The sequence below is a fragment of the Phaenicophaeus curvirostris genome, chromosome 1 (assembly GCF_032191515.1).
Source record: "Phaenicophaeus curvirostris isolate KB17595 chromosome 1, BPBGC_Pcur_1.0, whole genome shotgun sequence".
Taxonomy (NCBI): Eukaryota; Metazoa; Chordata; class Aves; order Cuculiformes; family Cuculidae; genus Phaenicophaeus; species Phaenicophaeus curvirostris.
This window is the reverse complement of record NC_091392.1, coordinates 26,016,621-26,160,799: the sequence shown is the minus strand read 5'-3', so window position 1 is coordinate 26,160,799 and position 144,179 is coordinate 26,016,621. Positions and strand designations below refer to the sequence as shown.

General features: G+C 40.3%; 1 protein-coding gene across 2 annotated transcripts; it reads left to right on the top strand.

The window, feature by feature from the left end:
* The first annotated feature begins 44,570 nt into the window (after window positions 1–44,570).
* Window positions 44,571–136,942, top strand: MET (MET proto-oncogene, receptor tyrosine kinase). 2 transcript variants are annotated; one of them, XM_069850912.1, is made up of 22 exons: window positions 44,571–44,683; window positions 65,171–66,385; window positions 80,352–80,543; window positions 91,998–92,132; window positions 93,532–93,705; window positions 99,347–99,507; window positions 100,710–100,812; window positions 101,006–101,142; window positions 103,948–104,112; window positions 104,986–105,085; window positions 113,662–113,880; window positions 120,103–120,249; window positions 122,248–122,404; window positions 123,209–123,349; window positions 125,729–125,959; window positions 128,345–128,425; window positions 129,044–129,225; window positions 130,542–130,651; window positions 133,239–133,404; window positions 134,302–134,438; window positions 134,594–134,807; window positions 135,683–136,942. In XM_069850912.1, exons 2-21 carry the CDS (start codon window positions 65,186–65,188, stop codon window positions 134,802–134,804), a joined length of 4,149 nt encoding a protein of 1,382 aa, XP_069707013.1. In that variant the 5' UTR covers window positions 44,571–44,683; window positions 65,171–65,185; the 3' UTR covers window positions 134,805–134,807; window positions 135,683–136,942. The 2 variants fall into 2 exon arrangements, with proteins under 2 accessions (XP_069707013.1, XP_069707006.1); XM_069850905.1 differs by having other exon boundaries at window positions 44,572–44,683; window positions 134,594–136,942.
* The last annotated feature ends 7,237 nt before the right edge of the window (window positions 136,943–144,179 follow it).

Here is a 144,179-nt window from a genome sequence, read left to right as displayed (position 1 = left end):
TTGACCAGGGAGACACCCAAAAATAGCCTTGCTTTCTGAGTGATTCTATCGATTCACAGCAACAACATGGAGGTATGAAAACCAAAGAAGGATTTACATCTCCATGAATTTGCTAATAAGAAATGGAAACCTCTGTTTAAAGCCAGTCAGCCAAGTTCCCTATATATGTCAGCCCTTTGAAGACAATGAATTAAACAGAGGGTAACTTGGACTGTTCAATAAATTCCAAATGTCAGACAAAGAAATTAAATGAAGAACAAAATAATAATAATGCAAGATATTTAGAATGCCATGCAATTTAATCTCTTTGAGTAGGCAGCTTGGTGTATAATTTCATTTGCACCGGGTTTTGTTTCTGATGCAATACATTTTCAGCATCAAAAGTGAAGAAGCATTAAACTTCTGTGAAAGACAGAGCTCTCCCAATTACAGAAGAATGATGTTTCTTGGAAAGGAAGGACACTTCCGAGAATCCCAGATCATTGGAGTTTGTCTCCACTAAAGCTATTGGAATTTTCCGAGTTACTTCACTGGAAATTGAAGAGGGCCAAGGAAATTCCCATCCTTACAGTGAGGGAGAACATCATTAAGTGGTATTAGTAAACAGAGCAAGGCAAACAGGACTTATTTTACAGGTTGCTTTTTAGTCTCTACTGGTTTGCTCCAGTGACCCTTTTCTAACGCTTGGGGATGACGCTGATCTAAACCAGGTGAAAATTAGTCCTTCATCGACTAGAATGAGCTCAGCAAGCCTAACACCCCCCGAGCTCACCCTGCTCTGTCTCTTTCTGCAAGGCAACACGTTTCTCCCACGAATGCAACAGCAGGAGCAGCCCCGGGCAGCAGCTCCGAGGCAAGGCAAATACTTCCCCTGAAAAGAACCCTTTGTTTCTTTCCTATAAATCCATGACAAGACACGATTCGCGCTATTTTATTTCTGTGCTTTCTGAGGAGGGGAATTTCCACTGGGAAGCCGCCCCAGGGAAGGAGGCGAGGGCAGCGCCCGGGGATGGGAGCATCGCAAAGGCGCGGCTGCCACCTGCTGGGAAAACCCTCTTTTGAAGCTCAGAATGCAAATTATCTGATCCTGCTTAAACTCACCGTTTATTTATCAACACACCCCAGCGTACACCTAGCGACAGGGCTCTGCTATAGTCCCTCTGACTCACAGAGAGGGGGTTAAGATGCAGTTAAAATTATGCATCGACCTATGTGATGACTGGGAAGAATTGCTTCAGCGAGTACAGGCGTTATTCTATACAAGAAATCTGTTTTAAATGTGAGAAATGAAAATAAACAAACTGTATCACACCAGCTCCAGAAACCAAGTTTGTAGAAGCACATTAGTGAAGTTACTTCCACTTAGATTTCACCAGGTGAAACAAACGTCTGTCAACCACTTGACCTGTGGAAATACACCCTCTACTTTCACTCTAATATAAGTATTTGAAAAAATCATCTATTAATGTGAGTGTGGAAGGTAAAGTAGTTGAATAAAACATTTCCTTGATGACCTCAAAAATGGACCCAGCAGAATTCTGCTTTGTCTGAAATCAGCATCAGGCTTTTCACACCAGGAAAGTGCAGTCAGAAAGAAAACAGGGAAAGCACAAAATTAGAAAATTAGGCCTCCCACCTGCCAACCACTGTCAGCAGAGGGATCAAGCCAGAGCAAGCTTGAAAACAGACTTCTTTTTTCCTGCCTGTCTTCCCAGGAAATTCTGTCTGGTGTTGAGCTGTGCCAGAGTCTCCAGAAACACCAGGTAGTGCTTCAGGTGAGCCAGATTTTAGTCCTGTGCTATGCTTGCCAGTGCACCATAAAGCAGCCGCCTTTACGATTCCTGTGGAGTAGAAAGAATACTGTCCACAAGGGAGATGATAGCTTCACCTCTAACCACTGGGTTTTTTTCAAGAATAAGGGATCTTCTAAGAGAATAAGAGCGTTCTGAGAAGCCCAGTCTTCTCTGTCAGAAGCAGCAGTGCTCATGATAAATGAGCTTGGGCAGCATCATGATTGCTCAAGTTTTAGAGGAGTGACAGGCAAGATAACACCAAGTTGTTGCTGGTTAACATCTGGTTCTTTTGTCCTGTTTCCAATATCATGAAGCAGCCCTAGGCCTCAGCTCGCCGGCTGGGTTGAATCAAGCAGGCAGATTCTCTGTTTTCAGATCAACACTAGGCATCAGAAGCAGATTGGTGGCTCTGGCACAATATCTATTAATAAATAAAAGCACCAGGCTTTGCATTTGAATAGGCCCTTCTCGTTGGCAGATCTCAAAGTAATTTCTAAAGAACGGCAAATGTTATTATCTCCATTATGGAGCTAGGTTATATGACAAGCTCACAGTCGGGGACTAGGCAAGATCTTGGCTTTACAAAAAGCAACAGCTGCTCTCCTTGGTTAAATGCCACACACCAGCAGACCCAAAAGTTGTCGGGTCCTGGCCAAACACACAAAGCCCCTTAACCAGATGGGCAAAAGCAGGCACTGTAAAGCTGGTCCCATTACCCAGTCATTCTTGAGGTAACAAACTTCACAGAAGACTTGTCCAGAATTGTACACAAGCAGCATTAGTGTTTAATATAACTCCCATACTAAGTTTTAAAATGCTTTTTGCTTTTCCTTAGGCAGGGATCTAAACTGATGTACTGCAGGGAATAAATACTCTTTTATTTGAAAATGTACTCTTGGGGAAAGTTTTGAACCTGTTTCCACTTTGTGGGTTTGCTACAGGCTTTTGGATACTTCTGCAGCTCTTGAAAACTTGGTATCATTGCAGAAAGACTACCCTCCAAGGAACCTGCTTCATATGCATGCTTCATATGTAAACACTGTATATAAATACTATAGATTATGTTTTAGGTATTGGGTAACATTATATGTTAAATGAAGGACTTCTCACAGTAATTTCTCATTCTTAGTCAAGAGGTCAAGCTGGTGTCTCTCCTAGATCTCTTTACAAAATATAAGTAAAATGTATTTCTAGTTAATAGTTCATTAAATTACTTTGGCATACACACATTAACTTGGCCTTTTAGCTATTGAGCCAGAGCAATGCAAACTACAGTTTGCAAACCACAGTGCAAGGTAATATGCACCTTTACATGAGCCGTGCTGTGCATTCATTAGCAATGAGAAGCAAGTTGCTTCCCAGCACAGGAGCAGTTCACAAGTTCCACGTGCACAAGACAAACACGTACACACGATGAAAACAGGCTTCTGCTGTTGGCTGCTGGCATTCATTACCATGTGACAGCTGCTCTGAACCAGATGGGAAACAGCAATTCCAGTTCTGCTCTAAGCCACATCCCAACACCATCATCACCATAGATTCCCAGGCTGGCATCTCAAAGGCAGCAGATCAAGTGGGCAAAGAATCCAAATCACACACACCCCAGCTAGCAATGCCATCCCTTCAGGAAAGAACTGAGGCATATTTGGTGTGGAGAGGAGAGAAGCAGAGAGCAGTGGGCTTTCAGATGCTGCACTTGGAAAGTTATGACCACATTCATTCTGTACACAGGGAATATCTGGGTCCAGTGTTGACAATCTGGCAGCAACTGAAAGCTGTTGAGTTAGCTCAGACTTGATAAGTGAAGAAAAAAAAAGTAACAAGTCATCACCAAAAGCAGTAGTTCCTAACCCATGAGTCAAGCCTTCTTAGTAAGGCAAGACAGCATGAAAGATAAGATATAGAGGAGAGAATGCAGAGGTACTGCTGAGACCGAAGAACTGAAGAGAGAGAAATATTAAGTTTGTTATGTTCTTCATCCTCTTTTTCACTACTAGATTCAAATCTTGGAGAAAAAGAATATGCTGCTTGGCGGTAAGGAAATATAGTGCTATAGATCTCCAAAGGCAGGGACACCAAGGAGTCAGGGATCATGGTATTGTGGAGGAAAAGAGAGTATAATGAAAAGCTACAGCTATTAGGCATGCCTAAGGCTGACGGAGCATTACTGCCATAAAAAAAAAAAAAAAAAAAAAAAGACTATTAATCTGAAGCATGGAGCTGGATTCAGCTTAACCCAAAGTCCTGTGAAATTCTCACACAAAAAAAAAATCTCATCTTTTAAAATTAATTACAGGCAGTTATTCCCATTAAATTGTATCGTTTTTATTTTCTGCACAAAGACAAACTCTAAGGTGATCATGTACAAAAATTTCCCACCTAAACAGAGAGGATTGGAACATAGAAAGAGTCCACTTCTATAAATTTTTATATATATCAGCAACTTGATGCTTATAAAACCCTCTTTTATTCTATAAATAACGTTCTTCCCCAGGTCCACCAATTTTCTGATTGTCTCAAGCTTATCAAAGACAAAAAAGGGAAAGCTCATCTCTTTCCCTTTTGTTTGAATTTGAGAATGCTATTAGACTTCCAAGACATTTTTGGTATTCAGGTTCCACTGGATAATAAATATCTTGTAGTTTTCCTTAGTCCAAATCTGTGTCTTGTTTATGTCTTACTAGCTACAAAAGGCACAAGGTTTTGCCTTGGATTTCTATCTTTCACAAATACTCTGGGGAAAATAATAAAAAAAATGGGTATTAATCATTTGTTTCCTGGACCCCACTGTTTTTACTCCTGGACCCCACTGTTTTTATTCAGCGTTTTCATAGTCCTTTGGGAACAGCTGCTTTAAATTCCATGTCAGCCTTACCAGTGCTGTAGCACTGATGTTCTGTTTGTTTGCCCAGCAGTTCCAGTGCAAGAAAAACATTAGCTGCTGGTCTTGACCCTGTGCTAAAAACTTCTTCATCATTTGCAAGATAATCATCACTCACCTGTAGAATCAGATGCAAGACCATAAATTCAAGGAGATTATATTTCATTGGCTTTGGGGTTAGTCTTGTGTCCACAGTTGCTCGGTTGAAGCTTCCCTCCAGGATGTGTGCTATTAAATGCCTGTGCTGTTTATAGTTCACAGATTCCAGTCCACTCCCTTTAACACCTTTCATCCAGAGTGGGCCATGTCTAGACTTGAAAAACTTCTTGCAAGGAAAACTGTGGTCATCAAACATATGAAGAGAAAAGTTGCTAGGTTCATTTCAGATACTTCTGCTTTTCTGGAGTCCTGGGACTCACCTTATCAGATACAGAGATGAGTAAATCTCTCCTCCTACATTAGCAAAGCAAAAGCCAGCAAGCTCCAGCAGCCTACTACAACCCTCTCTCCTTAGACAGTTGTCCTTCTAACTGCTTTAGGTATCTACTGTAGGATGGGATGTTTGCAGAGGGAATCTCAAGACCTGTATTTTTTCACTGACCAAAGAAAGAGCCACAACAACTAGCTCGAACTAGCCTGTCTGTACAATGGCCAACAACAGGTAAAATGGATCCAGCCCATTAAATCCAGAGATGTTCTTCAGTGCTACACATGATATTGCTTCCAATCTAAGCAAATAATGTCAAGCAAAACACTTTTTTTTTTTTTCAGAACAGAGGATTATCATCTTTAATTCATTTCTGAAAAAGAAAATAAATGTTCTCCACTGGGAAGCGGTGCTGCCTTTCCTACATAATATATGATTCAAATGGCAGGCTGCTGAAAAGTATTAATGTGAGGATGGAGACATACTGCTTGCAGAAGAACAAACTACATTGCTTGTCATCTAACACTGACAGGAACATGCTGCACATGTATGAAGAGACGAACACATTAACCTGCTTGCATACACACAAGCATGCACACTTTGATTGTACAGGGATAAATGATATTACCCTCAATATGCAAACAAATACACACACTTAAATGTGGCCCAGACATGAATGAACAATTAATAGAAATGGTCTGAATGCCACAAATGGAACACATACAGAAATTAATAATCTATAATACTTTCACACACTGATAACTTAAAAATACTTTCCTCAGACACACAGTGGAATTTTCTGTGCCCCAGTGACTGATGTAGCAACAATTTGGGTCCCAGCAGGTGGAATTAGAAAGGAGAAATCAACAAAAGGCATAGGAAAATGCGCTTGTGAAGGTATCACTTTGAGGTGTATCAGGGAAAATGAGACATGACAGCCATGCACTGACCGAAAACCTTGGGAGGCTTCTTCTGCCTCAAAAGTCATAAGAGCAAAAAGGGCACTGGAATGGCAGTCTTGGCAGGGTGGAGACACCGAGCAAGCTTCCCTGGGCCACAGCTGGGTCACGGGGCTTGAGATAGGTATGAAAATTGTTACTTACTCTGCTGGAACTGTCACATACAGGGACTAGAGACATCAAATATCAGGCAGAAAAACAAAACTGAGAAATCCTTAGCCGTGGTAATGCATCCACAGCCTCTGGGGCAGATGCAGCTGTTGGGTCCCTCCACACCACTCCCTGCTGCTGGGGGGAGCTCGGCTTTCACGGCCCAGGGAGAGGAGGGATGGGGGTGATAAAATCAGGCGTGATAAAATCAGAAATCAAAGCTGTGCACAACAATCTCTGCTGCCAATTGACTTTCCCCCAGAAAATACGCACACATGGGGAGGAACAGGCAGCAGAGCTGCTATGCTCTCCAGAAGTATGTTCGTCCTGGGGAGTTATTGCTGCAGGGAATGCAGTGGGGTGCCGGAGGGGGTGTCCCCAAAGCTGCAGGAAAACACCAAGGTATGAGTATTCATGCAAAATTATTGTAGTTGAAAGTTCAACATGGAAAAATTGCTGCAAGCCAGCATTAATTCAACTGTTTGCGGGAGGTGAAACAAAGGAACAGATTGCCCAGAGATATGATAGATGCCCCTTCCCTGGAAACACTCAAGGGAAGATCCGACAGGGCTCTGAGCAACCTGATCGGGTTGAAGATGACCGGGCTTATTGCAGTGGTGTTGGACTAGATGACCTTTAAGGACAACTTCCAATTCAAACCATTCTATAATTCTACATGGAAAAACACCCGGATTCCACCAAATAACCATGGACAGGATTTCTAGGCCCAGAAAAGGAATATTTAAGGGGATATATCAAGGAGAATGTGACAGATGTTTGTGGACTGAAAAACAATGGAGAAGTAATATTTTCCACATCAATAATAAAGACCTTTTATTCTGTGCTTTTACCTGAGCAGATCAATAAAGGTTACAAATGTTCCAGATAAAGCAATATATTCTAGCCTAAGTTGACTGTTCAAAATGCCAAGAGTGTAGGCAGAGAGCCAGGTTTAATAGAAATAAAATAGAAGCTATACTTGGACTAAATAATTCTTTTTGATTTCTAGACAACATTATGAAGTGTTAGTGGCTAGAGTAAAGAGCACATTGAGGGCATGATTCATGGCTGTTTTACTCCAGTTGTACACTGGCTGAACATCCCTGGACTCAATAAACACCACAGTGAATCAGACATGAAACCAGTCAAGAGAAAGGAAACACAAAATACAGTGATCTTTACAACTATTCTGACTATTGTTCTAGTACGTAGATTCTGAAATTGCGATGAAGGATCCTTATATCAGGTACATTGATACCAGTCTTGAGATTTGATTGCAACTATTGTTTTCCTTGCGGTTCTTCCTCAAGCTCCCTAGTCCTTGAGCCATATGATTAAATAAAAGCTGGTGGGTTTGTGTTGTTGTTTTTTATAAGAGACTCTCTGGCACTCATAGGGCTGCTGGCAAAACCTGAATAATAAAGTTCTGAACTACAAGAGATAAATAAAAAGAAAGCATGGTTTTATTGTCTCTGGATCTGAATGCTTCTGATTTTTAAGCTACCGTAATCCTGGAAGGCCTTAATACATCATTTTGTAGAGCCTGAAGCACTTACAGACCTGGAAAGCATGTGGTCAAGTTTTAATATTTTGGAGTTAGATATTGCCTGATAGATTCTGAAACAGTTAAAGTTAAGGGAGCATAACCTAAATAAGGGCAGTAGAGGTCAAAATGGAAAATAACAAGACAAACCAGCAGCATGGATCTATCTTGATGATTTAAAACCTCACTTTGCCGGATTTATTGCTGAGGCCATTAACTGCTATGTCCAACTACAGAAACTAATGAGACCATTAAGGGGAAAAACAAGGAAAGACAGAGACAATTTGCTTTTTTTTTGTAACTTACTGCTTGTAACTACCTTGTTAAATTGTTAACATTGCCATTTAGTACACATTTACTGGATTTAGGTAATCTTGACTGGACTTGAGAGATATTAGTACAATGTAATGGAGAGATCTCCTAGTTAACACAGCAGATAGCTCAGTCTGCTGGGAAGAAATAAGAACCTGATTCTCTTGATAACAATTGTGCTAAAAGGCCATGATTCCCATGTTGAAAGAAATCACAGCAAATGCCTGGCTAATTAAATTCAGATCAGTGAGCTATCAACAGACAGTTTTGAAAGTTTCTTGGGTTTAAGTGTAAAATTGACAAATAGTTGTCATCAGCACTGATTCATTATGCAGTCCACAGCTTGCAACCATCCCTTTTGTTCATATCACTCTTGTCTTCCGAAGGTATAAGATGTTCTGTAATATACTGAAATATTTCATTGCAACTTGTAAATTCCAGGATGGGTTCATGCTTAGAAGCCTTTTAGTGATGTTGTCTGTAAGAGATCTGCTTGGGACGCATCAGCCTGGGGCTCTGAAAATGGATGGAGATTCTGCAGGTGCTTTAAGAGCCTGGCAATCCTAAAAAGGCTTGCAAAATGGGTGCCACAGAGGGTGAACTGTGACCTAATGTTGATTCTGATCCTGAAGTTTTTCTTTCAGTCGTTGCATTCAGTTACACAACCAGAGATCTGTTCAGTGCAAACAGATCTGTTCAGTGGACGAGGTGCTAAGGGGCATGGTTTAGCGTTCGATAGGAATGGTTGGACTCAATGATCCAGTGGGTCTCTTCCAACCTGGTTATTGTATGATTCTGTGGTTCTATAATTCTATATACTGAGCACACACATTTCTGTCTGTGAGTGAATCAGGGCATCAGTACTCTCACATGAGGATAGATACCAGCTTTAATGTTTTCAAAGGAATTTTAAAGCCAGTCTTCAGTCCAAAGCTACATCTGTACAGTTCACATCAGATTCGTTTAGGACTTACTGGCAGCAAAAAGTGACAGTAAGTAGTTCTGCACTGGGTTTTCTTTTTTGTTAATTAGTTAGCAGTGAGGTTTGGAAATGTTTCGCTGGAGCTTCCAAATATTCGGTATGTAATGCTTCTTCAACTAAGGAAAAACAGGGGCTTGTATTATAGAGAAATAATCATCACAGAAAAACTTCTCACAATAATGTAGATGTTGAAATGTGAAATGAGCAGGCATGGACCTGCGGTAAACTTTTTCTAACACACCTAGGTGTGCATGCTTTTTCAGAAGACTGCAATTTAAATGGCTGCTCACCAGCATAGCCAGCAGTGTGTGATAGTGCTGGGTGGTGCTGAAAGCTGCACAGCTTAATCCATCACTGCCCTTCTGATTGTCAAGGTAGTACAATGTGTCTAATAAGAACAAAATATTGCCTGTACAATTTAACCCCATATGGAACAGGTTTGTTCCTTCACCAAGATGATTCTGATATTCCTAGTAGGACCAGCTGCAGAAACATTTTTTATGAGCTTACAGGTTGCCAACAGGATAGCTATTATAATGGAATAGAAGTAATATCGCTTGGTGGCTTTCCATGTTTGAGAAGAACAAAGATCTCTGCTCCTTTTAAGTATACCAGTGAGAAACATCAGGCATCTTCTAGCAGTGAACACATCTATCAATCAGACACGTTCACACTACGGCTCCAGTTTTTTTAAGTGAGTCCCAAATTCTCGTCTGAATGGTATAAAGGCATTGTTTGTATCCTATACAATATATAGGGACAATTGCAATGAAATGGCCAGGCTCTGACAGACACTTGGGAGACATTCTCCCCAGATATTCTCTACAGTGAGTTTTACATTTAGTCCTTGAGCTGCAGAGAAAATAAGAGGTGACAGGAGTGGCTGCCACTTTCGGTTGACAGTGCTTTGCCAGGTCAGCAGCTTCCAGCTCACGGGGGAGCTCACAGGCTCTGCAGGTGCCGTGGGCAAGGTCGAGGGCTTTTGCTGTCTCGTTCCATCTCTTCAGTAGAGCAGGGTTCAGCTGCTCTGGTAGAGATTCTGCTGCATCTGGATCACTGTTCACATACTTCCAAGGGTGCTTCCACCTCCAGGTGTCAGTGGGAGTTGTAGACCTCTAGCCAAAATGAGTACATTTCATTACAGTTGTGCCATGACTGTGTTACAAGGATCAATAATGCGGTCATAGTTTCTGGGACATGCACACCATATTTTTAACTTCTGTTACGCAGAATCCAGTGTTGCTTTGCTGTTGATATAGTTGGCAGACCTTCAAAAAGTGTTGTGCAAAATGGAAAGCTTGCAAGAAAAGATTTTTTCATGTTCATGAGGCTTACAAAGAAACACTGTGCTTCTGTGCTTCGTTAACAGTCAACGGTCCAGAAAGTAGTTGGTACAGCTGGGAAAAGCCTTATGTACTTCATAAACAAGAACAGGATACGTTTTGAAAGCAAGGGCCATATTAGGAGTTATTTATCAGCTACAATCCCCCTACCTGACATGAGAGGAGTAAGCAGCTTGATCTTTAAGATTCTACGTTTGTAAGTTTGTAGATGTACCTGATGATCCATTACCACCTTTTCTCCATTTTACCAGAAATTCACAGCCTTCAGTCTCTCCAGAAGAAACATATTTCTAGACCCACATTTTAAAATTTTATAGCATTCAGTAGGCCAATAGCAAAACAAGTGACCTCCTTATGATCTCGATACTTTTCATAAACTAGCAACTTCAATGTTACGTATTACCTACCGAATTCTTGAAAGCTATTTCAGGTTAGGAGGAACATACCTAGAATCCCTAGGTTGGAAAAGATTCATACATTGAGTTAGAAAAACAACAGTTTTTCAGCAGTGCTCCTCATACAGACTCCTGGCAAATGCAGTCTTCACCTCATTCTGGACAGGGTAAGCTTTCATCAGATCTCTTCTAGTGGGTGTCAAGCACCTATGTTTAAACCTGATTTTTTCATCATTCAAGTATATATACCTGGCTGCATGGTAACCCTGGAAATCAGCAGGATTCAGTATTCCAGTTGCTATTGTATTGGTTCCATCAGAAGCAGAGTTTCAGGTAAATTAAAATATTCTGCAGCAACTTTTTAATTTCATTGGAATTGTAAATTGAAAAGCTAGCTGCAAATTAATTTCTGCAGTGTTGAAACAATTCACTGTTACCATTTCAGCTTTTCTGCTTCATATAACACGCATTCTCAAATATTCCACTACGAGCAGTTAATTAAAAATATAGGAATTCCAGCAGAGCAGGACTTCCCTTTTCCAGCCTGCTTTAGAGCTGTCTCTGAAAATGTGTAGGATAGAGAGGATATTTTTGCACAGATTCCTCTCTTCTTCAGGGAACCTTGCATAAAAAAGGTAACATCTATATAGACAGTCCCAGAACTGGAAACAGAGAAAAAAAAGGACCTGGTTTAATATGTTTTATATGTTTATGAAACTCTGGTTACCATAATTCCACCAACTTTGGATAGAGCAGGTTTAAACTTTATCTGAGCATATGCAGTCTGTACCTCATGCCCAGCTTTGAAGAACTGAGCATCCTCCATGTGGTGCTAAGCACTCGCCTCGGGGTTCCTTTTCAAGAGAAGTTGAGGGCAACTTGCAAAAAAAGATTGGACTTATCTGTGTGAGACCTCACATATGAAAATGCAGATATTTCTCTGGAAAAGTAATGCAATAAATCTTTTAAATCTCTATTATTTAGAAGAGGACAAATTCTAGCTCCTGTCTGTGTCTGTGCATTGGTAATTAAACTGGCTTCTCATGGCCGTGTGAGGGAGTTATTGTGCATCTCTGCACATCTGCCTTGCTGCACTCTGTTCTCATGCCTTCACTAGAGGCACACTACTGCCTGGTGTCCCATGCATTGCTGGTCCCAGAAGAGCCACCCAGAGATACTGTGAAATGTAAGAATAAGGCCTGGTGCTAAACACACAGTCAATACCTGGCTCATACAGGTGTATCTGGCCTATTTCTGGAGCCACTGGGAATAGACGATAACCTTCTTAACTGAGGCTGAAGAGAGAAGAAAATCATGGTTTTATTGGTAGGAAAGGTTTATATCATGGAGGGTGGGAAGGGATGGCTTATAAATGAACGGCTGCTCTCTCAGAAATCATTAAACTATTGTGGAAAGCTGGTGGCAGCACTGTGTACTGAGACGGATAAAAATCAGAGTCAGAGCTGTGATGTATTACAAAGAAATTAATTACAAAATGTCTGACTATCAGTGTCATAATTTTGATTGGCTTGACAATGGAAAAATTAATACTATTGCTGGAGAATTATTTTTTTTATTAGAAATCATGCTTTAACTAAAATTTATGATAGATTTCTCATTGTAAGAGTGCCATGAATTTTATACTCCACCAAAATATTTGTGTTTGAAAGTGATTATGATGATGACGATGATGATGCCTGGTTTTTGCCTTTTATCAGTAGATCTCTGTAGCTTGACCCACTGTGAATAGGATGATCTTACAAAAACATTTGAAAGTGTTTATGAAATGTTTATGAGTTCTGTCCACGACCTTTGGGGAACCTTTCTTTGGGGGAAGAAATGCGCTCTTATAACAATTTAACAGTTGGATAAACTAAGGCAGGTAGTTTCTGCAAATTATTAGAGCTCAACACAGAAATATATCACTTCTTGCGTCCCAAATGATCTTGTCCTCAATGAACAGCTTCCACATTTGTCCTGTATATTTTTATTTTATTTAATTACAGTTTAAAAAACTGTTCTAAAAGGCTGCTGCCATAGCCGCAGGCAAGGTAGTAGCTGGAAAAAATACACGAGAATACCTTGGTCAAATATGAATCCATTCAAACAGACAAAATAAAGTCAGGCATCATGATGCTGCGAGAAGTCCATCTTCAGAGCCACTGGAGGTGGGACACAGGTTTTAAAGCAGAAAATTGAATTAGCTGGTAATAAAAAGAAACATCAGTTCCACATCCACGTCTTTATTTCATCCCTTATTCCTCCTTTTGTTGCTTATATATATATAACCCCACATACTAATGGGAAAGAATAGACTGTCACCCAGGTTTAAATGGTAGTGGATTAGTGATAATCTGCTGCCCAATCTAGTGCTTCTGGAATCTGATTATAAATCAGAGCCACAGGCACTTATCCCATTTTGCTGTTGTACAACAATACAGGTAGAAAGGCCTTTCAGCTTATTATTTTTTTAATAAATAGGAAGAGTGTGTGAATGCCTAGGTATTTATCTAACAGGAAGAAATTCTCCCCTAGGAGCAGCTCATCAGGGCACTGTCAGTCATGGCAGGGATGCTGAGGATACACTGCTTCTCCTCCTGTTTTTTCTGAGAGCAGCCCTTTGCCTAGCAGCTTAGTTTGTAAAACCATCCTGACAGAAATGTAAAGTCTCTTCTGATCTGCAAATGAAGTTGTATATTCAGAGCCACTGTTTAAGCTGAGCAAACAAGCCACGTTGCTATTGGACAGTTTGTATATGTGTTGAAGAGCCATTTGACTAACAGGAGTGATGACATTTCTGAAAGATTGTCACAACATCAGTTATTTAATACCATGCTGAAGTCAGAGACACTTGCCTGCGTGGGGACATGTTTCTATCACTGATCCAGCATGCTAAATACTGAGTAGTGGCTGTATTACTGGCAGCTGAAAGTAAAAATTAATTTATGCTCTGGGCATATAAGGAGGATTCTGATAAAAAAATCTTGCTGATATTTTGTTGAATATTCAGTTGTAGCTGCTAAGCCTAGAACATAACCAGTAAGCAATTAAAACAATAAATACTGATCAATTATAGTCTCAGTTATGTTTTCTGGTTATTTTTAAATCTACTTTAGAAGAAAAGATACCTGCCATGATTTTTAAACACAATTCAATTAAACATAATTTGATTAATTTTACTCTGCAAGAAGCTTTAGGTAATTGTTTGGAGAAGATGAAATAAACGTGCAAAGTACCTAGAGATTTGCAGCCACTGCAGTCCTCTTCTGTGGGAAGCAAAAATCAACATTCATCTCTAGGCTGGATAGAACAAACTAATAAATGAAAACCATCCCAAAGGTTCATTTGTTCTCCAAACTGTGTCTGCACAGCAGATACAATTTTTATTCAGAAGGCTCTGTGGTCCATGTAGTAGGTGGATAATTGCTTCTTTTCTAATCACAATACACATTTACTGCTCTTTACTCCACCTGGTTCTGTAGAACTGTTAGAGGCACCTTCAAGGACGCTTATCTGCATCTGCCCCTGGTGATGCAGGAGCTGCAGCGTTGCCAGACAGGTTATACAAGCAGAATCCGAGAGTCAGGGGGAAACAAATTTGGCTTGCCCATGTGGATGAAACATGTTTAGGTCTTTAAAAAAAACAGCATCTTTGAACTTGAAATTTGATCACATCCCAAAGACTTAGCAAACGTGGGAGCTAATGCTGTAGTTCCAGTGCTCTCATTTCAGAGTAGGAGTGCCAGTTTGGTTATCTCCCCTCAGCCAATTGTAGCTCTTTGAATCAAAGGTAGATCTTACATGATATAGCCACATATAACAAAGGAAGCCAGACTGACTGTATGATAGGTAAACTAACAGGCTTACCTATCAGGTTAGCAATCAAAATTAATATTGTAGAAAGGCGGCCTCCAGATATATCCTGGGGCATGGCAGGATTATTTTTTTTCTGGGCACAATATAATTACATAATACCACTATAAGAAAGACAACTGTTGTATTAGAATTGTCCGGGCAGCTGTATATTTGCTACAGTAGTTTTATTAAGGCAATCAGAAAATAATCCACCAAGTCATCCTGAAAGCCCATAGACCAATTTTTCTGTGCCTTTCATCCCATTGATATCAAAGGAGTCAGTCAGTGAATCATGTCTGTTCCATCAGTCTCACAGGAGCAGGAGAAGGGAGAGGCAAAAGACAAAATGTAGCTTGGAAGACACAATAGGGTATTTTTCAGAATAAAATCAACTAACGTGCCTAAATCCTATCAGTTTCTGTAAAGTGACTGTTGCTCAGTGCTTGTTACTTATGGAGTAGCACTGAAGCCCTTAATTGGCTTGAAGCTCTGAAAATTTAATGCTTATCTTCCACTAACCAACTAACATCATTTTTGCTGCTCTGTGGTTAAAATGGGACTGGGGCATGGGGGGAGAGGAATAACACAGAAAGAAATGAACACAGAGAAACAAGGAAATGAGAATATCTCACTAAACAGTTCAGTTGATATGAAAAACACAAATTGAAGAGAGATCATAAATGCATAAAGCATTCTAGACAAAGCCATAAGGCCCAGCAAACCATTTTATTATAGGTCAAAAATCTTTGAATCTCACAAAGAGAGCAAAGTTGGCACTAAGCATACCATAAACCAATGGACTTTAAATCCATAGTTTGGATAGAAGGAAAATTATCCCAAATTTGGTTTTTTAGTATTGCAAAACCTGGCTGAGGTAGTCCATTTCAATAAAAAGATGAGAAAAATCAACAGAGGTTAACTCAGGCAATTCAGAGACCTGTGACAAAGTGCACAAAAGCATGAGAAAGCCCCACTTGTGCAAACAGCAACATGAGGGACCTGAAGAGCCAACTGAAAGGGGAGAGGAAGGTATCTGAGAACATAACATCAGGACATGCTGCTGCTATAAGGCAGATGCAATCAACACATCAGGTTCTGAGTTTAAAAAGACAACATAATTATTTTAAAAGATAACCCAAGACCATATAGCAAGAATGAGAGCAGAGACAGGAAAACAGATGTTGTTCAGAAAGCAGTCATGCCAAGGATTAACAAAATGGTACCCAAGCAAGATAAAAAAACCTTCCATGCGAAACTTTCTGGTCCACGTACTTGGAAAATCAATCCGAAATTGTTTGAAAGCAGTTGGCAATTGTGTCTGATGTAAAATGCCGGGTACATTCAGGTGGCAAAGCACTTATCCTAAAGGTTCTATACTAGAAGAGTTTGATCACCCACGTTCCAGTGGTCAGTTCACATTTTCCATTCTCCAGTATGTTCACTGCATTGTGTAAGTACTTCTCAAGTGCAGCCATTTATAATTTCGTCAAGCATAAGTCTTACAAACCTTCCTCTGGTGCAGTAGAAAATGAGTCTCTGGCAGAATTAGCATTATTCCTCAAAAATAAAATCAGTTAATGACATGCAGACTCTTTTTATCACACTGATTTCTGACAAGTTTTCATCTAATTTAACTTCTTGGTAAGAACTAGCCATTTACTGGACAACATGACATGTTTTTCAAAAAGCAGATTACCAGAAATCTAAAGTAGCTTTTTTTTCCCCTCTTTAAAAAAAAAAGCAGAACATTTCAGGATTGTCCCTGTGGTGGTTCATGAAAGCTGTAGCTGTCTCCAGTCCCTTCTGTTGCCCAGGTTTTCTAGCTGGACTACATATCATATAACAAGTCCTGCAGCCAGGAACTTGTACAGCAGGTCAAGGGAGGAGCAGTTTGTTTAAGAAGCCCACACAGCTGAAGGCTTTGGAGTATGCAGACTACTGCTCCCACGAGATGCTTGAGGTATCAAAACAAAATAATTTTCAACTGAAAACATGAGCTTCGTTTTTCATCATAAGGCATAATTTTCATTAAGAAAAATAATTTCTGAGCACCTCCAAAAACAACAGTCCAGTGGCATACAGAGTTCAATGGCTTATTAAAGCTGAAGTGGGGAATTTGCATGTTATGAAATTGGGGCATGGCCAGGATATTCTCGGAAAAAAGAACCAGGGGACCTTTGCTAATTATTAACAGCCATGGATGCCAGTGATAACCCCTCATCCAAAACCTGTTACCTCCAAAATCCTGCACCCCCCTAAGATCCTGTGAAGGATGTAATCAGGAAGGATTCAGGGGAAATTTACAACAAACATGCTTATTTTCACCAAAGCTGAGTAAAACTCCTTTCCTTTGCCAACAAGCAAATGATTCAACATTTGTACCTCTTTCTCTGTCTGTATTAAGATAGAGCAATCTTTCCTACATTTGATTGCCAGTATTATTAGAAATACTGAATCAACAGACAAGATGCATATTAACAAGAAAAGCATCTGACGTTTTCAGCACAAACTAAGGCAACTTCCCCAAGTGCACGTTTGAAAACCCAACTGAGTGCAGCACAGCAAGTCGAAGTACTTTAAGATTACTAAAAAGCTCTTGTTCCCTGAACATCAGGCAGCTGGGGTTGTTTACCACTGTGGGATTTATTGGCAGCTGTGAATTTGTAAAGGCTCCCAGAAAGTGGGCACTAGTTTAGGGTCATATTGCAGCATCTTAATGAAATTTTCCAGCAAAATATTTGCTGCCCAATGGCTCTAACAGTCAGGGCCTTTCTTTTCTCTCAATGATTTTTCAGCACTCTTAGATGTGAGAGGCAGGATAAAAGGAAATTACACAGCCCTAAAGAACATCACCAGAAGGTGGATAACTGTCTCAAGACCGGTCTCCAGCCCTGAGGGTCGGCACCTTACCTGAGTGCTGCCTTCTGCAGAGGGGTGCAAAGGAAGGGTGGCCGAGATGGACAGGTGGCCACAAAGCAGCCATGGAGTCTGTCTGTAATTGCTACAACAGTCCTGAGGTTTCAGCAGCGCTGGGCTGAAAAAAAGCTGACAGAGGTATGTTAAGAAAAGGTTAGATAACAATGATGGTGGTTTGCCAAGAGTAGAAGCCCAATCCGAAGAGGAAAGCCTATAATAGCTGGTTAAAAATCTGCAGGGAAAATCCCCCATTAAAGGATTATGCTTGCAGAGCTGTCTAAAAGAGGGAAATATTTAAACCTCCCTGTGTTGCCATTCACTTCAAACTTCCTATTTGTTCTTCTAGGCCCATTCAGACTTTCAAGACAGATTTTTTTTACTGAAGTTCTATGCTTACAAAAGAAGAAACAAGCAAAAATCAAATGAGAAAACATGTAAGAAAAGAAGTGAATGATCAGTGGCTCATTTCCAAGCTGTCTGGTGTTTGCTGACTCACATTTTTTTAAGCAGAATTTATGAAGAGATTAATATATTTATAGCTCTTAGCTGTCTTTCTGTATTCATTCTGCTTGGATGTTAAGAGATCTGTTAGAGTCAGACTCCTTTCCTAAAAATTTTATGTCTTGACTGATTTACATTTCCAGTGTACCTTCAGGTAAGAGAAAGTGCCAAAATACAGCCTCTCTTCCCTTAAACCTACCTTTGAAGGTATATCTGCACACCATTCCCTAAAATCCACTAGTAAATTTTCAGTCCTTCAATTTAATTATTTGCTGATAGATGAGAAAAACCTCAAACCACACACTGTTTTTTAATTCATGTAGTAGCGTTAGGCCCCTGCTTACATTGTGAAATTAAGACAGGCTTGCAGACAAGCATAAGGATATTGAGCCTTATTTCTTGCTCTCCATCTATGGATGGATGATTTCAATATATATCCCTGCCTATTAGTTTCACTCAAAGCATCCATGCTTAGGGCAACAATGAATGAACTCTGGCCGTGGACTGGTCCAGGGAGCCTGATCTCCCCTATATCCATCAGTGCCCAGGAGGGCACAGGGGCCGATGTGGTGCAGGCTGAATATCTGAGCCCACAGCAAAATACACCCCTGCTCATACCCAACACAGAGGCTGGGCTTGAGCAAAGGCTTGTAACAAAAATGGCAGATTAGGCACATCAATGGTACTTTCACACGGCTGCAGCAATATATAGTGTGTCATTGGTCCAGGCCCAGAATTATTTCCTAAGGAAAGAGCAGGACTCTATAAAATTCACTTTATTTGCAAAAGTATAGGAAGAAGATCAGTCCAGCATAGTAGAGAAAAGTAGTGCTTGGATGCAAACTGTGTTGCTTTTATCTGCATATGACAATAAAAAATAAAACAGGTGAAATTGCTGACTCCCTAGTATTTTGGTTTTAAAATATAATATTGATATTGACTTTAGATCTTGCCTGATTTACTTTAATTTGAGACAGACTTCTACAGAAACCTGTTGCCTAGGTAACAGATGCTATGCACCATAATAAGGCAAATTGCTGTTGAAATAAATAGTAATTATGGTCCTGGTTTCAAAAGTATTATCTTTCTCTTGATTTTAATCTATCTTTGAGTAGGGTTGTAAGAACCAGCTCTGTTCATTCCTATTGGCTTGTTGCACAGCACCTGGGGGAAGGGAGAGCACACACCTCTGTATCCTCCCTCTGCCCCCCTCAGCAGTGCTGTGAACGTATAGCTATTTTCAAGCAGTATTAAATTCGTCAATGATGCATCAATACAAAGTGTAAAATTCCTCTCAGAAAAGAGTAGGGGGTTGATATTATTCCTGTTCAGCATCTCTTAGAAGAATTGCTTACAGATGAGTGCTGTCAGTAGGCCTTGGCTTACCCCAAGTCTCACAGTCTGTTCCACACACCCTGCAGAGTCCTGTCCTGATCTAGGGCCTTGCATACTCATTCACTTCCACGGCATGCAGGGTTTTTTCAGCACGTATAATTCTCCATCTCATAGTTTGGTGATTTACAGACAAGTACAAGCTCGAAGGAGTGAACAACTATGTCATACCTAACATTCATGTGTTTGTACTCATAAAGTATCTGCACTGGACAAACAAATGTGGAAGGGAATTTTCACACAAGAGACTCTGCAATCTCACCACACGCCGGAAGCATCAGCGAACATATCTGTGGGAAAGGGGTATATAATATTCCTGCTTGGACCTACCACTTACATTGTGGAAGAGGGGCACTCAGGTCATCACTCCACATGATGGCTCCTCTACGATTGGTGGATGAAGACTGAAGCTCCCTTTGTTTCCCTCTGCAGAAGACAAACGTATTCAGCTATAGAAGGTATCTGCCTGGAAAGAGTGACAGCAAACGCATCCCTAGATATACTTGCTAGCTTCTACTGACACCAGATTTACTGGGTCATAATGAGCTAAAAAAACCCAAACTAACCTGCTATCTTTCCAGGCTGGTAGACTTCTAGAGTAGTGATACTGTCTTTAAAACATTCTTCATCTTAATAATGTTCTTGTGATTTCCCTGGTGTTTCTACCTCTGCTATATGTTTGCTTTCCAGAGCTTTCAGGCATTCTGTCTAATAAACTACCATATACACCAATTTAATAACATTGATGTGACAGCAGCCAGGGAAGTGAGAGGATATGAATAAAACAACTGTTCAAAATGCCACTTTGCTCAGGAAGGTTCTTTCCATTAGGATAAGCTAAGTCCTTGGGTGAAAGTAGACTCGGCTTGAGGTAGAAGGGATAAGGCCAGTCCTCCTCTTGGCTTCTCCTCCAGTCTTGGAAGGAACTGCAGCCCATGGGATCACCCCTGCATAATCACATCCTCACATCTGGTTTTTCCAGTATACCTCAGATTTGGTCAAGGCTTCTTTCAAATAGGACTAGGAATACATTATGGATTATGGATTATGGATTATGGATTATGGATTATGGATTTTGATAGGAATGGTTGGACTCGATGATCCGGTGGGTCTCTTCCAACCTGGTTATTCTATGATTCTATGATTCTATGATTCTATGATTCTATGATTCTATAACCTTATGTGCCTGTTCCTGGTAAGTTTTGCACACCTCTCTGGAAATTCAATAGGATTTTTGAAAGTAAACTGAGCTGAAGAACCAGACATTGTGATGTAAGCTCTGGGGCACTGCCCAGGCAATGGCTGCTTAGTCAGGCTTTAAAAGCTCCATGCTGACAATGAAAGGATCAGCCACAGAAAGTGAATTTTCACCTACTTTGGCTACTTTTTGAGACTTCCAAAAATGTGCAGAGCATGGATTCATTGCCCCCATTTTGAGAGAATGACATTTCCTAGGGCTTTCAGCCCAACTTATTTAATGAGCCCTGAAACCACTTTAAAAGTGCGTTTGTGTGCATGCATGCATGTATGTACTGGAGGGCAGGGAGGCAGAGGGAATGAGACATTTTATCAGAAAACATGATCTGTTCTTTACGGAGTTTGACACACACAATCTTATCTAATTATTCAGAACATTTAACATCACCTAACTCCAGATATAAATCTCTTTCTTCCTCCCCTGCCCCCTCTTTGCTGAAACTCAATACACGGAGACTAATATGGCACAAAACCGTCTCATTGAGCTTTAAGATGCAAGACGACAACTCGTGACCTTTGCCACTGATCGCCAGCCAAGTTACATACGTATCAGAGTCTCAGCGGGCCACCATTTGTCACTGCGCTGACAGTGAATTACAGCTCAGCCTATTGTTCTGCAGAAGTAACCTCAGCCTAGGCTGGTGGTGGTGGGGGAGGTTAGCAGGACATTGCACTCTGTTTCCCAGGAGACCCTGTTGTGCTATGTGCCCTTCCTAATCACTGGGGTTTGGGAGAGGCCACAGCCAGTGGGGCGATGACAGAGCTATTCCTTGGAACAGCTTTGGGAACCACAAGTGCCAGCATTGCTGTCCCACAAAAAGGGTGAATAAACATCATGCTTTAGGAAAAATCGTTATAACATGGTTGAGAAAAGTCTTCCTTACCAGTGGGTTTCTGCAGTAAGCTGCTGTTTGTGAATCTTGTAATCTCCAAACTGGGGGTTGCTCAGTCTCTCCTCTGCACATTTCATTTAGGCAAAGGAAAGAAACTCTTAATCAGACTGTTTACCTGGGTGTGGGTACTCTTCCACCGTGCTGGCCAAATGTGCCTTCTAGACTTAGAAACACCGCTAAAGGCCAAGCAGGCTGTCAGACTGCTGTTCTTTATCTTCTATTGCCCACAACAGAACAGGTACAATTGCAAAGACATTTTGCTTTGTGTGAAACAGGCATGTACACAGTCCAAGCAACCAAGTGCTTAATCTGAACTTCTTCTGTGTGGGAAAGCTATTTCCCTCCAATTACTATCTTCTCAACAGGGACTGAGTTTCCTAACTAACTCTTGAAGTCCCAAATCAATATCGTTCAAACCTCCTTTTAACACTAGAGATGCACACAAAAAATCCTAATGACTTCCTACATTTCTGCAGACGAGTATACCAGAACTACCTACGTTTTGGCAACACTGAACTGTTTGAACTATCATCTTTCATTTAAATCCTAGTAGCACTGCTCCATACCTAGTAACACAATATTGTGGTCCTTGCTCATCCTTTGAGAACTGACTTGATAACTAGGAATGCATTTAATCCCGTGGAACCCATGCTGTGATTAAGATGCAGGTATCCCAATTAATGTTCTGATTGGGTATCTATTTGCACCTATTTGAGTTAACAGATGTGTTTTCTTGTCAACTGAAGTAAAACTGCAGCCAGACCAATAGTCCAGTGCCACTGGTATCCTCCCCAGCATTGATAGCCACTGACCTCCCCACTCTATCAACTGGACTGCTGGGTCATCTAAATAAAAGTGCTCTTGGTTATTCCTGGCTAAGAAAGCTTCTGATCACATGCATGAAATATTCAGAGGAGGCAGAGAGTGCCTCTCCTACAGCCTATGTGAGAGCGCTAATTGCTGCTCTTGCAATGCTTAATATTTATGCGATGTCCTTAAAACGCTCAATATTTATGCAGTGCTGAACAGAAGCAAGAGCACAAGAAAGAAACGCTAGAAACACCTTGGAAATGGGAGACCTGAAATCTCATCTCACCAGGCGGTGGAATGATCTGAGTGCTGATCCCGCTCACCTCAGGTGAGTCCCCAGACTGCTAAGCTACCAAACAAGGAGAGAAGGAAAGCTCTCCAGACTGCTTATGAGAAATGAGATGGAGGGAACCCGGCTCCTAAATTAGCCAAAGTTTGCAGACTACCAGCCAACAGGGTAATGCCCTGGTCATGGTACCTTCGTATCTTTTAACATCCTAGGCTGCCAAGTTTCTCTCACATGTGATTCTGTATTTAAAAATGTACAAGCGCATACACTTTGGTAAAAGAATAAAAGCCTTAATTCTAAGTGCAAATATTTGTACTTCTGCTTCTAAACACTATGATATTTGACACTGCTCAAATTAAAACTCAAAATGTTAATCTGATGCTCTAGTAGCAGCAGCATGAATACAAACTTTCTTCTTTGTTTTCCCACTGACTTTAGCCATTTTCAGTAGAAAAAAAGTCATTCCTACAATGCCTCCATGATTTCTGGCTCGTCAAAGGAGTATTGCTGTGATAAATCCAGTAGGAACTCTCTCATCTCATGTAAAAAGACTGACTATTTCTCTCTCTTGTGTTTAGCCATATATCATTGCGGAGTAAGGAAGAAGGGAGCTTGGTAGGTTGCTTTCTGGTTTGATCATTGGTCTTTTACTGGAAAACCATCCCGCACTTATTAAATATACTGAATTTTTTTCTTCATGTTAATATTTCCAAACTCTAAAATTAGCTCACTACATTAGCCTCCCTAAGAGAGGATTCAAATAATTTAACAATAGAGTAGCAATCAGAAGAATACCATAAAGGCTGTACTATATCAGAAAGATTGGTCCACCTAGCCCAGTACTCTATGTGACAGCAAGCTAACCCCAGAGTCCTGTGAAAGAGTATGGAAAACAGGGTCAGCCACCAGTAGTACCTCCTCAGCCTCCAACAATTTTCAGATGCTGAGCTTCGGTTTACATGTAATAGACCTGGGTGTGTTTTTCTTCCTTGGGATTTTCAGGAGAGGAAATAATGCATGAGACTAGAAAATACACTGATGAAATGAGATAGATATCAGATTTATTTTTTTACTCTGCTAAAGTCAATAGATTTACATTTTAATAAAGCTGGTAGTAGAGAGAAAAATAAAGGTACATTCTAAAATAGACTGTGGATAGGCAGAAGAAATTGCCTTGACTGGAATGAACATGAATACATCATGCTACCTTTTTACCCATCTTCAAGCCAACTCTCAGCTGCGTGTGTAAACCACACGTGATCTATAGTATTCCTACATACTGTTGAACGTCTGTACTCTTCCATTTTATTTCATTTCAGCACATTTGGCGTGTTTTTGTCAGATAAATAGTAAGATCAATAGCAATACAATTTCCTTTTACATTCATGTTTGAAATCAAGTTAATACATCTTGGATATAATGGACACCCTACAAAAAAAATAATACTCTAGTTCATGTTCATTGGAGGTAGAGATTATAGTAGAAAAGTCAAAATCATCTCAAAGAAGGTAGTCAATTCTCTTTTACCTCCCCTGTGCATGGACACGCACTGGTGGTGTGCAAGGCCCCTAACCAGGTGTGCTGGCCACTTCTTAAGAATGGTTGCAACGGCCACACCATCTTACCCTCCGTACTCCCAAAAAGTAGGGAAGCAGTGAGTGTGCATGGCTTGTAACTCAGCCTTGATGCATTGCAGAAATTCAGAGTGGCAGACAAGAAGCCTGGCAGCCAGGGATGGGACAATCTGGAGAGTGACTGTCCAGCACTGGATAGGTCTCTGCCAGCTCCTGGGCCAGGAGTCTCTCTGGAGGATTATTGACAATCTGTCTCCTTCTATTGGTACAACAGATTAATGTCTTATCCTTCTTCTTGAGAATTATCCAAAGCAGAGCTATGCTAACAAGAATGGAGGATCGTGTTATGATGGATATTACAAGAAATGTGTATTTTTACTGTCACCATACAAAATAAACCTGCGCCGTCCTCCTAAAAATTCTTGAATATGCATGCATTCAAGATAAAAAGAATATCTTGAGAAAGGAGAAGATTTGAAATCTGAATGTCATGGGGATGCTATAATCACAGGATATGTATCCACTGTGCCTTCTGTGAATGTTTCCAGTCCTGACAGATGTTTCCAAGCTAGTTTTAGCTTAGTTACGCCAAGTAGTGACAGCAACAGAGCTAAGGAGGCATGGACTATAACAGATCAAAATACTTAAAGGTCATGGCAGTTCATAATGAAGCTCATTACCAGAAGGGCCGTTCCTTATTGCCGAGAAGACAACTAATCCTTAAGTTGTGTTGTGTAAAACATGCAGAAGAGGTACAGTTCTGGCTATAACCATCCATCAACTTCTGCCTTCTGAAATCTTTTCAAGAGTCTTAGCCCAGTTTTGAGTAAATGAGTTCAGACCACAGAAATTCTGTCACACCTTGTACCTTCTCACATCTCCTTTGAGCAGTCCCAGGTGGGCTATCCTTTTGCTCCAAGAAATACCTTCTGTCAGAGCATTGCAGTTCATTGTTGCTACAGTGTTAGGGTGAATGTAATCATGTTCTTCAGAAAGAAAGAAAACTTCAGACTTATAGTGACATTGCTTGGGGGAGTAAAATTTTTTAACAGCCGCTCCCTGTTTCAAGACTATAAATAACTCAAACCTCTAAACTTCTTATGCTATGACTGCCTGAAATAATATGTGTTCACCTCCTCCACTTCTCAAAGTAACAAGAGCAATGTTTCTGTGAAAAGCAAGACAGGATAGCCAGTAGCAGATGAAGCCTTATCCATTAAGTTAATTGCATCCTTGCAGTTGAAATGTTATAAGAACTCTAGCTATAAAGAAAGTCAAAAAGTAATAATAGCAGAGTTATATTATACACCTATAAAACATATAGAAGTTCTCTAGTCTTTACATTCAAAGCCAAATTACTTCAGCAAACATCTACTGAACACTATTCTTTTCCTTGGGAAAAAAAGACGCGTGTATAAATATATTTTTATATATATATTTATACTAAGCAAAATAGTAATTTCAAATAAAGAGACACTAGTATGTGAATGTGCTGATGATGTTTCCTCTAGTTCCAAGCTGAGTCTTACAACATTGTCTGTGAACCTCTTTATGGAATACTCATGTCCAGGTCTCTTGGTGCTGTTTTAGAGGAACTTCAAAAAAAAAATGTTCTTTTTAAACTAGGATGTCTTTCCTGTGATAAAGAAATATTGAATTCAGTAGTAAGTATAATGATGGCCCTTCATGCAGGTACCTTGAAAGAGATGATCTGTGGATAGTTCTGTACCTTGGCATTGTAGTTTATAGACCAGTTACAACTCACACTGCATAATTTTATTCTGCATGCATTTTTTCTGTGTTTTCTGTAGCAGAAGTTAGAATGTACCATGGCAGGTGTCAGTTATAAATGCATAATTATTACCTGGAACTTCTTTCTAAGACAGAACATCAAAATTGTAAGACCAGATTTGAAATGACAGTAATCACTCCTGTTCTTAAACTGTAAAGTCTATTTCAAGTAACATAAAAAATCAGCTAATTGTTAGGCTAATTAAAAAATGAGTAGTGGTAAGCTGAAGGTATCCACTGTTTTAAAATCTGCATCATCCTTGCTGAAAACAATACTCATCATATGAAAATATGGAAATTTACTTGGGAGACAGTGTATTTTCCTCCAGAAAACACTTATTTCTATACAAAAAGGTAAGCCACAAAAAAGTTGCTATGTATTTATTCTAAACTCACTTCTGGAAAGATTCTATTTATTCAAATTTATAAGCTTTTCCTTCTAAAATGAGTTATTGCCAAATGTATTAAAAAAAACCTATGAAACTGAATTCCATAAATCAAGATGATGCAATCTCTTTCTAACACCCTTCCAAAGTTATTTCCAGCTCTCAGATTACTCCTGTTTAAAGCCCAGTTCTCTATCAGGAAAAAATTTGTTATCAAACTCTGAAACAAACTAGCTTTATGGTTGTCTAATCACATAAGCCCTCACCACCTTTGTCAAAAAAAATTGTGCCTCTTTGAATAGTTAATTACAGTTGTAAAATTCAAACTGTTCTTGCAGTTGTTACAGTTGGGTTTGGCTTTCACTTTCGCCTGCAATGTTTTATTTTTCTTAGTTTCTCTTGGTAGGTTTGCCCTGTAAGGTTCTTTCTGGAATTCATGGTCTCATCTTGCTACCAAACAGACTTTTATCATATTCGGCCACTCTCTGAAGAGGTTTAGTATTTTGTTCAGTTTATGTGAATCATTGCCTTAACTGGTATATTTCTATCTTGCAGTGCTGGGAGTCAGCATTGAAACAAAAGCCACTGCCCTAAGGAGAAGTTAGTCCCACAGATGCTTCATTTATCATCAAGTCTCACCTTACAGAAGAACCGCACAGCCTCTACATGCCCTGGACCAAACCTGCTTGTTGAGAGGTAAGGTATGTCCCTGGAGGAAAGTAGTGAAAGAGAAAAGTTGGAGTCTTCTGAGGAGGATGCTAGTGGCACCTTGCTTCATCCTGCCTCTGAACTCAGGCCCACCAGAGCATATATCTAGACATCCACCCATGGAGCTGCCAGGAAGTAAATATCATAGAATCATAGAATAACCAGGTTGGAAGAGACCCACCGGATCACTGAGTCCAACCCTTCCTATCAAACACTAAACCGTGCCCCTTAGCACCTCGTCCACCCGTGCCTTAAACACCTCCAGGGAAGGTGAATCAACCACCTCCCTGGGCAGCCTGTTCCAGTGCCCAATGACCCTTTCTGTGAAAAATTTTTTCCTAATGTCCAGCCTAAACCTCCCCTGTCGGAGCTTGAGGCCATTCCCTCTTGTCCTGTCCCCTGTCACTTGGGAGAAGAGGCCAGCTCCCTCCTCTCTACAACCTCCTTTCAGGATAGATACTTTGCACTTTGAGTGAGGAGTGCAGTTAGGAGCTAACTCTGGCTTCCTTGAGGAGAATAATAGGACTGGCTAGGTTATGTGTCAGATTTCCCCTTAGGTTTCTTACCTGCTGTAGTCTTGTTCCCTTTACAAGTAATTTTGTTTTCCATTTGATTATCAGTCCATGATGGCTCTCAGGATGCGGTTCACCTAGCGTCAATGCTAACTTTCGAGGAAGTCAGCTCTACCGTTGTTGTCTGGGCTGCTGAGGGCGTGCTGAAACTGAAGACTGATCTTGGCAGAACAGTTTCTCCCTAGATCCATCTCTCTTTATTAACTACAGGTAAGATTTGACTAGTTTACATTACATACCAGGCTTTTGCAATTTCAATATTAGGTGAGTTGAATATCATTTTCATTAATTACAGGAGCTTGAGCTTTATGTTTTGAATTCTGTGGTGATGAGCTCTGTGAAAATCAGCTCATCAATGAAATCTGGAGGCCTATGTCAGCTTAGCAGCTCTAGTGAGTATCAACAGGAAGCAGATCCAAGCAGTTAGTTTCTTGATTCCCCTGCTCTGTACAGAGGTGTTGACTGGCACCTTCTGTTGTTACTCCAGGTTTTAATCCAAGTATGCTCTGGGCAATCTTCTCGCTATAATTATTTCAACAAATACCAAGCACAGGAAGAGTAATAATAGCAGTTTTTTCAGAAGGTTAGTAAAAATCTTCAGCAAAACAGCTTCTGAAGACATAAAAGTATAAACCAAAGCTATTACTCAAATTTTAATCCTAAAGTTTACATACACAAAAAAATTTTCCCTCTTTTGGAAATACCTTAAGAGCAAGTAAATTACCATACGGCAGATTACAGTTAGACACGTCTTTTTTTAACCTGGTATTTTGCAGTGAGAATGCTGACTTACTCAGTCGAAAGCTGATAGTCTGCCAGTACTTTCCCATAATTTCCCTTAAGGGATAAACAGATTCTCCCCAAAATGACTGAGAAAGCACAAGGTCTATGAACTATGCAGCCAGATACATGCAATAAATTGCAAAAACAAGGAAGAAACAACTGTGCACATGTGGGTGTGCAGTTCACACCCAGCTAGCGTTAATTTGGCTTCTGAGACCTAAATGATGAACTCTAAGGATAACTTTGAATTAGAACATACTCCAAAAGAAACCTGTACATTCTCAAAATCTGAAACATTTTATTATTAATAAGAAAAGTTTATTGGTTTAGAAAAGATTTGTTTTCACAGACTTCTGGGACTCACATTAAAATATGGTAAAACTAGAAAAAAATTCTGATTGCAAGGATGACATTCAAAAAAAGAGACTAAATTGATCAGGATTTGCCAGCTTGGAAAGGTGACAATGAGGGGAATGTAATAGATACAAAGAAATAAAAGTATCACAGAGAAAAACCAAATGTAAGGAAATAATATTCAGTATTTCTAAAAATACGGGAGAAGAGATCAAACAGAATAACAAGGCAGGGGGGTTAAAACATACAGTAGGAAGTGCTGGATTTTCTGATTAAATGGTGGAACTCATTGGCAGAGGATGCTGAAAGCCAGAAGTACACACAAGTACCAAACATGATAGGAAAAAAGGATGGAAGAAATGTTCTTCAAGAGCAATGAAAAAAAAAAAGCCTGAGGAATCAGCAGCTGGCTCAGGAAATCCTCCAGCCACAGACTGTTGAAAGTGGGCAGAAAACTGGGGGAAACATCCTCGTATGTTTGCCTTGTTCCTGTGTTACTTCCGCAGACATGTGCTGTGGGTGATGGAAGTTTGATGGGGCTTCCAATATAGCAATATTTTTATACTTATGTAGTCGGCATCTCTCCCTGCATCTCTCCTTCATTGCTATGGCTACAAATACTTCCTGAGGTTTCCCAGAGTAAAAATACCTTCAAAGTGCATTTTGTCAAATCTGGTGAATTTCCACTGGAACAGGCTGCCCAGGGAGGTGGTTGAGTCACCTTCCCTGGAGGTGTTTAAGGCACGGGTGGGCGAGGTGCTAAGAGGCATGGTTTAGTGTTTGATAGGAATGGTTGGACTCGATGATCCGGTGGGTCTCTTCCAACCTGGTTATTCTATGATTCTATGATTCTAGTATTTCCTACATTCTTCTCAAGTTGTCTATCAGGCCTTTGCCTGCACAAACTCACTATCTTTATCATATTGAGGACTCTGATCTATATTTCTTGACACATGCTTTGGGACATAATGAGGCTTCCCCTTGACATGTGTTCTTTCTTAAACCTTATCAAAACAAAATAAGAATTTTTGTGAGAAAAATAGGAAAAATATATTTTGTGATATTCTCACCAACATTAAACAATCAGACTACAGTAATGAGTAAGCATGTCATGAACACCAAGTAAGGCAAAAGCAATGATTAAACTAAACAAACAGAAAATTCCTTCCAGCAATTTGAGGACCATATTTGATGCAAGACATTTTTAAATTAGCCAGCAGAATTGTGAGTATGAGTAAGATTCAAGAGCTAAAACCAAAACAATAAGACAGTGTTTAGATTTACAGAAGAAGGAAGCATGAGCAACTTAAAAAGCAACTGAGAAGTGGTAAACAGAGAAAATAATAAATGCAGCTGTAGAGGGAATTACAGAAATTGAAATGTTTGATGATGTGAAATCTAAGTAGTTTAATTCTAAGTGTTAATTATTTCAAGTGCTTTTTGCAGCATGCTGAGTCTAGTGAAACACTATGAATCACTGTCTAGCCTTAAGTATGAACCATAATGGAGTTTATGCCAGTGATGGTGTCTGTTTTCTCATTTTTGTACTAAAGCAGTCTTCAGGCATTTTTTATTTAATAGGTTTAACACCATTCTCCTGGCCTTTTTTGTTCCCCCTCTATGTACAACACAACATCTCTTCTTTCACAAATGTCTTCATAGCTGGATTTTAAATATGTAGAAGTGTTAGTTCTGATTCCCCTAAAGGGATGAGCTATCTTGATACAAATATTGATATCACTGATTTATTACAGCTGCCAATAGTTTGGTCTCAGGATGGATTCATGCTGCACATCAAGCTGCAACAATGTTTTACAAGAATTTCTGCTTCTCATATTGTCTCCCACATGTATGGGATTTGAGCATCCTTGTGGAGATCCTGGTAAACTCAGAGAGCAAGGACAGTACTGAAGTTGCCATAATACCTTTTTTCTCAAGCCTTGATTCATTAGGTAGTTACCAATGATACGCTGGAGAAATAATTCAGATCCTTCACAAAAAAAAAGATTCCTTTGGTTTTTTTCCCTTTTTCTTGATTTATTCATCCAATAGAATAGAGGACTTCTCAGTTCATATTATTTATACATCAGAATGCCAGAGGTGAAGTATTCCTCAGATGCACATTGCCCAGACTTTCTCAGAGATAAATTATGAAATTCTGTTTACCTTCCATTGTCTAATGACACATGGAGAAGTCTTTTATTTCTTACACTAGCAGCCTTCAGCAATTTTTAGAATAATTTAATCCCAGGCAAAATTAGCAAGTGCTAATGCATCTCAATATACCATTAGCTTTTGCGGATGGTATGGAGGAACTGAGTGAGTGGCAAGTTTGGACTATTACTGCTTTTAAAGCACAACTTATGTGAGAATATGCTTCCCAACTTTCAACCAGAAAGTAAGTGTTACGAACTTCACTTACTCAGTGCCTCATAAATCATAGTAATATGTTAACCTATATTATTAGAAGCCTGCACATTTACGATAATCTGGAAGCAAAATTCTGTGGGTAAGAAATGAGCTATTATTTGGTCACAAATTGCAACACACGTTTATGCCACTATGTAAATAATGATGGTAAAATATGATCTACGTATTATCCCAGAATCCACGAGGTGGCAGTGTCATAGTTTTCTTGATATCCCACCCCAAAACATTAATTTCATTTTAAAATATCTAAATGTCATTGTGATATTTATCACCTTAGAAAAATTTGGGAAAGTATTTGAGATACCTCATTAATTTTCAAAACCTGACAATGAAAAATTATTTTCTTAAGAGAAGGCAAAAGTTGTTGTGTTAAAATGAGCAGCCAGCTTCCTGCCAGGCATCTGTCATGTTCCTGGGTGTTCAGTGCTGGGGTGCCTACAGAGGCTTGTGAAAGATGCTGAATTCAGATATAATCATATCCTGCAGAGAAACCACAACATAACACCCCAAAATCACCCAATCCTCAAAACGTACTTTAATTTACAGTAGTAAAATAAAAAAAAAAAATAATGGTAGCTTCTCCCTGTTTCCATTTTATTTCAAAAGTCTAATCACTCCTTGACTTTGTTATTTTGCAAAAATATTCAGCATTAGGCCTATGTTAGCTTATATCAGATCTCTTTAATAAAAGGCCCTTGTTTAGAAAGTAGAATACAAAATATGACCTTATGTTCATGAAAAAAAACCTGCATTGTATTTTTTTGAAACAGTAAGAATGCAGAACCACTAAGAATATTTGAAGGGAGAGATATCCTTGTCCTAGTCTAGTCTTCCCAAGGAAACACAACATCCCTGTTGCAAATGAAGTAAAAGGTCACGCAGAGCCTAACAAGTGGTTTCATTTGGATTCCCTGGCTGCCGTTGCCTTCGCACCCATTGTAAGACTGCTTACAGACTGTTCTGCTCTATCCCAAGGGCTGGGGTTGTGGCCATCATCCTGGCTGCTGGCTTTGTGCCGAGGTGGAGCCGGGTGGCCCATGCAGAGTTGCCATCACATTGAGAAGATTAATGCAAATGGATAGATCGCATCTGTCAGGATCTGTCAGATTCCCAGAAGGATGGTTAATTAATGTAATTTTATTTAACCACAGTATATCAATTCCAAACTTTCGTACATCCAACATCAACTTTTCTCCCTCATTCTAGCAAGCTCTTCAATAAGTGCCAGGGATGTGAGGCCACGGACGTGCAAATGGAGTTGTTCTCTGCAGAGCCAGTACTGGGATTTCCTAGCCATGTCTCAGGGCAAGAGCTGCACTGTCAGCTAGCTCAACCTGTCAGATCCTTCCAAAATTACCAGGAGCTCCTTGGCAGCTCCTTGGCAGCTATGGCCCTCTCATGAAAACTCACATCTGTGATTGTACCTCTTCCTTCTCTCCTGACTACTCATCAGTGTGATCTTCTCCTCTTACCTTTTCCAGCTCTCCACAAGGCTCTACCTCTAAATACCCTTCTCTGGTCTCTGTCTGGGCATAAACTCATCCACATGTTTATCTCAGCTGCAATGTGAGCTCTCTTGCCATTCCAGACATTTCAGGTAGAGCTCAGCTCAGTGACAAAGACACCCACCTGGAGATGCCTACTCGCAGTTGTCTGCATGTGAGCTGGGTGCTTGGGCCACACTGCATGGAGGAGCAGTTCTGGGCCCCTCACCACAAGAAGGATGTTAAGGCTCTGGAGCGAGTCCAGAGAAGAGCAACAAAGCTGGTGAAGAGGCTGGAGAACAGGCTTTATGAGGAGCGGCTGAGAGAGCTGGGGTTGTTTAGCCTGGAGAAGAGGAGGCTGAGGGGAGACCTCATTGCTCTCTACAGCTACCTGAAAGGAGGTTGTAGAGAGGAGGGTGCTGGCCTCTTCTTCCAAGTGACAGGGGACAGGACAAGAGGGAATGGCCTCAAGCTCCACCAGGGGAGGTTTGGGCTAGACATTAGGAAAAAATTCTTTACAGAAAGGGTCATTGGGCACTGGAACAGGCTGCCCAGGGAGGTGGTTGAGTCACCTTCCCTGGAGGTGTTTAAGGCACGGGTGGATGAGGTGCTGAGGGGCATGGTTTAGTGTTTGATAGGAATGGTCGGACTCGATGATCCGGTGGGTCTCTTCCAACCTGGTTATTCTGTGATTCTGTGATCAGCTATTTCAGGAAACATACAGACATCTAAAAGGAGTCTCGATCTGCAAAAACACGCTTCATCCCGCCGTCTGAGTCAGCCTTTCACCTTCCCTGTGAGTATCTCCCACCTCCACTAGCACAGGTCAAACCGAGTTAAAATATAGCTTTGAGCCTTCTTCAAAGCTTCATTTCCCGTGTCCTGCTGCAAGCCTGAGGCATGCCACCACCAACTCAGACCTATCTCCAGATGCTTACATCTGGCCTGTCTCTAAATCACAGCTTCTGTCTGATCAAGATCTCTGTAGCCTTCCAAATCTATCCACAGGTATTCAGGATAGCGGTGCTCAGATTTAAGACTGGGCAAGGGTACCAGGAGAGGCAGTCTGAATCCCTGTGAAAGGCACAAAGGCTGCTTCCCTTCCAGGATACAGTCATGTGAGGTGTACACTCAAGTCAGTGAAAAAAACATCAAGGACATTACTAGGAAAAAAACATTAGGAAATCTCTTACTGGAAAGTTTCAAATTTAAAAATGGCAATGTATTCCATGTTAAGTAAATGTCAATCAGACTGTTGGAACTGCCTATATATGAACAGCAGAAGAGAAAAAAATGTGGTCTACTGGCTACAACCTCTGCTGTCTCTTGGTGTCCACTTGAGAACTATCTCTAAAAGCACCATGGCAGAAGCAGATTGGTAGTCCAAGTGTATTTTGTTAGCTATGTCTTGAATGAAACTTTAGTGAAACTGTTAATCATCACAACTAGTGAAATTATTCCTGTATACTTTGCTACTCGTTAGTCTCAAAAAAAAAAAAGAGAGAGAACTCTATAGTGAGGTCTAACATTACCTTCAACAATAAGTAAAAAACATAACAGTCTTGGACCAAGAAATTTAGTAGAAACTTAGGAGCTGTGTATGTGTTAGGTTGTTATGTTTTCATCTCTGAATTTTGTCTGCTTTCTTCCTTAAAACAAAAACTACCTGCTTCAGTATCACTTGGGCAATAAAATTTAGCTGGAATATTTCCACTAAGATTTGATCTAAATTAACTGGGTTTGAAAAATCGATCTTTTCCATTTTCCTCAGTGCTTCCCTGGTATCACGCAGGCAGAAAGGCTGGGTTCGTGCCTGACTACTTGTCTGTAACTGAGACTCAGATAAGAAGCATTAGATGTCCTGCATCTTGTATGTAGTATATGAAGAAAAATAAAGTGATTCTTAATTTAGATGCACTGAATTACATTCTCAGACATATTCCTCTCTGCTGCTTCTTACTATAAAAGGAGATCAGACTGACAAGATCCCCATCTTGAGCATCTCAAAAGGCACACAAAGTGAGCTGTGCCTTACCCAGGTGAGGGGAGATTAGAGGATTAGATGTGAACCCACGTCTAACAGAGAAGTCACCCCCCAGTGAGGTGATGGGGCTGGAGACCTTCTTTTCCTTCCTAGAAGAAAACAGCCTTTCCTTTCTATCTCCAACTACACCTCCACCCCAGCCACTCCCCTGACATGTTTGGGTTGAGATTAGTCCTCTTCCCTGATTAATGTCAATAGGATGTGTGCAATGAGACACATCACAGCCTCCTAAGATAATGTTAACAATTATTACATCATTATTGTCATTAAAAAGCACTAACACACACCAGCAAAATGTTCGCAATACATTTTATCTCTGAGAAAAGCATTAAAAACTACTTTAAGATGTAAAAGATCTGTCTAGCCTTGCACATTCTGAGGAAATTGAAAACCCCCACAGAATGGCCAGTCTTCCTGCATTACCTTCAGTGTAACTTCCGAGAGTTTTGCGGAACTGATGCTTTATTTCTCAGGGGACTGAGAAGACAGGCTGAAGTGACCCAGATGCCTCAAAGTGGCCAGCAGACTTCACAAGCTGACTTGACCAAAGCAACCAAGGTGACCTGCTTCATCTGGTGACCAGAATGGTCAAGGAAGATAATCAAATAACTCTGATTTTTTTCCATTTTTCTCAAGAAATTGTTACAGACAAAAATTCCGAGATTTCACAAACAAGTTCTGTGAGCACCTGGCTATGCAAATAAGTTAGTAATGTATAGATTAACAACACAACAGCAGCAAAAGGACTATTTTCAGAATTAGCTTCAAAACTCAAGGTCCCTATTTCAAAGCTGTCTTTTTAATTATGTTTTCACATGAGGCTTCCCTCCCTAGCCTGTTTAGGCATCAAATAAAGTGTATCCTTTAGGACTTTTGGACCTTCAGAAAAATAATTCTATATTAGACCTGCTTTCCTCCTTTTGCTTCTCTAGAGGTTTCCTTCCATTCTTACCTTTGAAAAGACTGGTTTCTTTGTTCCTTAGTCCCTTGTCAGTAAAATGAAGCTAATAGCACTTCTCAGCAGTGGTTTTGGGGGAGGATTAAGATAGCAGATGTTTGAGATGTTCTTCATACATTAACAAGGGACACAGCTGTAACGAGAAAGAGAGTATGTAAGAAATAAAGGGTAAAATCTTTCTTGTTTCTTGGTTGGAAGTCAAACTTTGGGAGCTAATGCGGGAGTCAGTCAGAGCTGGATTTGTCCTGATGGTAATTGCAGCTTTTATAGGATCATTTAAATTGTCTGTCAAATGAAAATATTTCTGTATAATGAGCATGCTATTAAAAAAAAAAACTGCTAAACTGAGGGCAGACATAGTCACCATATCTATGGGGTCTGGTACAGATGCACAGCTACCACTGAGCTGGATGAACAGCAACGCATGATGCCTGAGCCTCCCCTGGCCCACCACAAGCAGGCTGGGCAGGTAGGCAGGTCAAGTACTGTGATTTAATTTAGAAAAAAAGGCACAGGCTCCTACTCCTTCACTTCTGATGTACTCATACAGTTAAATCTCCTGAGCTAGATGGGTTTTGTCCTACAGGTCTCCTCCTTCCTGCTGCCTAATCCTTGATGGGATCCTTTTGTTCCTTCTCAGAGATAAAATTAAACCTGTGAAAGTGACCAAAATCAGAAAGATGTTCTCACAAAACTCAGATTTTAGCTTTGAATTTTGCCTTGAGACCATGTGTTAAAAACCTCTTTGATAGCAGGCAGAGGAAAATGAAACATAAAATTACAATGCTGAAGTAACTACTTTTGTTTTGGTTCAGTATTGCTTAGAAACTCCTTGTTTCATTTGATTTGAAAATATTCCCAATCTAAAAGTTAAACTTTAAACTCACTTTAGTCCTTGCTGGTATGTTAAATGTGCCTTCTCTGGATGATACGTAGAGCCTTTCTAGCTCCTGAAGGAATAAAAAAAAAAAGGTAATATTTTAATAATAGTAAAAGGGCACACTTGTTTTTATTTTTGTGAAGAAACATATTGTTATCAGTACAGATGTATTGTTAAGGGCACAAATATTTCCTGGCTACACATTATGGGTGTGCTCCTGCCTAATTTAAATAATGGGATTTTAACGTTGACTTCATTCTCTATAGCATTAGATTCATAATCAGCACATGAGTCTAATTAAATTATGAAAGTTATTGAAAGGAATAATCTTCTATCAAGATTCTTACGAGTTGGGCTGTATCCTAAACCAGCATTATGAAATACAGCTTTTGGCAAATACCATATACTGACATCATTACAGAATCAACAATGTTATTCTAAAGTCAACTTTAAAATGCACATTCTTTAGCGATAATGAACCAAATCCAGGCCTGGCTTACAGTAAATTGGCTTGGTCACAGAATACATCTCTTTATCTGTAAAAACGTATCAAAATAGGTATTGTATATAAAATGCAACACATTCTAAACCATATCTGGGAAATAGCTCATTTTTAATGACTTTAAGTAAAAAGCCACTATGAGGTTTTAGAACAGTGATGTTGTTCTTCATGGCCACATAGAAGACAAATTTGATACACTCACATGTGCATAAAGGACCTGGTTTTCCAAATCAACAAATAATTCTGTACATAAGCCCACAGAGGTGGTGAAAAGATGATAATGATTAAACCAAGATGAGACCACAGTTCTCCAAAACTAAGCACCACAGGCAAATTCCCACTATAAACTACATAATCTGAGGTTTTGCCAAAGACCTCCACTTTGGTAGTTATAGAGAGTGAAGATAAAGCTGTCAAGTCTGCAAACACTTATATATGCAACTGATTTCATTACCAAACATGTTCCATAATGCCTCTCCTTTCTTTTCACTTCATGCCTGCTCAACATTATGCCATGGAACTATAGGTCGATACAGGATCTAGTTTTTCCTTTACACCTTGGTGCTTTATGGAAGTTCTACAATGGTAATTTCTGGTTTTAAAATGCTTTCCTAATTCTATTATATGTTGAAAAAATTATTGAGGAAAACTCTTTGAATTAGTCTGATAAAAAACAAAGTGCTCTAAATGCAAAGGGTAGGTAAGCAGAAAATAAAGGGATTTTTTTCGCAAACCTCTCTGGTTCACTCCTCTGAGATAGTGCTCACAGCAGCATTACCTTTCTGAGATGCCTTTGGATAAAGAAGAAATTTGAAGGTGATTGTTATTTTTCAGCTTGCAAGAACTCACCGACTGTAATACTTGTGCGAATGGCACACAGTGGACATACATCATGACCTATAATGATGACTACAACTGCAGAAACCAGACTGCAAATGTTCGTGGCACTCACCGTCACCAGATTGAGGTATGTGCTTAGCTTTAGGTATTTGCTTATCTCTACTGAAGCTTATGTCCTTCAAAAATAGTCTGAATCAGGACTGCGTTTGTTCAAGCGTGCTCACACGTGTACTAGTACAGTCACACCCTTCCCCTGCCCACCAGGTGCATGCATAGCTAGAGGCAAGATTTGTCCCTGTGCTTTTAAATAGGCAGATTTTCTATTTCCAATGATCTGGCTGCTATGACCTGTGTAAACACAAATAGCAAAGCAAAGGGAAAAAAAGGCTGCACCTGAGTCACAGGAGTCAGACTGAAAAGAGACTTCTGGAAACTTTCTAGCAGTCAGTCCAAAAATAATCCTGTAAATGTCATAATCAGAGTGATTTTACCACAAGACAAATGCAACATGTTTGTTGTCAAAATCAGGGAGGAGGGGAATGCATTTAAAATGTACTGAAAAGAATGTTAAGAAACAGCTATACTTGTCAGATCCTTTTAAGACAACTAATGTACAATACAATAGTACATATGAATACAATATGCAGCAAATTCCTCACTTTGCAACTATCTGACTTTTGAATATCTTTGGGTCCATTTCCAGGTCTACAAATCTACTGTGCCAAAGCGGCACATATATGATACCAAGTTTGGGTTTTGCTACTGTGCTTTGACTGGAGCAGTTAATGATGAGCTATGCTAGAAAAGTAGTACCCTGCTTGTGCAGGAAAGTCTTTGTTTCTGTTGTGTAGTAAGGGCTACCGTAGTTATATTAATTTCAGAGACATGAGCGTAAAATTATAAAGACCATTCTGCTTTCCATCCATGAAATGATTTCTTGGTTTTGTTCATCCAGATAAACTAATTCAGGGGTTTAACATACTTCAACACCGTTAGGAAGGGAGGAAAGGCTAAGGTGAGGAGCTGTGCTGCAATCTACACCATCTCCTCTCAGATCCCCTGAGGTGCCTCCTTGTTTTGAACTAACATAAATCTCGGCTGCTGCAAGCCCACCCTCCTCCTCCTTGGTCTCTGATTTTCTCTTTCGCAGGCACTAACACTCATGTTACTGCATAGCAGATGGATTTGAAGAGCTAATCTGTCTGTAAACTAATCTTCGTTCTTCTGAGTGATTAATTTTTGCTGGATTCCTCAACTTCATGTATCAGCTTTCTACCTGATCAGTCAGCCACTGGGGCTGGCACAAAAGGAACACAAACCCATGGCAATCCAGACTTTAGATGTGCTAACCCCATCTGTATTTTCCTCCATTCTCAAGCAACCCAGTTAGTTGGTGTCCACACTGTTCAGATCTTGGGACTGCTCAGTTGCAGTGTTCTGTTACAACCAGAAAGACAAATAAGGAGAAAACCACAATCAAGTTAAACAAAGGATTTCCATTTGCTTAGTCAATAAATAGAGAAAAGAAAGCACCTGTGATACATAGCGCAATTAGTGGAAACACAGTTGGTTAGAATCTGTATTTCCATATAAATGGACAACAGCCCAGGATAGATCAGTGGTTAGAGATTAGGATTTCTAGCTGGGGACTTCTATTTCTGGCTTTACAAGGGACTTTTCAATCTTCAGCCACATGCCAAAATTTCTTCTTGTGCCACTGCTGACCCCTTACAAACAAACATTAATTACTTACTTAGCTTGCAGAATCTATGTGCTTAGTTAATAAATGCCCAGATAATTAATAAATAGCCACAAAATACAGTGATGATCAAATCTTTGGAGCCTACAGTTCTAAGCATCAATTATGATATTTTTGCCTCGTTTCCAAAGAGGCAGAACAACTGTCAAGGGGAAGTTTTCTCCAGAGCCCAATCCCCCACTCACCACCATCTTTCCCTGCCCACTGCGTGAAGAAGTGAAAGTTGGATTCTGTCAGAATGACTTCAAGGGACAAAAAAGTCACAGGGAACTGTGCCTTAGGCACAACCCCTTCCCTGAGCTGCCCCTGGCATTTGCAGCCAGGCTGCCTGCCAGTAAACAAGGGTCTGCAGGAATTACAGTTACACATTACCCCAGCAGGCTGTGGCGCTGATATTTTACCTTTGAATCACGGGTCTGTAAGGCAGTTGAGTTGGGTGCAGTCATCTAAGGCCCTTTATTTGTAGCCTCCCTCCAGGGAAACTCAGACTGAGCTACTGCCGGTCCGTGTTGCAGGATGCTGCTGCAGGAGGGTACCTGATGCCCACCACTGCTAAACTCAGATCTACAGTTCTTTGTCTTCCATGTTCTTAAACATTAAATTATAATCATTCTCTTCCACTGTACTGCTCCTTGTGAAATCATTTACTCATGAGTAAGCTCTGCTAAAGTCAGAAGTCTCTGGAGCCTCACAATGACATTTGCATTTTATATGTGCTCCCAGAGGTGTGAATGACTGTAGCAGAGGACAAAGAGCAATCTACAGATGGTACCATATAGCTGTAGTGCCATATAGTGCAGTGCGGTCCTACAGAAATGCATAGTGGACCTATTTTTGATTCTGCAAGTTTAAAAAGGTGATTAGATCCAGATTCACACAGATATCTAAATATCTTCTCTTTATTAAAATTAAATAGCAATTTAGTACCTAGGTGAATCTGGTCTTCAGACTCAATTTTGCTACCTGTAGTTGGGATCAATAATTTATTAGGTTCTGAACACAAGTCACAATCAAACTCATAGGACCAAACTGAGCCCCTTAGTGTGTTGTGTGTGCACTACTGCCAATGCATAGAAATATAAATCACCCTGTGTTTTCATTCCTCATCTTTACGTATGGAAGTTCAACTTAAACGTAGCCTTGCAACTCATTTTTCTAACTGTATGTTTGTATCCTTAGACAAGTGATAGCATTTGCTCATCAGCTCCCTATCTCGAAACACGTCAGGGCTGGGAAGCACATGCCAATACTCTCCCCAGTGCGTTCCAGTTCTCTTGCTGAATAGGTCATCCTGACAGACTCTCCTTTACACTTTTGAATTGTTTTTTCCAGTGCCGTCAGCTTTCTGAAATGTGTCACACTATCGTACTTATCCCTTAACAGAGTACAGAGGACCAGCTCCTTTTGGACAGGAGGGAGAAGCAAGGAAATGTTATATAAAAAACAAAGTGATAAATAATAAGGTTGTAGTTTCTTTTTCACCTGTTTCTGCATCTTAAAGGTGTGTCAGGCAGCTGAGAAGCTGTTCACAGTGTGTACACATCGTTGGAAGCACAGTGGAGGGACTATCTGAGGATTATCAAAGCCCTGCTGCTGTGTAATTGTCTCATACAGCTAACCTAAAATAACATGGCATCAGCATGGTCAAAATGAAAGGAAACATCTGTTTCTCCTTTTTATGTTAGTGACAATCCATTTGTTAGTTTTAGAATAGCACAGGCTGTCCCACTGATAACGGCTCGGGTGCTGGCTGTTCAGCCCAGGCAGGTGCACAGGGAACTGAGGAGAGGACTCGGAAGAGATAACGTGCAGGACTATCCTTAAGAGGATGAGCACCAGACTGAAATCTTTATCACTTTCTTCCAAAGCTAATGAGAAAGATTCTTCCAAATCTGACAGAACTGTATGGATGCACACAGACTAAATGATAGCTAACTGAAGCCCAGCAAGTAGTATGATCTAATCATAACCATGCTTTTCCCTCTAGGGGCTGGCATTCTACGTGTTGCTTCTCAATTTCCCTTTTCTAACCACTGCTGAGTATTAACTGAAGTAAAGGTCACTGAAGTAAATGGGCAGATTTTCAGGGACTTCAAACAAATGAGATCGGATCAGTCAAAACATCTGTATCACTGGTTAGTTTTTAGCAATTTCACCTTTCAGGGAGCAGAAGGGACTGGTGTTATTTTCACTGGGTCTAGTTTTTCTATGTGTTGCTCACGTACATGAAATGAGGCGGCAAGAAGTATAACTTCACCTGTAGCCTTCCGACACTTCTATTGCTGAAACAGGCTGTCTCTTTTGCTATCTGTTGTCAGCAAAAGATACTGCAGAGTAAGAATTTCACAACACTTAAAAGGTTATGAGCTGCCTCAGTCACGCATTCATTTTTGCAGAGAATTAGTCTATAGCTGGTTAGATGTCTTTATCATTAGTGCCAAAAAGCCCACAGGAAAGAGACAGACAAATTGTGAAAGCGCTGCTGATGCAGATTAGTGGAAGGCTGGCTAGATGCTTTTTAAAAGCATTTTGTTCTGATGTATAGCTTTGTCTACATACACATCACAGTGACATCCCAGGCCTTATACATCCAGTACTTCATTTAATTTTCCTTTCAGAATGTTTTGATGGAAAGTCTGACATTTTTGCATGCTTATTCATGAGACCAAGCAATATTTCTTACAGTTCCTCCTACTTTACTCATGCAAAACATTCATTGTTTTAAACGGTATGATTAAGGGGAGCAAAGTTGGGGCCAACAAAGGAAGCGCACAAAGGGAAAATAGATGTCTCCAATAACTTCTAGTGGAATATGGAGCCTTTCATTTACAATCTGGTTTGAATCAGTAGCTGCTCAAACTCATTACCACAAAAAAAAAAGACTGTGCAGGCCCCGGTGTCGAGGTTCGCAGTCTCTCAGCAGCTCCACAAGTGCACGCGGCACTGCTCGATGATGCAGTTTCTCAGCATCACTGAAAGATGAAGACATCATCTGCCTTGCAAACCTTGCGAGGGGGAGACCGCAGCCCGTGCCGCTCGGTACACGGAGGGGAGCACATCTGGGGGGAGGGGAGCACATCTGGGGGGAGGGGAGCACATCTGGGGGGAGGCAGCTACCGGACAGCCTGTGCGAACAGAGGTCATTTGCTCTGAATTACCCCCGGACAGACGTTCAGAGCGCGGTCCGCGCTGGCAGCGTGACAGGGGCAATATGGGCTGAATCTGTTCGCTGCTGCGCAGCCCGCGGGCTCCGGGGAGAAGCCCGGAGGCGCCTCGGGTCTTGCCCTCGCAGGGTGAGGCGTCAGCATCGCTCCGGCGCACGCACCTGCCGCTCCCCGCAAACGCCCGGGTGCGGGGTTAACGCGGGTCCCCCCCGCGGCTCTGCCCCTCCGGGCAGGGACAGCCGCCCCTCCGCCCCCGGGCCGGGGGGAGCGGGGGGAAGGAGGGACGGAGCAAGAGGAGGGAGGGAGGGAGGGAAGGAGGCGCCCCCTCCCTCCTTCCCCCCGCCGCGCGCCCGGGCTCCTGCGCTGTGGTGAGTCACGGGCAGGTCAGGACCGCGCCGGAGGGGCGGAGGGAGCCGAGGGGACCGGCTGATTTACCGCTGGGAGCCGCCACCGGCGCGGCGGAGGCGCCGCAGGGGAGGGCGCGCGGAGCCGCCCCGCAGCCCAGGTGCCCGCGGGAGGACCCTGCGCGGCGGGGCGCGCGGCCCCAGGTACGAACCGGCGGAACCGGGAGTCGGGGGCGAGACCGAGGGGCGGCGGGACGGGCCCCGCTCCGCCCCGGCCGGGCTGGGATGGGCCGGTGCGGGGAGCGGCGGGAGAGAGGGGCTGTGCGGGTACCGGGCTGGGCTGTGCGGGTGCGGGGAGCGGGGCTGCGCCGGTGCCGGTGCATTGCCCACTGGCAAAAAGAGCGGGGCTGCGCGGGTGCCCGTGCGGGAGCCCGTGAGGGAGCGGGGCTGTGCCGGTGCTGGGCTGGGCTGTGCCGGTGCCCGCGCGGGGAGCGCGGGGCTGCGCGGGTGCATTGCCCACAGGCAAAAAGAGCGGGGCTGTGCGAGTGCCCGTGCGGGGAGAGCGGGGAGAGCGGGGCCGAGGCGGTGCCCGTCCCGGCTGTGTCGGTGCGGGGAGCGCGGAGCCGGCCCGCCGGGGATCCGCGCTGCGTCCCGCCCCGCTGAGGACCGGCCCGGCGGGGCTGAGCCGGGAGCGGCGAGGGGAGGGCAGGGCAGGGCGAGCCCGCTTGGCCGCTCCCGCTCGGACCCGGCGAGGACTGGGGATGCCGGGCGGGGCCGAGGTGTCGGAGGAGCCCGCGGGGATCCCCGAGCTGCGGGTTCGTGTTTGGCGGCGGGACGGTCTTTGCCGGCTTCCCCGCATTCCTCTTGTGGTTGGGGGTTCTGGGGTGTGTTTTTTCTGTCTTTAAAAAGCGGGGGTTGCTTCAAATGGTAAATAATTCACCCTGCGGAACGGCATCCCGGCACCGTTCCCGTGTCACCGTTACATTAGGTGCTCTCCGGCTTCATAAACGCTAAATGCGCTCCTCAAAACTTGGGAGTTTCACATGTACGTCTAAAAATAGGGACTAATAATCAAGTAACGGTGATGCTTAACAAACTGTGCATTTGTAACCTGTGGGAGGTGATTTAAGCCGCAGTGCCTGCTTCCTCCAAAGAGCCTGTGCCGTGTGTGGTAGTTCATTTGCTTTCATCCCACAGGTGCTTTTTGCATTGTCCACTGGCAAAAGGAGGATGGTGTCTCTTTTTCCTTCTTCTTTTCTTTCTTTTTTTTTTTTTCCTGAGAAGTTTGGATTAATAATCAGGCAAGATAAAGTGTCTCACATGTTTCTCTAAGAGCTGGTTAAATGTTTACAGATCATACACTGTGAGAGCAACAAGCTAGCCTTTGGCAGGAGCTGCATGTTGAAAACAAAGTAAGTTAGAGAATGACTGTATTGCTTATTCTTTGTGTGCTCTAATCCTTCTTCGATACTGTATGGTTTTTTTTATTGTCTTTGAATAAAAACTGAATCATTTGGAAAAGGGAAATTTTTTTTTGTGAAATATTCATCTCTATTTACAGAAAAGAAAGTCAAATTCTTTGCCTTTGGCGGGGGGGATTGTCTTTCTTTCTAATCCTATAGGGCTATTTTTTTTTCTCTCCCCCAAGGATAACCTCTGCATAGCAGTTCTTTATTGGAATACTAAATTGCACGTGTTGTGCCTGGAGAGTGTTTCATGGAGGTGTCAGTTGCTCCAGGAAGGTGGCAGTGTAGCAGTGCAGCCTAGAGATGGACAGGAGCACACTGAGTCAGGGCAAGGCAGCCAGAAAGCCAAAACTCAGCAAGGGTTCAAGGAACAGTCCTGATTTTCGTGCATTTATAGTTTTCTGGTACCTTAGATGATGACCTGTTACCTCCTCCTGCTGGTCCAATGCAATTGAAGGGGCCAACCCAGCTACTTTCATTCTTCTATGATCTGCAACTGACTTCTCTGTATTTTTCAACACAGAGGAGAATTTCAAGGCCAAATCTGGCTTCCAGGACTCCAGAGAGCAACTGGCGCAGTTGTCTGTGGTGCAAAAGTAGCAGCCTTGCCCTCACAGCCACAAAAGGATCCTGATGCTGGCAACATGCTGTGCTGGGGCAGCAGTGGGATTCCCAGACCTCTGGATACCTCTGCTTTGTACCACAATTGCTTTGTGGTGGTGGTGCATCTAGACTTTCCTGACTTCAGGCAGAAAGCAAGGCAAGGTTCCACATCTCCACGTGTATGTGTGGAATAGGAAGAGTAAGGGGAATCCTGCTTAGGCTCTCTCAGCACTGCAGAAACACAGAACATTTCTTAAATGAGAAAGTGATAGAGTAACTGAATAGTCTTCTCTAAAACTACAAGAACATGAAACCCAGAAGGGAGTTGCTGGATATGCTTTGTGCAAAAGAGAAGGAACAGATTGCAGTGTGATACTTCAAACAAACCTTCCTAAAATTTTGGGTTGCAACCACACCTTCATGATTGATTCCTGTGAATCCCTCATGTCCAGGCTTCCCACCCCAACCTCCCTGTTGCTGCCTGGCTGGCTGGCCTTAGAGCCAGTGGCACAAACACAATTTCATGCCTCATTAGGCTGTTTCCATAAGCTGAGCCATCAACCTGTACATCTTGTCTGTCATAGCCACAACCTGTGATTGCCTCCCACGCAAAGTTGGTAGCCACTAATTAAATCCGTGGTCATGCCATGATGGCTTCCGTTCCTTCCCAAGCAGCACATCATCACTAAGAAGGCAGGACCACAGCTCTATGGAGGACTTCACAGATGTCCCTCCCTGCACAGCCAAGCCAGGAAGGTTTCTGTTGTTCTTTCCTTGTAAAAATGTTGCATTTTTTTGGCAATGGTTTTAACTAATCTATATCTCATACCTAGAGACTGATGCGAGTTTGTTAGCAGAAGCCATTTTTAAATCAGTTTCCTTACCCAGGGGAAATGTAGTATAGACAGGGCCTTCAGGAAACGAATAATTAGGTGACCTTTTTTCCCTCAGAATATCAGGTCTGTTTTATGTAGAGCTGTTTGAAGTCACACAAATTCTCATTACTTTCCAAATCTGTAACCTTGCCTTGTTTAAGATACCTTTTAGGAAATCAAATCAGTGTTTCAATCTAATTTCTAAAGGCATTCAAACACATGGTATGTGTGCTAACTTGCTTCCTTTAGCATTAACAAATCTAGCAAATTGCCAAGCTATTTGCCTTCAAGAAAACTATGATGTTGTACAAGAAGACAAAGTATTTTTTTCTTCCAATTTTAAACGTTACAAAAAAAAAGAGAGGTAAAGTTATCAGACCAAATTGGTCTAGGATAGAACTACTCTGAAGGAAACAAGGTTCCCAAGTAGATTGCCAGGTTTTTTTTAATCTTTTCTGAGACTTTTTAGTTGCGCTGTGATCTTTTTCAGTCACTTGATGTGGCTGGATGGTGACTGAGGCCCCTTGGCTCAGATGGGCCTTCCTTGAATTAATTGCAATTGAGTACACCAAATATCAGAGTGAGAAACACAAGTGGAGATAAAGAATTTGAGGGGTTTTACAACCCTTGTATTTTAAGGAGAGGCTGTATACACAAGGGCACATGGTGGAAACGAGGAGGCAGTAGGTGCCCTGAAACCCCTCTCCTTCACTCTCTTCCGGGCACACCAGTCTCCAGGGAGGCAAATACCTTGGAGTGTTTCATTTTTCAAGCGTGTTTCAATAATAGAAGGCTTTCTGTAATGCTAAGGAGTTTGATAAGCTCAAAATATTTAGACATGATGCTTTTTTTGTGTATCATACAGCTCTATGGTAGTCTTTTCTGCTTGTCCCAAGAAAATGAACGTGTGATCGTCCTTTTGCATGGAAGGTAGCAGAAGGAATCTCATTTGAATTCATGATAAGTTTGGTTGCAAATCCATGCAAAAGGAAAATTGCTGAATGCTTTCAGAAGATTTTCATTTTGCTCAAGTGTTCACACCACAGCCATCACCATGGTATTTGATAGCTATCCATTTTGTTGTGTACATTGCACCTTTAACCTCTCTTTGAAGGGTCACACTGGCGTATTTTTTTCCCTGTAGTTACAGAGAAATAACAATTTCTATGTAAGTTGCTTTCTCCTACCAGAGCTCCTTCATTTTGACGTTTATCCAACTAAATAGTATCAGAATGTTTTTGACATGTACACGTATCATTTCTGTGAAGGATCAGTGACCTGGCTTGATAAATTTAAAAAAACCAGCAATTTAACTAAATATGTGACATTTATTGAAATTCATTCTTTGCCATGGAGCTACTTTCTTTCAAAAATATTGAGAATAGTAAGGGATTGCAGCTGCAATTTGATTAAATCTACAGTTGTTACCATTTGCCTTCTGAAAATTGATTCCCTCTCCTTCCTGTCCCCCAGCCTGACATACTTATTGATTAAAAAACTCTGCACTGGCCTAAGCCAGCATATATTTGCTAGTGTTTATGTGCTTCCTATGCAAGTTCAGACAGGCTTTCAACCATGGATGCTTACTCTATCCCTAAGCTTTTGGAAATCGTAAGGTTCCTTAACAATTGTTTTAAACTATATGATGACACATCTTTGAACCTCATTGTATGAAGGAAAAATACCTTCTGACTGGCGAGAAATTTCCTGTTTATGTGTGTGTTTGCTGGAATTAAGCCTTCCCCTGTGTGTTGGCTGAGTTGCTTTTTTTTTTTTTTTTTGTAATCCAAAATGGCAACATGGCAAGTCACCTCCAGAGTTTATTTTTTGGACAGGATACAGGTCTTTTATTTTCAAAATACCATGGCTCTGGAGTTGATGATGAAGCAATGAAGCATAGGGCCTCTCAGTTACACTTCCACAAGCAGACTCAGTTAATTGAGGTGGCACAGTTATAAAGACAGCCAGATTTAGGCAATAAGTAATTAACTTTTATTGACAATTTTATACAATGTAAGTCGTTGACTTCCCACACAGGAAGTTTTTGGCTTCAGGCAGTTATTCTTTCAGCGTAAGGATATGAAATTTGCCACATGTATAATTTATAAAATAAAATGGCTAGAATCGTCTTTGGTTGTGACTGAAGAGAGCCCCATAAAATCTTCTGATTCTCTTTATAGAGTGAAGGGCAGGGCAACAGATAGCCTCCAGGCCGAGCCCAGCTGCTCATAGTACCTGAAGGGCTTTCAGCTGTGCAGACATGGCCAGGAGACCAAAAAAGAAAACATTTTACTTCTACCTCTTGGTATCTGGGGTGCCTAGGTTTGTGACCTTGTAGCATGCCTCTGCACCCTACATGTCATAGCTGAACGCCTTCGGAGCAGAGAATTGGTGTTACAAGACTGAAAAAAGCATTTTGCCTGTAACACGAAGAACTCTGGACCACCCCGAACTTGGGCAGTAAAGTTATAGTTATTTATTAAATACAGTGTTAAGGTTTCTGGTTTGTTTCAAATGATGCTCATTTTAAACAACTGTCTGGGACTGGGAGAAACCTCGACTAATGGACTGATTACTCCAAGTGTTTGTTAGGGCTGAGAGCCACATGGCCCATGTGTGGGATGTCCACCTCCCAGCCTCAGCTCTGCCAGCTGCAGCCCCTGTCCACATCTGGCAGAACATTGCCTTCAGCTGAATTCCAGTACCTTCATCTCCCACCACAACGGCTCGGACCTACAGCACGAGTGGGTCTTAAGCAACTTACTTTTCGTCACTCCTTTTGTGGTGGTGCTACTTGCCTGCTAGGAACCATGAGCAAGACTGTGGCCTCATGGATGTCCCTGGAAGTTTTGCCACTGATTCTTAATGAACACTGGGTTTTGCTATGCCTTTGTGTGTTTCCACAGTATTTACAAAATGGATTTCCTCTCCTTCAGCTTTAATAGAAGATTGAGGTATCTTTTTCCACATGAATTTTTTCTCATTAATATTTGTACAAATTGGCAATTCCTGCAAGAACTATTTATTTTTGTCTAAATTTTGTGGAAACAGAAATCTTTTCTGAACATGTCTAATAAGTAGATTAAACCAATTGCCAGCTACAGTTGGAATTCCGAACTTACTTATTTTCCCCTTATTTGAGGAGGTATTATTTCTTTTGTTTCTTTGTTTATTTTTTAGTTTGTTTAAACTGGATGCTGAACCCCACCTTTCATTTACATTGTTTTTTTCTATATTGAAAATGTTCTAGTTAACATGCTTTCCAGCTTGGTAGAGGTCTTTTGTGCCATGTAAACGCCTGGAGATATACATGTGTTTTTTTCTAAGTAGACCTGGCCTTCAAGAAATTTTCCAAATCTGTGGGTTGTCCCAAAACCATGACTAGAAAAGAATATGTTTTGATCTGTAAAACTAAATAACTTCTTCACAGGCTTCATCTGTCTTCAGATAGAGTTACTGGGGTAACTCTATCTTTAAGACTGTTATACGGCTAAAATTGTATTAGAATTTCTGTTATGGGAATTATATATCCTTTATCTGTTATTATATACCCTTTTATCAGTAATGGGTATTATTATGTCATTTTCATGTGTCTTCATGACATGTCTTCTCATCAAAAAATACCATATTTTATTGGTTAAGTCTGAGAAAACAGGATAAAGCAGCAAGAGCCTTTCATAGTCTTTTTACCGAAGACTATGAAAGGTGTCAATAGTTGTATTCATGTCAAAAGTTGATTAATTCCTCTTTCCTAATGCCTTTGGAAATATTAAAATAATTACTGGAGTTATATTTGGTTTTCCTGTATACTCATAGAAAGCGAGTGCTAATTTTAACTGTTATATAATACTGTCCTGCTAAACCTTTGCTTAAACTCTTTAGCTTTATTGCTTTGGGTCTGTGGATTAGAGGGCAATATTTTTCCAGGGGAAAAATATCCTTCTTTTTGAGACTTAGTATTCAATATCATTCTTTACAAATGCCCAAAGCTTCAGAAAAAAAAATACAACCATAATATTAACAATGCTTTAAAAGTGGGTAGAATGCAAACAGTATTGGATGCCAGTGAAGCAGCAAGCCAATGTGAAGCTCCCTATATGATTAAGCACTTCTGCAGCAGAGAATATAATCCGAATTTCACCCTGAAAAATGTGTTTACCATCCATTCAAATCAGAGGAAAATGTTGTGCATGTTTGAGGATGCAATGCAGCCCACAGTATCAGATTCGAAAACTTTACCTTAAATGTTGTTTAACCTCTCTAATGATGGAAACTTCAACAACCAGTTTGGTGTTGCCTTCTCAGACATGTTTAAGGATGAGGTGCTACATGATAACGAGTTCTATCCTTGTTTGTGTTTGCAGCCCTTCCAAACAGTAAATGGGGGCTTTATCCCATGTGGGATGTGAGTGGTTTTAGTTAAACTCATGGGGTCTGGATACAAGTAAATTCCATCATCTTCAATGGAAACTATGCAAGTGCTGAGAACAGGTAGAGGACCCTCACTCATACTACGGCTTTATTTCTATGCTTTTCTTTGTTTTCCCTATTTCCTAGTATGTAGTGTTTGTTAAGTATATTGTAGTCAGAATCTGAAATTCCCAAATGTCTTGTTTTTCCTAGTATTGCAAACACTGGCCTTACGTATGAGCCACCAAAGAACATGGCACAGTGGCAACATTTTGCTGCGTCCTTTTACCTTCTCAGAGGATTAAATAGCTCCTTGTCTGGGGATGTCATCTCCTGTGACATTCCCCATATCCTACCAGGTTTCCACCCTGGCTCATCAGTCAGATTTCCACAGTGGGAAAAACCTATTGAATATACCCAATGTGAGAACCTTACCATAAGTTTTTTAACTGTCCTATGAAATTTAATATCAATTCTGTTTGTACTTCAGAACTGCTATATATTAAAACCACATTACATTTTATCTTCCATTAAATTCACTTACTCTTATTTATGTCAGATTCCATTGGATTTTTGTCCTTATTATCCTGATCTTATGTATACAGAAAAGATGGATTGCAAAGCATGGCCATTTGTGAGAAAGGGATGATACCCTCCCTCTCCTGCTTACATTCAGAAAGACCTGACTAACAACAGTTATCTTTTTTTTTTCCTGGATGACTGTAGCAGGCTACGTGAGAGGATTAGCTCTGAATGCAGAGCATGCTAACAGAAGGTGGGAGAGATGAGAGCCAGCCAGGAGGTAGGTGAGGTCAGCACAACGTATGCAAAATCACAGAAATCGTTAATGACCTTCTAATTGCAGAACTGAATCCCATGTTTTTCCTGCAGGGCTAAAAAGGGAAAACACTATGCATGGTCATTATCAGTCAGAAGGACTGTTTGCCAGTTCACTGGAGTTTTCTTTCCTTCTGAAAACACATTTACAAAAATAAGCATGTGTTTGTTCTTCTTCAGATGTAAGCTGCCACGATAAAATAAGCCTGAGGAGAGGAGTTTTTGCTGCTTCCTGAAAATTTCTGTGTGGTTTCTTTTTTTGTTTGTTTGTTTTCAAATAGAGAGGTTTTCATATAATATGCTTTGAAATAACTCCTTTTATGCAAATATTACCACACTTCTCTCGTAAATTAAACACAAGCTGGGCCAACCTCTGCCTGCAGATAAGCACGTGTGGCTTCCAAAGTTCCCCTGACTGCAGCGGGAGGGCTTCCCGCTTATCTGAGGAGAGTATGTGCCTGAAATCCATGCAGGGCATAAAAATAAGGTAACAACCAGTGAATTGTTTTCACAGTACAAAAAGCCTTTCAGGAAGCAGCAAGGAGCAATAAGAGGTGGCTAAAGAATAATAGAGCACCCCTTTCCCTTCATGGAAAAGGCAGATCAGAAGATGGGTTATTTACAGAGACCTCCATTGCATGCTATTAATGGGGGTAAAAGCCCATCAGTCAAATATTAGACTAGGTATGGTTTATAGGGATTTCAAAGACATATGAAAATGCCTGTGTCCATTAGCCAGTTACTTGGAAATGCAATGTAGGTTAATTCAGTCTTTCTTTAAAGAGTAATGATTGTCTTCATTAACAATATATAAGATTTTTAAAGATTTACTCTTCTGCACCTATCATCCCTGTTAAGTTATGCCTTCTACATCTCAGTATATACCCTGTATCACCTACTGCTCATTTTAAATGAAGTAAATATTGAGATTTTGTCATGTCAACAGATCTTCTGCTTTGCAGGCTGTTTTAAGCACCCTATTTTCTAGTCCTTAGTCAGCTCAACTATCACAGGAATTGATGAGAATATTGTTTGCATAAAGGTTATGGAGTAAAGTCTTGGAAAAAGTGGCAGCTTCACAGCGAAAGAATGTGACTTATCCTGATAAACCTTAGATCGAAACCAGGCTTTCATGTGAAAGTCAAGGTGTATAATCATTTAGATCTGTTCCATCATCACCTCCAACAGCTGTATTTTGTTCAAAATTAAATTGAAGTAAGTAATTAATAATCACATGGGTAATCCAGCTTTTTATCTGAACATGACATAGATGTTGCTAATAAGCAGTACAATATAATTTGGATTTTTTAACTAGGAGCAGGAATTTAAAATAAAATGGTTGTGTTAAATGGCACTGACACTTTTTCAGTCAGTGCCTGAAGTATTGAATTCAATGGTATCAACCACTTAACAAAACCTCACGCTCAGGATTAATTGCTGCAATATGAAGTCCTAAATTAAAAACATACATTAACTGACATTTCCAGTTTCACCACTGCCATTTTATTTTCATTTTGGATAAGCAGACCAAACTTAAAGTTATGAGTAGGATCCAGAGAGGCTACTTTGGCATCTAAAATGTGTTTTAGAGTGAGTTCAGGGCTTCAGTCCAAGAAAGGGATCCAGAAAACTAACACTTGCTGGCCACAAAGCTCTCAGGTGCTTAGATTAACCGGTGCCTGCACTGTGCTGAGTATTCCCTGGATCTCACCTGAACTTCAGCTCTGCAGGGGAAGAAATAATGTAGAACAGTAAGAGGCCCTGGGTCCTGGCCTCACTGCAGCTCCCAGCTAAAATAGTTCGCAGTCCCCAGACTGGTTGGAGCCGGGCTCCACAGACAAGTCCTGCTGCTGCTGACAGGCAGCCTCCAGTCCCACGTTAAACCCACTCTTCCTTCTGGCTTGCTCAGCTCTGAAGCATGGGGACCACTTTGCCTAGAAGGATTCATGTCCACACTTTCCACTGTCTGCATCTTCCCTCTGGGACAGGAGGAGAGGATCGAGGAATGGCTGTTGGGGTGGGATGCTGGGTCTCTCACAGCAGAAGGGCAGGAGAAGGCAGGCAGGGGCTGCCGGCACAGGGGGAGGCGGCGAGGGGCAGAGCCAAGCCATAGTCCAAGATTTAGACCTTTGACCAACCTGTTCAGACAGGGATGAAGACCATGGTTTCAAATGCCCTTTATGGCAGGCACTGTCCTACAGTCAGCCTTGCTGTGCTGTGTGTATTGTAAACACCGGCACTAAGCGCTTCATATTTTGGAGGTGTTTTGTAATAATGAGCTAACTTATCCTCATGTCACCCCTATGAGAAAGGTAAATACTCTCTGAAGTCTGAAAAGAGCCTCTTTGCTTATATCATATCACGAGCTCTTTGAATCTGGCTCCAGATTTTCAAAGGAGACACTTCAGGGTCTGAACTAGTCCAAAACCTGGTACCAAGCCCTGTACAAACAAGAATCTGTGAGAGCAGCAATTGGCCATTTAAGCCTCCCAGATTTCCCCAAAATAAGAGGAGAGGACAGGCTGGAAGAAAGTAAATGAGGCAGCTGAAAAATCCATTCAGAAAAAAACAAAACAACCCATTAGCATGAAAAAACTCAGACTGCTCTGTCCTCCTTGAACACCTTCTTCAAACTATTGAGCTTTTCAGCATCTTCTGAAGGTCAGTATAATATTTCAGAATAAAAGCTGTGGCTGACGGACTCTCGCTGAGGGAGATCTGCCAAAAACCAGATCAGCCACTCTACTGATTGCAGCTGTGACACTGTTGCCTCTGGTGAGAGCAGGGATGTCAGATAGGCTGGTCCCAGGCCATTTCGGGATTTATGAACACCACTACAGTAAAGTCCTTGGAAGCAGATCATGAATCACAGGTTCACAGCAAGGCGGCAGTCATGCCAATGAGCCATCATTAACTCAGTTTCTAAACTGAGTGAAAGTAGGGCATCAGTTAAAGTGCATTGCAATAACATAAACTTGCAGTGACAAAAGTGAGGTCAGCATTAAAAAGAAAAGGTCATAACCTCCTAACCAAACACAGATGGGAAATGAACACTATCCTTGACATTGCTCCTGTTTGATTATCAAAAAGCCGCTATGAAGCTAAGTAGACCATCAGGTTATTAACTTTGGTATTGGATAAAGGATGTGTTCTGCTAAGCTAAGGCATAAATATAGACTTCATTACTTTCACTAGCCGGTTTACAAACACAGCCAATTCATTTTTCTCTGTAGCTGTTCTGAGGATCTGCACCACATTTTTTCATGAGGCAAAGACCATCGAGTTAGTTTTGCGTAAAGGCAGTTTGTGTTTGGCAGAGTTAGTTATCTGCAAAATAACATTATGCAATCGTGGTTGTACTGCTTGTAGAGCCATTTTGGGCATGGAAGGAGTGCAGCGTAATTTCCAGCAGTATAGACAAATCACAGTATCAGCCCAATGGGCTGTGACAGGCTAGACTGGTTCAACAGCCTTACAAAGCTCTGAGGTGCAAGGAGTGGACTTGGAGGCAACCTAAAGGCCTCTGTGCAGTGCTGACACAAGTCCACAAGCAGTGCTTTTCCCCTGTTCCTCCTTCGCCTGGATAAGGCAGCAGCTTCATTCCAGCCCTTCAGCAAGTTCTCCAAATCTGGGGCCCAGCTCACTCTTACAGATGTGCTGATCTGGCTGGGACACTGTGCAAAGTTTGGCCGTGACACGTGAGCTTGAGAAGCTATCTGTCAAGCAAGACGTCAGCAACCTATTGGAAATTCTTGACCCTAGGTTTTGTCACTAGTTTGCCTTGTGGCTTTTGGATGCACATTGCCTGAGGAGGGTGAAGTCATGGCACTCAGTGGCATGCTTTATGCGCGCCCACAGAGCAGAAAAGCCACTGCCTGACACTGTCCTGCCAGCTCTTTCAGAGAAAAGAACAAAGCCAGCACAATTTCTTTTGATTGGTATCCTAGGTATTAGTACCACACCTTGGAGGAATTCAAGGACTTGTTGGGGTTTAGTTGCTGTTATTATACTTGTTATATTTAGTATGTCATCAAAAGGAGACAGAATAATTTGGTGTGCGTGTGGATCCTTTGGCAGAGTTTTCATATAATGTTATACTTTATCATGTCTATCTGTTGATGTGCAAGAGTTTTCTTTTTTTAGATAGATTAATATTTGGCTATGAAGAGTTATTGTCTTGGGGACTTGTAAGAACCATTAGCACCAGATGACAATTAAACTGCAGGAAATACCTTGCTTCACGATCATTCATAATTGCTGTTAGAACATTTGCATTGAATCTGTATTCTGTCTTGGTTACTCATGGATATCTGCTTTTTAATCTTTTTCATTTTATGACCCATGCCATTCCTTTAATTATCACAGTATGGAAGGCTCTTAGCTTTACAAGACAGAAAAGGCTTCCAAAACCTGCTCTGCATTTCAATACAAGAATTCAGGTAGATAGATGTTATAAGCATAAAGTAGAAAATCTAAGTAAGTGTTGAGAATAGTTAAGGGTATCGAGCTAAACCTCTGCTTGCAGCCAGATTTGCCAACTTGGCTCTTTACAAAAGGAGGAACTACATTCCACGGAAATTACACTGTCCCCGTTCATAGAGTCATAGAATAACCAGGTTGGAAGAGACCCACCATATCATCGAGTCCAACCATTCCTATCAAACACTAAACCATGCCCCTTAGCATCTCGTCCACCCATCCCTTAAACACCTCCAGGGATGGTGAATCAACCACCTCCCTGGGCAGCCTGTTCCAGTGCCTAATGACCCCTTCTGTGAAAAATTTTTTCCTAATGTCCAGTCTAAATCTCAGAGCTTGAGGCTATTTCCTCTTGTCCTGTCCCCTGTCGCTTGAGAGAGGAGGCCAGCACCCTCCTCTCTACAACCTCCTTTCAGGTAGTTATAGAGAGCAATGAGGTCTCCCCTCAGCCTCCTCTTCTCCAGGCTAAACAACCCCAGCTCTCTCAGCCGTTCCTCATAAGGCCTGTTCTCCAGCCCCCTCACCAGCTTTGTTGCTCTTCTCTGGACTCACTCCAGAGCCTCAACATCCTTCTTGTGGTGAGGGGCCCAGAACTGAACACAGTATTCAAGGAGCGGTCTCACCAGTGCCGAGTACAGAGGGAGAATAACCTCCCTGGACCTGCTGGTCACACCGTTTCTGATACAAGCCAAGATGCCATTGGCCTTCTTGGCCACCTGGGCACACTGCTGGCTCATGTTCAGTCGCTGTCAACCAACACGCCCAGGTCCCTCTCCTCCAGGTAGCTTTCTAGACAGGCTTCTCCTAGTCTGTAGCACTGCATAGGGTTGTTGTGCCCCAAGTGCAGGACCCGGCATTTGGCCTTGTTAAACCTCATGCCATTGGTCTCAGCCCAGCAGTCCAGCCTGTTCAGATCCCTTTGCAGAGACTCCCAACCCTCCAGCAGATCAACACTTCCACCCAGCTTAGTGTCGTCTGCAAACTTGCTAAGGGTGCTCTCGATGCCTTCATCCAGGTCATTGATAAAGACATTGAACAGGGCTGGACCCAGCACTGAGCCCTGGGGAACCCCACTTGTCACTGGCCTCCAGCTGGATTTCACACCATTTCCCACCACTCTCTGGGCCTGGACATCCAACCAGTTTTCCACCCAGGAGAGTGTGCGCCTGTCCAGGCCAGAGGCTGACAGTTTCCTAAGCAGAATGCTGTGAGAAACTGTGTCAAAGGCTTTGCTGAAGTCCAGGAAGACCACATCCACAGCCTTTCCCTCATCCAGCAGCCAAGTCACTTTGTCATAGAAGGCGATCAGGTTAGTCTGGCAAGACCTGCCTTTTGTGAACCCGTGTTGACTGGGCCTGATCACCTGGTTCTCTTTCATGTGCTTCATGATAGCACTCAAGATCACCTGTTCCATGACTTTCCCTGGCACTGAGGTCAGACTGACAGGCCTGTAGTTCCCTGGATCCTCCCTGCGACCCTTCCTGTAGATGGGCACAACATCAGCCAGCCTCCAGTCCAGTGGGACTTCCCCAGTCTTCCAGGACTGTTGGAAGATGGTAGAAAGGGGTTTGGCAAACACATCCGCCAGCTCCTTCAATACCCTAGGGTGAATCCCATCCGGCCCCATAGACTTGTGGGTGTCTAGTCGGGCTAGCAAGGCTCTGACCACCTCCTCTTGGATCATGGGAGCCTCATTTTGCTCTTTTAACTCCTGGGTTTGTACACAGAGGGAACAACTTTCTTTACAATTAAAGACTGAGGCAAAGAAGGCATTAAGTACCTCAGTCTTTTCCTCATCCCCTGTCACTGTTGTTCCTTCTGCGTCCAATAGGGACTGTATGGTCTCCCTGGTCCTCCTTTTATTATTTATATATTTATAGAAAGATTTTTTGTTTTCTTTCACAGACTCTGCCAATCTGATTTCTAGTTGAGCCTTAGCCCTTCCGATTTTTTCTCTACACGATCTCACTTCCCTCCTGTAGTCCACCCAAGAGGCCTGACCCCTCTTCCAGAGCCCAGGAACATTTCTCCTCTTCTTGATATCACTCAAGATCTCTCTGTTCAACCAAGCTGTTTTTTCCCCTGCCAGCTTTTTTTCCGGAACATGGGGATGGCTTTCTCCTGAGCTGCTAGGATTTCCTTTCTGAAGAGCTCCCAGCCCTCATGGGCTCCCTTGCCCTTAAGTGCTGTCTCCCCTGAGACTTTGCCAACCAGCCTTCTGAAGAGTTCAAAGTCTGCCCTCTGGAAATTTAATGCTACTGTCCTGCTAACCACCCTCTTCACTTCACCTAGAACAAAAAACCCTATCATCTCATGATCGCTTTGTCCTAGGTGTCTACCTACTGCCACATCCCCCACAAGGCCTTCTCTGTTCACAAACAGGAGGTCCAGGAGGGCACCCTCCCTTGTTGGTTCATTCACCAGCTGTGCAAGGAAGTTGTCTTCTGTACAGACAACCACAAAATGCTCAGGCTCAGAAAGTTGATCAACAGTATCAACTCAGAAATACCAGAAAACTGCTTTCACATACTGTAATGTGTTTTTATACACAGAAAAAAAGGACGTGTATCTTTACCTGAGCTTGTATGACCTCCTGAGTGAACCAGGGCATATGCCTGCGTTTACTTCAAATGGCTAGAGTCAATAAAGGACTTTGCATTGCATATGCAATGGAAATACATTAAGAGATTAATTAGTCTGTCCAGATATGTGAAAAATTTGGATGAAAACTGGAATAGCCCTATATTCACTCACCTGAAACAGAAGACCAATGTTACTCTATGTTATTGGTCATCTTGTACAATAACAAGCATAACATCTTATTCTACCCCATGAATAACTCCTTTTCTACTTGGACTGAACACTTGGACAGCAATTACGAATAAGATGTTCACATGCTGGTTGTCAGGCTGAACTACTTGCTGCCGATACCGGGTTTAAGTCTATGCTAGAACTGGATTTTACTGCCAATATAGTGGTAAAGAGCCACAATTGCATCACAGGTGTTTTCTTACTGAACCTCTCTAATTGCTGACTTGCATTTCAAGTGAATAGAGTGGATCAGTAGTGTTGTGTTGTTCAATGTCTATTTTCTGTTATCCTGCTATCACTAGGCAATATAATATTTTTTTCAAAATCCTCCCATCCTTATGCATCCAAATGTGTAAAGCTGTCCTGCTGTATCTAAAGAGCCAAATCCATCTGGAAATACAAGCATGAACAAATAGCAAAAGAGCTTCCTTATTGTGGGTGTTTCCTCCCTGATTTTCAAATATTCTTTGTATATTTTGAACTATTCTTTTTCCCGTTCTTTGTGGAATTGAGTCCTCAGCCCTTAGAATAAGTTCCACTTCCTTACATGAGATATTTCCTTGAATCTCAACAAATGCTGTATACCATCTTTTAAATTAGCCTTTTTGAGCAATGTATAGCTCTTGATCTGATCCAGTCATTCATAATATATCAATGAGTGTTTGCTGTGGTTCATTATGAAAGAACCTGTAGTGCCATTCTGGCCCATCACAACAAAAACCAATTAAATAAATTCGGTTGTGCCACAGACCCAAGACATGAGTTGGTTTTAGGACATTAAGATCTGAAGCAACTTTGAAGGAAAACAGTCTACATTTTATTGCGCTGCAGGACACCCACAACAAATAATGCTGAATGAGAACAACAACATTTTCTCCACTGCAAAGGATAGATTAACGTTCTTGTGTTTTAATGCCTGATAAAAACAAATGTGGCAGACAAAGAAAATGCTTATCTTGATAGCTGCTGTGAATTACAGTAATGGACCATGTATATTAAAGAGTATTTTTTATGCAGGGAGGATTTAGATTTTTTTTTTTGAGTATTGTTAAGAAAGGCTTACATGCTAATAATGAAAGCAATTTCTTCTGACACACATGACTGCACTAAATATGTGGAGGATTTATTTAATGGTAGATCTTCCAGCATTTGCCTGGGCCGTACCCTGCCCACCAGTTCTTCATCAGCCATCTGCATGCACACACACATCTTGGAGTGCCATAGAAACCTCCCAGCTCTGTTATGAATGAATTTATGAACTAAATCATTGCTACTGAGTCCTGTAACTCTATGTGCTGGGAAAATGCATCAAGTTAGTGTACCTACCACATTACAGGAAAGTTATGTTCCCACCCTAGTCAGGATGAGTAACCTAAACTAGAGTAAAAACAATGCTGAAGACAAGGTAACATGGATTTTAACTCAGATTAATAATTTGAATTCAACTAGGGAATCATTTCTTTGCTTGTTGCTGACTTACTCTCTCAAATTTCCTTGTTCTCTCATTTTAACTCAAGGTAGATAATTCAGGTTAGCAGTTCTAACATAAGAACGTTATTAGTCTGTGGACATAAAAAATAGGTGAACCTCAGTAAGTGTTTTACATATAACCAGTGTTACCTACAGATACAATAGGTTAATTGAAAAGTCTGATAAAGACACATCCACTATGGGCTTAGTCTGTTGAAGCTGGTGCCAGTGCTGTGACAGATTTGCAACAACAGATTAAAGCTGGATGGATGGAGCTGTTATCATCTCGTCCTCTAGTCTGCCCTGTTCTGTTAAATGCTGCTGCTGTCTCCACGATAGGACATCTGACCCACAGGGAATCAGGTCCTGCACTAGCATGGATTTTGGCGCAGGGTAGCAATGCAAACCAAACTCTCAGGAGCAGTTATCCCACATAAATTTGGCACCGTAAGTCTGTTAGAGCCCAAAGTAACAAGATGTACTATCCCATTGGAAAAGAGTATAAAGCTATACTATGAAATATTTCCATAAAGAGGGGGAAAGGCTACTATTTGCCCACAGTAGAGTTTCTGAAATAAGGATTAACATGGCTCTGCTGTTACCTAATCTGAAATTACGTATCTGTAGACTAACTGTATTCTTGTACAAACACGCGCTATGTGGGATATGCAGGACCCTGTCATTTCCTTTTCTGTAATAAAGCAAGGAAAAATGAGATGCACCAAACAACCTACAAAACACTTCTTGTGCTAGCATGTTGTCTTAGCTTGTGCAGATCCACAGAGTGCTTTGTGATCAGAGTTAAATGGGACCCAAGTTGTTGGAATGAGGGCTAGGAAAGAAAGCATGACTCTGTTTTCTGCTTTCTTTGTGTATGACAGCTTGAGCATTATTGTACAATAAGGCCAGGCCTAACTTGTCAGTACAGTGGCAAACCATGTGAAGAAGCGGCATGATGTTCAATGTTTATGAATTGTCACCGTAATTAGGGAGAAAGAAACTGACAGGCAAAAGATTGCTGTTTGGAAGCCACTAATGGTACACAAACGCTGAAGACCAAGCCTGGTGGGAAACAGCAGCCATAGCACTTGAAGTTGCCAAGCACACTATTATGACACATCATTACTAGCCACTTGCCACGGTTGACCAAAATCCATTTTCTCATCAGTTATACAAGCTACTGTCTGCTGAGGGATGGAAAAATGAGCACATCATGACACAGGCTTTGAAAATATCTCTTACAAAAGAAATAATCCCTCCACAGCTATTGCTTGCTGATAGTTATCACAGGCCAGAGCTTACAAGTCTTCTGTAGACACATGAAAGACACACTGACACACAAGTCATGGGAAGGTCACAAAAGAATGGAACAGCATCCATCATTCAAACCAAGCAGAGAAACAAAGGGATTACTTGTTTTCCTTCTGCAAGTGATAGACAGCAGCTAGTTCTTTGACCTGTACTCAAAAAGTGCCTAAATATTTTGGTTCTAATTCAGCAAAATTCTTTAAATGCTTAAGTTCAACTGAAATGACATTTAAGTATGTGTTAAGGAGAGCTGGGACTATTGGACCTTTGAAAATAAGTAATTTTTTAAATTCTCCAGTTTCCCTGCTTCTTCAGGATGTATTCAAGTGAAGTGTATTTGTAATGACCTGGTCTGGAAGTTACAAAAACCTGGCTCTGTGCTGTAGGTTGCAGCAGTGGAACAGAGAAAGACACCGAGTCAAATGAAGATATAAAGAGGCACCAAACATCACGCGAGCTTCACTGAGGAATACTGGAGTTTATGTGATGTCAGGACTGTAAAGAAACAGATACTGGAAAAAAGGAGCTGCCCACTATACTCCTTGTGTAACTCCTCTGTCCTTCCTAAGCTATAAATGTCTCACAGGAGAGTATTTGCCTTCTGATTTCAGGCACCTTGAGGAAAGATTCATGGTGTGCTGGAGACATGCATTGTGGGGTCCCATCCTCCCTAAAGCTGCCCATAAATCTGAGTCTGAGCTTCCCATAGGTGAGAATCAGCAGATTTCTGTCTGGGAGGATGCTTGACAGACCTCAAAATCATATAAATGAAGGCACAATGATGGAGCTCAAATATGAGAGAAAAGATGGCTTGGGTTTTGTTTACTGCTCATATTTTCCTTCCTGTAGAGCAAATACAGTAGCTATTATTCCTGGCATCCTTTGCAGTACACTGAATCCCACCCTTGTTCTTGCTGTTAAGGTTTTCAGTTCTGATCAGGCTTGCTAAAGGAGTCTAAGGAGGAATTTTCTGTCTCCAGAGCACAGACTCAAACCAGTGCTGTTGGACCAAGTGAAGGTAAAGTCACCTATCCAAGTATACTGGTCTCTCATTCCAAAATGCGATTTGAGGGAAAGAATAAGTCAGACAATATTTATAGCTCTAAGTCCCTCTGCAGTGCACACTGATATTTACTGTCAGACAGCTAGGGATCCTCTTTTTCAAACACTGGAAGAAAGGGAAGGATTGTAAACTAAGACTGAGGCACATACTGGGTGGGAAATCTATTTGGCAACATAGTAAAACAAGAACAGAGCACAGAATGTAGGGCAACAAAGTAAGTGCCTGTCAAGTAACCTTGCATCTTTTTTTCCTGTAGTGGTGGTCCATCGTCCTCCTCTAACTGTTGTCCCAGCTATTGTTTTCTCTCCACTGCACTGCCGCCTCTTATTTTGGTTTAAACTTGTTGCAGTAAACAATATACCTGCCTCCTTGTTGTGTTAGAAATGGAGCAATTTGGAAATTTTGGAGTTTTATGCTTAATCTAGTATTTGTCAGAACACAGTGACTTGCCAGAAGCAGATCTCCAGGAATGTATCAGCTTTAGCAGTTTTTCAGGTGGAAGTGCTGGCTGAAAGGAGGCAGACAGTCAGACAGGCTCCCACTCCTCCCACAGCGAGGACCTTCATTTGGCACTGGCGAGGCAGGGAAGTGAACGCGGTTGTTCTTGGATTGGGTGTGACTTCTGGGTGTTTCACACAAACTTTGAAAGCTCTTGGTTTCACGCCTGCACACAGCAGGAAATATTCTGTAATAGCAAGACGTTTCAGAGGATGAGAAAACAGTTTCCTGCTCTGTACAATACAGAAGTCAGTACTCCGCATACTGGGACTGTTTTCTAACTGTAGTAATATCTTTGCTTTTTTTTTTTCTTTTCTTCTTCTTTTAAACTTAAATCCATGTTGGTTTGTATCCAGGATCCTGTTATCACTAATTAATATCAGAAAATGTTGTTGATTTGAATGAAGATCTAAATTTCTCAATACCAGAAGTGTGTCTTGTTCTTACCAGCTAATACTGGCAAATAGCCTCTGTTTCTGATTTTTATCCCAAGCTCTCGATCATGATTTTTATCAGATAACAGGGAGGAAGAATAATTCTTTGCTTCCAAAACCTATTATTTTGTGTAATTAATGAGGCAAACCACAGAAGCTGTTTGATGCTGAAATAAAATGTCACAAGAAATGCAGGAGAATCATTGATGGATTGTTTTAACCAATCTGGTGAAAACACTGTATTTATGCACAGCTGAAACAATTCTGGTCTATAGTCATCTTTCCATTTTGCTTACAGTCTTAATAAAATAAAAAGTCAATACTGAGATCATGGTTCTTGTTAGTTTGTCATTTTCAAGGTTGTCTATTTAAAATCCTCTCAGTGATCATAAGCATTTCTCTGTTAGCACCAATCACTTAGCTTGAGCCACGCTATAAGTATTTTCCCAAAGTATGTGATCATATTGCTGCTAGAATGCATAATTGTTTTCTCCATGAAGAAGCTGAATTTGGTTTAACTGTGTCACGGCATTAACAGAAAATGTCTGGTGTGACAAGGCATGGCGTGGACGCTACACCGAAACGCTCATAACCACAGTTCATTTCATTGATCTTCTGAGGGGGTGAAATATCACACTAGTCATCTGCCTTTGGTTTTTCGAGCCACATCAAACAATTGTGTGGAGAAGTAAAAAAAAAAAAAAAGTGCTAGGTTGTTTGATTTCATCAGTTAATGGCTGTAGGTCACTTGATACTTCTTTGTTTACAATACAGTGATATGCTTGTATCTTGTAAAGGTTCACCCGAGTGACTTATTGCTGTGGTACACGGCCTAAAATTAAACTTGCACATGCCAGGCACTACATGATGCATAAAATATTCTAATAATATATTACAAAACCTTGTCAACACTATGGAAAATTACTATTCCAAGAAGTAGGACTGGCTGCAAAAAAAACATTCTTTTTCCAAAACAGGCCCTTCTGAAAGACAGTGATTTGGGGAGCTGGAGGGAGAGAGAAATTAGGGTTTCTTCCTTTGATCTGATGGAGAAAAATCTTTTCCTTGGTTAATAAAAAATGTCAACAGAATAAAAGATAAGCCCACTTTACAGCTTAAATCTTTGCGTTATTTCATATCTTTCCTTTTTCTCATTTTTGAGCAGCTGTACTAAGAATCAGCTCAGCCCCTTGAGGAACTTGCCAAGTATCTTATATACATGCATCAAAGTGCTACAACTGCTTTGTGTGCAGTTGTGTCCTGAGTAACCTGAGCACATTCGCTTTCAGCTACTTAGGCATCATCCCGTTCCGAACTGTATCTGTCGGCTGGTTTAACGCCAGTGTGAAAGAGTCATCTCTCCTCTGATGCTGTACAATGCACGGAGGGGTCTTGCAAAATTCATCATAAGAAAATACTTCTGTGAATTATTCTGAAAGCAGTGAAATGGGTACCCGTGAAGAACAGTAGTCATAGCAGTTTCTAGCACAAGACTATTAATGAGGTTAAGAAAGATTATGACATTCCTTAAACTGAAATAGTTCAGCTAATATATGCAGCCTAGAAATGGATTTCTGTTGACTGATAAATTGATGTTTTTGCATATGAAATATAACCACTCTTTCCTTTAAATATGTTTTGACAGATTGAAATTCTGACAATGAAGCCTTTTACCGCATATCCTTCTGGGTTTATCGTATTCCTGTTTGCCTTGCTGCAGAGGAGCCATGGACAATGCAAAGAAGCAGCTAAAAAATCAGAGATGAATTTGAGTGTTAAATATGATCTTCCTAACTTCATCGCAGAAACGCCAATTCAGAATGTAGTTTTATACAAGCAGCATGTTTATATTGGAGCAGTCAACAAGATTTATGTGCTGAATGAAACTCTCCACAACATTTCTGTGTACAAGACTGGACCCATTTTGGAGAACCCTGACTGCGCGCCATGTGAAGACTGCAAAGATAAAGCCAATTTATCTAACAGCATATGGGAGGATAATGTCAACATGGCACTGCTCTTAGAAACTTATTATGATGATCAGCTCATCAGCTGTGGTAGCGTGTCCAAAGGCGTCTGCCATCGTCACATCATTCACCCTGACAACCCTGCTGACATTGAAAGCGAGGTACACTGCATGTATTCACCCCGGGTGGATGGAGAAGCAGATAATTGTCCTGACTGTGTTGTAAGCACTTTAGGCACCAAAGTTTTGGTGACCGAAAAGGACAGGTTTGTCAACTTCTTTGTTGGAAATACTGTGGCATCTACATTTCAGCCTCCTCATGTGCTACATTCAATATCAGTTAGAAGGTTAAAAGAAACACAGGATGGTTTTGAATTTCTCACAGATCAGTCTTACATAGATATCCTCCCTCAGTTCCGTGACTCGTATCCTGTTAGGTATGTCCATGCCTTTGAAAATGATCACTTTGTCTATTTTCTGACTGTCCAGAGAGAATCTCTCAACTCCCAAGCTTTTCATACTAGAATTATCCGCTTCTGCACTCTAGACTCAGAGATGCGTTCTTACATGGAAATGCCTCTGGAGTGTATTTTTACTGAAAAGCGGAGGAGGAGGTCCATCCGAAAGGAGGTATTCAACATCTTGCAGGCTGCCTATGTAAGCAAGCCAGGTGCAGCTCTTGCCTATGAAATGGGCCTTGGATTGAATGACGATATTCTGTATGGTGTTTTCGCACAAAGCAAACCAGACTCTTCCGAACCAACCAACAGATCTGCTGTCTGCGCCGTCTCCGTGCGAACCATCAATGAGTTCTTCAACAAGATTGTTGACAAACAGAACATGAAATGTCTCCAGCACTTCTATGGGAAAGAGAGCAAATACTGCTTGAACAGGGTGAGCAAAAATTAATTTATTTCATTTTGGGACTCTTATTCTCTCTCTGACTGCTCTACTGCTAGGTAGCCATCCCTCAGTTTTAGTTACAAAATGTAAGTCCCTGATAATTTCAGATTACTTGGCAGTGCTGATGATTCATCTCTGTAAGGATTAGTTCCTGTAAATTGACTGTTAAAATCACTGAGGTCCTTATGGTGCTAAGGAAGCATTAGTGAAACTGGAAAAAAAACTTTTATTTTTTTAATAATTTGTAAGTAGTTATTTTTCTGTGTTCTTGAGAGATTGTGATGCAGATAAATGGAACATTGAGGCAGTTATTTCTTTCAGGTCTTAAAAAAGTATTCATTAACATTCCTATCCATGTGCACTGAGGAGCCCCTGAAAATATCACTCATATTTTAAACTGTGGTAATGCTGAATCACTGCCCTCTTTAGAAAAAAAATGAAAGAGCTGGTTTGGAACATGCCATGAAGAGCCAGATTGTAATACAGTTACTCATGCTCCACACATAAACGGCCCTGGTGAAATCAGTTTTCTTAATGAAAGAAGAGTCTATTTAAAGTGTGTCTGAATGAGGATACCAGTACTCCTAGATGGGGGGTTGCCTTTCTGTACACCGTGTGTTCAGGTGGTTGCTGCTCTCCAACCATCTAAAATATTGTGAGTGAAGGTAGCACAGAAGTTGTTTCTTCCCCTCTGGTCAGTATCTGTGCTGATGTCAGCTCTGGTAAAGGAGAACAGAACCTCAGAACCCAGAACTTTTAACATTTATTTTGAATAATGAAATGTTAGCGCTTTGAATTGTAGTTGCTTATGCAGCAGGGTCTTAAATATTTTCTCTGGGGAGCTTTCCTTTCTCCAGTAAAATAAAATTGGAGCTCAGAGGTAGCACAGTGTCCTCTACCAGAGGGCAAAGCCAGAGCTATTATGGAGGGGTTCTGCTCAGGCTTGTGAGACAGAATGAAGCTTGTGTCAAGATAGAGCAACAGTTCAGCCTGCCTTTGGGGCTGGATGGGATCCATTATGTCCTATTCTTGGGACAGCTTGGGGTGAAAGGAGGAACCACAGACCGTTGTCACCCCAATGCCACTAGAGTCCCATTCAGCATGGCTGCCCAGCACAGGGCATCAGGACAAGGTACTGGCACATGCCCCAGTTGGAAGTGGGAGCCTCTTGCATGAAAGAAAAGGGCTGCTCTTCACTGCCAAGGATGAGATAGGAAGACCTGGGGAGAGGTAAGTGTTGCAGAGCTACATTGGCAGGAATATGGTCAGAGTAGGGGTCTGACCCCATATGAGTATTGTAACAACAGCCTTGACATCTGGGGCACAATAGCTTATCACAGGCTCCAGGTGTTCAACACAGATGTAAGCAATACTGGTGGATGCTGATGCAGCAACCACAACAGACGTAGCATTTTATTCCCCTTTTCTGGGGGGAAGGCAATTTTCAGGAATTAAAAGCAAGTTAGCAAACATTCAGCACAGTAACTTCTTGTCTTATTTCCCTGTGTTATTGCTGTCCTAATTTTCCATTTCACGTCTTAATATCCTTTTTTTTTTCAGTTTTTCGGTTCGTTTTTAACAATGAATATTGTTCTTCTGTGAACATCCTTTTTTTCTTTTTTCCTGGGGTATTTTATTTGTGAGTGACTGTCTTTAAAGCTTACAGCCTTTAACTTATCTCATTCTGTTCTTGCCTATACATCTGTTCCATAAAGGTGATCTTTTCATTGCAAAGTATACCATTAAAATATTGACAGAATAATTTGCCACTTTTCACATGCTGGGAAGTACTTTCCTGTTTCAAAAGCTTTTCCAGAGTCTGCTGCTGCTTTGCATATCAGAACTGAACATCTTATGCTGCAGACGGTTTATTATAGTTGCCCATTTTCAAGAAATGTCATCAGAACTCTGATTTCTGCTACCTTAAACTGATAAAGGGAAAAAATGTTTCTGTGATTTCTTGTGGTTCCTTTAAGTGGCATAAAGAGAGTCAGAAATTTTTGTCCTGATTGTTTGCTTAACACTGAAATATCAAGACTGTAAAGCTTTGCCATTCCATTTCCTTTGCTTTGTCCTGGAGGACTCATTAAGGCTCCAGTGAAAAGTGTCCTGTGATTTTTTTCAGGTTTTAGTTTGTCAAAAAACTTGTCAAGAATTTGCCAGGCATCCTTTATACGCTGTTTTCCTCGAGTGGGTAAAACAGACCTGCAAAGTTGGAAGGTGAAAGAAGAGAAGGATCAGGCAGAAGAAGGAAAACCCATTATAACTTTTGCTTATGCTTGTGTCAGGAATGCTATATCTGGTCTTCCTTGATTTTGCTGGAGATAAAATAACTGAAAAAAAAAAAAGAAATCCCAACCCCCTAAACTCTTCTTAGGCCCTTTTTTGTACATTATAAAAACATACATGAGGGCATAACCCATTCTTTCCCCTTTGTAAGTCACCTTCAACTTAAAAGAAAGCTTTTATAAATGGTGAGAGTTTGTCACAGTTTATTTTGGCAAAATTCAAAACCTGCTTCTTCTAATATATCCAAGATGATCTTTCTCTTTCATGTTGAAAGAATGAAACCACAGACCACTGATGCAAGTGAAAGGCATTGACCACTGTGAGATTAAGTCATAGGATAGTGAAAACAGTACAGCAGCGAATATGGTATACTGCTAAAAAGAAAAATGAGCCTTTAGCAATATTTGCAAGGGAGTGCTATCTGATGATTTAGTTAGAGAGTGATTGATGGAGGCCATTTCATGTTATCAAAAAAAATCCCAGAAGACAATTGTACATTATTTTATTGGACTTTGGGTAGTCCATCTTTTTAAGTGGCTGTTCCTCAAGACTTTAGTCTGAAGGTGCTCAAGGTAGAATTAGACCAAAATAAACCAGAATAAAACATCCAAAACACTTCCTCAACCCAATTTCTTCTCAGATTTAAGCATTTTTAAAAAATTACTTCAACTCATCTTGAAAATTTGTTAGTTTTTAGCTTTGTTTCCTAAAGGGATGAATTTTATGTGGTCGTGCTATTGTATGTCTGTCTTTCTGTTAGTTGTCCTGACAACCTCAACAATAAGAAATCTTAAAGATGTGAATCCAGGTGTGAAACCAGGCACTGGTCCAATGTACATTCAGACTCTGAAAACCAATGAAGTGTAAGGAGCCTCTTTATAAACATCACAAGGACTCACAGGGACTAAAGCACATATTGCTCACCCATGGGAAAAGTCTTCGTCAGAGCTCAGTTGGACTGCAAAGTCTACCAACCACAAGATACAAATCCAGGCACAACTGTACTTCACTTATTCCAGTGCTCATGGAAAACTTCATAAAATCAAAATTAAACATTTCCGCTTGTATTTAAGTTTGATTGATATCAGTTGTACCTCACTGGAGCTGTGACCACTTAGCACTTTCTAATAGTCTCCTTCAGTGAAGAGCTGGCTGTCACTTCAGTGACAGTAGGGAGGAAACAGAACCAGCTTTTCATTAAAAGTAAAAGTTTGAGTCATCATAAAGGGGTTTTATTGCCCAAGTCAGGGCAAGGGTATCTGAAAGGTAGCTGCTGTGGAGGGTTTTGAATCACTGTTCAGGAATCTCTTCACCCACAATGAAGAGAAAACTAGATGTAAGCTTTTAGCAGGGATTATTTGGTCACAGTCACTGTCAGCCCAGGTGTGGTACTCCGCAAAGCAGAGTACTTAGATCTTAGATGAGGAGATAAATGCTGCTTACTTCATTTGCAGGCATGGTCCAGTAGTGTGCACCTCTATCATGGATTAAATGTGCTTCTCTAATTGAGGAAAATGGATTGAGTTTATTTCTGAGACTCTCAACTATACATTTGAATTGTCATTAGTTAGATCATGGGCTTTTTTTAGGTTTTTTACATCTCTTGTGTGCTAAATAATTGTGAGCTCAATTCTTCTCTGATACCCAACTTCAATCACTATTGGCTTCCATGGAAAAGCACCTCTAAAAATGAAATCCAAATTCAGCTCTGTAAAGCTCCTCTGGTTTTGTTTCTTCTACAGATGAGTTCAGGTGAAAACTTAAAGTGCTCCATTCACCATACAGGAAAAGAGAAAGCACAGACAAGTTTTTTGCTACCATGCTCCTGACAAATTTACTGAAGCAAGATAAACTGGTCATATCACTCCCATCAAATGTAAGGCACAATTACTTAGAAAAACTTGAAATGAAAACAGAAGATAACCAAACCAAAAGATAAAGTGACAGTAAAATAAACATATGGTGATGCATCTGTATTATAGTTACACACATGATAGATGAGTAAAATTGGGTTATGCTTATATTGTAATGGAAGAAAATAATTGCTGCCTTCTATCAAGAAACCGCAAAGACACTTATTGATTTGTCATCCTAAGGGTATGTCTAGGAATATTTAATAAAATAAACAGAGACAAATAACTCTTTTGAGGCCCAGTAACTGTAATATCCCACACCATTTCACTCAAAACTTTTTGGCAGGTTTAAAAATAACAACACATCTCTCTGATTAGGAAGGGTTGATGTGCCTTATTTAGTTAATCTCACAGCATGAACAAAATGGTTTTGTGTTGCAAGTAAAGCTTTGAATTGCCTGAATATTTTCATAGAATGGGTTGGGTTGGAAGGGACCTTAAAGATCATCCATTTCCAACCCCCCTGCAATGGGCAGGAATACCTTCCACTAGACTAGATTGCTCAAAGCCGCATCCAACCCGGCCTTGAACACTTCCAGGATCCTACCCACAACTTCTCTGGGCAACCTGTTCCAATGCCTCACCACCCTAAAGGTGAAGAATTTCTCCCTTGGATCTAGTGTAAATTTACCCTCTTTCAGGCATCAGAAACTGTCAGATTTGTTCAGTCATTTATTCCTCTGGAAATGTTGTATCAAATGGCATACAGTACTCTGCCTAGGCACAAAGCCTGCTCCCATCCACACAGATTTTGTAAGCTTCTCTATGAGTCCTGACATCTTAGAAGAACAAGTTAAGAGGGACTGAGAGATGGGCAATGTACACTGACACTCTTTAAAAAGGCTTAAACTATAGAAGTAAGGTGACAGGTTGCATCCTCGCTCCTGTTCTGTGCTCACTGTCAGCTGAAAGCTCAGGCAAAACTCCAAGGTTCCGTGTTGTGCCCCATGGAGCGCAAGGCAAGGTGTGCTCACCACCCAGCTCCCTTCCACCGTTAGGTACGTGGCCATCTACCCACCTGGCCATGCAGGACCTGACTGCAGCAAATAGCACAGCCTAAGGGATTGCAGGAAGGGTTGGAATGCCAGTTAAGCTGCACATGACACGGGCACGGATATAGGTGTGGATATGGGGTGCGGGGTATAGTAGAGGTATGATACAGGTATGGGTATGGTTTTCTTAGACTGGGCCAGACTCAGCACATGCCAAACTATAGAGGGAAGGGCTGTTCACGTGGCCAGTCCCAGTCCCGTGGCTCTGGGACTGGCCACGTGGACACTGTCACAAGGGAGTTCCCAAGAAAAAGGCAAGGCAAGGAAAAAGGTAGGTCAGGGATTTTCTTTGGGAAGTACCACACCACCCCAGGTTGTAGACATTTTTGCATACTCATCTGAGTCCTAGGAGCTATAGGTTTCGGGGAATGACCTGTTATTCCCCAAGTGCTGCAAAAACTACTAGGAGTTTTCCTTCTGATCTGTTAGGGGCTTGCCTCTGCTTGTCTCCCAGCACTGCTACTTTGTGTTTCATCATTTTCTTGATGAAAACTAAATTTCTCTCTGAAAAAGCGGTATCCATTAAACTATCATTTTCTGCAAAGGGCACTGCTTTATCAGCCAGAGTTACTAATAATGTTCCATTTTGGGGGCTTTTTAATCAAATTCTTCCACTGAAGGCAGGGTTCCCTATTGGTTGTTAGCATGGACGAGTGACTCTGCCACCCTTCTCTGGAATTGCACAGAAATAATTTCAGGCAGAAAGTAACATTTTATTTTTCTAACATGGATACTGGATTCTCTGCTTATGTGGAGTTTATGTTTCAGGGTGTCTGAAGGTCCTTAAATAACTCTGAAGACTAGAACTGGGCACAGAAAAATTTTCTTGGCCTATGTAACTTTGCAAATTTGAAAAACTTCACAGTCCCACAAGAAGAGATGCACAAAATGTCGACTAGCAAGTATGCATCATTAAGTACAGTCACTGGAGATGTGTAATGTTTATTTCTTGGACTGTCTTCTTAGTTTCAAAATAAATTCCAAGGCTCCTTTACCCCATTTAAGTTCCTGTCTAGTCTGCTGATGGCTATTCTGTAATGGGACTGTGTCAGCCCCTCCTGAAGGATGTGCTTGGATTTCTTTATAATAAGCAATTCCATGTTTCAAAGAGAGGCTAATTCTGCAGTGCACTGCATACATATCTAAGTCCTGGATTCATCCCACCTGGCTTTTGTAGGTAGTTGAAACATCTAAGTAAGTAATGAATTTTCCTCAGGTTCTGCTGCCAAACAACAGAGAGACACATAAATCCTGACAAAGCAGACATCTGCCTTTCAGCTCACTCAGCACCAACCTTACCTCAGCAGTTTCTTGACTTAACTCTACTAGATCTGACTCAGGACCACATATTGCCGTCATTATTGCTCACTAAAGCAACAGTAGCTAATTATTATCCTGGAGACAGTTGTGTTACATGGACTTTCTAGGTGGCATGTGGGTTCTTGATCTCAGATAGATTTTGCGCCAGAATGAAATTTCTCTTCATTTCCATACATACTAATAAAACCAGAGTTAAATCCCACAGTAAATTAAAAAAAAATACTGCTAAGGAAGAAGATTGATGGCGTAAATGGTTCAGAAATCAAGTGCAGGTCATAAAGAAATATTACTTGCATTGTCCTTGGACTGGGTGAAAACAATGAAACGTTAGAGGAAGAATCTTGAAGGAAGTGATAATAAGAGTTTAATTTTCTTAAAGCAGATGTTACCCTGCTTTCATACACAGCCTCCGGAAAACAGGGCAAGTTACATGATTTTCTCCTACTTTGTGGACTTCTTTCTATCCCACACATCTCTTGCACCACTGTTTTGGCTAAGCATGCCATTGTTGTGCAATGTTATCTCGGTTAGTCTCCACACTCAGCATTATTTCAGGATAACTGATGTACTTGGAATTCACAGCTTTTCTATTTCATCACAGCTTCCATGTAACTAAGGACTTCTATGAAAAATGCACCTGATATACCCAACAAACATACAAACAAAAATGCTTTTATCCAAACAACATCTCCAATGCATTATTTTATTTCTTCAAAATGTGTAATTAGTCAACACCTCTCCTTTGATAATCTGTATACTGAGTTACATGTTAAATTAATATATGGGAAATCAGCAAAATACAGAGATTACTTAGGTCCATTTTCTCTGCTCAATCAATAGGATTTACTTAGTGCTAATGCACTAACCAGATTATGAGAACTAATGCAGCACTGTTCAATGACAAAAGCAAATAACTCTTTGAATGATCTTGACAATAGAACAAGTAATCATCTTAATTTGTATTAACTGATTACATTTAACATGGGTGTCTTTTTACCTATTACTTTAAGTGGAGCATCAGTACAGTAACTTCCTTACCCCCTCTCATTTTAGCTGTGAAGTAGATCAAAGCAACAAGTATTAAGAGTCAGAAGGATATGAAATTTTACATCAATGGGCTTCTTTTACAAATTTCTTCAGGGGTCATAAAAATTTGTGTAATCTTCCCATTGACTTCAGTGTGTTCTAGATCAAGTCCTTGAAGTTGAAATTATAGCTTAAGGTAATTAATCCTTCAGTAATTCCCTCTAAATTGTTCCTTATTTTGCAACAAGAAACATTTTGAAGTGTTGGCCTCCTCTGCAACTCAGTCAATCTCTAGGTAGTAGCAACACATAGTAGTGGCCACTGCATAGTTGGGATTGCTTGGTAGGTTCTGTCTTAAAGAACTGTTGCCAGTTGTTTACTCTGCCTTCAAGTCTCCTGCTTTGCAGTTGAGATTTGAAAAATTTATTCTCAGAGAGGGAATATGCTTCTGTGTTTTATAGAAAAAATCTTCTAATTTCTTTCAAATACCTGAGAAGTATTGTGAAGAAGAGGAAAGAAGAAGAGGGAAGCAATTCTTTGTTTAAAACAAAAAGAGGAAGAACTATTTTACCTTTCAGGTAAAAGGTTCAGTGCCTCAATAGTTCTTAGAAACAAGGAGAACCCAGTCCCCTGCCCCAGGTGTGTTCAGTTCTCCATGAATGCCGACCTGAGTTCATAGCACCTGTAGCCTCAAGTTATCTTTCACTGGCCAGGAAGAATCCAGAAGCACAGTGGATCTGCTTCTATTGGAATTGTTTAACACATGAATTTGTGTCCACTGGCAGAAATGAACTGTTCCAATTATTATTCTTTTTTTTTTTTTTCCTTCCTTAGATTACAAGAAGAGCTGGGTAACGGTGTCTGGTGCTACTGCACAGGCATCTGTTTTACAAAGCACATAGCATTTTGAATACTGTGGTTTTGAATACTTTTATCTTGCCATATGACTTCTGAGTGATTTCTGTTCCACTTCCCAGGAACACAGAGCTCTTGGGAAGAACAGGTTAGTTGTTTGAAAAAACAGGGCTTGAAGAAGGAAGAGAAGTTCAGAAGACTTGGTACCTGTTATGGCCACATTAACACAGAAGTTAGCTGTCTTTCTGTGCTGTGAGAGCAGCAGGTAGGGTACACACTACATATCCCCAAAAGACTGCTCTACTCTCGCATCCGTGTAGTCTCTACAGCAAACAGTAGCTGACTTATCCATTTGGGATGCCTCTTTCTTAGGACTTACTGACCCTATCAATACAAGTATGTGCAATAATTCAATACGGAAGACTCAATCAATTGATAATATTCAATAAAGGAAGTGAAATTAGAGAATGTGAGTGCAATGCAATCTTGGTGCAAATAAGAAACACTATTCATGTGTATTTGGCCTGCTGTTGAACAATATTTGTGACTAGTACTGATGTACAGCCATGGCTGTTTAGTTTCCTTCAGTTGCTTCTCTTGGAAATGCAACAGCATATTTTGGGAATTCACACTGCAGCTAATGCTGACCCAATGGGTCAGGAGTCTCTCTGTGGACTTAGAGTTGATCATGTTGGCAAAACCAACATGCTACATTCAAAGAATTTCTGTTTGTCATGTTCCACAATTCTGGCTGGCTTCTCTTCAGCCTGTTGTACAGAACTGGAGTTCGTTCACAAGAGATTCTTTTCTGGTCAATTACTTCCAAAAAATAAATGTGTCCATGTTTTTTCCATGTATCATCATTGAATGTGCTCATAACCGTAAAGAATTCAGAAACCCTGTGACAGTTATGTATAGTGATAACAATAAATGTGACTATGAGGTTTTAGAATTGCTAGTAGTAAAATTTTGTCCTTTTTGTAAACTTTCTATCTTGCAAATTGCAGAGTAGAAAATATCCCTTTGTGATAGCATAGTAGTATAGAAATATTTCTATATTTCTCCTCTTCTCCATTATGCTTTATTAACTTTGAGCAGCTATGGCATAAAATCGTGTATGAAAAGAGAAGGGAGAGAGTCCCTTTGCCAAGGGAACTGATAGAAGAAGACATGAAGTGAACAGAGTCTGTAAATGTGCCAGAAGCCAGAAAGTTTGTCCTGGTTATTTTTCTCCTCTTACCATTTTGTCAAAGAGCTATAAGTACAAGGATCTTAGTAGCCATATCTAACTGAGTCAAGACTTAAAAAGACATATGTGACAGCTGGGAAGATTTATGAGGTTTATGAAATTTAAGGATTAATTGCTTTCAAAGATAAAAATGATAGACAAGCTAAATTTATGATGTCCCTCACTTTTATTTATGTGGGACTGGGAAGCAGTCATTGTCTCAGGCATGAAGTGAATCCTGGCTTTGCTGAGTTACTGGGGCCAGAATTTCACTTCTTGTATTTCACATGGAGAGGAGGGCATTTCTCACCTGAAGAGAAGTACTGCAGACTACTCAGAAAATCCAATTGTACACAAGAATATATAGAGAGGAAAATCTGATGTGGTTCTTTTGTGTTCCTTACAGTTACTCTTCCTGTTTAGAGACTGCTGTTCACATAAATTCTCCACCATTATGTGCTTGATTCCAGTATGACACATCGCTGCAAACTGTAGTTTTATTATTCATTTTAATTCACTGACTTCCACAACCAAAAAGATAAGCAAGTCATACACCATCTCAGTTTTTAATTGGCTTGGGAATAAATCTGTTATGTAGAATCATCCATTTATTCACTCTACAGAAGTTCATTTGAAAAATTATTTTTGCCATTTGCAGATATCAGGATCCCACTCGTTTAGCAGTAGCTTATTTCCCCCTGCCCCATGTTATGCTGGAGAAATGCTCAAAGGAGAAACGTTGATGGCACTTGTGGATGCCGATTTCTCTTGAGGGAGATTCCTCCAGTCTGTAGCTGAAAACAGAAGTTGATACTTAGGAATTTGATTCCTGACAGCCAACAAGTTAGAAGTCATACAAACAAACCAGCAGGAAAAGAGACTCCAGCTTAGTCCTGCTTTCATTTGAGTTCTCCTTCGTAACTCTAGTATTTTACAGTTGACACTAGGAAATTTTGCCTAGTTACTTCCAGACCATTTCTCCAATTTGTCAAATTAAATTTTCATCTTAATGATTTCCTCCAAGCTGCACACAAGACAGTGTTAGATGTGCTGCAGTGATTAAGTCATTAATTCCTAGTTTATTCAAGACATTAAACATAATATCAAGATATTACACATAATATCACTTCCTAATTGAGCACTGCACTTAACTAAGAAGAACAGATGTTGGCCAGTTCTAGAAAGACAAGCCTTGAGAGGTGTTTCTCTAGACTACTGTTGCTGCAAATAGTAGAAAAGCTCTCAAAAAGTCTTTGGTTAAAATTTTGATTATTTTTTTTACCTCTGAGTGTAGTTCTTCAAACTAGAGACTTGACTCTATGATCAGTTCTGACTCCAGCCTAAGTATTTTTTGAGATGTTTAAAGGTGGCTTTAAATTGTCCTTCTTGCTTTTGCAGTTTTGGCTTCAAATGTGCAACTCTGAAATATTTTTATGCTCATGGAATATGATATGTAAATCATCAGTTAACTGCTAAACAGTGACAGCTTCTGATAGCCCAGTAAAATGATGTCTAGAGACTTCTGTGGACCGAATCCAGGTTAAATTCTGAAACACCACAACTTCCCCTGCGAACAAACAAGATAACGTTGGTTATCTCCTACCCTTCCAGACATGGCTAAAAAGCAGGCCTTGCCTACATTGCATCGCATTCCACTGGCACACATACATCAGCTTCACAAAGATCTCACTGTGAATCACACATCCAGTTGGTATCTCTCATCCTACAAGAGAAACAATATAGCCCGACCCAAGTACTTACCCAGTCTCTAATCGTCCATTTCAATAGTTGTGTGATTTGTCACTGGAACTTGGCATAATATCCAGAGTGCATCATCTGGCATCAGTTAATTTTCCACACTGACAGCCAAATGAATACTTACGTGTGTGCTGAGAGAGAGGGAAGGAGGGAGAGATTCAGGCTTCAAAGAGTTAATTTAAAATAGCTTATTTGCCAATATTTGCCATGTTATCAATCTTCCTTTAGTTTTCTAAGTAGCCTTTTAATCTCTGCATTTCTACTCAAAGATCAAAGCCTTCGTATTTCTTAAACAGCTAACCTTACATTATGGTTAATCCATGAAGCGCCAGGTTTCAAGAGCACCATATGTGGAACATTCTGCAGGTTCTTGGGCAGATACCCAAAATTACAAGATCTCTGAGGAAGGCTGAGCTGACCTTGTGGCTGAACTGACTTCAAGGACTCTAGAAAAACTGTTGAGACACCCAGGAAAATCTAGCCATTTTTAAAAAAGAATTCAGACAGGGTTTCATGCAGTGTGTCAAGATGTTCAAATTGTCTCTAGGATGACTACACTACTTTTTTAAGGTCAGCACAGAAACTTCTCTCCCCGAAGTCATTTGCTCATGGAAAAAAAGGAGTTACAGCAAAGAGCAGAGATCCCAAGATGGGAGAGGGTAAATTCAGAAATCTGCCTTGTTTCAAAAAGCATGAAAACTGTACTTCATTCTGCACTTGAACTATTCATAGTCATTGTATGAGTAATCTTTGCACAAATGTTTAAGGAATGCTTTTAGACTGGATAGGATATGTGTGCAAAAGAAAAAAGCTTTTAGCTTCTTTGGTGGCCAGAGCAAAGAAAACCTATATTTGTCCCTCGTTGATCAGTCAAATTAAAAATATTTGAAGTGTATTCAATGACAGTTCATTGTATGAGCTCTAATCTGGAAGCCTTCTTCCTGTATCATTAGGCAGTGCACAATGTTTTCAGTTACTCGTTTGCTCTTTTTACATAAGTAATACAGTAAGTTGACAGGTCATCTAGAGAAAAGCTGGCAGTACAGCTGACTACAGCTCCTAACAGATAACAGAAAACTTCACCTGTTAGTAAAGTTACTGTGCACAGTTCAAAAACTTTACAATTTAACAGCAAAGGACTGAACTATTAGGTCGAACATTTTGTTAATAGCATTTTCAATGCCTAGTTTTTTGTCTAGAATTCAGCAGACTTAAGCCATCAAGAAATTGTTTGTTCATTGCTTGCTTTCTGGTAGTGCTTTGATTATAAGTAGTAGAAGGAAAAACATCTGAATCAAGAAAATAAGAGAGCAGAATTTTACTCCTACATCTTCTTTAAGGGCATGATGCAGATCTATTGATGTGGAAAGACTGACTGTCTGTAAAAGGTTTAATTCAATTTTTTTTTTAAAAAAAAATCATATCCCTAACAAAAAGAAGTCAGTAAATAATTTAGTAGAAACAAACCACTTTTGATTTTAATGGAGGGAACCATCATACGATCCTTTATAATCTCCCTACTTGTTTATTCAGAAAGTATGTCAGAGTGGGAATATGCTACATGACTTCCGAATTTAAAGTGGTTATAATCCTTTAGGGGGGGTTCTGGTTATTATGTGTACGATCTCACCAAAACAGATGATGTAGTATCAATAGTAATGGAATTATCAGTTAATAGATTACTATTGAATTGCCAGGACAGCAGGTTATATTCTTCTCAAGAGATAACTTAAAGCATATTGTTTAAGAGATTTTCCAATGAAAATTAAAAACACGTAATCTCTATTCCCAGACTGAAAGAGGAAACCCTGCAAATGCAGCAACTATTGTAGTGCACTCAAGACATATATAGATTGGACAAAATAGTGCACAAGCAATAGCTGATCAATAGAATAGCCTAAGTAATTATAAAAATCTGGTTTCCCTGTGGTTTCATTTAAATAGACAATCAGAAACATATTTTTCCTGATTTATCTTCTTTTTCTCTTTCTCCATCTTTTTCCCCTCTTTTTTGTTTTATCAGTGAAAAAATGTGGTGAAAATAGATTAGAAATAGAAGAATATTGAAAATCTTTATTTTAGTGCAAAAAAAGGTTAAAAAGTCAGCTATATTTAATTTTCTAGGAATAGCTGTTTTAGGAGCAGGTGTGTGTGTGGGTAGACTCTGCAGTCAAGGAATTCTGAAACTCTTGGAGAAGAAACATTACAGAAGTCACTAAGAAAGACGATACCTTGATTTATGTGCTCATATATATATATATATCATCTGGTTAAATAAGGACCCTATGATTTTATTCCCAACAGACAGAATAAAAAAAAAAAGTTGAAAGAAGCATTCCCATAACATTAAGAAGTCTTTGCCTTGTTCATGAAACATCGTAACTGATGAGGCAATTAAGTTTGAAACATTTTAAAATACTTTTGGTCAAATGCATTTGTGCTAAATGACTTCATTCTGACAAAGATCTATTCCTACTCGTAAAGACAGCACTCATCTGTACTTCATTTTCTTACAGGCTTTTTCAAGAAATGCTTCATATTGCAGAGCACAAGATGATGAATATCGTTTAGAAGTTACGACTCCTTTGCAGAGGGTTGACTTGTTCATGGGCCAATTCAACAGTGTCCTGTTAACTTCAATATCTGTCTTCACCAAAGGGAACCTTACTGTTGCTAATTTGGGAACTTCAGAGGGCCGTTTCATGCAGGTAAATATTACTATGACACCTTCGCAATAAAAAAAAACTGTTGGAGTTTAGCAGGATGGTGAAAAGCAAGGAACAGTATTACCCCAGTTTAACAGGGGATTAGAAAATTGAAATTGCTGTATAAAACTGAGCTTCTGCAATATAAACAAAGGGTTTAATGGAACATTCAGTGTTTTAAGTCTTTACTTGGGCTTCATGGTTTGGTGCAATGGTTCTGGAGCAAATTCTTCCATGATCTCTACTTAGTCCAGTTGGTTCCGTTCACAGAACAGTTCTGGTCCATACAAACTAGATTTCTTCCAAAGGAAACTAAACTGAAAGCTATGTCTTGGATATACATTAAATATGCTCCAGCCCTAGCTGGGGCAGAGATGTCTGAAACAGTGATCGATTCTTCAGACCATTTCAGAGATATACCTTGTTTGGTCATTTCATCTAGAGGATCAGATTAAACCTAGTTCAAAGTACAATGCCAGGACAGTTTATAGTGCAAAAGCAGGAGCCTTGGCACTAGTTGTTTCCATGTACTGATCCACTCTTCTGCCACTAAATTACTTACTAATGTACCCATAGACTATGACTCGCAGCTGTAGAATTGAGAGTAGCTCCTCCTCCACCTACTTACAAGTCTCTCTGAGCACATCTTAGATTCTTGGGCTCTTGCTCATTCTCACTTTCCTCTTTTTGGACAGCAATTCTTCCTGTTTTAAATCAAGTTTTTCATAATAAGTGGTAAATAGCCCTCTTGAGAATTCTGTCTTCCTCCACTGAGCACATAACTAATCTAGACAGGTAGATTACACTACATGACTTCTTTGTAGGTGACTAACAAAATAAATCTAACCCATAGAGCCAACAATCTTTTAAAAATTTGTCAGTCAAAAATCAAACATCAGAAGACAAAATACTTTGAAAGTACCAAGGGCTTCCTTTATTCACTGATCTTATTTCAAGCATTGTCATCCTGCAATAACCACCTTGTAGACCTTGGATTCTCCAGATGCCAGTAGGGTCCAGCCTGGATGTACATCTCAGCCTGAATCCTTCTTGCACCCAAGAACCTGTGTCCTTTTACTCTGCCAGTGTTATTTGCCTCCTGAAGTACTGGCAATCTTTAGTCCTTGCTCTGTACACTTCAGAGAGTGATCAGATTTAGTAGTATTGTCCCCCAACCATCATTAACTGGAACCTGATGAGTTTTGCCATCATAAGTTGCTGTGCCCTTCCAGCTTTCCCGTTTCCCCAAATCTTCCATTAGAAAACACTTGGGCGCTTGCACCTTTTCATAAAAATCTTTGTGCCCTGTAAGTCATCAGATAATATTATCTAATAAGTCTTTCCTTTCTTCTCTCCCTTCTCATTCTCTGTCCTTGCCACATATACTAAGCAGGCTACATATTGTCCCCAGCATTTGTTAACCCACTACTGGCACCCTTTTTGAACAAAGGGAATTCTATAACTCCACCTCTGTGTTCTGCACAAACTGGACACAGAAACTGCCCATAATGCAAAATCTATAATGCTCCTACAGGGAGGGATGTCAAAGTGATTTACCACAAAGGATAGATGAAAAACTGGAGAAAATCAGAGAAAACCACATTTCTCTTTCCCCCTAAAAGACAGGAAATTAACAAAAAGTAGAGTGACAGCCCTGCCAGTTTTACCTGAACTTCCCATGATATCCTTGTTGACTTTAAACTGCAGTTTGTCTTCAGTGCAGGAAAGGCAACTGCTAAAAGCTACATGCTGAGCACAGGAGCAACCGATGCTCTGTTCTTAAACGTAGATACCAGTTCACACAGCAAACATGAACATTTTGTTTAACCTTTCTGAAGCTGTTTCCTTATCTACAAAGTACAATTAATAACAACTACTGTCTTACTCATGACATTTCTTCAGTACTGTCACAAAGCTCTTAGGGAGGCTTGGTGGAAAGCGCAAGGCAGCATTATTTTTATTCATAACATTCTTTAAATTATTCATTCAAGTCCTGCACCACACACTTCATTCAGACATTTGCCCAATTCAAGGAACAATTAAAATATTTTCCAAATACATTTCCCATTTGAGGTTCAGTTACAGATCAAAAGAAAGACTATTGTGAAAACTGCACATTGCCATTAGCAGAAATATTCTTATAATTGAATTAGACAGGCTTGAGGTACAGGGAGAAGTCAGCACTGGGCTCATAAGTAGGAGCTTTTTCTGTAAGGGTCTGGTGTAACCAGCAGAATAAGCACACTGACTACATTTAATGATGCAACCTCCAAATAAAAAGGTTAGTATTTATTTTTCCTTTAAAGTGATCTTGGAAGGAATACTAGATCTGTAAGATACAGCAGATGAAGCTTTTTACAGAATTTAATGTTCACTTACATTAAATTTTTTTTTCTTTTTTTCTTCGCTAATAGTTATCTAGGAAATGCTTTCAAACATGTTCATTAGCAAATGCCCAACCAAAGCTGATTTGCAGTGTTTCTATGGAAATATAGCTATTAACTGTAATGAGATGGAGATCATTAAAAATTGAAGTATTAAACGACCATTACTGAAGTAAAATGGGTTAAAAAATACCAGGATAACCTAACAATGACTTAATTTATCAAAAAGATATCTCCAAACACTTCCCCACATTTTTAGCAAAGAAATGCAATGATGTTCTTTGTTGTTTCATTCACAAACCTACTGGAACATCTTGCAAAGAATCCTCATTTTTTTCACTTATTACACACCTCACTTTTGTACTTGCAGTCACTTGCACTCATACTTTTAGCTCTCTATACATGCAAATATTGGATTCTCCTATGCAGTCCACCTGTAACTTGTAGTTATTCAGTTGCCGATATAGATTATATTGTACTAGTATCTTGCAAACATATTTTCATGCCAACTATTTAAAAGCAAAAGAAAAAATATTCATATATAGGTTTCTAAAATTAGAAAATCAGCTCAGCCCCAGTTCATCTTGTATCCTGTTTGAAATACCAAACCTTACCATATTTAGACAATTTAGTTTGTGAAATAAATTTCAGCGTTAGCAGTCATCCGTGAGATTAAAGGAAATAGTAGCATAATACCTCTGTCTCTGACAACTGCACCCTGAGGTGCCCAAATATGAAACAGCTTGGTGAAAGTAATAAACATTTTATTCACATTTTTTCTATATTAATTTAGGGTTTCCTTTATAGTTAAGAAACATTTTGTGGGAAAAAAAGATGTTTAAAACATGGGATCATGCCACCTAAGTTCAATTGAAGATCCAAACCTGCACTGTGGATGCCAGTAAGTGTAGCAGCAAGCTGCTGATACTCAACCTGAAAGAAATTCATTTGAAAATGTTTTTCATATTTTCCCATTACATTTGCTTATACTTGATGAGCAGCCAGCCACTTGATTCTCCTTTCCTTTCTTTCCTTTTTCTTGCTGTCTTTCATCTCCTTTTGCACTTTCTTCTTTTTATCACTTTCTGCCTTCCTACCAAGCTCTCACTTCTGACTCTCTTTCCATCTCCATCCATTTTTCTCTCTTTACCACAATACTATAGCATAGCATTGCTGGAAGAGTCAACAGGAGGTTTAACATGTAGTTTCTAAGAGCATAGTTTTTCCTTCTGTAGATAATAGCTACCTGACACTGGCGTTTTGATGTGTTTAGAGATATATCACAATGAATAGTTCCTATCTTTACAAGTGATTCCAGTGAAGCTTGTGGCATTACCAATCAAAACTGTGCTAATGACCAAACTCAGAATATAGCTTGTGTTTGCTTATTTTTTAAAAAATCACCTGAGGAGAAAGTAATTTTCAAAATACAACAGCAGGTATGTTTTACACAATGAAGGAATAGTCACCTGTTGTTTTTCTGCTTGTGCTTTTAGTTTGATTGCATAGAATTACTCAATTAAACAGCTCTAGGAAGCACTAAGACTGGAAAGACTTTCTATAAATGTTTATTTTTTTCCAGCCAAAATCTGAAACTAAATTCAAATTGATCTGGATGCTCCAAATGCAGAAGATTCATGAGTTCTTTTAAGGAGGATAATTGGGGCCAGGAGGTGAATTCCAAAGCACTCCTGGAGAGCAATTGCAGCCCATTGACATATTGAGCATGTTTTGGCTGAATTAGAAATGTTAAATCTGTATTTGGCCATGAATAGTTTGGAGTTTGTAGTTTACCAAATATTGTGGAGTTTCTGTTACAAAACAGAGCAGTAATAATTTTTCTAAGACAGCTGACATGCATGAGACAGAAAAGAAAAATTATTTTACTTCCTTCCTAAGCTGCAGCCTGACAACAAGTTTTTTTCCCCCCTTTTTTTTATTCTGTGGAGAAGTTGCAGCTGTTTCGGTGTTTCTTATTGTGCTTGTTTTCAGAGTGTGACTGGGAACAACAGGCTGAAAGTACAGCTGTTGGATGCAAAGTGAATCAGGTATTTCACAGTGGTTATTTGATTAGAAAACAGCACCCAGTCACACTACTGTAGCTGGGGAATCAGATTTTCAGCTGGTGTAAATCAGCTTTACTCCAGTGGAGCCCAAGATGCTATGCTGAGAATATGACTCACGACTGAAAAAGACACTTTCATTACCAGCCAGTATTTTGCAAAATTGTAGTTTGTCAAAAAAAAACCAAACCACTGTGATATATTGAGATAAAATATCTTCTAATTTTGTTCAGTTCCAAGGTGGGTTTGTGGGTTTTGGTGTTTTGTTGTTTTTTGGGGTTTTTTTGCCTGGAGCTTGGTGTTATTTCAGAGGGTGACTTTTGAGTGATGAAGAAAAGAGCAAAGTTCTCCAGGAAGGGGAAATCTTTCTGATAGCCCTGGGGAGAGTGGAATATGGGAAAGTTTTAGCAGATTTATTCTGAAAAGCTCACATTTGGTCTGGCCTTAACAATGAACAAGAAACCAATGTCTTTGACTTACGCAGAGGCTGGTTTTCGGCATAACTTTATGTTAGGAAGCAGAATACTGCATGTGCTCCTTATACTTGAAGCTGGCCTCACCGAGGTAAAGCCCAAGCAAATGCACAGCTTGTTGGTGACCTTCTTGAGAAAGAGAGGGATAGAGAAGTTTTCACTGTATGTTTTACCGCTACTATGGGCAACCATTGTCTTTAAATGCCATTTTGGCAGCAAGGCCACCTCATCTTTCTAACTATAAGAGTGAAACTCAGTGCACAGCAGGGCAACACTGGGCTGCATGCAGAGTGAGGAGCTCCCCATGTGCCCTTCCATCTTCACGGGGCAGGAGGATTGCTCCTGGAGGTAAAGAAAGGATCTTCCCATGGATAAATATGCACCCTGAGATGCAGTCAGCCACATGCTGGCTGCAGTCCTGTCCAACAGAGCTGGACATGAGCCAGCTCTAGCTGAGATGCCAAGTGTTAGCAAAACATGGTCACATACTCTCATGTCTGAACAGATTCTGGACTGAAAATGGCTTAGGGCACGAGAACCAAAGCGTGATGGCACAGACAAGCATTGTCAGAGTGAAGCACATCACAGAACAGGCTACTCACCCTTCTCAGGGCCTCTCTGTGCTTCTTAGACACAAAACAATACAGAATAATAATGTGCCTTATTCTGGGGACCCATTATATGCCAGTATTTTTAGTCATATTTTAACTCAGAAAGGATGTATGAGGTCAAGATAAGGGTTCAAGGAGCACAGTCTCCTATCTATGGTAGGGGCTAAGGTGCAAAAGGGGGAGATATGAAGCAAATAAAGGCACACAGTGATATTTCTTCCAGTACGCTCCTGCTTCTGGCACTCTGGCCCAGAGATTCCCTGAGCTGGAAATCGCACCCATTGCTGGTGATTAATAATCCTTTACGGAATTATTTTCCATCAATTTTGCTTTTTATTTTTAAATTATTGTTGTTTTGCCCTCTACAGTACACTGTGACAATGACTTCCATAATTTAATTCTGTTTTGAAAAAGGAAGAGCTTCCTTTGGGGCTTCCTTAAGCACTAGTTTTATAATTTCATTTGGTGCCCCTGATTCTGTCTGATGAAGAATAGGGATTGAGCTCTCACAGATCAGTGGCCTGGGAAACCTTCAGATGCTGAGCACAAACCTCTTGTCTTTCACATCGAAGTAGACAGAAAACTTGATAGTCACATTCATTTCCCAGGAATACTTATGATTAAAAACAAACATCACCACTACCAAACTTTAACACAGACACACACATCACATTTGCCTGAAAAGAAAGAAATTAGCATGTGTTTAGCTGCTTTAGTAGATTACATGCCAGGGAACATAATGCATACTACAGAAATTAGTATAGACAAAAATAATCACATCTGCTTATGATTTGTAAGTGCAGTCAAGGCTTGAAAAAATTTGGCCCAGAATTCAGCATTGCTCTCCTCTTGCAAACAGCAAAGTGGCAAGACCTCGCCTCTCCAGGAATCAAGGCTCAAAGCCATGATGCCTGTGAGCAACATGAGTGGATGCAGAGCAAAGATGCAGAGCTTTGCATCTTTCAGCATTCAAATCCAGTTTATACCACAGCATCCTGGAAGCCATTTCCACATTTGAACCGATCGAACATCTTTCCGTCTAGTTCCAGTCCTACTAGACAAGCAGCGTGGTTTCAAAACCCACCAGTGCAAGCGGCAAGCCGCGTTGAAGCAAGTGTGAAGAGGTCAAGAAATACGTGAGCACAGACTTCAAACTTTACAAACCCAGAAGGAGGAAAGAGCAATGGGTTGCCCATGGAGTCACTGGAAAGACTGTCCTCAGAACCCACTGCCTGGTTGCCTGACCTATTTAAAGCTAAATGCAAACTATGCACATATGCATTTGTAGGAATGTGAATAGTTGCAATCTTTCCCACTGTATTGTTTTTGAACTAACAGAAAACTCTGGCAAAGTCTACATAAGTAACATTTTTTATGTATATAACAGTTTTATAATAGCAGTTCTATCTGCGATAAAGAATGTATCTTGATGCTCCCAGAAAAAAATATCAGCTATTGCATAATGCAAAATCCATATAGTCAAATTAAAATTAACACCTGGTGCCAAATAACTGTTTTCAGAGCACACATGTTTTAATATTCAATTTGAGTAGAAAAGCTTACACCCTTCGGACGAGATCCATCATATTCTCCATGGATTAGAATGATATACAGCATTTACAGAGCTACATATGTGCCCTTTGCAAGGCTACGCTGCATATCCCAGGGCATTTGAGGCATTACACAATAAAGTTAACCCTGAGCCTATCTCTGCTGGGTAATGGCCTACACCTGCCAGGCATCTATGGAAAAAATAACAATATGATACTTAGATGGGATTGCTTTTAGAAGGCCTCTCATTTTTTGCAGAAGATATTTCAACATGCAGACAGTAACATTTGTAATCCAATCCTGCTGACTAGCAGAACTGAGCATCAGAATGATTTTCAAAAGAAGCTGTTGCATGTTGTTTTTCAGCTCAAGTTATTACAGTCTTAATTTACCATAATGTGCATAAATGAACCTAGAGTCAAATCTTTTTACTTAAATTAATAATAGCTGATGGCAATGAAAGAATATTTAAATTAATTATTTTAATGTTCATGGACCTAAGTGATCATTGACTTCCAGTGTAAAGTATATATTAGTTAATATATTCATGAATTAACTATTGGTTGTTATCTTCATGGAAGTACTTTGAATTGCTTTGAAAGACCGCGTACTTTTTTGTTTTTCTCATAAATAGAGAAATATTGTGTTTACTTTGAGAAGTATGTCTGGGGTTGTAGGTACTGATAAAGAATGTGATTCTCAGAAGTGTTATTTGTAAGAACATCAGAAGAGCCACATGGGTTTAAGCAAAGGGTCCATCTAGTTCAGTGCTCTATCTCCAACAGTGGTGACAAGTGAATGCCTAGGGACCCAGTCAACATACATAATACCTTCTGCTTCGTGCCTCCACTGTTTTCCATTCTGGGGATTTCCTGAGCTATTGGGTTTTGTCTGTTTAGCTCTTTCCATCTACATGTCGAATTTCCCTTTGAATGTGTATTCCTCTTGCATTCACATCCTTTGGCAAGGAGCCAAATGGTCATCAGGTATGGCTAGGGAGTCTTAGTCTTCTGTTTGCTTTGAACCTGACTCTTACTTTTCTCTTTTGATGGTGTTTAGTACTTTTAGAAGAGAGTGACTGGTCGTCTCTACTCACTCATGATTCTGTATGCCTTTTTCATAGTGTTTCCACACCTGCCCTGTGCAGTCATTGTTCATTACAGACTTTCGATCATCTTTGTTAGTCTTCTCTGAACCTTTTCCCATTTTAATACACTCTTCTTGTCATGAGGCAACCAGAACTGCACAGAAAATTCAAGGTTTGGGTAAGCCATGAATTCAGATGATATCAGAATGTTTTCTAATTTGTTCCCTAATCCTTTACTAATGATTTCTAAGTGTTGGGGGGGATTTTGGAAGCTGCTGAGCAGTGTAATGATGTTTTTATGGGACTATCTATCATATACACTTTAAATTCATGTTATTTGTTGCATTTTACCTGCCTTTTTATTACTTTGACATCCTGTCTTGTAAAGTCCTTCTGTCATTCTTCATAGTCTGTCCTCCTTGAATACCTTCAGATCATCTCAAAAATTTGTCCCTAGACTACTCAAACACATTTCCAACCACAGCACAGACACCTTGCAGCACCTATAGTGACTTCTCACTATTTCAAAGACTGACCATTTATTGCTAAAGTCTGTTTTTTCTCTTTTATTCAATATTTATGTGTGCAAGACCTTCCCTCTCTCATAACTGCTTGAGTGCAGGCACATAGATATATCATTTCTCTTACACTGCAGAGAAATGCTTGGTTATTAAATTAATTATTAAAATGTAAAAAAAAACCCAACACAAAAATACCCCAGCCAAAAATACAAGCCAGCAATTTATTATCTGTGTAAAGAGAAATCCTTCTATACTACTGAAACATTTCCATGGTAGAAGTTGCCACTGTACAGTGGTGTGTCCACAGCAGATTAAAGGCACACTGTACACATACCAGCCAGTCTCAAGCAATAAAAATCAGAGGTTTCTAAAAATGACACAGGAGGCCTAAGTGGTCTCTTCTTCCTGCTGTAGAAGCTGTCTTCAGATTGCCCATTTCTTCAGGATTATGCTGGATAAGGGTAAGATAGAATTTCAAGGACTGGGCCGATGCGTGCAAAAACTGCAGAGTTATATAGACCAAAACCAGTATTTTTGCATCTAGTATCTGTTAAAACAGCACTGTAGGCTGGTAGATTAGTTCTAAGCAAATTCCAAACTTTCATTTCATAGTCTCAAATGAGTAAGGAAGTGTAATTTGAGCTCCCTGCGTGTCATGAGGTCAAAGTCTATTCACTTGGGCTTTGAGCAGGTGATTTGACTATCAGCCTCAGTAAAATAAAGGTCAGTCAGTGTTTGAAGTACTGAGTAATTTTTCTAGGATTGTAAAGATGGGATCCAAATTTTCATGTGTCACCCTGAGGTCTCGACACAGTTGTGTTTAAAGGGTTAACACTGTGGCTCAATCAGAAAGAATGCTTGGCAATAAGAGAAAGCCTGGATTAATGATAGAAAAGAATTCTTAGCATTTTATAGCAGTGGGTATTCAAGATGAGACATGGCTAATGATCAACTAAAAAGGTATTTGCAGCTGTGGTGCTACCTCTCCCCATAATGCTAACATTAATCAAACTTTTTCATGCAGCTTTGCAGTTCATTCTATTTTTCATTGTCCTGAATACAAAAACAGAGCTCATGCCCTAATACACTGAGTCAGAGACCATACTTCTGTGTCACAGAAAATGATCAGACCTTATTGATTTCTAAAAGCTACACTTTCTGTACTGTGAAACAAACCCGTAGCAAAGTCTTTAACAAAGCCAGTTTCATTTAAAAGTAGGAAAAAACCTCTTATAACCCCAAACTGTAAATACTTGTGGGATGCGAAGCACTTACCGCCATGAATTAACTGCTCATATATTTTATTTAAGTCTTGAATTACAACAAAGCATCAGCTGTAATTACAGCATCTCTAAGTCTAGTTTTGGAGTCAGCCATCTTGCTGAAAGACCTTGGCAGTGTGAAAAGCCAGTGAAATCGTGTAAGTCAATGTCCTAGCTGTTCTGATGCTGCCTTTGGAGTCAGAAGAAAAGCTTCATTATCATGAAAAATTAAACATTTGACATACAAGTTATTTCCAGAAGGGCTTCGGTCTTTTTAAATAATGAACCCCATTGAATCTCAACTTCTCAGCAAACGTTGATTATCTAAATTCCTTAAGTAAACTACATGTGATGCAGCTTTTGAGACATGAACATGATCTACCCTCATGTAAACAATCCTCTGCCTTTGTTGCCTGATGCTATCACATTTGAGCATACATCCTACTGGATCGCAGGCTCAAGCCTGTAAAATCTTGCTATCAAATATCCACCCCAATCTGCAGATGCTTTATGCCTGTGCTTAACAGCCATGACTCATCCCATTAAAGTCAACAAAGTTGCAGTAGTGAAGTTAAGCGTGTGTTTGCAGGAATAGGCCCAAATTCTCAGAAGTATTTAGGTAACTCAAGATGCAGAGAGATGACTAGTGAGGGAATTTCATGCTGGTGTGACTAATCTCCGTAAGATCTCCTAAAATCAATATATAGAGAGAGGGATCATGCACAGGGGCTTCAGGACAACTAAATTAAGCTCCTGTTTTGGAACATCTTCCAAAGAAGCCTCCGGGTCTCCTGTCGTTTAAGAAATGCTTTGAGTGCTCTATCCTGGACACCCTGCTCTGGCAGAAAACAGCATGAACCAGACCTTGAGTTGCCTTGCCACGTCTTGCAAGGAACTTGTCTGCAGCGACAGCTGCCTTCCCAGCTCTGGGAGTTGAACTCCACGTACTTGTAGCTCTGTACCACTGCTCACAGCAACAACCTGCTCCTGCCCCAGCTTTGCACTCCAATAGTCGCATGTGCATCAGGATCAGATACTGTTCACACAGGCTACAGTTTACTTTTCAAACTGAAGGACCAAAGTGAAATAAATGGAAGTATCTGGTTTTTGAAGGCCTGGAGTTTTAAGATTCTTTAAATAGACATTGTAAGCAAAATTCTTTCTTAAATGTGCAGAGCTGACTAAATGACCCATCTTCATTTTTTTTCAGTTGATTTTTAAATAACTGAACTTGAAGGGCTACGGAACATGCAATGACTCCTTCATACTTTAGTAAATATGATGTATTTTGAGGATCCTACAACTGCCATGATTCTGCTGCGTTAAATAAAGTAGATTTTATAGTGCTTTAATCAGATCATGATGGAACATTATGCAAAATATTATGCAACGTAGTGCAAAGTAATTAATGCAAGCCGAGAAGTGGTAGAAACATGAGACTGCTGAGCAGCATGCATTTATGTCACACACTGCCTGCTGATTTTCCCAATTTCTGTCTTTCTTAGATAGTGGTTTCCCGGTCAGAACCCACAGCTCCACACGTCAGCTTTCAGCTAGACTCCCACCCTGTCTCTCCTCAAGTTGTTGTCGAAAATTCATTAGCAGATGATGGCTATACCCTGGTAGTGACTGGGAAAAAGGTGAGTGGTTCATAATGTAATCCTTCTGTGCACTGTGTAAATCTTCCTTCAGAACAGCAACTTTCAGTATGAGCAACTATTCACACTGCTGCTTTATTCTCTGTATCCTCCCAGCCTTGCCATTCCCTCGGGAACATTGGAGAGGCAAGTTTCCTCCAAGATTTTTTTTTCCCCACTAAACAAACTGACAGCTTAATATTGAGAAATGTTTAAATAATGTAAGAGCTGTGATCTAAACCAACAAAAGCCAGGAAATGCAAATTTTAAGGCTGAAACCCTGTCCTTAATTCAAGTGCTTGCAAAGAAAAAACACACAATGGTTTAAGGAAATAATGGTGCTGAGAGTTTCCTGGCTTTTGTTGGTTTGTGTCATAACATCATAACTTTTTAAGAAGGGGTGTGTGTGCAAGAGTTAACATGGGTGTGTTTAAAATTGGGAGTCAGTATTCACAGGTCTGAAGACTGCTTTAGCATGTAGTCTGCAAAGGGTTAATAAAAATTGAGGAGCTGTCATAAATATGCTATGGTCGTGAGTAGATATGCATTGCAGAATGACTTTAAAACATCAGCAGAAAATATTACAGACAATCCTAAACCATAATCGTAAGCAATAATTTGACCCCTTGAGTTCTATAAGAATTCACAAAAGATCCAACAGCCATTAGTAAAGGTGGTTATTAATCATTTACTAGAAAAGCATGAGGTATTTATAAGAGCAATCTTCCAGAAAATATCCAAAATAAGTTTAAGGAAGGTACTGAAATGTAAAGAAGTATGATGGACTTACATAATAGTGTAATTATATACCAGCTTTAATATTTTGACTAAAAAGAATTCCTGTATATTTAGAATGACTGTTATCATAAATATCCTGATATTTAAAATTATATAAATTTTAATCATATTTTAGGTATAGTATAGATTTTTTGATGGTAGGTGTTAAACAACAAGTACATGGGCAGTCACATGCTGTAAGTGTGTCACAGATACTAATACAACCTTGCCAAAGTTGAAACAGCCATCATGCCTATTTTTACAAATGTATGAACTAAGGCATACTGAGATCCACTGTTTTTTTCCAGGAACTAGTGCAGAATTAGGAGGAGCACGGTGCTGTTTTTCCATCAGCAAAAAATGCTATCTTGCTGTAAACACCAGATGCTGGTAGTAACTGTATGTAACATTAAGATGCCTTTAGGGTTTCTCCCAAGTGAATTTAAAATCGTGTCAGTTAAATTACTTGTAAGATCCTATAATTACTGAGCTAAAGAGAAGCCGAACTGCAGCTTGCACATCTCAACCCTGAGTAGCACTGCAGTGCATTGCATAAATAGCGACTCTCCTCACCACTCAGCATGTGTATTAAAAGGATCCGTGTGCCATGTCTGTCCGCCAACAGGTGACGAAGATCCCGCTGCAGGGGCCGGGCTGCCACCACTTCGGGTCCTGCAGCCAGTGCCTGCTGGCACCTCCCTTCATGCAATGTGGCTGGTGCAGCCAGCGGTGCCTCCGGGCTACTGAGTGCCCTGACAGCACCTGGACACAGGACATCTGCTTGCCTCAGGTTTATGAGGTAAACCAGTGGATTTCTTATATTTATCTCTGAGGGAAAAATGCAGCCTGCACTCTGTGGACATTTACTGTTTATTTTTATGCACTTATGATAAATTAAGTGCCTGCTCTCCTCAACTTCCTCACAGCCTTAGTGTCCATAGAGACTCTAGCTGGATGCACGTGCTCTCCCTGAATGCTGTGGGCTCAGGTGCTCACAGTGGACAGGTCTGTCTGATCATCCTGGCTTGCCATGGGAGAGCCCTGGCCCTACAAAGCATTCATGGTGGGGAAGCAACACGGGTCTGAGCCAGTCTGGCAGGGTTCTGATGGGAAAAGCCAGTCACAAAAAGGAGCACCCTTCCCCCCAGACCCTCCTCAAAAGGAGGAGGTGGAGGAAATTGCTTTCTGCCGACAGCTGCCACAGCCTGACCCAATGCGGGAGGTCTCCCTGCTCCTCATCCATCCCCATGCTGGCTCCAGTGATGGAGGAAAGGGTGGTGTTTCCCTGTGGGGAAAGGTACCCCCACCTAAGCTCTGCAACAGAGCTGTGAGCCAAAACACCAGCCGAAGGGAGATGTTTTTCCCTAACGTCCTTCCTCAGTTCCTTGTTACCGTGGAACCACTTGCCACTGAGGGGGATAAGCATGTAGACCTGGCCCTCACTGGGACAGGGACAGCCAGAGGCTGCTGCCAGCCAGCCAATGCCCATAAAGAGTGTGTGAGAACAAAACTACATGGGTGAGCAGAGAGCTGCACTGACGCGTTCCTGTTTTGATTTAGCTATGGTTAATGCAAGACTCCTATTGGCTGGCTGTACGTGTAGCCAAATCATCCCGTGTGAAGTGTGACATCGCTGTGAAGGCAGAGGTCTATAGGGCAGCTAACAGACTAGAAAACCAAGGGAAGGACAAGCATAAAACTTTCTGTGGTAGCATTTATGCCCATTTACTTTTGTTAATCCATTTAACCATATAGCTAAAAATGCATCTTCCTCTGTGGGCATATGGCTTATAAGTGGAGATGAAAATTGGACACACTATGGTCTCAGAGAGAAAGCAAGTAAAAAGAGTTTTTTAAATAAGTAATGTATTGCTTTCAACCAGGCAGATGATTTCATGTACAACGACTTTTTAAAGAGCAGACTGGCAAACTGCTAATAATCTAGAAACAAATCCAGAAATGCATGTTTAGAGAGTATTTTTTCTTTTCCACATTCACCTTTCAGATACCAACTTTAGGATGAGCACAGGCAAAATGCAATAAGCAAACAGTAAAGCGTTATAGGAATCAAACCCAAAATGAATGGAAAGGAGGGGTACGGGGTGTTTGCTTTCCTTCTATTGACATTTACCTGTGGGCAAAGGACATGTAAAATATCTCTAGTACAGAATGTGAATAGTTTACTTTCATTCTATACAAGAACACATTTATTTCAAGAAGTCTGCATTAGATGATCAAATAGTCCTTTCTGGCCTTAATTTGTATGAGACTACGAATCATCAGTTCAAAGGAATACACTGCAAATTAGCCCCGATACATTTTTATGTACCTCTGCAGGATCAAGCTACCCAGACCTATCCTGCATAGCTTGTTTAGTCTTTCCTAGAACTCAAGCACAAGTAACATCCCTTAATATTTTTTCTCAACAAATCTTTCCAGCAGTGGCTGTGTATTGCCATGCCTCCAAAAAGATTTCTAAGGGTCTCAACTGATTACTTTCTAATTTTCAGAGGTGCTGAGCTCTTACAGTTCTCTTGAATGTCAATTATGAGGCTACGTGCTCAGGATTTTTAAGAACCAAGCACCTGGAGCCCACGCAGATATACTCAGACTGAGGTGCATCCCCAAGGCCACCCCTGAAGTTGCTGGCAGGACTCATGCAGGGGAGTGCACCTTGGATGTGGGATGGTGGGAGCAGGCATGAGGCCAGCCAGCTGCTCCCCTTCCCCACACAGCCCAGCCCTGCCTGCTCAGCACAAGCCCAGTCTGCCCCATAATGAATATGGATCTGTGGCACTGATGGATCTTAAAATGAATCTCAAATTACAGCATGCCCGTATTGGAGAAAGTTGCTTTTAGAAGGCTTGTAAGGCAAAAAATGCAGCTGAGTTCTTAAATCCCGTTGGACTGCTAGCTGTTAAGACAGATTTCATGCTCTACTGGACCATGACATTTAACATTATTACTGAAAAAAATATAAAACAGATTATTCATCATCTTCTGATCTGTCTTTAAACTCGTATGCATAAAATATGAGAAACAAGCTTGTTTTGTTCCTAACAAACAGAGGATGACCTGATTTGCATAATATCTGAAATTCAGTCCCAACTCCCCACTAATGTTTTGCAGCTTTCAGAGGGACAGATTGCTTGAGATATGTCATACGATCACTTTAACCTGAGGGGAACACAGAACTTCTCCAAGTCAGGTCCAACAGACGTTAACAAAATCTCCAACAAAGTTTTCCCAGGTTATTACATAGACTGGTGTGCAGTGGAGAAAAAAAAAACAAAGACATTTTTTCCCCTCAGGAGGGATAGCAGGGAAGAAACCTAGCCTGTTCCTGTGAAGTTCTGCAGATCCTTTGTCTCTCTGCCCTGCTTTAAGCACTTTTCCTTGGATCCATTGGTGGTGGGGACTACAGAGCTCCAGCTCTGCCTAGGCATCCCCCCAGCTACAAGACAGAGCAGCAGGTCTGGCACTGGGACACATCCCCACCACAGCCTGGCTCCTACCCCATGCCTTGGCACCAAACCCTGCTCCCAGCCGTCACCTTTGCCCCGAGGAGGCATGATTTGTCAGCCTGGATGGGCACTGCTGGGGAACTCAGAGGAGGTTCCTCGGAGCTCACTTGGTGCTGGAACAAATTGCAGGCATCTGCATGTGGCATTCAGGTCGCGCTGAAAGGTGAACAGTGTAAAAGAAGAAATAAACTGATCTCCCTTTTGATTCTTTCTTGTGGTTAAAAACCTGACATGGTTTGCTGTTGCTTTTAAAATGAGTCATTTTAGCTGGCTTTTATCTCAGACATATCAAGGACATTAGACCTTCTGCTGCCTATTTAGGTTGGAGTTTTGCTGGAAATTTCATATGTGGCCTGTACATATTCTTGCCTCTTAACTGAAACTAATGGGCCATTAAAACTTTGATACATAGATACTTTCTTCCAACAATTTATAAAGCATGTGAGTGGATATCAGCATAATGGCTGTCAATATAAGTGAAAGAAAAACACAATACTTAAAACTTTTCAAAAAGAAAAAAGTTAACTTTATCTCCCTTAACCCAAAGTCCAGAGAGGAGCAAGGACAAGCAGGACATCAAGCCTTGCAGCAGGACTTACGCCATCTCATCAGTGGAGTTTCCTTGATATAGGAACTTTTGAATGCTAAATTTCACAGCATTTATAACTGGTTCGGGTTTTGCTAACTTTCTTTTACCACCTGCACAATGTAAGCACTCAGAAGATAGAGTCATAGAATCATAGAATAACCAGGTTGGAAGAGACCCACCGGATCATCAAGTCCAACCATTCCTATCAAACACTAAACCCTGCCCCTTAGCACCTCGTCCACCCGTGCCTTAAACACCTCCAGGGAAGGTGACTCAACCACCTCCCTGGGCAGCCTGTTCCAGTGCCCAATGACCCTTTCTGTGAAAGGTGCTTATGTTTGCCTCAGTTGAAAGTCCCCAGTTGAGGTTCACTATTCATTCCTGTCGACTCTCTCAAGAAAATGTCTGTGAAGCTACATTTAACTCTCAGTGGTTTCATTGTACAGAACAAGTAGAATAAAATTAAAGAAATTAATAAAAACAGTCTGAAGGAATTTCTGCAGAACATAAATAAAGAAGTATAAGATTTGTCTATTTTTTGCTATCTACATAGAAGTCTTGTCTCACAAATTTGCTGGCAGAACGTAGTAAATACTTTCACTCTCACTCAATTCAGGCGTGTGGGCTGCTATCACAAGTCTCTTTTGGCAGATAAGATCACTCAAAACCAGTGAAATGCCTTCAGTTTTTGTTCTGTATGACTCGTCAAGCCTGATTTTGATGCCCTTATTTTGGTAACTTATGGATTACATTTCAGACTCTTCAAATGCCGCACGTCAATGCATTATTGTACAAAACATGACACATCCTGTACCCCCACAGAGCAATTCAAGTTTTTGCTAGCATTTTGTTGCTCCAAAAATAGCTAGTGTGCTGAGATATTAAGTAGAGTGGAAAACTAGAATCTGAAGTCAATCCAGATTTTGAAGATAAAAAAACCAAAGAAATAAGGGAAAGTTAAACTTGAGAACAGCAGAGACTCCACAGGATACAGTACTGCTCTGCGCTCTTCGCTGCAGTGTTGTGTGTTAGGGGACTGTGTGAGCATCACTCCTTTTTTATGGGATTTGTGCAAAAGTACTGCTTGTGCATAGGTTCGCTCTTCTTTGCTTGTTGAGAGCTGATTCAAAGCTCATTAAAATAGGAAAGATTCCTACTGGCTACAGTGCATTTTAGATCAGACTCTTTGTCTGGTTTCTAATGGGGGCAGTAAATTTCCCCATATAGAGTATATGGTATAATTCTTTTGAAGTATTCTTCAGCTGCCTTTCCATCTACAATAGTTCATTTGTGAGAGTCTTGAAGTGTGACTACAAGAGAGTTGAAAAGAAATGTGCTGTCTTACTGGATTTCCAGATGAAATAATAGCCAACTATCTCTCAAACACTTGCCTTTCAGCTTGAAAATGAAATTGAGTCCTTTGAAAGGCACAGCTGTATTGCATTTTAGGGGCAAAATTACTTATCACTAAAGCATTAAGTCTAAGACATTTAGGCACTATGACCACAAGCATAAATTTAGTCTTTCATTCCCTGTTGTTTGTCCAGTGGTACTGACACGTTTGCAAAATCGTGCAGCATTAGTAAAAATCCCCATAAACCCAGAACCAATGTTTTTTGATTTTTTTTTTTTTTTACTGGTGGTACTGGCCAGTAAGTACTTTTTCTGAGCTTGGAAGACTTCTATAGTGTTCCTACATTTTTCCCACCATTGTTATATTTTACAGGACAATTTACAATATGCAGGAAAAAAAGCATTTCCTTTATAGATTGTCTCTGTGTTTCTGAGAGGTAGTTTATTTTTAACTTGAAATTAGAGGTGACCAAATGTAAAAGATTTAAGGGAAGAATAGCAGAAGTCACGTTAACTTTATCACAGCCAACGCAATATCAGATTTTGGTGTCTTTGAAGCTACTTCACTCTGAACCTGACTTTCATCAAGCTGACAAAAAAAATGGTCATTTTGGAGCTCTTTTGTGTTCAGCATTCAATTTCTAACAAAATAAGTACATTGTATGTTTAACATGCCAGAAATAAGATGTGAAAGACAAGAACAGCAGGATTTAAAAGTCTATTACAATGCACAGCTTGTTCAGTGCCCCTAAACACTATCCTTCAAAGCTTTCTAGTATAGGTTTTGTTATTTATTGCTACTGTCAGAGAAAGCTCATAATGTGACAAATGAAAGGTGAAGAACAATTAAGATGAATGGTAGGACATAGTCTACTAGAAGAAATGCTTTTCTAAAACTATTCCGTTGCACATTCTTTAACTCCATTTGAAGTTCAAGAAGACCTGATGTAACTAGTGCAATATTTTTTTAACAGATTCTCCCGAGCAGTGCTCCCTTAGAAGGTGGGACAAAACTAACACTGTGTGGATGGGACTTTGGATTCAGCAAATATAATAGATTTGAATTAAAAAATACAGTAGTCCATATTGGAGGACAAATCTGTGCTCTGGAGGCAAAATCTAGCAACAAAAACAGGTATGAACACTAAAATATGAATGTTCTTTTATACAGGTGTTCTTTATGTAGTATGGATTTTTTAGTGATATAAACATTCAGTCTATAAGTAAGTGTCATCTCTGATTCTGAAATTTCAAACAGGAAGCATTCCCTTGGTTTGATTTGCTCCCCAAGAAAAAAGTGCTTGAACTGGAGATCAACTAAATCTAGTTAATGCTGATAGCTCCTGCAGCAGCTTTTTCTGGCTTGTTTGCTAAATACTATTCAACACCTCTGGGATCTGGCAAGAGCAAAACTATTCAAAGGTTTGAAATGTTGAGAGGTACCTTTGGCCAGGATCCTGCAGGGCTCTGTTATGTCATTTCCATCTTCCTGATCTGTGAAGGTGCTGGAGAGAAATGTGAGAAGATGCAGGATTTTGTCATCCAGAGAGTTACAACCCTCAGCTGCACCTCTCCTCCTCCAAAATATGTATTTGAGATGGGGGGGATAATGGCTTAAGTTTAAGACAGAGTTTATTCCAGTTGTTTTCTTGAAGAAATAGTAAGTTCAATGAATATCCTCTCTCGGTTCAAAGCATATGACTATCTACTACCAAAGCAACATGCAAATTATGGCAGAGCTTCCCTCTTCATATATATAGCAGGAAAAGGTCACTCTCCAGAAGTATTGAGCACTCTCCTAACTGCTACTCTGAACAGTCTGAGTGGAAACAAAGACGACTTAAGGAGTCTAGCTCATATATGAGACTGTAAATGTAATGCAATGTAATATATTGACACATGCTGCCACTAAAGTCCAACTTTAAATTTTAGTAATATTTAAATATATACAACAAACTTGTATATATGATACATTTTTTTCTAATCCTGTTGTCTGTCAAAATTTGGCATTAAATGAAAATTCTGAAAACCAACTAAGCTATTGAATGGGAGGTATTTTTCTTCTCTAGCACGCCTTTTTTTCCCTGCAATTTATTTGATATACTAAAATTATTTTCCCAGGCTAAGTATAAACACCGCAGTGTTTGTATTTAGTATTATAAAAGACACTATAGTTCTTTTAACTGTTATTTCTGAAGTGCCCCTTATGCACACAGATTGATGATTTGTTTAGTACGAATCCTCCATTATTATGAGTTTGAAGTGGTTCTATTTTAATACAGAAGATCAAGCCAGAAAAAAAAAATCTAATCCCCTGTTTTTCCTTGTTTTCCAAAGGCTGGAATGCACAGTTCCTGCTGCAAAAAATCCAAGTTTTAATATATCCAGTAGTGTTTCTGTTGGACATGGCAAAACACTATTCAATACATTTTCATACGTGGTAAGCACTATGATTAAAAATATATTGTCAAAATGAGCTTCCATATGAACTGGAAGGAGACTCTTTGTGAGTCTAATCTGATATGGTAATTCTATATTCCTATTTGCTTTATTAATACTTCATGGAAATGCCAATAAATGTTGTTCACATTTTGAAATTTAACAATCCATTGTTCTTACTTTTACCTCCTCAGAATCCTGTAATAACAAGTATCTCACCCACCTATGGCCCCAAATCTGGAGGAACATTGCTAACTGTAGCTGGAAAATACCTAAACAGTGGCAAATCCAGAAAGATTTTTGTTGGTGAGAAACCATGCACCTTGAAAAGGTAATGTACTTACTCATAAGTGATACCTTTAATGTTGAAATGGCTTGATTAAAGTGTCTTTGAGTGAAAAAACACAAACATACATTGCTCTCTTCTCCTTTTGTTGCATATCAGAGAATTGATACTACAATAAGCATCCAGTTCTGGATTACACTCTGAGATTAAGGTGTCTGAAAGGTTCCTAGAAGGGACAATCGTTCCCTAGAAGACTTGTTTATTCTGTAATTCTTCTATTAACCTCATTAAAAGGTTGCATAGAGAAGTAGTAAGTCAGCTCCTAATGGACTGGAAACTGCCCATTTCCCATCATTTTTCTCACCCCAACTCCCACACACTCCGACTTCTCTCTTCTATTGTCAAGAGCTCTTGTTCATGCAGAAGCTCCCAGTCTGTCTCCAGTGAATCCTGCGTGGAGGTTAACATTTCCTGCTGGTTTGTTTGGTGGAAACCTGACCAGCATGTGAATGTGTATCCCATGCAGAGGAACAGTTATTTCTGCACTGTTGTCAGTGAACAGACTCCAAACTAGAGGCCGCATCAGTTTGGGACATTTCCTGGTATATATAAAATTGTTTTGAGGATTAAGCCAGAATTTCTTGTTGCTCTGTATTTGATCTAGTAGGAGCTTAGTCAAGAATCTTCTATGTGCTCTGTGTGGAATATAAAAGCTGAATATAAGAGTTGTAGTGGTGAAACATCACATTTGCAGAAAATGTGGGGAAGCGATAGCCTATTAATGTTAGACTCAAACTCAGGAGAGCTAAATTTTATTCTTTGCTGGTAAATGATTTATTGCATGCTCTTGATCAAATTAGCTAAGTCTGACTAAATCAGGAGAGGGATTTAGGTATTCAAGTCTGATATTTAATTGCTATCAGGATCTTCAGCACTTCTGTTCAGTGACTACTTAATAGTTTAGGATGACATTTATTGATGTCATTATCTCAGCTGGTCAACTAATGGACAAATATGTAAGGTTTCTCATAATGAATGGTTCATCCGATCCATTTGAGACGTACTGTGGGGGTGAGATGACAGCCAGCTCAGAGATAGATGTCTGCTTTGGTCAGGTGAACTTCTAGGTATCAAACCATAGTTGGGTCTATCCAGTAAGCATCCCCTGCACCCCCCTTTCCCACCAGCCACATTCTCCAGAGACTACTTCTCAGGTCCTAGCCAGTTTCTCAGAGCAAGTATTTCTCTTCTTGGGTGATGATGTTCCCTCTTAGGAGCATTGCCCAGTTCTGAGCACGTCTGGATCAAATATTTACTTTTCCCTTTAAAAGTTGGTTAAAGACTTCCACAGACTGGATATGGTTTGGCCTATATTACTGAAACAAGCCACAGGAGTTGCATTTGCTTGTCCAATCAGTTCTTATCTTTTCACTGATGAGCCTTGCTCTCTGCAGCCACTTATCTGCTCTAAGCTTCAGGATCCTTTGCTCCTCTACTGCCCACTGAGCTCATGTAGAATGAGGACTTTCAGGGACAACCATGAGAGAGCAAGGAAAAGGCGAATATCCTGGAGACTCTGCTGCGGTGCTGAATTTTCAGGCTGGACGTTAGGAAAAAAATTTTCACAGAAGGGGTCATTGGGCACTGGAACAGGCTGCCCAGGGAGGTGGTTGAGTCACCTTCCCTGGAGGTGTTTAAGGCACGGGTGGATGAGGTGCTGAGGGGCATGGTTTAGTGTTTGATAGGAATGGTTGGACTCGATGTTCCAATGGGTCTTTTCCAAACTGGTGATTCTATGATTCTATGAATTCAGCCAGCTCATCCTGAATTTTCAGCCTTTTGCCCCTCTCATTGCCCTCTCCTACGCTCTACTTGCCCCTCAGCAGTGCCTGGAGTCAGCAGGTGCCCTCAGGGCAGGACATCTCTGACTTGCTGTTGCATCCCTTCCCCCACCCCAGTCCCTTTTCTTGGATCAGAGAATCACAGAATCACTTAGGTTGGAAAACCCCTTTAAAATTGAGTCCAACCATAAACACAGCACTGCTGAGTCCACCACTAAACCATGTCCCTAAGCACCTCTTCTACCCATCTTTTAAATACCTCCAGAGATGGTAACTCAACTGCTTCCCTGGGAAGTCTGTTCCAATGCTTGAGAACCATTTCAATTAAGAAATGTTTCCTAATGTTCAATCTAAATATCCCCTGGCACAACTTAAGGTCATTTCCTCCTGTCCCATCACTGCTTACTTGGGAAAAAGAGACCAATGTCCGCCTCACTACAGCCACCTTTCAGGCAGCTGTAGAGAGCAACACAATCTCTCCTCAGCCTCTTTTTCTCCAGGCTGAACAACCCCGGCTCCATCAGCTGCTGCTCATAGGACTTGTGCTCCAGACCCTTCACCAGCTTTGTTGCTCTGCTATGAATGCGCTCCAGCACCTCAGTGTATTTCTTGTAGTGAGGGGCCCAAAAGTGAGGGTTTTAACACATGGTGAATGCTGTGGATTGGAAAGAGAAAGAATTATCCCTTGTTTACAACAGAACAAGTCATCCTTCTTAAGCCTGAAGCATGGAGGCAGTTTCCACCCTCTGCGGGGTGCAGGGGCTGATGTGGCTGATTTTCCCCTTGGCAAGGTGCAAGGCAGACGATTTAAGATGAATCTTGAACCTAAGTAGTGATGTTGGTGTTTTTACCTCACACCCTATTTACTGCAATATGATCAGACAGCCTGGGAATCGACATTTTTTTTACAAACGGATCCTTAGGCAGGGTTGGGGCTTAGTAAAAGGCAGTATTTTAAAGAGAATCTGTTTTATAAAGCTGACAAGCAAGCCCTTTTCTGTCCTTCTAGCATATCAGCAAGCACTGTGGAGTGCTACACTCCGGCACAACGAATTCCCCAGGAATATCGTGTGAGGGTGGGAATTGACGAAGCTATTCGAGACTCAAGCAGTCATTTCACATACAGAGAAGACCCCGTTGTTTTAAAAATTCATCCAGCCAAATCTTTTCTTAGGTGAGTAAAAGTTTCTTCTAGGAATAAGAAAAGTAATGAATGAAAGAAGAATGGCTATGCTATGCAGCAATCTATCAAAAGAAATTGCATTTTTATCTCTATCTGGCATGCCAATTGCTTCTATTATGGTGCAGTTGCAGAGGGCAGATCATTTCCTTTCAGAGGTGAAGGAGGAGGGGGAAGGGCACCTTTTTTCTTTATGTGATTTAACTCCTAGCTGCTGCTGAGCGTACCTATGATGTCCTGCTGAGATATCTCCTGTATAGCTAAGTGTGTCTTCTATACTGTGTCTGGACATTACACTGATTAGTGAGGAAAATCATTTAATGTGACAAGTCAGCAGAACTCAAGAGAGCAAATGGATTTTAAAATAGTCTAAATCCAGCGCTACATAAATATTATGAACATATATGTATTGTAGTATATGTGGGTTTTTTAAGTGACATATTTATGGTCTCAGTAGCTTTAATCCAAGCCATCTGCCTTTGCCAAAAAAACTTCAGCAGTAAAAAAGACACCCTTTTCAGCACCACTGAAAGCAATAAGTAAGTTAGCAAAAGCTAAGTTCAAGTATACACCCTTCTTTAAAATGTACTTATTTGGTTTATATGCTGGGATAGCAAATAAAAAAAAAAATAATTTTCTTTTTTTTCTATACGGTTAGATGTTATAGCAAGTGTAAAATTTGTTTCCCATACAAATAATCTCACTGCTTAACACCATGTATTTGCATTCACCCCATATATCCCTAATTCTGGTTTTATGTTGTCATTTACTCTAAAAAGTAATTTGTAATTAAGATTATCATAGCAGATGTATCATTATCCTACTCATCTTCCTTTTTTTATTTATTTAATTTTTATTTTTGCCTAGTGGTGGAAGTACAATCACAGCTCAGGGAATCAACTTGAACTCAGTGTGCTTTCCTCAGATGGTGATTACTGTACCTAAACTGGGAATGAACTTCTCTGTGGTGAGTCAGTCTTGGAGAAGACAATCTGTTATCCTGTCATCTTTGTGTGGTGAATGGCACAGAATTTTCAGTCAAAATACTTTGATTTTGCCTGAAACTTCAGGGCTTCCACTGACATTTTGGTATTTTCCAAGGAACCTCTTCCAAATAAATAAGAATTTTACAGTATCGGGTAACAAGATTCTTATATTGCAATATAGCAATGCAAATTCAGTGACTAAACTCAGACTAAACAACACAGTATAGATGTGTCAGATTACGCGGCAAGTTCCAATGCTACTGTGAGAGGTAGGAAATATATACAAATGGTAAGTATGGATATAAAAGGGAAATGGAACAAGCATCAAAGAAAGAGGAGAAGGAAATATGTAAATCAAAAGTAAGAATTATTTAGAATAATTTCTGATTGCCAAATTCCATATTGGGGGAAATCTATCTTTACTTATCAAAGTCAAGCAACTAAGTTTTAAGAGAGGTTTGGACTTCTACAGTTGGATGTCTCTGTATGAACAGAGTGTCAGTCGAAGATCTGAGCCTTCTCTTGTTACCTGAGTTGATAACAGACAGTGTCTAAATCTAAATAAGACATGACCATCTGATCTACTTTAATTTCCATAAGGCAAAGAGAACATTTATCAGCCAGTTGTACTGGAACAGTTTTCTGTAAGCTTTTATCTACATATTTATCCTGCATCTGCAACATTTTCTTATCCTGTAAGTTCTGTTTAGCCTAACTGTAGCTAAATTGACCTACACTCTCTATGACAAGCTACATTACTGCTCGTACTCGTAGCTTATTTTTAATGATCATCATACACCATTTCCTTTATTGAATTCTAAGTGTTAGACCTGGGCTTGCTCAAAGCATTTTAAAAGGTATGTCTGCAAATTTGCAGTCTCTTATAGCTTCAAGGTCATAATATTCTTCATGATCCTGATTTGTATAACATTATGAGTGTCAAGACCTGAATTTCAGCTGGATGTAGTTGTGGCTTGTAATTTAATGGGTTCAGATTTTAATCTGAAAATCAGTGCCCCTGCAATGAAACACAGTGTTCAATGTTACCAAAAACACCCTTTACCCATGACTCCAAAAGCAAAACATTTCAGTGAAATCAACTAAACTCAAAATTTATTAGGTTTTTAGTAACGTGGGCATGATTATTTCTAAATACCAAAGAAAAGATTTCCAAAGAGAAGATCATTGCCAAAATCAGCTTTTTAAAATTTGTTCTGTGTGGACTTAAGCAGACTTTCTTTTGAAGTAAAAAGAAACATTCTCTGTTCCCCTGTGAGAATGTGCAATATTGTTTCTCTTCAGGCCCTGATTCTACATACCTGGCTTGTCAAATATTTGGGGCTTTCTCAGAATTGGAATAGATTTGAAAGTGTCTGAAGTTTTAAAGAACTAAATCCACTATCTGAAAGTGACTGGCAGCTCCAGGCAATGAAACCTACAAAATTTATTTTCTCTCCCCCAAATACTGGGAAGCAACATTTCCTTTGAGCAGTGGTTTTCTCCCATTCTGCTTTTTAACCTTCTATTGAAAAACAACATGGACATAGACAGTCAGAATTGTCTCCCTTACTCTTCTTCTTTTCATACTTTGCAGTATGCGTGACATTTGCCAACAGACAAGAAGAGGCACATCTGACCCCTCTTCTCCATAACAATATCTGTCCCTTACCACTGCTGATCTCTAAGAATCTGTCCCAGTGTAAAAACAGCTCTACACAAATTCATTCTCCCTGCACGAAGGGTGGAATATAAACAAACAGACTATTATCTAGTGTTTAACACTGCCCAAGTAATATATTTTGCTCTATTGAAATTAAAGGCTTCTGGCACTCAGTGGCTTTTCCTGCCTCTGTGGCAGCCCAGCTCTGCTTGCCATTTGTTCTACCACTAGTCTTTACCTTGAATTTATTTCTCAATTAGGGATTATTAGTTCTTAGAGAGAAGGGGAACATTTCTAAGTGGCAAAGCAAGATTACTGAGGAAATTGCTGGTGGAGGATGCCTATGGCTGCAGCCTACCCCATCCTGCAATGGAGTTTCTGGGCTCTATGCATGAGCAACATGACAAGAAAACAACCTTTCATCTACTCATTACAAAAATAGACAATAAGGAACTATGTCAAGCAGGGATCTAGAGCACTGTAATGACCAGCTACCCATCTTATAAAGGAGAAGACAGGTTGTGGTCCTGAATAGATCAAACCCAGACAAACAGCATAACACACACCAAAATGACCAAGAAGTCCCATGGATAAGCTTATGTATCTTCTTGCTTCCTTAGTTTAGAAGAGGAGAAGTAACTGACTTGCTTTTTTTAATTGTTGTTTAAGCCCTTTTCAGTTTTCTCTCACCAGCCTCCACCAAGAAGCTGCTTTTGTCAGCATTCAGAAACTCTGACTCTTGGGAAAACCAGAGCCAGAACTGAAAGGCATGCCAAAGCATCAAAGAAAAGTACAGCTGGGAGGGACCACAAAGACCTAGCCTGGTCCACTTCCCTGCAGCAGGAGCAAATTTACACAGACCACTGCCTGACAGATATTTGTCTAGGCTGTTATTAAAGCCTCTTGTGAAAGAAATTTCACAACCTTGCTTAAACAAGCTGTGGAGAGAGCTGCTTTACCTGCTTACCTAGTGGTTTGGAAAGACTTCTTTCTAATAATTAACCCAAATCCTAGCTGCTAATTAGCTTTCTTCTTGTTTAACCTTCAGTGGATACAAACAACAGATTACCAGTCTCTCCTGCTATTTTTACTTATTTGCACTACATTATGATTCAACCTTTCTCTTTTCCAATTTAAGCAGTCCAGACCACTCCAGATTTTCCTGGTGTTTTTCCCAAGAGTTCTGCTCATTCCTTCTGCCATCTCCCAGACCCTCTTCCATTTGCCTAAAACAGTTGGTGCCCAATTTAAAAGAGGTCTCACCTTTTCCTGTCAGCTCTCTTTCTCTAAGCCCATAATTCACTCTCTCAGGCTTAATTGTGGCTTAGGGCCCTGATGGAGTCACAGAGTGAGTGGAGGTTACTTTTGTAAGCAGCAGGAGCTGTTGGGGATGCTCTGCATCCGAAAGCCTCAGGGAGCAGAGCCAGCAGACACACCCTGGGACATTTGCTCTTCTCTGCCCATTTCTTTCCATCCCAGTGGAAGAGATGAGTGATACAACCGCTAGAAGAGTTTTCCTGGAACAACTCGCCTTAAGAAATCCAATTTAACTGAGACTGAAGAGTTTTGGGGCAATATGGCAGCCCCCTATAGAAGAAACATTTGAGCTGATCTTTTCAGCTTTTGTGTTCAAAATTCAACATTTTTGAAACTTTTTCTTCTGTAAGGCAAAATTGCCTTGTTTCAACGTTATTATTTCATTTCATATTTATTTGAATTTCCTTAAAATTATTCAATACTGTGCTCACACTAGTTGTGTTTATATTACATTCTATGTTAACACTGCCAAAATTGTACATTTTGCCTTCTTTGAATTTGATATTTCAATGAGTGAAAAAAATGTTCTAGAATTATTGAACCATATGTTCACATACTTGAAATGTGTTTCTTTTAAATTTCTGTTTCATTAATTCTTTCAGCCATTTGTTCAGACTAGGAATAAAATATATTAATTTACACAGTGCTGTATAAATTTGCAACAGCTGTAGATAATGCATAAAGATACAAAAACCTTCTACTTACATACAATTCTACTTGCATATCCAGGTCTTGGGGGGGGTGCACAAGAAAAGAAGCAGCTCATTCCTTCCTTTCATTTTGTATTGTGCCTCTAAAAAAGCTTTACACAGTTTGCAGTGGTGTTTGGTCAGGAGATTGTTTACAAAATAAGTGTCTTTTAACCTCAGCTATAAATTATACTAGATTATTCTTCTGCTTCTGAAGCACTTGAGGCTTGAAAAGCCTGTACTTTGCATTGATTTCCCAATAGTGAACAAGTGCTTATTCAGGTGTCCTTTGCTGTAGCATTTTTACATTCCATCCTTTAACTAGTTTGGTTATATATTCCCACAGCTTAATCCCTCCTAACTGTCCAAGTCCCAAAATATGCAAGGCTGCAAAATTAGGGAGAAGCACCTTTTGGAGCATTACCTTCAACAACTGACCCTGTAGCTATACAAGATCATCTCTTCCACGGACTTCCATTATCTCTCCATTAACCAGCCTCTTAAATGATCTTTAGCTTTTCTTGTGTTCCCTGCTAGATGCTATTTCCTGCTGTATTCCATGAGAATTTTAAAATACCCTAAAGTTCCTTCAATATTTACAAGTCTGCAAACAGTGCATGCTCATAACACTCATCAAAATGCCCAGAATTCACCTGTGAGTGTCTACCTTAGATTTATTAAATAATGATAGAAGAAATTCTGTGGAATCTGTGGATGGTGACATTGTGATTATTGACTGCCTGACAACCTATCCAAAGACACTCAAGGTTGGAGTCTCTATCTGTGTTGACTCTGTGGCATAAACCTGCCACAGAAGCCCAGCAAAGAGTTTCCTTCATGGAAAGAAACTGTTGAACTTTCTTTCTGTGCCAAATCTCCTGGCAAGGAAAGAGTACAGCAGGGGGTGTCAGGGAAATGCCTGTGCTATGAAATCACCAGAGTGCCAATGATATGGTTCTGGCAGGTATGTTGACCATTCCAAACCCAGGGAGGAACTTAGACTCACGGTCAGTATTGCTCAGGTTGTGCAAAGGGCTGGCTCTCAGGTTCCAGAGCAAGAGAGGTTTTACTCTACCTTCTTGCCCAATGATCTGATAGAGCTGAAGTATCATCTCCCATGCCTTTGTCCAAGAAGCCAACTAGAATAAAAATGCTACCAATCTATTAATGCCATTCATTGCACTACCCAAAATGGTAGCAAAAGGCTGTGAGTTCTCTGAAAAATCTACAAGATACCCTGCTTGAGTGTCACTGCTCAGTTTCTCACCTATGCAGAAAAGCCTTCTGAAAAGGCTTTCCTCAAGTCAGACCTGAATTCTCATCTCTTTCGATTGAGAAATCATCCTTTGGCAAAGACAATTGAAGAGTCTCCTGGCTTGTCTTTAGCTGCATTCATCTTTCATTCCTCAATGGAACTCCAAAAGTTTACTTTTCATGAAAGGACAAATTGGCCCTTTTCTCCCTTCTGACTGCTACAGATCCTGTAATACACATCCAACTGCACCTCTCTTATCTGGGTCAGCTGCGGGGAGACCTCTAGAGCTCAGAGATCCTCCCTCATACTTTTTCTGTTGTTCTGTCAGAGTGAAAAAAATTGAATTGGGCACTGAAGTTCAGATTCTGTATGTCAGGTTTGAATTAATTGCCTCGGGGATCATATTTTACAAATGAAGCAAGAATACATACCTTTAAGTGATGAGTCATATGCATTGTGCAATGGATTATTATTCCCCTTAGGGTATAGTATTTACTTATCCTTGTGAAATGCTCCATGATTTTTACATCTTTTCTTCCTTATTGTCTTCAGATGCAGATTTTAGTCAGAAGAAAAATGTAGGCTTAGCTTTTAAAGTGAATTTACTTTAAAGCCTAATTAAATAAAAGTTGAAGGTGCTGGGTGATAGGCAGTATCTTAATTGAGAAGGCAATTGATTGAATTAGAGTTTTTTTCTTATAGATCCTCAATCCAATATTTCTTGAAAACTAAACCGTCATATTCTTCAATTGCTAAAACCAATTTCAAGGTAAAAATGTCATGTCAAATCATGTACCAATAAGGGCATCGCAAATAAGATTTTTCTTGACCTTACCAATCAGTCACATTGGATCCCCTCCAAAGAGTATTATTAGATTTTTATCATTTTCTGAAAGCTTCCTCTTTAGAGACCAGCCTGATAAAGTAAAGTATCTGATTCTAATAGATAGCCACAAACATAGTTATGAATACCACTGCTATTCATTTAAGGTACATCACTACTCCACAGTAGATAAAAAGTCTAATGAATTTACATTAATCAAATAGATACAGTGATTACCTGGGACATATTTGGTTTTATAATGACATATATTTTAGTAATCCCTTTTTAGAATCGACACAATATCTTTACAAATATTCATATATCATGGAAAAGTATGACTAGATCATACATTACGCTAATGATGCATCTTATTATTATCATACTGATTCAAATTAATTTGTAGATCCATGTGATATAACAAAGCCCGAGATATGGTAAATGATGTATAAAAAGGTATTCAAAAGAGCAAGAAGTCTAATACTGTAGGCAAATGGAGTGAAACGCTGCCTTGTCTTGTGTCCCACAGATTACCTTGTTGTGGAGAATGCACAAATATTCCAAATTTTGTGCTAAGAATCTAAATGGGCTGCTAGTTACATGAGTGCAAGTCCCATTAGCGTCACTGGGAGCTGCACCAAGTTAATTAACTGAGTACCAAGCTCATAGCTCACAGGCATGTACCCCTTGTAGTACAGCTCTCAAACTCCAGTGCTCAGTTTCAGAGTCTTGAAAATGTTTCCCTTTGCAGATTCAAGATTTCATAATATTATGCACAGAAATATGAATTGCTGTGGTGATAAGAAAAAAAAGTGTTGATTTGTAGATAGCTAATTTAATCCTACTTTTCAAGCTAATGTGAGTATATAACTGATATAGTTGGAACAGTTATGTCACTGATTTGAAACAGCAAAATTATATTGCATTAATTTAGCATATTAGAGAAAAATGTAAACTAATTTCACAGCTCCTTCAGGCAGCATTTTATAATGACAACCAATTTAATTTGAAGAAGAAAACAGAAAAATATATATTTTTTTAGCTTTCTTTAGATGTACAAAAGTATTCAACAGCACTGTTGGTTTTCCAGAGAAATTTCTTGTAGAACAAATGTAAGATTTATGATGACTAGGAGCTAAGCCCTATTCTTACCAGGCCACATGTCAGCCATTCTATTTATAAAAAATAAAAAAAGTGCAATCTCTGCTGTCAGGGAACAGTGTATAGGGAATTACTTACAGGAGGTTTATACAGTTGGAAGAGAAATGCTTCTGTGGAGCTCAAGCAACTCTGTTTGTGCCAGAAGTCCTTCAACCATATTCATGGTAGGCAACATGAAAGGGAGGCACAGTGAGGGGAGTACACAATACAATCACAAACAAGCCACACTGCAGTTTGTGTGATGCTGCCCAGCACCCACCGTGTCTCTCATCAATGCTTGTTGATGTGCTGTTGACATTATAATCAAATTATTCATGTAGAAACCTTCACAGTCAAGAGAGAGAATTCGACCCTTCTAGAGCAACATTAATCTAATTAAAGCTGTTGTCTAAACCAGATCAGATGAATCCCACTCTAGGTGACCTGTTTCCCTCTGTTGAACGTAAAGGGAATTTAGACAACTAACGTCAGTGAAGGTGTTTGGATGGAGACTGGGTGAATCCCGTCTACAAGGATTCACATTATCTCTGCACACTCCCTAAACTAAGCTTCAGATCAGGCTGACTGCAAATTCCTGCTGCCCTTGCTTGCAACACAACAGTCCTTTTAGGGAGGACCTGAGTCTGTCTTGCTTGTTTCATGAGTCCTGTGTCAAGGCATTACGGGACAGAGGGAAGCACCCTGGCCAGACAGGTTACATCCCCACAGCACAAAGGATGCCCTAGCAGGTCTTCTGGAGGGTGGGGTGTGGTGGCAGCTTTCCCCTAGGAAGCACCTCCAGAGAAGGCCCACAAAAGGAATAACAGCAGAGTGAGGGGCAAGCGTGGCCTCACGCCTGTTGTCAGGCAGCTCCTGCACAGCGGTGAGTGGCAAACATCTCATACCCCTGGTCCCAGGAGATGAAGCATGAGGCACATCCCACAGTCAACACTCCCAGGAGGGACTTGCATGACACCAGCATACATGAGCACCAAATGAGACACAGCTGGGGCCTTACAAATACATTTTTCAACAGATACACACTTTGTTGAGCTTTCATGACCCAGAAGCCCACAGTGGTTTTGACTTTAAAGCACTTGCTCTCAGCGTTTGTAGTGCTTTTCTGGAAATACAGCAGCTTAACTGTGCTGTGGGTAAATGGTGATTTGCTTTTGTTTTCTCCAATTCAATCAGATTTATTGGTCCTATTTTTACCTTCTTCTCTGGTGGTCCCTTGCTATTGCTTTGGTAGTATAAAAGGAAGAGAAATCCATGTGGCAGTCACTCTAACACAAGCCAGGTAAAAGCTGAATTATGGCTTCCAGTACATCAGGATAGCGTCCTGATGGCCCTTGGCTTTGGAGATCATTTTCCATTAATTATCTGCAAAATATTTACTTTAAAAGTGCTGTGAACAATCAGGACAGGAAGCTTGTTTACTTGAACATTTCCTCAGCAAGAGTGCAAACACCATTGACATGAAATTTTTATACTTTTCTCCCAGCTCTAAATAAATGCTGTGTAGCACTGATCAGGGTTTTGCTTTGGTTGAAGAAGAACAAAACCTCTAGTGTTTATTTTTTCAATATATGTGTATTGTTAAAGAACAGTTACGTTCATCAGTGACTTCCTATGTATGTACTTACTCTAATTACCTCTCGCTTTTTCTCTTACAGGCATGTAACCACCGCTCTAGCTCAGAGATAATCTGCTGTACAACTCCTTCACTGAAAGCTTTCAATCTCCAACCCCCATTTGTAACCAAAGTGTTCTTTATTTTTGATGGTGTCAGCTCTTTGTACTTTGATTTTGATTATGTTAATAATCCTGTATTTAAGCATTTTGAAAAGCCATTGTTCATCTCAAGAGGCAACCAAAACGTTCTGGAAATTAAGGTAAGGAATGTTGAAATAAATTTTTCAATTATTTGCAAGTGAACATCAGCAGCATAGTGTGGAACAGACACTTTGATGAAATAAAGGAAGCCCCAAGGAAGCAAGGGCAGAGAGAGGCAGAGAACAGTGCGTTCAGGACTGTATTCATCTGAGCCCATAGCTGTCACAACTTAAAAGATGCAGAGTCAAAAACACAGATGTAGCAGGGTGGTTGTTGGCATCAGGCTGGGTAGGAAGGGGGCTTTCCTCACCCTCGTGGGAGGATGACGCTGCATCAGCTTCCAAATTCTATGAGCTGCATCACCTGTTCAGGATTAAACTTGACCAGCAGCCCAGAACCTGAAAAGTGTGGTCTGAGTGGAAGTCCCAGCTCTTACTCTCACATGGTTTTGTGTCCCTGTTCACAAAAGACATAGAGTTGCCTTTAGAAAGTGACCTAGTGGCTTTGGCTCTCTAGAGCTGAGAGAAACTGGCCTGTGAACAAAATCATTCATGAGTCAGTCTCCACTGTAGCCTAAATATATACAAATCCATGAAAAATGCAAAGTAGATGCTAACTGCCTGTTAAAAGAGCACTGAGAATAGCCTACACAGAACTGAGAAACATCTCTTAGGAATTCAAGGCCCCAACAGGCACCGTCTGGTTTGTACAAGAGTGCTGCAGAGAAAGTTAAATTCATTCTATGAGTGCAGTTTCCTGAAATCTAGTGCTTTTCTGAGTTAGAGTATCAAACAGGACACTATAAATACACATATTTCTAATTTATAATGAATGTGTTTGAAAATTTATTATTATGTACATGTTTATTTAGAATATCTATAATTTACATAGAATATAATATATAAAAAATGCTTTACAGAAGAGAATCAGCCTTAAGACTTGGTTCATCTCTTTATGTAACTCCTCCATAGCTCTGTAAACCAAAACTCTTTTCATCTGTAACAGTCATGAAATTTTGAAGCCCTGAGGTCTTTGACTCCAGGATGTCCAGTGGGCCAGCTTCTTAGCTGCAGCAAATCAGAGGGGGTTACCTCGGAGCTTCTCTAAGCCATACTGGGTTCTAGTCAAACTCTCTGAATAATGACCTGCCTCCACAAAGTGTTTTGGGCAAGTTCCAAAGAATAACCTGTCTGGTTTTGTCTGTTTGTTCTTCTGTTTGTTTGTTTTTCTACTTGAGACTCTCGGCCATACAATCAGTCCTTCCTCGATACAGAGCAATTCTCCTGTTCAGTTATGGAGAAACGCTAGAAAGAGTTCTGGTGTGCAGGCCAACAGGGAGCTGGGAATATATAGCTACTGCATGGCTCAATGCCTCTGTACAGTGATAGCAGTGTTTTCCAGTATTTTCCAGGTCATGCATATCAAACGATTGGAAAGAAGACTAATGTGAGAAGAGTCATAGAATAACTTAGATTGGAAGGAACCTCTGGAGGTCTTCATAGTTGAACCCCCTTGCTCAAAACAAGAAAAAGTTAAAAATTAGATCAAGTTCCCTATTGTCTTGTCTAGATGAGTTCTGATTATTTCCATGAACGGAGATTTTTACAGCCTTAAAAAGCCCAGCTCCACCACCCTTGCATTGTGCATCATGAGCTTCAGCTGTCTTCCTGGCTCAGTGTCCTTCTGTTGTACTTCATCTCATTTGTCAGAGCCTCTCTTGTTCTGTGGGGTTCAAAATTTGACGCAATTCTCCAGGTCTGGTCTCATAAGTGCTGAGCAGAAACAAGCACCTTTAACCTAGTGGCTTTGCTGCTGCTGAAGTGTGCTGTGAACCTCCATCACTATGATGGCACACTGCTGCCTGATTTCGCCTGGTAGCCCACAAGGACCACAAGTCCTTTCTGTAGAGTGTCCTTCTATCATGTTATCCCTACTATGTCTCAGTGCATGGGGTTATTCCACCCCAGGTGCAGGATTTTGCATCCTCCTTGTTGAATTTATGAGGTTCCTGCTGGCCCACTCCTCCGGCTTGCTACAGTCACTCTAAGCAGTGGTCCTTCCTTCCAATATCTCAGTCATTTTCCTAAGTTTCATGTCATCTGAAAGTGCGAAGACAGTGCATCCTGTCCCTTTGTCCAAATTGTTGGTGAAGGTTTTAAGAAGTATTGGTCCTGGTATCGGCCACTGAGGAATGCCACTTGTTAGGCTTCAAACCTTTGAGCTGAAGGCCAGTCAGATTTTCACCCACTTTATGGTCCATCCATCCAGTTCACTGCATCCCAATTTATTTTCCATGCTCGGGAAGACTGTGCTGCAAACCTTGCTAAAATCAAGCTAATAATTGTCTGGTGCTCTCCTTTCATCTACAGAGCCAGTCATCTCCTCATAGAAGGTAATCAACCTGCCCAGGCAAAATCCACCAACAGTGCTGGCTGTTCCATAATCTTCTTGCTCCATAACCTTCTGAGGGACTGAGGCTAAAAATTTGGTGGTTTTTTACTCTTTTCTTTCTTTTACTCTTGAAGATTTTTTTCTCCCTTAAGGAGAAATCTCTAGTGCTGTTTACTGTTGGGAAGAAGCCATTCAGATGAGAAAGGCTGGCTGACTGTCCCACTGACAACTGACCAAAGTCACATTTTGTAATATTGCCGTCTTCTATAGTCATGGCATATACCACAGATGTCTACTGACATGCCCTGATTATTTCCTGGCAATGAACTGGAGAACAATGTTAGTGAAAGCTGGTCCCCTAGAACAAAGCATGAACAAGCACCAATTTAACATCTTCTTCTAAATAGAATTAGGTATAGTGGGATTCTTGTACCAAAACACTGAGGCAACTTTCATTAATTATAGTCAGGAGCCAAAAGATCATTACAAGCCATGTTGGCAACACGTTTCACTAGCTCTGTACCCACATTCAAAAATACACACACACAAGTTTACATGCCTCGTGGTCATATTTTGTGCAGTAATTAAGCAAGCTCAGCATGAAATTAAATGGCAGGTTGCTCCAGTGAACAGTCTGTTCTGTCCAACCAAAGATCTTTTATCTTTTTCTTAATTAGTTTCAGAGGGGCGGAGGGAGCTTTTATCAGAAGTTTTTCAATCAGACTAATCTAGTGTGACATATTTGGCTTTCATCAAATGACAATGAGTACCAATTGAAAGGCTCTGTTTGGTTTCCCCTGATGACCATAAGATGTTTTTGTAAGAAAATGTTACACACAAGAAAGCATTAAGTCTTCTATCTAAAATACAGTTAGGGCGCTGTGTGCCATGAATGCCAGCCCTTCATCTTCAGTGCCAGCCCTTTTGTCTTCCACACTGCCAAGCCTTTCAAAGCCCCACATCATCAGTGTCATCCTCTGCCAAGTATGTGGCTCTTTGAAGTCTCTCAGTGCCCACCATGCACCAGTCAGAGGGGTCATTGCAGTGTGGCTTGAGGCACTTCTCTGCTTCACCAACATGAAGACACTATTACAGAAATGCTCCTGTCTCCTGACAACAGGGAAGCTCTCAGAGCAGTAGAAATTCTGGTATTCTGCTGTTGGGGATGACCAAAGACCTGGATCTGCTCAAGAGGACAAAGTCTACAAACTACCTCCTGCAGGAGTCACTAACCCAGACCTGACGCGTGGCCTGCTGACAGGGCCCATTGTGTCCTACCTGTGGAAAGAAAAACCAACAAATAAATAAGGAAAGAAATGGCTTCCTCAGTCTGCCCAGAAGCTTGGCCTGCTCAGGGCTCATGCTCATGCACCAAGCCAGTGGGGGTCTCTCTGTAAGCTTCCAAAAGAGGCCTAAGAATGGGCTGCTAGGTGACCTAAGTTATATAAATTTTCCACTAACAAAATAAGTAGCACAATTGTCATTTCATGTTACACATCACATCTGAGGTCTTGGCTGTCCTCTGGTGCATCATCCCTAAAACTAAGTAGGACGAGACTTACCAAATTGCCTCCTCTGTTCCTAAGCCAGTACAACGCATTCTTTAAGAGATAATCTTAAGGAATTCTTCTTGTCTCTTTATAGGTCACTCTATATTCAATCTTCCACTTTGCTTAGAAAATTTTGTTTCTCTCAATATCTAGTCCAATCGAGTGCAATATGGAAACCTTGGTATTAATGAGCAAGCTGAAGTGGAGGCTCTGCAGCTGCAGTGACTCCTTGTTCTTCCCAAGTGAACCTGCTCTGCTTAGGAGCTGCAAAAATTCTTCTGACAACAGTCTCAAAACTTCCACACCCTGGTTTGTGGCCTTTACTGCTTCTAGGCTTTCACCTAAATTATTCCCATCTCTTTAAAGTTGTGAGGTAGTTGGTCTATTAGCTTGATTTGCAAAAGCTGATCTAGTAACTAGCGTCCCCAGCTTGCGTGCAAGGGCATTGGTCAGCAAGAAGGGAGTAATACATATTTTAACTTAAAAAAATGTTGTTTCTCAGTTCTCAGAGGAGTCAGTTTCCTCCTTTTCTTAAAGTCATAGGCACATGCTGTGGTCCTTGGAAGAGCAAAACCACTGCTGTAAGAGGTTTGAAGCACTTAGTATATTGAGGTATTATACTGAATGTATTTGAAACTATACTACATTAAATGTGATATAACTGTAATCATTATAAGTAAAACCTACTGTCTTCATTATAGCTGGTTAAGGACTACCTTAGGAAACATCAGCATTATTTTTCTTTTTCCTTTGGGAAAAAAGACGCCACTCACTCAGTCTCCAGGGTAGTATATTGATCCTGGAGATGGAAGACCCCCATTCAAGTCTTTTGAGGTGTATCATTCAAAGAAAGGATCTAAACATCAATGGCTCACTATCTGCAGCACGCCTCCATGCTAATGAGCAATAAACATTGAATATTTACTTAATTGACACCAAACAGAATGGCTCCAAGTAGATAGAGTGCAAAATGGACATTTTTGACCAGCAATTAAAAAGCACTCACCTGAATTGTCACTTTGCCAGTCGAAAGAGGATGTTAAACTGTCTCTACTATATTTTTATTAACACATTGCCAGGGCTCAGTCTGATTCTGCAGAAGACACAAAACATATTCCAAAATAAGGTTTTTCTTGCCCCTCAGACTGGCTTTGTAGCAGTGTCAGCCACAACACCTTCCACCTTTTTTGTGAGAAACTCCTAGATCCAGCCCACATAAACACCCTGTCTTGGTGTTACTCCCATCCTCACTTTTCTCTTATACTCCTGCTTAATATGCCAGTTCTTTAATCTTAAACTGGGCTGTACACGGGGTAGGGCAGCTTCTTAAATCCTGTTGCATTCCTAGCACAAAACATGCTGAACTTGGCCTTTGGACACTACTATCACAATACCAGAAGGAATAATATTTCATCCAAGTCTGCGATGTGAACTCAAGTTTTCCGAGTAGGGAGCACACTTTTCAGGCTGTCATCTTTAACCAGGGTTTGTTCCTCTTTGGTCTATGTTATGTGATTTTTAACAGATTTGTGCATTTTTACGATTAGAATTATATTTTTCTTTTGGAAAGCTTTATTCCTGCTACCATAGCCACCTGCAAATCAAACTGTTTGAGACGCCTTTAGTTTGTGGATCATATAATGCCAGATTTGTTTAAACAACAGTCACATAATGCTTCCTTTCTTGTGCAAATCAGGCAAAAATCTAAACAGGACCAACAGAATTGTGCTCAGGTGTCTCAGAAGGCCAGTAGCATCCTGGCTTGTATCAGAAATAGCGTGGCCATCAGGACTAGGGAAGTGATTGTCTCGCTGTACTCGGCACTGGTGAGGCTGCACTTTGAATGCTGTGTTCAGTGTTGGGCCCCTCACTACAAGAAAGACATTTTGCTGCTGGAGCATGTCCAGAGAAGGGCAACGAAGCCAGTAGAGGGTCTGGAGCACCAGTCTTATGAGCACAACAGGGGTTGTTCCACTTGGAGAACAGGATGCTGAAGGGAGACTATTGCTCTCTACAACTGCCTGAAAGGAGGTTGAGGTTGGTGTCATTCTCTTCTGCCACAGGTGACAGGACAAAAGGAAATGGCCTCAAGTTGCACCAGGGAAGGTTTAGATTGGATATTAGGGAAAATTCCTTCACCCTTTCTGGCCAGTCTGTTAAAAACTCTCATTTACACGAAGAAACCTGATACGTGCATATTGACAGGACAATGTAAATTCGCATTGGTCTTTTATTTCACAATTGTTTTTCCATTATAAACATTTTCCAAGGTAATGAAAGGACTTCTTAACTTTTACAAGATGATTATGTAATATAGCATTGATTTTCTTTTTTTCCAAGGGAAATTATATTGATTCAGAAGCTGTTAAAGGAGAGGTGCTAAAAGTTGGAAATAAAAGCTGTGAAAATCTCCTCCTGCAGTCGGAATCAATTCTGTGTACGGTTCCTAGTGATCTCCTGAAATCCAGCAGTGAGCTAAATATAGAGGTGAGGCAGCTAAACCACACATGAGATATTAATGCCATTTTTATTATCATTCCCAATGTCACTATTGAACCTATAAATTTTACATTTAAGCATAAGCCTGTGTTTACAGAGATATCTTAATCCCTGCTTGTTTGGGGTGGAGATTCAAATAGTATCGACTATTTTAAAAGAAATATTATCCGCATTGTTGTCATTACCTGTTTGTATAGAGACTTTCTGGAGCCATGGCACAAAGCAGGACCTAAACTAAGCACAGGAATAAAATGACAGTCATTAATCCAAACACAAGAGGGGAAGAATGGGAAGCTATAATGGAGTATGTTTGCTTTGGAGCTCACAAGTCCTTTTTTCAGCAAAAAAATTCTGCTGCAGTCAAGAGGAATAAACCCTCTCTGAAATATTTTTTTTCTGCTGTTTTTAATTTCATTTCAATTATTTTTGTAAGATGCAGACATTTAGGAGAAACGTTTGAGTTCTAAAATTACTGTTCTAGAGGTGGTCTCACTAGTCATTCAGATTGCTACTGCAAATTTAAGTTGTAGACGGTTTTGACATAATGATTCATAGAAATAGACACAAATCTTTCAGAAGCTTTGTAATTTTTTTAAATATAAAAACAGAATAATCACAGTGGAAGGGGATTACCTTTAAACTATGAAATATGACCCTCGTGGACTGTGATTCACTGAGAACAGTGGAAATTTTGCCAGTCATGTAAGTGTGACTAGGATCACAGTCCGTGTAGGCCCTTTGGAATGGTGACTATCTATTTTTTCTATGTCTTTATGGCATTCATCTCAATAGGCTCCTAGGCCATGAATGGTATTCCTATGGGGTCCTGCAATCTAAGTAAATAGTAATAGCTAATTTGATTTATTAATAGAGTAAATATTAATTTTTTAATATTAATTTTGACAAGTACAAATTAAATTTCTTGAATGCTTCAGGCAAGCTATAAAATTATATGCAGGTCTCCTTTTGGCAAATCTGTTTCCCAGACCTGTAAGTGCCTGGTTTCATACAATACTTGTGCATATGTGGCATTCTATACCTGTTCGTATTTTACATTTGCAACCAGGACTGGCGCTATATTCGATCAGTTCCACCATGTGATATTTCCTTAACCTCTCAGGAAGAGATGTGCACGATATGTATTTAATACATAGAAAAGAACACAACATAAAGGGGTTAAATAAGGTTTCTGCCTGTTTACTGGCAAGGAGCCTCAGAAATTGCAGTCTGCCCAGTGAAGAAGAAAATTTGCTCTTTTGACGGGCAAATCCATCATTACAGTACCCAGAGGAATGAATTCCACAGGAGGAAGAGAAAAGATGGCCAAATGCATTCCAACTGACTGAGCTAGTGCCGTGTGACCTAGAACAGTTTTTCCCTGTTAGCTGTTTGGTGTTTGTTTGGTTGTTGATTTTTGGAATTGGTATTTTTTCATTTTGTTTTGTTTCTTTAAACTGTCCACAAACTGGAAGCTGGCAAGGGACAGGCTCACGTGACCTTGGGAACTAAAATGCAGGCATGCTGTCAACAGAGGGTTTGATGTTACGGCTTATCTATGCCAGAAAGGCACATATTAAAGATATTTGGGCTAGTTTTTTTTTTAACATACGTGTCAGTCCGCATATCCATGGGCCCATACATTTCCCTGCATCACTTGAGTAAAAATATGAATATAGCATTTTGAATTAACATCTGGTACCAGTGGGACCCTGTTATCCAGAATGCGTGTGTGACTGCATGTGTGTGGTGTAGCACAGACATAGCTGTGTCACTACCAGAGCACTTGAAGGCATGTAATGAGTCATAAAAATGCTTGTGCATACACCAATGTTATAATTTCTCCACTCCCAATGTCTTATAGTAGTACAGCAACATGAAATCAAGATTTAATACATATGGAACATATCAGCTCATACTTTAGTACTAATAATCTACTTCTTGTCTTTTGAAATCATCACAATTTTTTTTTCTTCATGTTTTTTTTAGTGGAAGCAAGAAGTTTTGTCAACAGTTATTGGAAAAGTGCTGATCCGGCAAGAACAGAATTTCACTGGATTAATTGCTGGAGTTGTTTCAACATCAGTTTTAATTTTCATCTTTTTGGTGTTTTTCCTCTGGAGAAGGAAGAAGAAACAAATTAAAGGTCCATGATAGTCAATTCCATCAAATAATTCCATTATTATATCTTACAGTTTAAAAACTGGCATCAATTTGTGTTTGGCTTAACTGCCATGCAATGCCCTGTTGTAGCCTGTCAGCAGACGTTTCACAATCAAGTCCAATGTTTACTTGCATTTCAGCCCTTGGCTCTTGCCTGAGCTGGGTGAAGGGCTGCACTATGCCTAAAGGAGAAGGATTTTGGAGGAACTTTGAGCTATTAAGAAAACTTAGTAATTTCTGTTCCCCATTCAGCCTTGGAAGAAAGGACAAGGAAAAGACACGCATGGAATCCCGAGTACTTCAACACTATCCAGTTGCCATGTAGTCTTCTAGGCTGTGCCTAGGTTATGAAGATGGAGCATTGTGATATCCTGGTCTCCTGCTCGACCTAGGCAGAGCATGCCTCCTCTCTGGCTCGTGTGTCTGGGTTTCCTTCCATTGGGAACCACTGCACTATGCAAGCAGGAAGGAGGAGGGGAGCTAGTATATAACCAGGTCTTGACCTGACACAATATCACAGTTAGATCATGCGGATGGCCCCAGAGGCTTTAAAGATCTCTTGTGTCTTCCATACTGGCCAAGAGCAGGGCTTTAACACAAATTATAGAGGTTCTTGTGCTGTTCAAGTAGGTGAAGTTTAGGCCCTGCACCTGTTTGCCTCAACAACAGTTGGGCCCTCTTCTCAGCAGAGCAGAACACCTTAATCTTAAACGAATACCTAACTGAATGTTGGCAGTAAACACAGTAAACGTGGGGTTTCCAATATTTCTTTCTCCTCCCTCTTCAGATCTGGGAAGCGACCTAGTGCGCTATGATGGCAGAGTGCACACTCCTCACCTGGACAGGCTGGTGAGCGCAAGGAGTGTAAGTCCAACAACAGAAATGGTTTCAAGTGAATCTGTAGACTACAGATCAACTTTTCTAGAAGGTATGCCTCTGTATGGATGATGCTGTTTTATACATCTTGCTTTTCATGTTTTCAGACTATAGCTATTTTGATCAATATCTTAATTCTACTTTTTCATCTGGTTTGTCTGTGTCTCCATTTTGCAGGACTTCCACGTGCTCACAGGTTTTTTTTGTTTTAACTGAGCTTCTCTGGTGCTTCCCAAGATTACTATGTGAAGGATTTTTAATTTTACTCAGGTTGGAGGAACATATAAAATACTATTAGTAAAAAATCACTGTCAGTATGCTCCACAATTAGCTAGGAGCTGGTGGATAGAATGATTTTGACTTATCACGAGGTTCCTTACACCATACACCAATTCACTCTGAAAAATTGATTCTTAAGGATACCATCAAGTGGTTGTAGGTATAGTATGTCTCAGTGACTTCAGGTAGTCATCATAAAGCAGTTCTGTCAGCCCAACGTGGGACAATGAAGTTTTATAAAATGATATTCTTTTGTGTGTTCGTGCATTTCCTATGAAAAGGAATGTTGTATGGTGCAGAAATGATCATTTTAAAAATTACACTAAAAAGATGTGAAAACTATGATAGATCAAGTGGAAGTCCATGTGTGCTGGGATGTCAGGGCCAGAAAACACACGGTTCACTTTCAAGGTGGTGGGCATGAGGGAAGAAAAACCCTATGCTGAATACATTTTTGTGCCTTATGACACCATTTTAGAGTGGATATTCTCCAGAAAAGCACTCCACTGTGCTTATCATACCACTTCAGGCTGAACGTGTCCTTTAAGATGTGTGGAGCCCCTGTTCTGTGATTACCGGTAAAGAGTCTTCAAGTATTAGGAGTTACCAAATTGTGATATTTGAGATATCACAGGTATTTGTTAGTCTTGATATAGTCATAGTCTGCCATATACAACTCAATAGAAATCAGTCCAAATCCTTATTCCACCTTTGTAATCCCCAGCAGCAGAGCTGTTTGAGAAGCAGGCCCATTCCCAGCTTCCTTTATGATTCTTTAATTGCCATCACCAGCTCACACAGGACGTTTCTTAACTGAAAGATTCCCAAAGGAAAAGGGAAGTCTGTGCCACTGGTTAGGAGGGAAAGTGGTACATGAGACAAAACTACACAAATAACCTTGGTGGAAGGTAAATCTGCAGCGATCCTGGGACCACTCTGTACTAACAGAGCATGGCAGAGAGTGCACCGAAGAAGCAGGACTGTTCACCTAACGTTCCTGTAGGAATGTTCAATTATCATCAAAGAATAAAAGGACAGGAGCATTAGAAAACATGCAAGTTTAAATGTAGCAGCTGTAAAAATTATTTTATATTTTACCATGATTATTAAGTAGATAGTTGCCCTTGGTAACATAAACTCTTTGTGAATGGAAGGGTTAGTGGTTTTGCTTCTAGATAGAGCAACGCTGAGTTTTTCTCAGCACCTAGAATGATAACAGCGCTATATGAAAACTTCCCAGGTTTTATACATAAATATATAAAACACGTCTGTTCGACACCTTTTACACTTTGTGATAAAATATCTGATAATTTCTTTTGTTAAACTTATTCTTTTTTTCTTTTTGCCCTTAGGCTAAATTCTGCTTATTTACTCCACTGGAATCATTCCAAATTGAAATTGGTGTAAATTAAACTTAATCCTTGATTTTATTACAGCAAATACTAGAAAAAAAATCCTTTCAAACAACAGCTATTTGAAATACCTGAACAATACGCTGTTGACAAAAATAATTTTCTCAAATAAATACTCCTGGCTTGACTGAAACATTTTAATTTCTACTATTTTAAATCAGCTGGCTCATGTTATTTTCATGAGTAGTACCAACTGCATTATCTTCAGCAGTTACAGGATATGAATCACCTCTAGGCATTTCCCTGGTTGAATATTTACCATTAGATAAATATAGCGAGTCACCAGCAGTTTGGAAACCTTCATGAAATGTGAAGTTACCTACCAAATTAGAACATAACAATAATAAAAGGTTTCATGTTTTTAATTGTTCACTTCCTCCTCCTATGCTGCTGTCAATTTTCCATTTAATTCTTGTTACTCCCAAGTACTAGAAATGCTTTAACTACATTTGGCAAGATGTGACAAGGCTTCTTCACATCTCCTCAGAAAAGTGGAAGTTTTGCCATTTGCTTTCATAAAAGTAGACCTGAGACAAGCATAAGTTTCTGGTGACACAGTTTTCCTGGAGTCTGGAAGATTAACAAGGCATATTTTCATTTTCCCTTTGTGACCAAAACTTCTGCAAAGCCAAGCCTTTCCCAAACTGATAAACTCAAACCTTGCTCACTAATTAAATAAAAGTCTTCATTCCCCAAGGAGAAGTCTAAAAGGATCATAACAGTTTCTGTTCATCTTGCAGACCAGTTTCCAAGTATGTCTCAGAATGGATCGTGCAGACCTGCCCAGTATCCTCACTCTGACCTCTCCCCAATTCTGTCCAGCGGGGACTCAGATTTAGCAAGTCCACTTCTCCAAACTAATGTCCACATTGACATCAGTGCCTTAAACCCTGACCTGGTCAAAGAAGTGCAGCATGTGGTTATTGGTGCTGACAGCCTGATTGTGCATTTCAGTGAAGTAATAGGAAGAGGTGGGTACCACAACTATTGCCTTGCAAACTGCTGTTCTTTTTGCACACACATTCATTATAAACTGTTCTGAATAAGGTGTCTACACAGAGGTTTTTCAAGCTTTTTATTTCTTACAGCACTGCATCCCATGCACTAAATCCAGGGAGGATCCAAAGGGCTCTGCTCTCAAGTCAGATGAAGGGTTGCATGTTTGTTCAGTTGGAGAAGACACCAGAGGGAGGAAGCAGTCTGCCAGTTAACGGGGCCCCTTTGAACTCAGAGACTTGCTGATTCCCCTTCAGCTGCCTCACTCTCACGCTTTTCTGGGTGATGGAAAGGTTCAGGCAGGGCCTTCTGTTCCGCAAGGCTGTGGAGCAGGAGTGAGGCTGCCACAGAATATTGCACAAGCCTAAGGCACATGCCTAAATAGCAGATGAGGCTGAGGCAGGGGCATCAGCAATACTGAGCTCAGAGCCTGATAGCTGTCAGGATTGCTACATGACACTGAAACCTCCTGCAGTCACTAGTGTGTTCAGTGAAAGTCTCCATGGGCAGGTGGAATGCATACACCCCTTTTCCCTCCACAAGTCTCCCCCAGCTCTGAGGAATTCCCTCTTTGTTTCCACCCTCCAGCAGCTTTCCATTCCCCCTCATTCCTCTGTCATCACAGCTGCAATATTGTGTAGCTCCTGATTCACTTCCCCTTATTTTTGTCCCTGATACAGCAAGGCCCTTATTTTTCTGACTTTCTACCATCACCCCTTTTCCTCTACATCTCTGTAAGCAGGTTTCCTCCTTCTTTCACAGCCCAAGCCAGTATATCTCTTACTGGCTTTTATTAAACTGTACTATTGAGTACCAAGTAGAAACTGGATTTTCAGTACTTCTGCAGATCATGCATGAAAGGTCTCTTGTTGAGTATCAGAATACTGACAAAAAATTGGCTATAAATGATATTGCTAATGCCTCTTCTGCAGGAAAGTAGCTACAAATCAAGCAGTCAGTGTGTTTCCCTGCCACGTATTACACACACTCATCATCCCCAAAGCAAGGGTGGGCCTTTTTCTTTTCTTTCTTGTTTCAGAAAAGGCCAAGTAATTTCCTATTTTTTAAAATGTTGAAAAATATCAGGAATGACACCAATATAATTAACCTTGTTTAATTTTCTCCTCTATATCTAGAAATGGGCCAAACCCAAAAATATTTCAGACACACCCGATCCAAGCTTTAGGATTTGTGCCCAGGCTCCAAACAATCTGTGGTCTGATGGGATTTTAGTTGCTTTTATAAAACAAACTTCGTATTAATTTTAACCCAAGCCAAAATCAAAGCCAACTCGGCTTTCACCAGCACTTATGACTGGAACCTCGTAGAATTAATCAGATAGTCTTGTTCTCTCTGCAGAACTCACACTTGACAAAAAATATTTTGCTTTCTAACTGCAAATATTAATATTTTTTAAGTACCCAGTAAACAGTACATCTGTGAAGGAAAGTCACCATTACGTGCGCATATGATTTGGATAAATAAATGCACATGCCTGGAGCATAATGTTCTGTTTCTTAAACAGGTTAACCTGACTTCTCCTAGTAGGTTTCCCCACTCTGCAGACTATCCCATTCACCTGACAAGAAAGCACAGAATCAGGAAGGACTTCTGTGTCACAGGCGGTTTATTTCACTGCTTAGGCCATCCCCTAGAAGGCAAATTTCACTCATCATCTTTTAGTGATGTTTTGCAGTAGGAACTAGGCCACAGCATAGATCATAAACTACCACCTCGTGATGTTGTCAGTTTGTGATTGGTACGGTGATTCACAAACCTTTCATGGTCAATACACCACTCAACATTTTAACTCTCAATGTTTTCCATGGAATAGCAACACCTGGGAGACTGTAAACCCACAGTGATGCTCCTTATGCAACTTCCCTGAAGATGCATCGAGGCTATGCAGTCCTGTGGACCAGCAGGCATCAGCTTGCAAACTGCTGGGAACCACCGAGTCAGTGGTCACATCAGCTCCTTCTAATTGCTTCCCTGTGCCTTCCAGTGCCCTCCTTTAACATGTAGCTAACGAGAGCACAGTGGTGATGAGCTGAGATGGTTTTCGTGTTCATAATCATTACAAGAATATGAAGCAATTGTGACACCAGCCTTGTCATTATTTATATTTTCCATCTAGGTCAAGAAATATCAATTATGTGGCAAATAGAGTTTTTATTTTATGTAGTGACAGTTTTATGTAATGATTGTTTTATGCATTAGTTATGAAGTATGTGTCACAAGTGTTGGGTATTGGACAGAAATGGAGTGTGATCACTTTCTTAAAGTATAATTGTTAGCCAGTGGAAAATATCAGAAAGCTAATTTTACATATTAAAGCTGATCTTTCTTTTTTTCCACAGGACATTTTGGGTGTGTGTACCATGGGACATTGCTAGATAATGATGGCAGGAAAATTCATTGTGCTGTGAAGTCACTGAATAGTGAGTTACATGTTTAATAGTGAGACATTACCGTCATTCCAAAGAAAATGAGGGTGAACTAATTAAGTGCAGCGAAAAGCACTTTCACAAATAAAGATGCTTAGTTGCAGCTGGATCAAATTCATCTCTGGAGCAATTCCAATGACATTAGATTACCACAAGGCATTAGTATATATTTGTGTATCAAATGAAAAGCCCATATATTTCCTCTACAAACAAAAGGACATAGGAAAATAAGGGAAAGGCAGTGTAATTTTTTATTCTACTGACTACTGAAGATTTGGGTTTGGGAGTTAAATTGCTAAAGAGCAGCCAAAGCTGCTGGAAAAACAGGAAGAGACTATAACAATATTTATTAAAGGCTTTACTCAAGTGTTGTTAGTCAATTCTAAATAATTCATGATAAGAAAAGGAGAAATGGGATTAAAATCACCAACAAAGTGTATTCAGTCATTGTAAGAACACCAGTGATCATAACCTAGTCGTAATGTGGGAGGTGGAAATCATGTTTGTATCTTCTCATTATTACTTTGTTGTGCGATGACATGTTGTACAGAAATGAACTATAGCTTGTTTGAGTTTCTTTTAATTAATTCATTTTATTACTGGATTTATCAGGGATTACAGACCTGGAAGAAGTAGCGCAGTTTCTGAAAGAAGGAATAATCATGAAAGATTTCACTCATCCCAATGTTCTGTCACTCCTGGGAATCTGTTTGCCTGATGAAGGATCCCCTTTAGTCGTTCTTCCATACATGAAACACGGAGATCTTCGAAACTTCATTAGGAATGAGACTCATGTAAGTATGGTGAGGTCTACCAAATGGTATTGCGAGTCTAGCCACACCCTGCTCAAACACCACAGGTTATAAGCTCTGATAATTACTTTACAGCTAAAACTTGCTGCTGTTACTACACCTTAACCTTCAGTACTGGCTTAGGCTGGCACCAAGCCCAACCACAGTGCTGCCACTCCTTCCCTTCCCCCTCAAATTCCTCTCTCAAATGTTTCCCAGAAATTATCAGCAATAAGTATTTCTCATTTCCCATCCATAAGCCTCTTTATAAACAAATGTGTTTATGAGATCTAAGTCAAGGGGCCCAACCATCTGCTGGTTTAAACTGGCATATCTCTGTTGACTTCAGGACAGCTGTGCCAGTCGTCACCATCTGCTCCTCCAACTCCTGGGTAAGGGATATTCATGTCCAGCGAGAGACACATTCCCATTATTATCAATATTTTTTCTTCTTATCTTAAGAGAGAAAAACAGTAAATACATAAGAACTATGACTACTCTCTTATCAGAGATTTTACCCATTTTCATTGAAAGACTGCAGATTCCTCAAATGTGTCTCACTGCTTTCTCTCAAGTGTGAGACCACAGGTCTTGCCTCAGATACTGCAAGCCTACCTCTTCCCTTTTGAGCTTGTTTTGTTCTACAAGCACCAGGGACCTTGTCTGTGTTTAGTCCTTCCTGAAATAGATTGAATAACACCGCTGTCAAACAGGATTGTTCCACAGAAGAAAATTATACGGAGCAATGTCCACAGCACAAAAATCTGTGGGACCTTACTTTTACACAACAACTCATGCTGTTACATAAAAGAATTACAGTTTATAATTTTTTCTGTATTTAACATTTTCAGTAAGGTCTAACTCATGCTTTGTAGACCAACAGAAAGATTTACTCATCTGTGGAAAACCTCCCTCTGGTAACTGCTAAGGTCTCCTTTGCCTTTTTCCAAGGCACCATACTGATGATAGTTTGCACCTATTTTGCCTCAACTAGCACTCTGTCCTTTCTTGGTCATTTCCAGCTGATGAGCTCCAAGTTCACAGCGACATAACTGAATTACATAGTATTATTCTAGGTTCACAAATGTGAATTTTGTGTATCAGCTCTGATGCTGAGGTTTCAGTGTACTGTTTCACTTCCCAGCCCAGATAATGCTGCAAAGTCTCCTCTTCTGGAGTCAGTTTTACTACAAGCACCAACTTCTCTTGACCATTCTGGTGGCAAGATAGGTGTGTCAAAAACTGGGAGTCACAGCAAAAAAATAGTCTGCTCCTTGGGCTTCTGCATTCATTGTATCACAAATGTTTGTATTTTACAGAATCCAACAGTAAAAGATTTAATTGGATTTGGTCTTCAGGTTGCAAAAGGGATGAAATACCTTGCAAGCAAAAAGTTTGTCCATAGAGACTTGGCAGCAAGAAACTGTATGTAAGTACAAACATCTAATTCCAGCCATATTATCACACTCTTCTCTGTAAGACAGTGATGTGAGCTACATGGAAGTTTCCAAGATTCTGCTTTTTAGTCAAAATAGGGTGGTTTTTCCATTGTTCCATAATTATACCGATGTTTGTCTTGCATACTGATGCAAGCTACTCAGCTTGCTAAGGGCTCATTTCTTAAACATAAGCTTTTTTTGAGTGTGGGAAATAAGAAAAGCTGAGGTGAAAGTGTTGTCTCTCAAAATTATTGTTTAGAGAGTTTAAAAGGCATCTCCTAAGGGAAGTTAAACTGCTGTTGTCTCAACTTGCTGTGCTTCCACCCAGCCTCTTCAGAAGCAGCACATCTCTGCTGCCGCACCTAGCAGGAAGGAGAGGAGCACAGGGGAACTTTGTGAGAAAAGCAGGAACATAAAGAAACACCAATCAGACCTCTTGACAGTGATCTTTCTTTACATGAGTATGAGCTTACTTTGTCTCAAATTGCACACACAAATTAACGTTAAAAAATCAGAGCATGCAAAGAGTATTTGTAGTGTCTGGGTAGCCAGACAGTTCAGTTTACACAAAGACTAACCGATACAGCAGTTCCTGATACTGTTAGGCTGATTCATCACCTATGCTGTGAATTAATGAGGTACAGGATTAAACATTAGTTTATTTTTAGCACGTCATAATCTAAAACTCTGGCTGCGAAAAGCTTATTCACCTGTGACATCAGATTTCTTCTTGTTTTCCAAAGGGTGCACACTTGTGCAGCTGAACAGCCTCTGAGAAAGAACGTTTCCTTACAACTGCTGGAAAAAAGGCACAAGCAACATGGTCTAGGAGGATTTGTCCCTGCTCATGGCAGGGGGGTTGGAACTAGATGATCTTCAAGGTCCCTTCCTACCTAAACCATTCTATAGTTCTATGATTCTATGATTTTCAGGTTTCCTAAGAAGGAAGGAATTGGGTTAGTGAATGGAAGTCCTGGCTCATCTAATCAAAATCCTATCAGTGACAACAGGACATTCTCTCTGGTCTGCTGTCTCCCTTGGGTGAGGAGGAAACAGCTATCAGAATGTCTCACATCACTAACTGAATGGCTGCTTTTGTAATTCTATATGGGTCAGCACCTCAAAGCCTTAAGAGCCAGAGGAAGATGTGGAGTTGAACACCCACATTCCTCTGTGGCCATGTGCAATCCAGCTCTCAGAAGCACAGTCCTTGCCACAACGGTTATATCCATCAGAAAGGAGGCAAATACAGTTCCCATGGACTCCTGACTCTATTTCATTATCCTGGAAGAGGTGCGGAAATCTGCTATGGCATAAATTGTCTCCTGTTGACCCATCAAAGTTCCCTCCTACTCCCTTCATTGGTACTGATTTAGTTATTGCATCAGTAAATACAGCAGATGGTTTTGTGCCATATAGTGGGACTTCAGTAGACCAGAAAGTTGTCCAGAAAGAAATCTCATAAATTCAAGGTAGGGAAATGCCACTTGTGGGGGCTGAGAGATTGGATTGTTTAGCATGGAGAAGGCTCAGGGGGATCTTATCCACATGTATGAATATCTGATATGGTGGAGTAAAGATGAAGCCAGATTCTTCTTAGTGGTGCCTAGGGACATGCCAAGAAGCAGAAGGCACAAACTGAGGTAAAGAAAATTGCATTTAAACATAGAAAGAAATGCTTTTATTGTAAGGATGACTGAACATTTGCATGGGTTGCTTGGAGAGGTTACTGAGTTTCCATCCTGGCAGATATTCAAAACCCAACTTGTCATAGTCCTGGGCAACCTGCAGTAGCTGACCCTGCTTTGAACAGGGAGGTGGTGGTGAACTAGATGATCTTCAGAGGTCCTTTCCAAACTCACCCATTATATGATTGTGTGATTCTGTATAGAAAAAAAATCAGGTGTTTGCTGGGGTTAAGTCTGCACATACAATGGAGGATACGCTTAAGCATGCCAGCATGCATGATATTGCTTATCAGGACAAACACCAAGCTTAAGAGGAGTAAAGCTATGGAGATCTTCTGATATGGTTGAGATGTAACCCCAGCAGAACTTTCCTTATGCCACCATTCCTTCTCAGTACAGACACCAAACACATCCCTAGCTACAGGACTACATTAGTATATATGGGCAGTCACTGGGATAATGATGGGTCCTTCCTTGCAAAAACTGAGACAGTATAGGAAAGTTGATGCCTTGACTTGGAAATAAAAATGAGAGGTTTCTAAGGATACGGAAGAAGAAACAGCTGTGGAAGAAATGATGTAGCACTCAATCAGGATGTATAGCCTATTAGCAAAAATCTTTTTATACAGAGCAATTGTTTTAAAAGAACTGTAATTCAAATTACATTATGAAAACAATATCAGCAATTTCCTGAGTTCATTCACTGTGTTAAATGGGTGTCAAATATACTTTGCTGCACTTTTTGTTTCACTGTTACATTAGTTAATAGATCCAAGATAAAGTACTGCCTTCCAAAGCCATGGTCTCAAAATGCAAGTCACTCATTATAATCCACTGCCACTGTGAATCTCACATGCCCAGTTGCTGATACTTTCTGTCATTTCTCTAGGCTGGATGAAAAATTCACTGTCAAGGTTGCCGATTTTGGTCTTGCTAGAGATGTCTATGATAAAGAATACTACAGTGTGCACAACAAAACAGGAGCTAAACTACCAGTGAAATGGATGGCTTTAGAAAGTTTACAAACTCAGAAGTTCACAACAAAGTCAGATGTGGTAATGTACAAACACATTTGTATTCCCTATTAATTTCTCTTCTACTGCCTGAGGCATCTCTCTAGTACTTAATGAATGGACTAACTCCAAACCAAAACTTAAATTTTAATATAGTTCACATAAGAATAAGACACTGTTTCTACATTCACAAAGGGTATTTGTCCCAATCATAAAGCAACAAGTTGTTGGCCAGATTATCTGTTACTGCTCAGGAAAGAATTAGGAGTTTAATCCCACTCCAAGGGAAACTAAGGATATTTCAAGAAGCCAAGTTGGAGCTGAACCCTGCTATAGGAGGGGCTCTGGAAAGCTTGACAAAACAGGTTAACTTTGACACTCACATAATTTATTTGTTCTCAAAGAGACTTCATTTGCTTTATAAATACTTACTGACTGCCTACAGCAATCTCAAGTAGTACCTGGCCATTTATGAAGAAAAAATTATAAGATGAAGTCATTAGTTGGCTGGATCACTTTGCATTTTAGCTCTCCTTTCAATCCATATTGAAATTAGCCAGTGATGCATACTTTTCACCACATATATTCTCTTCAGTAGGTATTTACACAGGGTTAGTCAGATCATCAGCTCATGTAAATTGGCAGAGCTCCATTAACCTCAAAAGAGGTCTGCCAATTTATACCAGCTAAGTAGCAGGCCTATAGGCTTTTATTTTCTTTCATTTGCTTAGTTGAGTTTCTCTGGCTCTAATTTAAGTGGCTTCTCAAGTCCCTACAGCGTTTACTAGCCCACTTAAAAGAGAGCTGAATGCAGTAAAATAACTTTTCAAAGGGAAAGTCCATGCATTTGAGTGCTTAAATCTGTCAAACCATCTTCTAAAACTGGAATGTAAAGCCCTCCAATCCTATCACTTATTATTTATTTCTTTGTTTTTTTAGTGGTCCTTTGGTGTTTTGTTATGGGAACTTATGACAAGAGGGGCACCACCTTATCCTGACGTAAATTCTTTTGACATAACTGTTTATTTATTACAAGGAAGAAGGCTGCTACAACCTGAATACTGCCCTGACCCACTGTAAGTAAATAGTTTGCAAAGCCTGCTGCAAATGGTGCTCACTCAGATATTACAATAAGTGAGACTCTGGAAGGAAAGAGGGGGTTTGAGTGGATTTGGGTTTTTCCCTTTTTACATTATTTCATAATTGAACACTTCTTTTATTTGAATGGCAGGTATGACGTGATGCTGAAGTGCTGGCATCCAAAACCTGAGATGCGCCCAGCATTTTCTGAACTTGTTTCAAAAATATCAACAATCTTCTCCACTTTTATTGGGGAACACTACGTTCATGTCAATGCTACATACGTCAACGTGAAGTCCATTGCTCCCTATCCTTCTCTTTTATCATCACAAGACAACACAGACATGGATGTTGACACATGACGGGTATGTCTGAAATTGAGGAAAATACATTCTTCGTTGTACGAACAGAAAGCAAAACGTTTTATCTACTAGTTTCTACTGCCCAGTCTTTGTGAGAACACTGTTGCACATGTTTATGTTGTTGCCCAAGTTGCACTAGTACAAGGACATGATACCATACTTTTTAAGGCTATGGGATTCTAGAAACCATCACAGTGATTTCCAAGTGTTTGGACAACTGCATCAATTTACCAAATGGAAGCATTGTGAGCTACTATCCAGAGCCAGTTTCCACTGGCCCTCATTAATATGTTCTCAGACCCAAGAACAAAGATCCATCATTAATGCCATGAAGGAAAAAGTAGAACACCAATCAATACGGCTGGAAGGACTGTTGCTGTTGCATGTACTTTAGGATAATGAGCAGTGCAGAAATGGTTTTCATGCTAAAGGCTAAGACAAACAATGAGATTTACAAGAGTTTAAAACACACAGTTCAGACTTTGGATTTTTGCACTATATCAACAAGGTTTCTTAGAACATAAGCAGCCAGGAGAGCCAGCCTCATGGTAAATGTCTTAACAGAAATCAACATCAAAAAATGGTGTGCAGTAAAATAAGTATGTCAGTCTTCCCAGTCCTCTGCTGTAGTCAGACGGTACATAAAATGAAGGGGAAATTGTCTAGCTTAAAGTATTCCTAGTGTCAACTTTATTCCAACATTCAACTACTTCTTTGAGTAAGAGCCTATATCGATAGACATCTCGTTGAAAAAATGCAAAGCCTCCACTTCTTTCAGTAAAGAATTAACCACTCTCTGAGAATAAAAACTTGAAGGCATGCATAATAAATGTCAGGCTAATCCCTGGGATGTAGTAATTTGGGCTGCGTTGTTCCAGAGAGGAAGAGGAGACAGGCAGACTGGCAACCTTATGGAGCTGCCGTCTGGTGAGTCACACGGCAAATTGCTGAATCTCTGCCACCTACCCTTGGGTGGAGCTGCCACCTAGGGTGAGCAAGGAACAGAGGCGTTGTAGCCAGCCCTGAGCTAAAAGGATTGTGCCATAGCAGGAATGTTGGTAACTTCTTCATGCCAGCCCTAAAGAGCTGAGAACACCAATCAAAAGAAGAAACTGCTTTAGGCCCCCCTAGTCTCTTCTTGGATCGTACAACCCAGTGAATTATGATACCTACTTTTTATTTCTAAATTATGGCCAGAAAAAAATGATTTTGAAAAGAGATAATAAATAAAACTTTCATTCATTAGTGAAGAGTACTATAGCTTTAGGGCAAGCATCACATGTCATTTTTGTTCCTGTGGAATTCTGTGCATACTACTGTATAGCTTGTTTAGTATAGGATAGAACTGGGTTTGTTGGTGTAAACACGTAAAGTATTCTATTTTTATATTAAAAAAAGTTTATTTTTAATGACATTTACAAAGTTTGGTTAGGCCACAAAATACTGCACTGTGAACATTTCAGAAAATGTATGTCAACATACATGATTCATGAATTGTAGCAACCTTAAAAAAATACTGTGTAAATATTAAAGAGGAAAAGACCTGACTGTAAACACACTCCACCCTAAGTATAATGTCTCCATTGCTGCAAGCCAGCCATTTTAAGACCTTCAAAGAGAGGTAGTGCAGATAAAGAATTGATATAAGGGAGATATATTGTTCTTGGGAGACAGTGTTATAAGCAAGAGATTTATAATGAGGGCAGAGTGTGTAGGCAAACTATAAGCAGATAATATTGTATTGTGTTTCATCACCACTTTCATTTCAGAAATGAACTTTCATGTCGGCTGAGAGCAATACTAATTGTAGATTGCTCAAGGACAAAAGGCTTTGCTGCAGGCAAAACAAAATCATCTCTATGGTTGTTAAAACAGCTAAGGAAGTTTATGACACACAGATTTGGAGACGATACTCCAGACTTGTACATACATGCTTGAGGAACGCTGCAATGTGAAACAGAGGATGTTTTTACTATTTATGAACTTTTGCTTAATAAAGTTAATGTTGTGTCTGGGACACCTGTAAGAATACGTGATTCTGGTAAATATTTGATGTTAGTAAGTTCATATATCTGCAGAAGAGCTGAATGGTACTTATGTTTATAGTTGTTGTTATGACCTAATAAACATTATTAAAATGAATTATTGTAATACTTTACACTCTGAATGCTGTAATTACTCTTAACATTTGACTGTTAAGCTGATAAAGTCAATATGCTTTTTCTGACTAACATGGGAAGAACAACCTGTGGAACTGTGCGAGGAAACAACTCCGAAACATAAAAATGTGGAGGCTGCACCGATAAACATGCAGTTCCTCAGCCTCTGAGCCATTAACAGATGCCTCAGAGAAAAGTGCAGAATACTCTGTCATGAACAATGATGGCATAGCCCATTTGATTAGAAAGCCTCTTGCGTAACCACAGGCTGCACCCAGGCACAGCCTTAAAATTCTTCATGCAGTTACTGTTGGGGGTGACATCTGAAGCTCAGAATCTGGGCATCGTAAAGAATAGCTGCTTGGCCCAGCATTGGTACTGGTGCTTGCATTCAGCACCAAGCTCCCTAATCAGTCATGATCTACAAGAAACTTCAAGCACCTGAACCTATGTCCCTCATGGCCATCTACCACACATTTCATCTTTGCAAGGTGCTTTGTATCTGAGACACATAGAGAGAAGGCATTGCAGTTCCCCGCTTCTCCTCAGGGAACAGGAGCCAGCCCCACCCTTTTCCACTCATTTCCTCCCAGGTACATTAGATGCCTCCTACTGAACTCACAAGGTCAGTCCTGTAAAATATATTTTCAGTGGGTACCCCACAAACCCAGCACCATGCCCCGTGCTGTGCCACTCTAGAGCCAGACGGCATTAAGAGCTGGTTCCTCCAGGAGCTTGCCCGAGGGGGACATTTTATACTTAACGCATTCAGAAATACTTTGACGCACAAAGTCTCAGCTGATTAAGACCAGCATTTATACACTCCTGTAATTCCAAAATAGCAAGCAAACAAACATCAAACCACATTTTCTCCAGAAAAATGTATATGCTCAGTTCTTAACAGAAAAATACATACGCCAGTTTCAACTCAAATTGTATTTTGGGGGAAAAAGGGATTGAAAATAGCAGCTAAGGATGAAACATTATTCTCTTGTGTCGCAACCCAAATCCAGCTGAAAGGTCTGACATTTTTTTATCCTAATAATTTACATCTAATATATTTTCCAATACACTTTCAGGATTTCCCTGAAAAGTCAGTAAAAAATCTCCAGGGTTTTACTGCAGTACACCATTAACTGCAGTACACATTTTACTGCAGTACTAGGGTCTTCAACCTAAACCAGCTTCATACGCAGCCAAATGATGTTCTGAACTTAAATACCAGATTTGTAACACATTCCTCTGATTACTTCTCATGATTTTGAAGGGATGCTATATATTCCACTTTTTAAAGGGTCAACAGACAGGCTTCCCAAGCTCCCTTTTTCATCCTAGAAACTCTGTTTATACCAGATACACGCTGCAGCAGATCTTCAGCTGACCTGCACTGGCAGCTACCCCTGACATGAATATTGGCAGTGGAGGTGACCCATGGTCAAATAAATTGCATAACAGATACTGTACACACAAGCCAAAAGATAAAAAAAATAGGAAGGGATATCCTCACCCTACAGAAAGTTTCCTGTTGATTTCACACAAGTTTTTTTAGTGCATTATGAACTCAACCATTTTAAATAATTTGCCTATATCAAGGAAGATTTTTAATCTATCCAACAATATTAAAAGTTTCTAAAAAGCAAGGGAATGGGTACACTGTACCGTTGGATTGCCGAGGCTTTGCATGTTGCTGATTTGCCATCTCTCATGTTAAATTCCATCATGAAGAATGGGCTGACATGTCTCAAGTAACTATACAAAGAGGAAAGGTAGGTTGCAATTTTCGTTACAGTGGCAGAAGCTGAACAGGTAGCAGCTACTACAAATTGGCATCAAAATAGTTTTAAATAAAAAATGAAACTCTCCCTTCAGAAATTTCATTTCTGGAATTCAGCTATAACACTATATCACAGGAAAAGCTCATAGCAGATAAATGAAATGCAAATCATAATTTTTTTTTTACTCACTAAATAAAACATCTGTTCTTGAGAAATTAAAATTTCTATTGTTTTTAACAAATATGTCGTGAACTGAGTATCCCAAACATCGAAGAAAGACATAAGAAATCTTAGGCTTTTGCCAGACTGAGTAGTAAAAACATTTACAAGAAATTGTGATCTCACAGGCAGCAGGGAGGATTCAGAGCAACTTAATTGACTCAGTGGACACAAGCCTGGTGGAGATAGGCTTTTCGCCCTGGAACTGTGCGCTCTGACATTAAACCTGAATTTGCCTTTTGAAATCCCCATCCATTCGTTAATGTTCAAGGTGTAATCATTTCCAATGAGTGAAGATAGTTTCTGTCTGAGGTCAAGCATTTATAGCCACTCCACAACTTCCTGGGGACAGGCAATCAGAGAGAAAAGGTTTCTGGTTTGTAAGGAAAATTGTTTTCCCGGCTGGTGTTACAGTAATTTTGGTGCCTCCCTTTCCAGAACCGGCAGCCTCTCCATGACACACCATGCATAAGGAGAGACCCCAGAGCTCAACAAAGGAGCACGGTTGTAATGACAGATTGAAGCAAATACAACAAGAAGCTGTAGGTCAGGCTTGATAGGATTTTCTTTGCACAGCCCAAGGTAGAACACCAAATAGGGTTGACCTACTTAATCTGGTTTCCATGCACTTTTCTCTTTTCAGGAGTAAGTGCTTTGCCGCAGCCTGGTGCCGTTAGGAGGTTCATTAGTATCCGCTGAATGTCTTCTCACATTCATTAAGACAATTTAATAGGTAAGTCATCCTTGTTGGGGCCTCTGAGGCCCTGTCTGTTTCTAGAAATGCTGTTTATTAATACTTGCCAAAGTTCTAATTGCTAAGCGCGTGTTGAGCCCCTCTCTGGTATATATGACAGCTGAATATCCTCCTTTAGGATGCGAAAAGTGTTACTGCCAAAAACTTTAGGGTGCATGACCAAACATGGACCTCAGCTGCCATGAGGTTGCAGCTCACTGGGGCTGTTGGCATAACTTTGTAAGTGCAACAAAACCAAAAGAAATGCTAAAAATACAGTTTGAACTGTAATTAGCAAGGAAAAAAAAACACTTCAGACAATGGTGGTATAGTCTATATCTTCTGTGCAGCTCAGAAAAAAATGAACTTAAGACAGTGGAGCTGCAGCCTACTGGATCATATGGAGATGGCGCAGAACTCATGGTAAACATCTGTGATGATGACAACATGTATACACTAGTCAGCAAGTGGGACATAACAAGGAGTGAATCACATCCAACTCCAATTGTATGCTAATGTTTTTCTTAAAATAGCTTTTCATCTGAAAAGATGGTACTGCTACAGGAAGGATAACCATCTTCAGAAGTCAGGAATTCTCACCATGTAACTTTTGCATTTTGTAGAGAAATGTAATTAACTGAATAGAGTCTTCAATCATTTTCAGTTACTGGAAATGTATCTATTGAAATTAGTTTGTCTATTGGATTACTAGCCATACCTGTGTACTACGCCTGCTACCTGGCCACAAGAGCCATAACAGCATTCAAAGTATTTCCCTCTAAGGTCAATGGCTCAGTAATTGTAAAAAATGCTCCAGCATTGCTTGTGTTCTCCATACACCCCTAAGCACCAAATTGTTGCAGGTATTGGTAGAACTTTGGAACAGTAGCTCTGGATGGGAAGAGGGCAAAAGGCCCACACAGTCCCCACCAATGCTGAATCAGGTTACAGAAATGATGAAAATAAACACACCCTATTGACTAAGAGTAAACCTGGGCTGCTGTATGAAATGCAAATATAAAGAAAGGGAATTTATGCTAGAACTATTTTTCATTCTTTTTGTGAATATTAAATTTACTGAGAAATACCCTTGAAAAATATTTGTACCTCTGCAACAACACTAGTAACATACATTTGCTAGGTATCTTGATATTAATTTACAGCAGTGGGGTTTTCTCAAGACCATCACAAAAAATAGAGAGTAAATTATTTTAAAGTATGTTGAAGTCTATGTGATCCTTCTAGAAGTGTGAATGCGTTCAAAATAGGTTTGCCAGCCTATTTGGATAAGTGAAGAGAATTCTCTTCTATAAGCTGTTCTGGATAACTTGAAGGAGGTTTTGTTTCTTCTCAAAACTGAGCTGGATGGGAAAGACTCCAGGGAAACTGATTTTGGATTATGCGGCATAACTAGAGTCATCTGCAGTACTGGAGGGTTCTTCTGCCCACTAAAACTGATGTACCAAGTATTGCATCCTTTTTCTGGTCTCAAGTACCTTTCCACAACCAGAAGGCATGATAATATGGAGGTTCTGTGTGCAAATATCTACCAAATATTATTTTCTGCAGACAATCCTGGAGAGGAAGGTAATTTATGGATGGTGATAATTAGCATAAACAAATCCTTATCCCTGTTATCAACACAGCACTTTGCCCATGCATCCCCTTCCAAAGTCCCTAAAGAGCTTACCACAACTGTATAAAAAAATTATGTAGTCCTATATTTTAGTGCATAAAATCTTGAATGGCATTAAAATAGTAACTTCATTGCAGGGAAATCAGTGGTCATGAAGGTTAACAGCCCATACTGAAATCCAATAACAAATATTGTTCCTTAATGAAATGCTTGGTTTAGATCATATTTGTCATACTGTACTTATGCACTACTCTGCCAAGCAGATACTATAAACCAGATTTATTCATAGAGTACAACATATAGAAGCAATACTCTGGTATTTTCAGCCTGGAGAAGAGAAGGCTCTGAAGAGACCTTATAGCAACCTTCCAGTACCTGAAAGGGCTGCAAGAAAACTGGGTGGGGGGACTGTTCACAAAGGCTTGTAGTGATAGGATGAGGGGCAATGGGTATAAACTGGAGAGGGGCAGATTTAACCTAGACATAAGGAGGAATTTCTTCACCACAAGAGTGGTGAGGCTCTGGCACATGCTGCATCCCTGGAGGTGTTCAAGGCCAGGTTGGACAGGTCTTTGGGCAGCCTGATTTAGTGGGAGGTGTCCCTGCCCATGGCAGGGGGGTTGGAACGAGGTGATCTTTAAGGTCCCTTCCAATCCAAACTATTCTATGATTTTCAACCTGAATTGAGACTAACAAGATCTCTTTTAATGAAAATTAAAAGAAAACAAACCAAAACTATATATACTATATATATTATACACAACCCCTAACAGCTAGGTCAAATTTTATGAGGAGCGTTTCTGAAAGCTGGAAGAGCTTTCTCTGGAAAGAAGCCATCTGTTTGAAGCATTCAACTTCTTAAGATCTGAAATGGTTCCCAGTGGGTTTTTTTTCACTTCCCAGATGTACTGCAGGTTCCAAATATCTAAGCATAAAGTGACAGACTTGCACAGTTGCAAGGGAACTCCTATTTAGTAGTAAAGCATAGCTGAGAGGTAAGCTGCATCAGTCAGATATCCAGGATCTGAACAAGAAGAACTGCTGCTTTGCTTATCTATGTTTTGCAATGCCAGTTTGTATTTTTTTTAATATCTGAAAGGTGCCCACAACTTCAGACACTTATGTTGTGGAGTGAGTTTTCTTTAGATACAGATTGCATATGTAATACTTCTTACAACAGAGCCAAGCTACACTTGTAGAATGAGAGATGTTCCTCAGCCTACCATAACTCATACATCAAGACAAGGGAAAACTGATAAAAAGCTATTGAAAAAGGAAATTCATTCTACCTTTGTAGTCAGCTGAGATAACATCAGTACATTGTCCAACATGAAGGTATTCTCCAGTAACAGGGACCACAGGATACACCTCAAAAATCAATCACTCCGAGGAGGTCTGGTTAAGAAGATTAATAACCGAAATCACACATGATTGGGAAATACTGAAACATCAGGAGAGTTCCCTAATAGGAGTGTCATTGTAAAAGCCTCTTTGTTTCCTTTCTTGATGCTTCCAGTCAAACACTTCTCTGTTTAAACATCTAGCGGCAATTTCAGCCTGCTATGAGAAAGCCTAGCACCAAGGCCCAAGGAGGAAAACCGACCAGAGGATGAGCAGAAAACCAATTTTGGAGATAAGAGTTTTCCTTTGTAACTACACTAAGAAGTAGTACAATGAATAGCACAACCAGGTTGGAGAGATATTTCTGTGCAAAGAAGTTGCACAGAAATATAGGGCTGGAAGAAATGTCAGAGGATCCCTTGGTCCATCCCATGTCACTAAGATAGGGTGAACGCATCTAAGCTGCCTTGGCAAAGGGTTGTCTAACGTTTTCTTTAAAAAAACCCACCTGTGCAAGCTACAAGGATTTCAGGCCTTCGTTATTTGTATAGTGCTAAAGTTCTCCTGAACTTCTTTTCTAAATCTTCCTAGCTGCAGCATGAGACCCACCCTCCTTCTTTTTGTCCCAACACTGGCTACATAGCAAACAAGTGGCTGCTCTGTTATTTACATAAAATACTTAAGCAAAGGTGCTCCACCTTAATCTCACCTTTTCAAAGCTAAGAAGTTTTTTTCAACCCTTAGTCATAACCTTTATTTTCTAAACAACTTAAGTTTCGTCTTGATGGTTCTTCCCAGTCTACCTACGTTTCTTAAATGCTAAGGTGGTGCTAAGGATGAACTTAGTACTCTCAAAATGTCCTACCTTATAGGGTGATTAAGTCAATAACTCTGTTGGTCATGACTGAAGAAAGCCACCAGTGACATATTCCAAGCTGTCTGGAAAAGTAAGGTACTACAGCACATTATGTGCTTAGAGGTTTTGTCCACAAACAGATGTAGGCTGAGAACTATGGCTCTAGGTGCTAAAAGGCAATTAAAAACTTGCTTGAGGATCTTTCTGGTTATACAAGTTATATGGTTCTGCAATTTTCTGAGTACTCTCTTTTTAAGTATACATCCTACATTTTTCCTGGGACAATATCCTTTCGCTAACTAATTCTTTTGTGTTTACCTTAGCTGAACCATTGCAGTCAGGAAAGCTGACTCACCAGGAGGACAACTTTCACCAAAAAAGCCAAAGTAAAGTCAGAAGCAGGAACTCAAGTTAGTTGGAACCCAAATCCTTCAATCCTTTAGCCTCCATTACCCAATACAATTCACTTAAAAGAATGAAAACTCTTCATATTTTTTTAATACGTATGTATACCGTAGTTTCACACTTACTTTCTCCCTATTTTACTAATTTTGATCGATTAACTTTGAATAACTTCTATAAGCCAGCCAGGTATTGCCAGAGAACTAGAGATCTTTGGCTTCTAAAAAAGTCCTGTAAGTAAAAGAATTTCTTGA

What these genes read in the sequence shown, in the direction of transcription:
- MET (XM_069850912.1), top strand. Translation starts at nt 65,186, where the DNA reads ATGAAGCCTTTTACCGCATATCCTTCTGGGTTTATCGTATTCCTGTTT. An exon ending in CCAGCCAAATCTTTTCTTAG is followed by an intron (nt 104,113 to 104,985) that starts GTGAGTAAAAGT and finishes ATTTTTGCCTAG; the next exon opens with TGGTGGAAGTACAATCACAG. An exon ending in TTGGCAGCAAGAAACTGTAT is followed by an intron (nt 130,652 to 133,238) that starts GTAAGTACAAAC and finishes TCATTTCTCTAG; the next exon opens with GCTGGATGAAAAATTCACTG.